General features: G+C 37.5%; 4 protein-coding genes across 9 annotated transcripts in view; 3 read left to right on the top strand and 1 right to left on the bottom strand.

Moving 5' to 3' along the window:
• The first annotated feature begins 52,586 nt into the window (after nucleotides 1–52,586).
• On the top strand, nucleotides 52,587–77,220 carry LOC121322220 (integrin alpha-6-like). 4 transcript variants are annotated; one of them, XM_041261851.1, is made up of 26 exons: nucleotides 52,587–52,856; nucleotides 63,680–63,807; nucleotides 63,942–64,021; nucleotides 64,351–64,606; nucleotides 65,208–65,339; nucleotides 67,692–67,905; nucleotides 68,176–68,369; nucleotides 68,649–68,740; nucleotides 68,862–68,989; nucleotides 69,107–69,202; nucleotides 69,434–69,495; nucleotides 69,584–69,753; nucleotides 69,998–70,144; nucleotides 70,519–70,631; nucleotides 71,159–71,312; nucleotides 71,399–71,482; nucleotides 71,576–71,655; nucleotides 71,950–72,027; nucleotides 72,191–72,293; nucleotides 72,532–72,705; nucleotides 72,929–73,027; nucleotides 73,242–73,352; nucleotides 73,465–73,560; nucleotides 74,050–74,175; nucleotides 74,448–74,582; nucleotides 76,229–76,315. In XM_041261851.1, the coding sequence occupies exons 1-25, from the start codon at nucleotides 52,675–52,677 to the stop codon at nucleotides 74,553–74,555; spliced, it is 3,207 nt and encodes a 1,068-aa protein (XP_041117785.1). In that variant the 5' UTR covers nucleotides 52,587–52,674; the 3' UTR covers nucleotides 74,556–74,582; nucleotides 76,229–76,315. The 4 variants fall into 4 exon arrangements, with proteins under 4 accessions (XP_041117785.1, XP_041117784.1, XP_041117786.1 ...); XM_041261850.1 differs by lacking the exon at nucleotides 74,448–74,582 and having other exon boundaries at nucleotides 76,229–77,220; XM_041261852.1 differs by lacking the exons at nucleotides 65,208–65,339; nucleotides 74,448–74,582 and having other exon boundaries at nucleotides 76,229–77,220.
• Nucleotides 77,221–80,710: 3,490 nt separating this feature from the next.
• pdk1 (pyruvate dehydrogenase kinase, isozyme 1) lies at nucleotides 80,711–86,832 on the top strand. 2 transcript variants are annotated; one of them, XM_041260313.1, is made up of 11 exons: nucleotides 80,717–81,619; nucleotides 81,961–82,102; nucleotides 82,621–82,692; nucleotides 83,052–83,236; nucleotides 83,966–84,055; nucleotides 84,472–84,549; nucleotides 84,782–84,858; nucleotides 84,984–85,082; nucleotides 85,168–85,278; nucleotides 85,883–85,996; nucleotides 86,139–86,832. In XM_041260313.1, exons 1-11 carry the CDS (start codon nucleotides 81,511–81,513, stop codon nucleotides 86,277–86,279), a joined length of 1,218 nt encoding a protein of 405 aa, XP_041116247.1. In that variant the 5' UTR covers nucleotides 80,717–81,510; the 3' UTR covers nucleotides 86,280–86,832. The 2 variants fall into 2 exon arrangements, with proteins under 2 accessions (XP_041116248.1, XP_041116247.1); XM_041260314.1 differs by lacking the exon at nucleotides 86,139–86,832 and having other exon boundaries at nucleotides 80,711–81,619; nucleotides 85,168–85,397; nucleotides 85,883–85,970.
• A 3,738-nt stretch (nucleotides 86,833–90,570) lies between these two features.
• On the bottom strand, nucleotides 90,571–115,993 carry ppp1r9ala (protein phosphatase 1 regulatory subunit 9A-like A). Of its 2 annotated transcripts, XM_041261846.1 has the most exons (20): nucleotides 115,851–115,993; nucleotides 113,417–115,238; nucleotides 105,220–105,352; nucleotides 104,997–105,117; nucleotides 104,425–104,529; nucleotides 103,995–104,121; nucleotides 103,347–103,478; nucleotides 103,183–103,236; nucleotides 102,403–102,632; nucleotides 102,165–102,261; nucleotides 101,877–102,051; nucleotides 101,254–101,399; nucleotides 100,273–100,618; nucleotides 99,871–99,940; nucleotides 99,516–99,584; nucleotides 99,064–99,256; nucleotides 97,558–97,602; nucleotides 96,856–96,972; nucleotides 91,875–92,060; nucleotides 90,571–91,394 (listed from the first exon to the last, which is right to left on the bottom strand). In XM_041261846.1, exons 2-20 carry the CDS (start codon nucleotides 115,046–115,048, stop codon nucleotides 91,248–91,250), a joined length of 4,125 nt encoding a protein of 1,374 aa, XP_041117780.1. In that variant the 5' UTR covers nucleotides 115,049–115,238; nucleotides 115,851–115,993; the 3' UTR covers nucleotides 90,571–91,247. The 2 variants fall into 2 exon arrangements, with proteins under 2 accessions (XP_041117780.1, XP_041117781.1); XM_041261847.1 differs by lacking the exon at nucleotides 97,558–97,602.
• Nucleotides 115,994–138,234: 22,241 nt separating this feature from the next.
• LOC121321946 (rap guanine nucleotide exchange factor 4-like) overlaps nucleotides 138,235–144,179 on the top strand; it is a 45,223-nt gene continuing 39,278 nt past the window's right edge. Inside the window, 2 exon segments of the mRNA XM_041261335.1 lie at nucleotides 138,235–138,338; nucleotides 138,558–138,708. Of these exon segments, the coding sequence (XP_041117269.1) occupies nucleotides 138,626–138,708 (83 nt within the window). The 5' untranslated portion in view covers nucleotides 138,235–138,338; nucleotides 138,558–138,625.

Raw genomic sequence — 144,179 nt, 5'->3', positions numbered from 1 at the left:
ACTGCATCATTTTTTAAAGATCCCCTCAAATTTCCCATTTCACAGTGTAATGACATTGCATCCATTTTCAATGCTAACAGATGGGCACTGGAGGAAGAGCTTATTGAACTACAGACAAGTGATTCAATGTCACTGACTTTCCAACTCTGAGAATGTGGCAGATTAGGTGCTGCAAAAGCAATGTCTGTGTTTGGTTAAACCTATGTGTGCGAGGCTACCTACTCTACTATGGGCTACATCAAATCAAAGTACTGTTCAAAATTGACAGAGGAACACTTGGAAGCTGAACTGCGATGTGTTGTAACAGATATGGAAGCAGACTTTATGGCCCTGGTTAGAGTCATGCAAGTTCAGATGAGTCATTAGTAAAGGTAAACTATATATATATATATGTAATTTTTTTTTTTTTTCATTGCATTACTAACATGCTTTTTATAGCTGTGCAGTGTTTCTCTACTCTTGAATGATGCATTGAGTATGTGAACTGGAAAAAACTTGGGGTGGGGGGACTCTCTAAACACACTAACTGGCATCAACTGCGGCCCCATGCTATGTTTCAGGGCCAGAAATGTGGCCCTTTAAAATTAATGTTTGAGAACCTCTGCTATAGGGCAATAGATGGGACCATGACCTCTGGTCATACACCAATCTTGAAAATATCTCCACAAATGCCTTCGTGAAGGAGGCCCTAGCATTCTGCAGTGTACTGACAATCATGTCTGAGACCCCTAAGGCAGACAGACGGTCCAGTTCAGGGGCCATACCCACATTTGGAGTCTATCTGGTTCTAGGTGCCAGATGGTGCCTCTTGTCTGACTGAGGAGATCCATGTGCGGCGGGATCTCCTATGGCTGGCCCTGTAGCAGCAGGCAAAGATTTGTGAACCAGATTCTCATGGGCTATCTGGGGGCCGCTAGGGGTACTGTCACCCCTTCTCTCCGAACCTTCTCTAGGAAAGCTGGAAGCAACCATATTGGTGGTTTTGCGTATAAGAGTGTTCTGGGCCACTTATGTACTTGGGCATTGACGCCCAGTGGACCTCTGCAGCGGTGGAACGAGAACGATAGGGGGCAACGAGTCATCTCTACCTTGGCAAAGAGATCGACTTGTGCCCTCACGAACTGTTCACAAATGCGCTCTACCACCTGGGGTTGAGTCGCCATTCTGACGGGTGAGGACCCTCCCTGCCCAGGTCAGTAGTTGAAAGGCTGTGCGGTGCAACCCCAGGGAACAAAGTCCTCCCTGGTGGTCCTCATTGCCTCGTCTCAGTCCGAGACGTCCTCAGCCGCCGGTAAAGTTGGGGTCTGTACCAGGTCAGGTGCCGGAGGCGGAGCAGGGACAGACGCGGGGGAAAGAGCCTGCTGCCTGATCAAGTACTCGAAGACCTGGGTCACGGCTCTTCAGGTCCGAGATGTCCTTTGCCTGCCTACTGTACCTTGTCGCTTACTGCTCCTCCAGGGAGACCACAAGCAGCTGAGGGCTCGGTGGGCTGAATACTGTGCACAGGGTATACCCTGTGATGGGCTGGAAGGCAGATGGAGGAGGGGGGAGGATGGGGCTCTAAATGTTGCTGAGGGCGTCTGTGTGCCAAAAACTCTAAGCACCGATGCGCCGAGGCTCTGGAGCATCGAAGCACCGAGGACACCGAGGATATTGATGTAGGGAGCGCCTATGCACCGAAAGCGGTGAAGCACAGAGGCATCGAGGCTCACAGTGAGAGCTATTTTACAAAGATACAATCACGCAAATGGAGAGGTTAGTTATATCTACTTGATTGTGAAAAGCAAAAGAGAATGTGATCTCCACGGAGTGACTACTTAACCGCAGGCGTCACTCCCCGAAGGGGCCTATCGGCAGCTCTGACATAAAATGCTCAGTAAATACGTGACGTGTGGCAAGCATATCCCAAAAGTTTTGGTTGTTGATCATCTTTGAATTGAAAGGGAACGTGGATAGTCCATTGTTGATCGTGGATACAGATACCACTGTGGGCTCAAAATTAATATTACTACACAATTACTTTTATCTTAAGACATTATAACAGTAACCGTGAAAATATATTTTTTTTAAATCTACGATGAATTAGGTGCCATTGAACTCCAGAGGGTGCCTTATACCATATATATAAGAGAGTTGTTACTTTAATAAGTCCAAACTCAGCTGTATTGTTCCTGAAAAACGGTACAAGTAGAATATAACAAAAAATATAGAAATTTTGGTGAAGAAAGGAGGCCCTGTTTGGTTCTTCTCAGAGCTTCAGGGGAGTTTGCAGATTAAACTTATAACCTCTTTCATAGTATCAGGATCAGACTTGTTGAGTTAATTGTGGGACAGATTGGCAAGAGGGGTCGAGTCAGCCTATGTGCAGCTACAGTAAGGGAGTCTAAACTGGACAACCAGCTCTGACGAGGAGTGAGCCCAGCAGTGTAAACTATGGCGTACCCAGGAATCCTATTGCAGCTTCAGCATGATTGTGGGATCTTAGTGACTGGAACATTTCACATCACCAACATACCTAAATATGACTGACAGTCTTTTTGATTACCTGATAAATAATTGAGTACTTCAAATTTCTTTATCTAGTGAAAATCTTTTGCATCCTTAACGTAAAGATTTTTATATTACAATGCTGTATAGCAGCTTCTTTCTGGTGCCTTCCTGTGCTGTAAGCCACATTGTCGGAGTTCAGCTAGTCAGCGGGAGCAGAGAAAGCAACACCCTGAAACAGCAGGAACTTTCTAGCTTTGTTTTTGCAATATATGCGTATCCTGAGTTAAAGCTAAAGAAAACAAGCAAATAAACAAAGCATACTGAACACCAGTTAATGTCATTTGTGCTAATAAGGTTTTGGTTATGAACAGAAGCAGATCATTAGCAAAAAAAAAAAAAAAAAAAAAAAAAAAAAAAAACTGTCTCTGGCTAGTTGACAGATGTTTCAACAGGCGTCTAAGCTGTTGATATAACTGAATGGTATAATTACATGGTGACTGTCACTGTAAAATAATGACATGGTGTAACAGTCTGTGATGGTAGGCTTGATTTATTCCATTGTTGCTGTATAAATAATAAACAGGATTGCACGCACAAACTACGGTCCTTTCCAAGCAGCTGGTCTCACGGGTGTCTGAGGAGAGACAAGCCAGGGCAATGGGAAGGACATGGCAGGGCTCCTTTAAATGACCTCAGTGTCTGCTCTGATGCTTTAGGTCGGAGTCACACTGGCCCAAAATATAAAGAGTTATGTAAAACGTTGCTAAGTTATGAGGAGTGCAAATACAACTCCTGATCAAAGTGAAAACTTATCACAATTTGTGCTTAATCCCTTAACAGGCAATAATAGGATATGACTTATTTGTTCCCTTTGTTGACATGATCTATTTTAAAGATGTGCTTCTGACTGCAAATGTCGCGTTTCCTCTTGTGACTAGTCTCTGTATATGCAGGTCCCATGTACTAGGAAACTGCATGAAGACGGTTTAGGAATCTTCTCTATCTGTAACCTCACAAAACCTGCCCTGGAGGGCTTGACCTCTCTAGGGGGAGGGAGCAGGTTAGTTTCCATTGCTGTCAACTAAAAGGTTACTATTATTTTTTTTTTTGTTGTTGTTGTTGTTGTTTTTTTTTTAAGAGAAGAGTGATGGTTTTATTAATATAAAATTACGGAAAAAACAACCTGGGTCAGAAAGAGTTGCTTAAATCTTGAAATTAATCTAGGGTAAACATTATATCATTTTGTAAAATGTAATACGCAAATGTAGCAGCAGATGGCAGTATAGCCCAGGTAGAGAGTGGGTGCGCTTGGACACACGTGCTTCACAGGATTCGTTTTCAAACTGTGTAAGGACAGTGAAGGCACATGTTCTTATTTTTAGGCTGTACATGTGCATGATATGTAACAGGTTTCAATTCATACTGTACTTTATACGCTTGTTGTAAGTTAACAAATTAATTGAAAATAACATCTTTATTGGTGTTGTGTGAATCCAGTGTGGAAAGGTCTATATATCAGGTGAGGTGATCTGCTCAAGCACAATTTGTAAAGGTTAATGGGCAAACCTTGTAATACATTTAAAACTTACTGTCATTGAAATTATTCTTTGTTTGTACAGTATAAAAACAAGATACATATTAGGAAGCTATAATCTTCTTACCAGATGGTTTAAATATAATAAAAAGGCAATTGTTTGTTCATTAAGATGCAACACAAAATATTGTAATCTGGGAAACATGAGACAATATTATTGTCTTCCTGTGTGCAAAATGTAATGGTCTTAAAGTTCTATCAGCTGTTTATTCCTCCACCAAGGATAAAAACACCCATGGGAGGACCCTGAAGATCATTGCATTGGGAAAAACAAAACAGCCTTGTCCCTGGTATTGTATCCTGTACATGTATTTTACATTCACCTGTCTAATTTTCAAGGTTTGTGTTACATATATTTACAAACCGGAATATTATACTTACAAGCAATACACACTTTGGGCAAAATAAAAAAATAACAATCATTTCAGAAAGGAAACAAGTATTGAGTCGGTTTCAACAACTTACAAAGAGTGGAAACACTATGCTATTTCTGCATTGTTTTTACATCCTATCACTGGTAGGCACAGAGATCCAGGACGGCTTTATGGGAGGGGTGCTTTTGAAGTGTGAGGGCAGTCCTCTGTTTATTTTCAGGATTAGTGCTGCTGAGGTGGCACAGTCTGATTCAGCAGACCAAATAACAGCACACAATTACTGGATGTCTGTGGAGCTTTATGAATCATTCCTGATTCAGTTTAATCACCACTGGAATTCCTTTGTGTCAGGTGAGGCAGCTGACAGAGAGGCTTAACATGGCATACTTGTTCTCCGAGGGCCCAAGCTGACCTATTGTCTCAAAGGGCCTATCATGTTATCACTGCATAAAATAATGAAAACACAAAGAGTAATTCTATCAGCTTTGGGAAGGATGGGGTCATGTGAGAGAATTCACTGTTAGTCTTCTGTACTGTAGGTTCGAATGAGCAATGTGAAAGACCCTACCAGTTAATATTTATCTTTACACAAACTGCTACTTTATGTAAAAGATTAATCATTTTTATGGGATCTGTGGAGTGCATCCGGTGTTCCTTTCAACCTTGAAAGCTGATTAATATGTAACAGAACCTGTAAACTTACTTTCATAAATGAACTTTGTCCGGTCTTAGCAAGCATCGTGAGGTGGCATAACTTAGCACTGAAGTAATGGCGCGGATCCAAGGAATAACCTTAATCTCTTTATGTTCAGTGCTGACACAGGGAATAAACATTTTTCACTTGGTATTTTCTTAGGTAATATTTTCTGTGCTGAAAAATAGGAGAGAAATAAAGTAAATAAATGAAGGGTTTCAATTAAACAAAACATTTAAATTGACAGTCGCCTTGGTTTTTCATTAATACTGTTATATATGATACTGTGTTCATCACCCTTTGAACTGTGACTGCACATATATACAGAAGCATTCTTTGATTTTTACACATTTCCATAAAGAAATTCCATAAAGCCACCACCCATTCAGAACATTTTTTTTTGTAGTCATATCAGTATACATTTTTTTCATTATGGTTTTGTGCCTTACACATCCACTCCTTAAATTAAATGCTGCATTAAAAATGACATGTCTAAAGACAAAGAGTGGAGCACATTTCTGGAAGTAACCAAACGAGTCCCTACATGGTCTCTATAACATGTCTTGAATTTCTTATTTCTTCTGACATTTTGTTCCCGTGTCGTACATTAATTACATTTTCCTGATAAAAAGGTTCAGAACTGGCATTGTTGAAATTTTAAAACAGGTGACGACACGTGCTGGTTGCAGAAGTCAGTCTTGCAATGCTTCTTTCAGGGTGTGGATCAATTATGCAAAAAAATCAGCTAACCAGACTGCCTACACCCCCATTAGTCCACTTACTTCCTGTCGTACTGTATTTAAATGAACTATCGATTACATTCATCAGTCACCAGGCAATAACATTAACTGATACATTTTTAAATCCATTTGACAAGCATCAAAAAGCATTTCTCATAAAGCCGGATCACTTCTTAATATCTTTAGGTGACTGATCATGGTTTGTGATCCGCCCCTCCACATCTTTCTGTTTCTTCCATTAATATTATAATCTAACAGCAGTAAATTAGACAGTATGTATCGAGCAGCAATTCAAGTCCCACATACTGTACAGCCATGGAAAACCGGGTCCAATTATTGTTCAGTTCAGCTAGCTATAGGTATTGTGTAAAAGCTAACTTCCTCCATAAGTTGTGGGTCACTCTTCTGCCCACAGAAATGCAAAAAACATTCTGAAGGCACTGTGTAGCACTGAAATGAAAATAATCCAATGGCAGCATTTAGAATGATCTTAAGCAGTTGGTATGCGATTATAGTTATTTCTTCTACAGGGATTATGTTTTCAATTAGAGTCAGGGTTTGGAACGACATGCAGACCAGTAGCAGCGCAAATGCTGCAGTACAACATTAGATAACCTGGCTAATGTGTGTGTGTGTGTGTGTGTGTGTATGGGGGAGGGGGTCTGGTTAACTGTTTTCTTGTGGAATTGACCTACACCATGAATGCATCAAGGACACATTACGAGACTGGGAAACAATGCAAACTCCTAGCTTTACATGCTTTTTGGTATGAACCTTTGTAGCAAACCCCAAATTAACATCTAACACATGTTAAAGCAAATGTTTTAAATGTTTTAATGGGAATAGGTAATGGTCTTGTTAATTGACAGTCTGGTTCATACACTTTCTGTATACTCAACTAACAAAAGCTACACACAAAAGGTAGTGTAATGAATTTTTATTTGGGATATAAACCAAAAGAATAATCTACATAGAAAAAAAATGAATAGAAAATCTACCCCACGTATTCTACTGCACTGAAGACCTTTCTACTGTGTGTGCAAAACAGTTTCCCAGCAACACAAGTTTGAGCTTGTGAATTTATTTCACAAATGAAGGGAATGTTTAACCATATTCTTTAGTGAAGGCTTGTGACATAGCTAGGTTTGCTTTATATCTTTTTTGCATCTCCATGTTCACTGCCAAATGCCATTCTGTCAGAACACACCAAGCAAAAGTAGAGCATGATCAGCCACGGTAACCACTAGGAAACACTAGAATTGGTAGGAAATTCAGTTTGAAAAAGACCAATTGACAGTGTTTTTAATTTAATACAAAGTTTGAACCGTTTTCTTCTTTTACACTAGTAAGCAACATTTTAGATTCATACAAGCTAGAATAGTGGTCTCTAAAACTGTATAAGTGTTTAACAAGACATGCCTTCCCCTGCCAAGTGCTGCCTGCTGGCTAAATAGTTGAAACAGTTACCAAGTGAGACTGTTTTTTTTCTTTATTAGGAATAACAGGTGGCTTTGATGTGTGTGTTTAGTACACTTGTGCGTGTGATGAAAAGCAATGGCCATTGAGAGTTAAGGTAATTCTAAGGTACACATCTTTGAAGCAGGACTTTTCAGCAGAAAAGAATACGCTACCAACGATATTTTGAGACTTTTCTGAAACATTACTGGTTCACTGGCTTCTTTCCTGTCAATGACCAATCATCTGCTTCCCCTGTTTGCTGACATGCTTTCAGCCAGTAACAAGGGAATGGTAAAACGGTATTCAAATGGACCTATATATTTATGAATGTGTAAGAATAATGAAACCTTTAAATTTCAGTGTTTTAATGATCATGCGAAGACCACTAGGCTGTATAATGAAGCCTTTTCTCTACCAGATTGGCTCCAGTTCCAGTTCTTTACTGTATATCAGACTCCAGTCAGCACTGTAAGGAGATTGTGTTTGTTTTCCCCATTTCCTTCTATCTACCCTTCCAGTAAAGTGACACAGCAGAAGCAGAACGCTTTTGCTAGTGAAACAAGAGACCATATCCATGTCAGCTCCTTAAGTGGCAGTTGCTTCCTTCAAGCTGGAAGTACATATTATTTCCCATTATTCATGCCTTCTCTCTTGGAAATCTTTTTTTGTGTTTTGACCCTTTGATGTTCAGATTACCCTGCCGCCCATTTGCCATTCATAGAGTATTCTCTTTACTTTTGTGAAATGAGAAGTTTCTTGATCTCTGTCTTGCAGAGTTCAGTCTGCACTAGAGCCATGTAAATCCAGCAATTTCGTTAGTGCTCAAATGAATCGCAGCTTACAAAAATAAAATTAACAAATGATCTGGAAAGATGAAGGTCAAAGATTCATTAGATTGTATAAAAAAGTTATTTGAAGATCCAAATTTATAAAAATAAAATTTGAAAAGCATACAGGAAATATGGATTACACAACTTTTAGAATGAGTTTGATTTCCTTCCATTGATCAGTTGATTTCTTGATGTCTTTGCCCAGAGATTTGCTTCAGTTTTGGTAATGTCCCCTCGGGAAAATACTACTTATACCTTATGATTATCATCTGATTTATAAGAAAAAAAAGTTTTCTGGTGTACTTTTATTAGGTTGAAATGCAATACTGTAAAATCACATTTCTGAATGACTAACTATTCCTATATAAAATTCTAATGAGGCTGTATCTTGGGGTTAATTTAAAAAAGGAGTGCATAAAGACGTGTCTTTGACCATTAGACCTGTCTTGCAAACTCACCAGTTATGCCAGTGTAATGTTTGGTATAAATTTGGTATAAATTGTATTCATTGTATGTACTCCTTTAAATGGCAAAGAAGGGAGAAATGAAACAAAGTGGTGGTTCAGGCAGGGAACTCACTTTTAATCAGTCAATCAAATCAAGTTTATTAAGCGTTGATAACCAGACAATTGTCTATCAAAATAGCAGTACCTTATGGCTAACAATGTAATTACTGCCCAATGATCGTCAGGGAAATGATTCAAATCTTACCTGATCCATTACCTCCCTGCTGTGCGTTAGAGATTGGGGGAGGCCAGCTATCTGCCCCCTTCCCGTAGGTTTCCTACAGTCAGCCTCTCACTTATCAGCAGAAACATTTATGGGCAGGGGTTTCCCCTGAGGCAAGGCCAAAGGCCAAAGGCCAAAGATGTATTATATGTTAAATGTGTTATCCTGTAACATATAATATGCATAAAAGTGTTGTCATGTGTAATCCATAATAAATACTTTATCTATCGCATGAGTTCTCTGACTGAAATCATTGAGGCTCTGTCTCTGTAACTTTGCATTCAGCCAAAAGGTGCCTGCATATCTAAGGATCATGATAACAAACTGGTTCTTTTGTAGTTTAATGAACAGTTGTGGTCTCTTGTTTATGCATGGGTTGTTTCTACTTAAAAAGTGGATTTTGAGCATAGATGCTAACCACAATCCAAATAAAACTGGGTCTAATCAACAAAACTTCGGACTAAAGGCGTCGTCACGGGGCGCTGGCTGGCGCACCGCCAAGAAAGGGGGGCTAACTCTGTTCATTGGTGAAAATAGGAGATTTCCACTACCCATGGGATGTAACTGGCCCTGTGTATTTATGTCTGTAACCTGTATTTCTGAGAATTCCTGAGGAGTGACCTTTTAATTTGACTTTGTGGAAAACAGTTTACAAGTAATAAAGTTGTGTTTTTCATCATACCTGTCCCTGGTGAGGCTGGTTGAATTATATTCCTTTCTTAAAACCTACATCGCCTTATTATGTGGTGTTGTCTTTCCTAAGAAATAATTTGTGTGACATGCCATAACACTACCCATAGGGTGTCACTGAGTCAGTCTGCTAGGTGTTCAAATTGATCTAGAGCAGTGGTCTCCAACCGTGGTCCTGGAGAGCCCCTATCCAGCAGGTTTTCTAGGTGTCTTTACATCATCAGTGGCTAAAGATCTAGAACACCTATTAGTCTTGAGTAATTAAGCCAATAATTGATTCAATTAAGTAACAGAGAGATTGTTTGAAACCAGCAGCCACAGTAGCTCTCCAGGACCAGGGTTGGAGACCCCTGATCTAGAGGAATACAAGACCATTCTTCAATGATTACCATCTTTAATTCCTGCAAAGGCCTTGGGCTAGAAGTGTGCAGTCTGTACAGCATCAATGTAATCTCCTGTCCAGCCAAGAGCCCTATATCAGCCCTCTATAAAAGTCACTCAGATTAATTTCTTGTTCAACCCTACTACAAATATACTATGTAAACTCTCTGAAAGACAATTACTTGATGTGATGCAAGTTTAAGTGTTCTGTTACAATATATTGATTGTAGCTGTTCAAGATACATGTTAATAGAGGGCCTGATGAATGCGAGCTCTGTCATTAGCAATGGTTTACAAGCGATCAGCTGCTTTACCCTCTCATTCAAACTCAGGCATTACCCTTGTGGTGTGTAATTACCGGTCACAAGTTTGAGAATGCAGCGCTGTAGTCTTCAGTGTAAACGTTTTATATTTTTGGGGCTCTATTATGATGCAAAGGCCCGTTTTCTGAGAGGAATAAAAACAATAACAGTATAAAACAAGCAAGAAAAAAAAAACTATTACAGGAATGTGTGCAATGAGCGGGTTGTACGTTAACATAATGGCCACAAACTGTTTACTGTTACCCTCCTGTGATGTTCCATTTGAATTTACTATAATTGCAAAATAGTTATAAAACATTAGTCAGTTGTTACTTCACTCTATTTAAATTTCTATTCATTTGCATTATTATTTTAATAACTATTGATCTTTTTTTGTTGTTGTTATCGCAACCAGCCCAGCATGCCAGCATTCTCAGCTTACCAAAAATAAAAAGTGGTTATACACCTTATACTCCCACAAACATGTACACTTGACTACACCTCTACCAATAACATCTGTCTTCCTTTCTGAAATTTGCCTTCAGAATAATACTCACTACCTGCTATCTGTCTGGCATTATTCAGAATTCACATTAGCTTACCGAATCCTGGTGATTTAAAGAACACCACATTGCTCTCATTCTATTAGTGTGGTAAACAAACACGGGTGAGTATGTGCTTGATACCTAGCAGCCATGAATCTTCAGAAGCTCATAGTCAGCAGAAATGAGCTGTTTGTTGCAGCCTTGCAGCAGGAACAGGGTGGGTGCTGTCAGTAGGGAGTGGCGGTGGTGAATGTTCATGTTCAACATGTCCTTGTTAAAACATGTTGCTTTGCAAAACCACTGAATAGAATGAGGATACACCTAGACCGTTACTACTGTATGATGTGTAGAGATGATAGTGTTTGTTTTTATGTATATACAAAATGTGGGGTGAATAGCCTCACATGATAAAACATGTTATTGTCAGACTAGGGGCCCTAACAACCCAGACAGCCCAACCAGTCTCATGGAATAGAATTCCAATGTCAGCCAAACAGAACAAACACACACATATATATCACACAGTAGAATAGATTTTAAGATTACACCTATGTTGATAGTGCTAAAGCATGAAGTTTCAGTTCTTCATAGTCAGTCAACTATGTCATTTTGCACTAGTTTCTATTTTTTTAAATGGTAAAGCGGAACCAGGAAATTTGCACTGACCTTTGTAAATTCAAATAACTACAGACAGTAGTTAACAGTACACAACCAAATAGTGTCAGGATCAGATTTCATTATGTCCTTGTTGAGTCTTGATCCTGTTTCTTTATCTCTATCTATGTATCTGCTGTAAAACAGAACAAAGAAAGACTGCATGTCTTGCAGTAACAGTACAAAAGGACTCCAAATACATGCTGTAAATATACATATGAAATATTGACCTTTCCAAAATTGCTCGGGCACCAAAACATCTACCGTCTAACAGGTTCAGGGTGCTTCTCATCCATCAGGCACATTTATTTATTTATTTATTTACATAACTACAAAGCGTATCTGTATTTCACAGATTTGGTTATTTGTGACTATTATATAAGCAGGGAGAAAAATGGATTTATGGATTTACATAACAGGAATATACATCATTGAATTAAATATTAAGGCATCATGTCACCTGCGAGGGTTGTGGCAGGGAAATAACTTACTTCAAATAACCTGTATAAAGAACATAGCCAGACTACGCCAGATTATGGTTAAAGAAAATAAGGAATTATATCTAATTATATTTTAGATAGATATTTAATGATATCCTACTATATCACACAGAGGGGAACAACAAACAGCCCTCCACCCACACCAAGGAGGACAATGGTAAGTTTAATCAATTAGGTTTTTTATTTAAGTAGAATAGGTTCAATAAAAACAGTAATCCATATGTCGAAGAAAAAATACATAGAGTGATATAAAAAGACAACAATTAAACATAAAAAACAAAATCATCACTAGATATTGCACTTGCCCTGGCTGAATCTCCAGTGAAGGATGTGGCTCCAGTCTCCTGCCACCCAAATTTAGTACAATCAATTACCCTTTCCCCAGGGCGCCCCTCCGTCACCGGGTCTGAGCCAACAGACTAAATAGCTCTGAGCCCTCAAAATCTTTTATCCCCCAGTTTGGACCTTTGATGGAAAGTCATGTTTGAATTGCTTGTTTGTATTGAATTGCTTTTGTTGTTTCTTGTTGCAATGGGGGTGGATTTTGTATTCAATGCAGTCGTTTTCAGTACAATTTTATATATATACAGTGTATAGGTACAGTACTTCACAGACAGGAAATGGGAAGGTTTGATGAGCCATTGGTGTTGATAGTATTAAAATCTTCCATGGGAGTATTACCTCAATCCTTCAGAGCTCAATTCTCCACAGCCACTTGGGGAAGGCACTTTGAGTTTCTGTTCTATTTGTAGTGGCACCCCTTCATTCAGCAGTCAGTCAAAACACAAGTCATCCTCTTCCCAACAGCTGCCAAAGTCTAACTTTCTAATTCTGATATTGACCTCTGAGGCAGCCCTTACTCAATCAGCTGTACAAACTTTCACAGTAATAGTGAACACTAGGGAATTGATTTACTGCTGGAGCACTCACTAACACACTGTGGGAAACATTGTAGATGCTTTGCTGTCCCTCCTCTGGGTCTTTATGGGTTGCTTGTGTTGAAGGACCGGAATCTGTGATCAGGACACGTTCATGTGTTTTAACTGACTGCTATGATTAGGAAGTGTTTGAGTATCAGGACAGACATTTGGAAGCAAAGTTTGGAAATCTGAAAAAAAGCCAGATACCCAAGAGGATATCAGTAAAGCACCCAAATTCACAGTGAGTGGAAATACACTTGTCCACTGTTTCCCAGCCCTGTTCCTGGCAGCACACTGTGTATGCTGGTTTCCATTCCAACGCAGCACTCTATTGCTTAATTGAACCTTTCATTGAACTAAGTGATTAACTGGACATTTTCCCGTTACTCTTCGTTTGTTGATACGGTTCAATTAACAATTGAGCGCTGCGTTGGAGTGAAAACCAGCAAACACTGTGCTGCCAGGAACAGGGCTGGGAAACACCTTATTAGAGGTTATTTAATTGTAGCATAACCAGACTGCATGTGCAGTAAACAATGTCATAAATACTAGGCAGTTAGTACTGAAAAATCGTTACTGATGTATGTTATAGTGTAGTACTTTCCAGTAACAAAGACTTTTGAGACAATCCTATTTCCTTTTATTACCCTAACCATTCCATGATTCTAACCTTTGCCTATATCACAATGTTTGATCTATATGCCTCTTTAGTGGTTTCGTCACTGACAGTCACTTCCTTAGAGATGGTTGCTACCGGGTTCCATCAACATGGTGCTTTCAATGTTTCACACTTTTTTTTTTTAAAAAGGGAAGAACAACTAATTCATAAGTTTCAATCATTCTTATGATGGTACACGAGGTATCCTGAAAGCCAAAGTTAATGCCAGTATGAAGGCTAAAACTTACGAAGTTGAGGTAAGTTTCCTGCTAATTTTATTCTCAGACCTTGTTTATAAAATGATTTAAACAATTTTTAAACAAGAATAATAGTAGTCAAACCTGTAATAAGAGAGCACTCAAGGGACAGTGACATAGCGGCCTCTTAACACAGGTAGTCTCTTAAAAGAGGGCCCATAGCTTATGAATTTTCTATTTGTCTTTGACATGCCAAAAGAAGTACTGTAGTTTAATTAAATTCATTTAGGTAATGCATTTACAAAGCAAATTATTTTGTGAAAGCAAGGAATATGCTTGTCTGTCTACAGGTCAGACAGTGTTTTAAATTAAAGTTCAAATTGTAATTCCACATAATATTATTATTATTATTATTATTATTATTATTATTATTATTATTATTATTAATAATAATAATAATACTGAGCTGACAATCAACCTAGTGTCCCCGGACCTGTTTCCAGATCCAACATACAAGCGCAGTAAAAAAAAACAAAAAAACAGCCAGTAACTATGAACAAAAAGACAAACACTACAGAAATAAATTAATAAATAACGAAAAATAATTTTCTACATCATTAAACTAGCAAACTTGAAGGAATATGACATCTATGCTAGAATTACTTTCTTGGTTTCATCGCTGTAAGCATAACACTGTTAAGAGACTTCTTATAACGGAAGGCGTTGCACGACGTTCAGCGTTGTTGTTGCTGTTCTGGTTGCCATGGTTCTTGTGTTCTTGTATTGCAGCATCCTGTGTGTGTCGCTGTGAAGCTGGTGGCCTCTGGCGGGTGCGAGAGAGCATCCAATATAAACAATTACTGAACCAAGAACCAAGCGTGTCTCTTTGTTTTCTGCCTCATGCCTAAAACGCTACAGTATGTTTATTGATTACAGATAGAAACCAGCTAACATGGTTACTTAATACAGGTTTGAGTCCGTTGTTGGGTAGAGAATTGTGGTCACTGGTCGCGTTAGACAGCTGGTCGCTTAATACAATTAAATAAAAGCACAGATATCATTAGTAAGAATTTAAAGTGGTCACTTAGACCAGGTGGTCGCTAAAGCATCCCAGATCCTACTCAAATATTTATGAAACAGCCCATGAACCACTTATCTGTTCTTGTTAATTGATTTTGTTTTTCATTACAGCTGGGCTTATGAAGGCTTTCCTGTGGAATTCTTATGAATGCAGCACCAATGAGCAGGATTCATGAAAGCAGTATATGGATGGAAAATAAATGAACAAAGCTGTTCTCCCTATTGATAGGTTTCAATGGCAACAGGTAACAACCTATAATTACAGGTTCTGCCGTCATACAGGTATAAGCAATTTGCAAGTATGACATCAGAGAGCTCTACAAAGGGAAGCCACTCTTCCAACCTGTTACTGTGTTAGATTTTAGAACAGTAAAAGCTTTTTTCTGCTTATTTTCTTCGAGTCAGAACTACAGTCTCAAATTGCTAACTCCCTGTGACTTTTTATTCAAGCCTGAGAAAATGTATCTATCCTAAAGAGGGAGACATGATTCATGTGCCTCTAAAAACAAACTTATTTCTGTACTTTGCATTGACTAACCAAGCTATACTGAGGATTGTAGATGGTCAGTTAATTTTATCTGTCATACACTGGTGTCTACCAATTTACCCATTTATGTAGTTCCACAAAGTTTACTGTATTAATACTTATACATAAACTATTAAAACATTATTATGTCATTTTAATGGTTTTATATAGTGTAATCAATCAATCTAGTGTAAAGAAACACCAGTAATAACAATAAAAGCAAATGGGGGTTATACGCCTCTGACTATCAAGAAGTAGCTGTTAGTTGTTTTAATGGGAGGAAAATTCTTCCAAAATTTCAAACCAGGATGTTTTGGTATGCTAAGGCTTAGTTATCAAGCCCATTCATATAGTCCAGAGAAAGACAATTCCTTAACAAAAAGTTTAACATTGTTGAGATGTTTCTACGGTGAGGTTTGAAACTACTGGATTAAGATGTTATCATTTTTTTTTTTTGCAGAGATGGCTAAAGTAGGTTGCTGCCAAGAACAGATTTTGAATGGCTTGTTTAATAGGCCACGTGGATTTCACAAGTTTGTGGCCCTGCATGTGCGAAGCAGCTGTTATGGTAGTGACAGACATTAAGGCAATATTTGGAACATATGGACAATATTATTGGGGAAAACTTTACATTACCTGTTCTGTAATTAGGTTTAATGACTTAAGCAGTAGATCCTGACACAGAAAGCAGTACCAGGCAATAAGGAATGTTTGGCTCAGAGTTTGAAAAGAGAGTTTTTGAGGAATTAAAACCAAGAGCGAATGCTACCAGCCAGCAAACAAAGGTACGCACAGTTGAGAATTATTATAGTGTGTGTTATTTACACTTCGATCAGAGTGCCCTTTTCGTTTTGTGTTTTTTAATATTTTGTTTTATTATTTAATAAAGATAAGTCTGCAGTCGTTTCGACCCGTATCCATTGTTTACTAATGCTTCCTGAACCTGACGTGACCTCCCACACAACTCAAGCCACCTCTGACAGCCCTACTTCTTGCATCTATTAATGGAGGCAAACATTGACTTCTAACACATATTACTGGCTCAGTAATGACTGTGATAGACCTGGCAGAGCAGAAAAGGAAATATTGACGGTTTTCAGGGAATTTAGGGTTCACTGAACTCTGGGTTTCATCACACAGTAATATAATGAGGCAATTTAATCTTTTGACACTCAATTTAATTTCCCTTCCTTCTGAATTACTTACTGCATAAGGAGTACAGTAACCCTGTTATACAAGGGCATACATTTCAGAGTGGTTCTTGCGATGTGAAATCCCAAGAGAGATTGAAGAGTCATCTTCAGAAAAGATTTAAAAGCAGTTCACAGTCTGCTTCTTAGTGGAAAACTTAACTAACCGTCTTAGTGGTCTTAATTTTATTAAACCACAAAACACAAAAATGTTCTCCAAACCACCTATCACTCGCTGCCCTTGTGCAGAATGTGGTTAGAATGGAATTTACATTATATTAATTAACATTGATGATCCGGACTGCCTAATGTTTCTTTTATTTACCATCATACGTATTTCAATGTGGGCGTTTAGGAGAAATCCATTAAATAGTTTTGAACTAGCGGCACTATCAAGAACATAAGGAGGAAAACATTTTGTTTGGAATGAGCGTAGAGGTGGGGTTTCTCTGAGGCACACGGACTGGGTCTCTGGATAGAAGGGCTCAGCAGTAATAACGAGATGAATAATAAACAGGGTCACCTCTGTGTTCATTGCGGTTGTTTCACCCTTATTTAATCCTTCAGGCATTGTCAATCCTTCGTGCTAGTGGAGGGCTCTAGGCAAAAACAATCTGTCTCAATCTCTCTCAACTCTCGTTCTCTACTACCTGAACACTCTTCCCCATGCGGCCAAACTGGAGCTCTTTTATATTGGTGACCGAGGGAGCAACTAACTATCAATTATTATATTATCCCTCTGTCACCTTTTGCATGAGTTTACTATGGATGTGTGGCTGTCAGCTAATTGTATACTTAGTATCTGATCAGTCATGCATTCCCACAAGGTATTTTAAATATAAACACACAATGGTGGCAGCATCTCGCTCGTCCGGCCAAACAATACACAAGACAAAATGTCTTTTCACCATCATATAATACAAATCAGAACAATAAACCCATATATACACAAAGGGGCGGGCACCCTGCCATACCAGCATACCTGATAAATCCTACTTTTTTGAAGATCATGAAAACATGATGTCACTGACAGTCTGCTAGTGAAACAATGCTTACAGTTTCTTCTTGCCATGACTTATCAAGTCTAATCTAATAAAAGTCATATAGTCATATAACATTAGTCCCGATAATCTGTCTAAACAACTTAAGTTTCTGTTTCTTTAGAACAACATTCAGGTACTTTCTTAAATAAAAAAAATGTGCAGCTTCAAACCTTTCTGAATTATTTTACATAGCAGTACATTGCAATAGTTATAATCAGGGCTATGCAATATAATTACTGTTGTATTGTTTATTACCAGCACAAGGTATGGAAATGTTGGGCAAGGTTTTCATCTGGAAATTTTGTTCAGTGTGATTCAGATTTCCATTTCTGCTCTGCAAGACCCACATAATTAGGGTGTATGCAGTAAGCCTATTTAAAGCTTCCTTGAATCAGTTAGCTTAGTGTGGATGTCATAGCTGACACCATGTTTAAAATAGATCTCTATAGGTTACAACCCACCAGCCTTTTTAATGTCCTTTATCCTCTGATTAATGTGTCAGGTTTTTTCTGTGACTGAGGAGGGAAAAATGCTTACATGCATATGCAGCCTGCTAATGTTTTTTATTAAAGCTTTCTCTAATGACAATAACAGTGTTCAGTTCATGACTAACCAAAGGAACTGACATCACAGCTGTTGCAGTGCAGAGGACCACATAAATTATTTACTGAGCACTGCAGGGAACAGACTGGACAACTTGCAACGACCACACTTCTGGTGCACCCAAGTGCAGTAAGTGAGCTGTCACAGCCTGCAGCCTTAACGCTTTGTCTGCTTTCCGAGGACAGTTGAAATGATTGATAAGTTAATATCTGCTTTTCTGTTTGTTTGCTTGACTCAAAGAATAGTTACTGATTAAAAGACTAAACCAGGAAGCACATTCAGTTAGTCAAGCCATTAAACTAGATATTGTGAGATAGAAAAAAAAAAAAAAAAAAAAAAAAAAAACACATTCTGTACGACACAAGCTGTGACTTCCACTAGAAAATCTTCCTGAAGGAGTTTATTTTCTCACAACTATATACACAGTCTGGCCTGTAAACAGGTATATCCAGCGAGATAAGGAACAAGCTTTCTCAGTCTCCTCTTTCCAAACACATTGCTGAATGGAAGCCAACTTTTACATGGAACTACAGTAATTCTTGACAGATTCACATGCTAAGATAAGGCACTTCCAGAGTGTTTACGTAGTCAGAGCTGAATGTGATTTGTTCAAGTCAAACACTTCCTTTTTAAAAAGGGGGATGTGAATAGCTGTAGAAAGCAGGTGTATGTTTTATACCGTCTGTGCTGAGTTTTAGCTACACTCACTGATAGCACTATGTAACACAATTTTTGTTCCTGGGTAGTAAGTGTTACTTCCTAATTGCTTATGCCTCAAAAGTATAGAAAATGGCTATTATTCCCCACAAACTTTGCTTTTGTGACCAGGACAGTGATATTTTGAAATTTACCTATTTCCAGTGAGAAAATGGGCAAATGTGTGTCTTTTCGTTCACATAGTCAGAAAAAAACTACAAAAGATTTAGAAGTGAGTAGTTTTTCGAGATTTACGATTATACTGTAAATCACTTTCACAAATCGGCCCCCAAATGTAGTCTCCCATCATGTTCTCGTTATACTGTCCTTGGTAGCGGCGTTCAAAGTCCAGTATATCCTGGTGGAAGCGCTTGCCTTGCTCCTCCGAGTACGCTCACATGTTCTCCTTGAATTTATCAAGATGAGCATCAAGGATATGGACTTTGAAGGACATCCTACAGCCCATTGTGTCGTAGTTCTTCACCAGTCTCAACCAGCTCCACATAGTTTTCTGCCTTGCGATTGCCTAGGAGCCCCGAACCACTGTGACAAAGCTGTTCCAAGGTGCTTTCTCCTTACTAGTGAGCTTCTTGGGGAATTTGTTGCACTCCAGGATCTTCTTTATCTGTGGTCCGACGAAGACACCGGCTTTGACCTTTGCCTCAGACAGCTTAGGGAAGAAGTCTTGAAGGTACTTGAAGGCTGCCGACTCCATATCTAGAGCTCTGACAAATTGTTTCATAAGACCCAATTTGATGTGCAGTGGTGGCATCAGCACCTTCTGGGGGTCCACCAGTGGCTCCCACTTGACATTGTTCCTCCCCACAGAGAACTCGGCCCGCTGTGGCCAGTCCCGCCTGTGGTAGTGCACCTTGGTGTCCCTGCTGTCCAAAAGGCAAAGATAGCAGGGAAACTTGGTAAAACAGCTTTGGAGACCCATCAGGAATGCCACCATTGCAGCCTCTTGATGCCATCTCAGAAAAATGCAGATATGTATCCACTTAGGCAGCTGGAACTAAACTGAACTGGTGGGCTTAAGGCCCCTGTATTTATACTACTATTTATATTACTGGAAAGTTCTAGAAGTTACTCCAAGTTTACTCAGCACTGAAGCTATCTGGAATGTTCTGGAAAATAGGTAAATTTCAAAATATTACTGTCCTGGTCACAAAAGCAAAGTTTGTGGGGAATAATAGCCATTTTCTATACTTTTGAGGCATAAGCAATTAGGAAATAACACTTACTACCCAGGAACCATAAAAAAAAAAAAAATTGTTACACGGTGTAATAACCATATTTATTAAAAATGTTAACATGGTTTTACTTTATCAAAAACGCACTCCCAGCAGAGGCATTTACAACTTCACGGATCTTGTTGAAACAGTATGTATTATTTTTCATAAAACACATATGATTTTAAAAACACAAACTACTCCTAATGACTGAAGACTACCGTGCTTTCTGCGTACAGATGCTTTTGACACAATACCATACAAGTCATCCTCAAATTTCCAAAAATAGAAACATTAGAATACATTGCAGGGGAAGTTACCATAACTTAATATCTGTATGACTTTAAAAAAAAAAAAACAGGATTAATTAAAACCTGTTAGACCAACAGAAACCAAACATAGAAACATAATAAAAACAACAAAATGCACAAGATTCTGGAAAAAAAATGTCAGTGTTATGATAAGGTGTAGACTTAGATTTCAGTGTTATAAATATACTATTCAATACAATAACTTCTAATCCTTTAATACTTAACATAAGTACCACCAAAAATAAAGGCCATCAAAATGTATTGTTTTATGTACCTTGTATCTATGGATAAAATGCCATTTATCTGAATATGTCCTTAAAAAGACCCCTGGAGTACCTAACTTCTAATTCAAAATATTGTGAAATGCAAGTGCATTCCATTTATAAGAATAACCGATATAAGAATCAACCGCATAGAGTGATCAAAACCACTGGGAAAAAATAATTCCTATACTAACCAATGTAAAATACACCGCTTGTAAGAATCAAGCAATCCGCTTATAAGAATCATTTTGGGGCAAACTGACTACATGTAATACGGTACTTGATCAAGTGCAATGATGTGTACAGCCAATAAAGCTTTTGTTTTTTAATTTGATTTTGATCACATCTCACGTGATTAGGCACGTACGCAGTGTGGATCGTGCAATGATGCAGGAAACATTGCATTGTTTCTAATCAAACGTCACTGTGCCACTGCATTGTGCAGGTATGTTTTTTGTTGTTCTTTGTTAGTGAAAATGTGTTTCTCAATGTGAATACACATTCATTGAATACATACTGAGTGCAGCAGTGTTATTGTGTGATATGCATGTAGAGAGAGTGGGATTGCGGTGAGGAGGGGGGGAAGGAGGAGGGGTGGGATTGCAGAGCTTTGCATCTCCGCTCATTGAAAAACTAAGATTTGCATCGCAACAGAAAATAAGTAAGCCACGTATACTTAAATGCAGTGGTAGTCCTGACAGTAAAATACTGTATTGTAATGCTATTTTATTTGAAAGGCCATTACATGTGACATTGCACGGTAGTTAAACTAGGCACCCTCACGAGACGATCGCTTCGAGTATACTGTAGTAAAATAGGATTCTGCAGCCTTGAGTAAACATAATCGTGATCATATAACAAGCTGCTTACCCACGAGGGCTTGTTTTGATGTATTGTCCTCAGTGATTGAGCACCATTGACATCTGTATACTGTATTTAAACTACTGGTGGCATGCTTTTGCTAATTGTAATGTGACAGAGCGGCTGAGGACAGTGTAAATTATCGGGCTGGAGGATTGATTTACAGTTTTAAACCAGTATTGGTTTTATTATTCTTACACTACGGTGGCAAAACAACTGCTAATAAAACAAAATAAACCGAGCTCTCCGCTGGAGCCCTAACTAAACAATACTTCATGTGTAACAAACACTAGAACTTACTTGAGTTTTGGTTTGTTTGTTACTTCTGCTTATTTACGCCTCTATATCCCCATCACAAAGCTATCGGCTAAGCCATTTCTACTGAGGTGTCATTAACTTTAACAAGCAGTTAACCAGTTGACTATTATCCATAATTCGTTAAGGAAAAGCAGCTGTGGATTTTTCAATGGTATGCATACATACAGGAACTCGCGACATCTAGTGGTCAACCTGTTACACTGCAGCCAGGGAACAAGCTCATGTCATTCTCATACCAAGTTTGATTCTGCACCACAGTAATCATATCGGTCCGCTTTTAAGAATCAACTGCGTAAGAATCAAACACCCAGGACAGATGTGATTCTTATTAATGGAGTGCACTGTATAAAAAGGCAATCTCACTATTTCATGCTTGAGGTCCCAGAAGCAGGTAATTTTCTGGCCTGTTAGTTCCACCCCCATCTTACACTTCTTAAAATACAAGGTCATACTGGTTTCTCTGGCCTTCAATTTGTAAAACGCACATGAATAAACCACATAATGTTTAGCAGCACAGCACCGCATATGCAGCTTCTCTCACTGTTACTATGCAAGGACTAGCTTTCCCGTGAAAACCAGGGTCACAATCCAGTTAACAACATCAGGTGCAGCGAAGCCTGTTTACAGAGCAAACATATCAGAACAAAAAGGAGTTATCATAAAGCATATGCCTAATCATTATTTTCAGCTAAGCTCCTGATGTCCTTGAACTTGTACATACTGTAAAAAAAGAAAACAGCTGCTGTGTGTCCAAAGCAATAGCCTTCTATTGAGAGCGACAAACCAGATTCATAAAGAGCTTAATCTCATCCCCGGCACTAACCATCCATCTCCCAGACAGGACAGGAGGCGTCTGCAGACCATCTTACAACATTTAATAATTTGTAACAGCACCTTGCAGAGCACGCTAATCGTTTGCTCCTGGTTTGATGCATGCGGCCAGTAAAGTAACCCTTCGCAACCTGGTTTGAGACTCCATGTGCATACCATGCTGTTTCTTTGCAAAAAAAAAAAAAAAGAATTAAGTCAAATGAACTGCTGTTGGTAAGGTCGGGCCATAATAAAATGAAAAGCCATGATTGCCAGGAACCTTTTTATGTCTGTGCACACGTTGATTCTGGCTCCATGCAAAGTCAAGTTATCCTGGTTTTGATATGAAATGTTCAACGGATAAACTAAGTATAGCTATCATGCTATGCTTTAACCTAAAGAGTATAACGGTTCTGGCCTTGTAATAGTCTGTTTAGCATACTTTTTGTATGTTTAGCTCCCACATACTTTAAATAATCGTAAAAGAATTATCAGAACAGGTTTCCCAGTTCATGCCTCCATGTGATCACTAAAAACAAATATTTTCCAATTAAAAAAAAAACTATCATAGCACTAATTTTTTAGAATTTAATTTGATAGCCAATGTGTTGTGCATAAAACAATGTAAAGCACATGCGTTCTCAAGAGGACTTGGATAAACACCTGCAAAAAATCTCCATTCCTTAAGATTGGGTTAATTGAGTTGTAATGCCTATGTAAAGCAAATTGAAAAGACTAGGAATGCTTTTTTTTAAACCAGATGTGGTGTTGTAGGTCTGTTTTGTTTTCAGTGCTTACTGCTATGTTAAAGCTACACCTTCTTTCTTTAACAGGCCATTCTTTTGGAATGATATCTAATTATATTGCTGCTGCAATTTTGCTAAAATGCTCCATTTGACCCATAGCCAAATGACCACATTGAAAATATAAAATTAAACAGCAGCTAGAAGTCAAATGGCATCAAACAAAATATTTTCATTCTTGATTAAGTGCTGGCACTGTACTACAGTACCCAAAGGTCCTGTCTCTGACTACCCAAACCACGCTTAATAAATTGGAAAACACATCAGTACTTCTCTGTATAAATACATCAGATAGAGTCTGCAACACACAATTTGCAAAGAAAAATCTGATTAAAAAGAAAAACTTACTTCCAATATGCTATTGGAATTTCTTTCAAACAATAATTGCTCAAATTCTTATTTTTATAAGAGAAAATGTAATAAACAGACATTTAGGTTTGGAAATAATGAATTGTATTGAAGTGCCCTAGCACTGCTTTTAATGGTTTTGAAAAACAGCATCCTCCTGTTCCTGTCTTTTGTACAAAGTACAGTATTGTAGAAAGCCTTCAATAATGTGGCAAACTGGTTTCACGTGTCTAATGACATTCTTATCTCATTGCCCTTTGCTCTATCTCATCCATTTTATTGATTCCAACAACGTACACTGTGCACTGTTTATCAGGAAATACTCCATCAAATAGATGGCATCATGCAGTTTCATTAGCTGCAGTGAGACCTCTGCAATTTCAAAGCACTTGTTTTTGGATATTACTGATATTGTGGGGAGCTATACATCCTCAGAAGAATCTCACGTGATATAAGAATTAGACCTTTCAAAGTCTCAACCATTTCTTATCTGTCAAGCAGCCATTAAGTGAAGCAGAGTAATTTATTGCAGGGTGACATTCAAGCTTACAAAGGGAGCCTCCATCGGCTAGACACCCTTTTCATGGAATTAATCACATGACTAATGAATGCAGAGGGTTCAAAGGTTAACGTTATTCACTAAAGACCCAATAAAGATGTAAAACGAGTTGGAAGGATTTATTCATTCACATCAGCATAAGACGTCAATGAAAAGCATTCTAGAAAATTGAAATCATTATTTGTTGCATCTTAATTTAGAAACACAGTTGTACATTTCTTTGTTTTGAGCACAAATATAGAACAGAATATTTAGTTATGGTATGCAGTCTATATGTATTTATATGATTTAATGCAATATTTAATTGGAATAATAGGCCCTATTATGCAAATTTATATTTTAATAACCGTTACATTTAGAATACAGCCACATTAATGGAGTATTATCTAAGATATATTAGCTTATGTATTATATTTATTTACCAGTGAATGCTAAAATATCAAACATAGCAATAAAATTAATTTAAAATTTATAATCCAGCTACTTAGAAAAACTGGATTAACATGGTTCCCAATACCACATGGCCTTTTGCAACAGATTAAAATGAATGCATTTTACCAAATATTTTGTGTAGATGGGTGATCTTTGAAAACAGGTGGTTTAGATCAAGTGGTCATCAACACAGGTCTTACCGGTATATAATTTACAGCAACATTTTAAAAGTGTGGTAAAATATTGGATAGTCTCATCCTGTGGCAGTTCTTAAAACAGGACTATAATATATGACTGATAATGCTGTAATGACATAGCTGTTGTGTTATTTGTACAATACTCGAAGACTCCTTGGATAAAGATGTAAGACAAATACAAATGCTGTTCACAGACAATGACAAATACAGTTTGCATGAAATTATCCAAACAATGTGTTTTGATGTTTTGTACAATCAGTGTTGATATTGACTATGCTTTTACAGTTTAGATGCGAAGTTAATTTGTTTAGAGACGATTCAGAGTGTCAGACGGTCAAGTTTTGAATAATTGAGGCAACTGTGCATTTTGTATTTGAAAAGCAATATGATATATGTATAATGTAATTTTCTTTAGTCACAATATAATACAATGTTATGCTGAACAAAGTAAAAGAAAGACTCAACAAATTTCATCTTTAGGTGATGTATTAATATAGTTCCCATATTTTATTAAAGCAATTCAGATTTATTTTAGCTTCTTATAAATAGCTCTATAGCTATACTACATCTCCACTTTCAAATTCACAGGTTGTATTTTTTTTCTTCATGGGAGCAAATGCATTTGATACACCAGTCCAGTGCACTAGCTTTGACCTGTCCAACATGATGAGTTTGACACCAGCTGTCCCTCTGCAGCTGTGAAGAGGCAGTTTGCACGCTGCCAGCTGTGGGTGAGCCTTTGCTTGTGTGTGTGAAACTTTTTCCTTTGATGTTGTAAGCAGGTTGCCCAGTAGAGGAGTGGGGTGATAATTGGAAATGGTTGTGGATTGTTTATCGTCAATCAACCCTGTGTTACTAGATGGCATGGCAGGAGCAGGACTATAGCAGGCAGGCAGGTAGGGAGTGGTAGCGGGGAAAAACAGCAGTCAGATCAGCTCCACCTGTCAAAGTGGGGGCTGGTGTGGAACAAGCCAAGGGTATCAGAGGTGGACGATGGAGTATGACACTCAATACAAACAGAAAAAAAGTGGAGGATATTACTTCCATTGTCATGCAAATCAGGCTTGAGCCACCCCAATGTGTTAGCTGGATTCTCCTCAGTGACCTAAACACCAGCACAATGTTAGTGCAGCAGAGCAGAATACCTCTGTAAATCTGAATACTGATTGTGTGCAATGGTAATCTCTCAAGCACTCCACTGCTGTTTAAACAGGAGTTTGGAAGAAACATGCAAACTGAGCTAGCCAATTACAAATGTCTTACCAGGGAAATCCTGCAAGTGTGAGCTGCTGTCTTTCTCTTTTTTGGATTGTATAAATTTAACTTGGTAGCCTTTCAGTTCCCAGTGTGGAGTTCCTCTAGATCAGCTGAGCCTTGCATGAGAAATCCGTCACCTAGGTAACCCCCTTCCTTGCTCTCCCTCCCCCTCTCTCTCCACACAGCTCCAGTGGTCAGATTTGTTTAGTCCCGCTAGGCAGTCATGAAGAACCACACATCAAGCATACACTCTGTCAAAGTGTGACCTCACTATTGCTATTGATATACATTCACAAGTTAACCCATATTTGCAGAAAGTAGCATCATGGAGTAATATTATGGTTGTTAATTTCTTGATCTGTCTTAAACTGTTTGAATTTAATTTCTAAATTTGATTCAGTATGACATCAACTTATTACCTGAAAGACAGATTTAGTATTTAGTAATGCTTCGTAAAAACAACATTAAAATATTAATTTATTCTGTAACATACAGCTATGGTCAAATGTTTTGCAACATAGAATTAACAATTTGTCCTTCAAAAAGTCGAACGAAACCTGCTGAACAATGTTACATTAAGACATTGCATTACATACTGCTTCTAGTAGTTTTCCATATACTTAACAAAAAACTGAAAAACATTGAAAAATGTGACATTTCAAAATATAACATGAAATACTGTACTGCTGTTATGGCTTCCAGGAGACACTTGCGATATCATTTTTTTGTTTCTTTAATTACATGATGTTGAACAAAATAATCAATTATGTTTTTGTTTTTTTTGTTTTTTAAATCATGTCTCAATCTTAAAATTCTCAGTGATGCAAAGCTTTTGGCCATAACTATCTGTAATATGCTTTTGCCAACTTTTTATACATTCAGTTTTCAAATTAGCAGCGTTGTTTGTTCAACTTAGAACACACGTTTAATAAAAAATACAATAAAACTCAGTTTACAGATTGAATTAGTATTTCATCCCTCCTGAGCCAAGTGCCAGCAGGGGCTTACAGACTCAGCTCTCCATGTGTTCTGGGAATGTACAGCAGCAGCTAATTCTACAAACAAGATTCTTCTGTTTTCTAAGGAATATTTTATGCATTTTCTCTAATGTTAATTTTTGCCAGGAACAATTTTATTGACTTGGACTGATTCCTCCCCAACCAAAACGTTGGGGGCCTGTTTTACTTAAATTTAAGTGCTGCCAGTGTGTAAATAATTAAAAGACGGCTCCCATGCTGTTTTATGTACTTTTTCATTGATAACTGAAAAAAGCTTATTTTCTTGAAGGAAGTAGTCACAGCCAGTATCAACAGAGCCCACCCAGTTCCATTGGCTGTCTAGACCCTAAATCATGCAGAGTATGTTTCCTGTCTTTCTCTTGTTATTACACATCGCTATGTATTGTAACACCCTTCATTTCTGCACAACATATATTTTAGAGCTGAATAAACAGTAAATAGTGCAATCCATCAATTCATTACAGATAAGATAGACAGCTAGCCAGTAGATAGCTAACCCTTCTAGAGGGAGAGCTTCGTATTGCATCCACCTTGCAAGGGACTCCTGTATGTTACAAGTTTACCATACTGTCCTTATGTGTTGTGAGGTGTAGTGTACATGCAATTTTTCTTCTCATTGTTAACATCCTAACAACTTTTTACACTTAAAGTCTGTTACAAAGCTTTTTTCACAAGTGTCTGTCTAGTGCACAGGGGTTTGAGATTTGGGGTCATATTACAAAAGTATCCTAAGTGACATTCTTATCTTCAGAGATAGAATGTCCTAACTACAAGTTTAGAAGAGTTGATATTATAGAAATTGTTCACAGAATACTTATATTTACCCCATTTACTAAAACTTCACATGTGAATATTCTTTATGTCTAGACAGCTATTACAGCTGGTTAAGCATTTCAACATGGCTGAAGCGCTCGTCAGGTAACTGTGACTACGAAGTCAAAACAATGATAGCAGAGGGCCTAAAAGGATTCCAAGGTGTGGTGTGATAAAGGGCCATGTTGCTAATCAATAATGTAGCAGTTTCTTTTTTTTTATTGCAGTGGCTATTGATTGTATATAAAAGCTCTCTAACAAATCGATTCACTGCATGTATCGTTGCTTCCAATGAAGCCCATCTATTGAATGTCAGAAAAGGTCTTGTGTTCAGCATCCATTAAATGTAGAATGTAAATGGAGGTTGGCAATGTCTGATTTCTATTAACTGTTCTTTGCTTCGGTGCCACTTCTAAGCCTTGGGGAGAGCTTGCTTGAACAACTCTTATCTCTGATACTAGTTATGTGATGGATAGCATGAAGGCAGCCTGAATTTCAAGTACCATACAAGTATAGCTGTACATCACTATGTACGACATGACCTGGCTAGACATGACATTGCTATGTTAAAATTAAAAGTGTCTTATCTAATTAACAAGACAAGTTTAGGCAGCAGATTTAAAATACAGGCAAGCCAAACATACATGAAAAAACTGTGCTATATATTGTAGTAAGGCAGTCAAACTGAAAGGATGTGTCTTATTAGGGACAAGATATACTCTTAAATTGAATCATGAATACATCAAGATTTATTCACAACCACCGTCACCAGGTGAAGCTTTGAGAGACTCATGACTGCACATTTTAATATTGTAGGGTTTGTTGTAGGCTATATTAGCTATTTCCATTCTCAATGTGCAAAGCAAAAATGTTATAATATTGAAAAAGAAAATAGTCATTTTAAGTACTGACATACTGTACCTTCAATATAAATGAAAGTGGAAGTTGGATGTCTAGTAACCTGATTGTTTAACCACAAAGGGGCATGTGATGGAGATAATTAGATATCTGATTAACATGTACTGTGATGAAACAGGAAGACTTGTAAGTGTTAGAAATTCTATTCTCAAAGCACATTTATTTCTGTCTGTTTAAGTCAGTGAGAAAAGAAAAACCTGGTGACAGATGACAGAACATTTGGGGATATTGAACTGGCAGCATTAGCAGTGTCATACACAGTTCATTTAGGGAAGGGTTTATTTCATGCCAGCCACACAATCCCATATAAAGTGGAGACTAGGGAAGGGGCGAGGACACATTTACCAAGCTTTTGCTGCAGTTCAATGAAAATAACGAAGGAGATATGTGTTGGAGTCCCTGAAAAAAAATTCAGAATTTGACCATTTGCATTTGTTTCTTTTTTTTTTTATTTTCACTTGAAATAAGTGGAACTGTGCACAGCAGCAAAAGCTTAGTAAATGTGGCCCCATACAGTATGTACAATACTGCTGTTTTGCAATTTATAAAAGCTTATTGTATTACTATTTTATCAACAAAATATTAATCATTCATTTGAGTTGGGGGACAAAACAAGTGCTCTACAAAGCAGGTACATATCTCCACCAAGCCAGCAATTCAATAAGTAGCACAGGAGAGATGCATTATTGAAGGCAGGCCAGAATTTGTAAAAAAAAAAAAAACCAAACAAACAAAAAAAAACATGGGTTCACATGGGTAGAGGAGGCAACCAAAGGAATTGACTGAAGGAGTAACCCACCCATGGGGAAAAATGCATTGGCAAAGCCTAGTGACCCACAAATCAATCAGTAAAAACAGCACTGCAGGTCATTGATTCACATTCTTTCCTAATAAGCAAGTGAGGCTCAATTACAGTTAACAAGGCTGAATTTCTAATCAAACCGAGAATGGCATGCAAACTTGAATCACCTGCTTTTCGGATGCTTCTGGCTATAGGCCTAGGTCTCTTAAATCATTACATATTAATCCTCCCCAGTGTTGTAAATCTTTTCTAAACACGTCTGGTAATCCTGATGCTACCCCTCAGGACATTTTTCTATCAGTTTTGGAGTATTTAAAGTACATCACACGCTACCTAAAAAGGTAAGTTAACACTAAAAGCGACTGAAGAATGTATTAACATTTTCCTGAGGCAGCGGGATATATTTTTCATTAACCTGAAGTCTGTTTCCAGTTAAAGACAAGTTTGTAGGCTCCGTGTGAAAGCTGAAACTGTTTTAGGCTTATTTATTTCAAGTGGGGATAAGGGGTTGATCAACAACAATAAAAATACCATAGAACTTTCCATGGTTGCCTATACACGAGAAGTGCATCCAAAGCAGTAGCTTCTTATTAACACATGACAATGCACTGTACGTATAGTGCGTGAAATGAGAGCCAGATTGCTAAATTGCTAAAACAATGTTTTCTTCGTATTCTGCTACCAAAAAAAAAATGTTCCAGTGCTGACAAGAGAAGAGAGGTCCACGTTATGTTGCTGATTCTACAGTAATAAACAATCTATAACTTAGCACGCAACCCGTGCAGACGTGTTGCATTTTGCTTTTTTGTTTTAGCTTAAGAAATGTCCTATCTTGTCACAAAAGAATATGCTTGTATTTCAAGAACTATAGGGTGGATTAAATCTACTTTGTTGCACCGCAATAGGGATCACAGCATGGCCGTAACTAGCTAGGAGGACACAGAGGTCGTGTCTTTGTCTTTTTTTTTTTTTTTTTTTTTTTTTTGCATCAACAGTGCTGATGCTCATGTAAAGTACAAAAGACTCCTTAATTTTTCTGTTGGTTTGCCATGTAACATAGCTTTGAAGGTTGAATAGTAAATACCAAGCAGTCATGTAAATACTGCCAGCTATAGCTTAAAACCTAAGTTTGACCTCGGTAGAATGTCAGCTCTGATTTGATCAGACGAAAAATTAATTTGATTTTGTGTTGATCCAGAAATGTCAAATTTCACACACAATATTTTCTTCAGAGACGCCTTTTAGATTGTACGTAAGCCAGTTAGGTAGGGAAGATATAGTAGATAGCCCCATTTGTATTCCATTTTATACAGAATGTTTTGTATAAGTTCAAGCATTTAACACATTTTCATCCAGTCAAATAAAAATAGTATATTGCTGTAATTTCGAACACTTTACTACTAATGCAGTGTGTACTACTGTATGTACATGTGTATGGTCAACAGGGCATTTAAAGGATTATATTTATCACCATTGTGATTTACTTTATATCTGAAGGCTTGTGAGACTGGGTGGAACCATGAAAACTTGTAGACTTTACCAACTTCTAGAAGAGGCTAGTTTATAATTAACACTGAAAATGTGCTTCCTTTACATCAGTCTTGCATAGTCTCTCAAAACAGTCCCAGTGTTTTCCAAGGTAAAAAAACAAAAGATTTATAGGGGAAAGGCTACACGAAGCAGCTGGGAGAGCTCTGTGACTGTCAGAACAAGATCAGATCTGGAAATGCAACCATATAATGCTGCTTGATTTAAAACCTGTCTCATTAACCAGACAAAACCAGCAGCTGCCCAGTCAGTGCGAACCAGTGTGAACATTTACGAGTGTGGAAAAACCAACTCCACTCACTTTTTATTATTTCATAATGGGCTGAAGAAAGTGTTTTCTGCAGACTATAATATCCTGCTACCCAATATGTATCCTATAAATAGAAATATGAGTTTGGTACACTTAGACAGCAATGACTGCTGCAATCTGTCACTGCTTTCAATTTTGATCTGTGTGATATCTCTATGCCATTTATATAAAGAAGTTTATCAAAATTGTTGTTTTTTTTGTTTTTTTATGTTTTGTTTTAAATGTCCAGTCTGCAAGTTGATAGTTAAATCGGTGCTCGAAAAGAGCTAGGTGTTTATTTTGGACTTGCTTTTAAGATACATCATATTTTTTGAATTTGCTTAATCTAAATGAAATTACATAATCTTGAGAAATATGTTTAATCCAATTAGATCAATGTGCAGCAGTAGAGTCACATTAAAAACAAATATACATACTGTTTAAATTTATCCTGTAACTAATGTTTTCAGTATAAATGGAAATGGTAGGTGACATCAATGCAAAAAAAACACAAAACAAAAAAAACACACACACACAACATTATTGTGCCCTTCAAATATGTAAACTTACCATTTTAAAAAACTTTTTGGGAATAAGATGAGCAAACAGTTTCTTGCTCCTTTCCCTTTATGATTTAAAAAAAAAAAGTATTCTAACACATCACTCACTAAAACACTTTTCAAACTTGCTTATTGTGTTCCTCAGGACATTCCTGTACTGATCTGATCCATTTTGTAGAGAAGTAAATGAAATGCTCATTAGTATACCTGTTGTGCAATTTACTCTGAATTAAAATTACCAATGGTGTAAGGTTCTCTTATTGAAAGAAGCCTGTTTTAATGTCATTCTGTTTGAAAAGGTATGATGGAGAGTTCACAGAGCTCACTGACCTCAATAGGCCTCCCACTGTCAGGAGCCTACCCACTGCCTGTGCTATTTTTAAGATATTTGTTCTTTCTTAATAGTAGTGTTTTAGGACAAGATATAGGCCCTGATATTCAAAGCGATGCACAATCCCCTCACGAAATTTTTGCTTCTCAAATGAGTGCTCTCACAAAAATGCATATTTTCCAACATGGCACAAAACAGTTGCAAAGTTGGACAATAGCATTTTTTTGGGCTCAATTTGCAAATGTGTTTGTGCCTCACAAAACCACCTGCTCATTCATTGCCAATATAGCAGAAATGCACAAGAGCTATGCAAGAATGCACAGAATTGGAATACTACACGACAAAGGACTGTTAACAATACCCTGCCAAGCAGCTATCAAAGGTGTACAGTACTTACCAATATTCCTCAGATGAGTCTACAATTAAATGCGACTTGCACATGGAATGCTGAATCAAACGTTCAACTCACATTGGTTGATTTGGCACCCCCGAAGTTTTATGCCCACCCCCACAAACATATAAATAAGTTACTAAATGAAACAATGGACCATAGGATAGTGTAGACTATTTAACATATAACTTAAATAAAAATATATTGTAGCGACTTGCTAACTGGATAAGTGTCAACATGAAGGAGACAGACAATATCTCTGTAGCATCAAACTCCATTCTTTATTTTACAGAAACACACCCGTCAACCAGTTTTCTGAGTAGCTCCGACCCATGCTCCTTACACTATACATAAACATATTTACAGAAGTGTGGACTGTAAAACAAACCCATAATGCTGAAAACACTACTCTATTCGGAAGCGTTGAAGACGGGAAACTCAGCATGTAGCTGGCGAAGAATGCTGCCTGTGGATGCAGCCTGCACGTGTGTAAATGCTGATTATTTTTTCCCGGGAGGGAAAGTAGAGTGTTCCTTCGGCTCCACTCTGAACGGTGGGTTGTGTGACAGAAAGACAATGATTCTTGGTGGTAAGTCTCCCTCCCAACCTGTGAAGGCGCTAAGTAATGGGAACAGAGTACTCTGGACTACTACCTGACACTTTGTTCCGAGGGTTAAAAGGAAGTTGGTCATATAGAAAACAGACAGAGCTTAGGAACACTAATTCATTGGCCCAGAAAGGAAATGACGTGGCAGCCGCAGATTGCAGGAGCAGCTGCAATTGTTTACCAATAGGTCAAGCGTGATGGTATAAATAGGGGTCGAAGCGATGTATCTGTTCCTTTGTTTTGGTTTGAGTACTTAAACCTGTAAGGACCCGTGAGAGACCCAGTGATAAAAAGTACCATGTGTTTTTGTTTTTTTTTGTTTGTCTGTAATTGTTTGTTTGTAATTATTAGACTGCTAACACATTCCGGAACTGTCGCCAAGGGCCAGCACAAAACCCGGAACAACACTTCACTTTTGTCACGAATAAACTTGTATCACCCGCCACAAGCAATGCAGCACGCACCCAGGACTGGTGACTGTGTTTGTACATTTTGGGAAAGATATGTGTTTTTATTATTTGGGACTGCACCCATTCGTTTGGTTCCAGTGCATTACACATTATTGTTTGGTCACCAGACCAGGATTATAAACAAATAAAATCCCTTTTCCAACTGGATTACAAATCTGTCGTTTTTTTGTGCACTGCATAACTACTGCACCTGTACACAATCAGCCACTTTGCCACAGGTACGCAAACCTTTTGAATATCTGGGCCGTGGAAATCTGGATTTATATAGAAGTAAACGCATAAATAAAACCTCTACTATGCTGTACCTGCTGTAAAATATGCTATGTCCATCACATTAGCTGTACACTTATCTACGTCAGCAACCAATCAGTCAGACTCCTAACTTTCACATTACTAATTTGTACATAGATTAATGGCGATCCAATGATCCTTTGTTTTCCTTTTTTAATGTTAGTTTCAAGCATCCTCCCTATTTACCAATCAAACTATTAATTGACTGAAGTATTTAAAACCACCTATGGAATAAGACATTTGTTTAAATGACAAATATGAATATAAATCATATAACAATGTATGGAAGAAATACTACTAATAACACTAGTCCTGCCATTTATATTTTATTTTTCTGAATCTTTCAAAACACCGTAAATCTATCAAGAATTAAACAAACTTTGTGCAAAACACTGTAGTATTTAATGTATATACTTTTAAGTGGAGCCTAGGTTTATGTCTGTAATATGATGTCAAATCTCTTATGATATTCTTTTCTTTCCTGGCTAATGTCTTCTTCCTAATCATCTTTCCACTCTTCAAGCTTCTGAACACCTGAGCATTAAGTTTACAACAGCAGAATGAATGGGATATCTTACAGTGAGAGAGATGTTATGTAAAAGCTACCTTTACTCTTAGTTCCCCAGAGGTTTCCCTGCCCTTCTTTGCCTGGAAGGAAAGCTACCACCCTACTGGGCCAGCTACAGCAGCCACAATGCAAAACAAAAATTCTGGCAGGATTCTGAAAAGCATGTACAAAAATGACTTAAACTAAGTACTGCAAATGCACTGAAGTCACCACTTGCATAAACGTGGCATGAAGGAAATATATTGTTCCCCCTCAGATTCTTTGAATTCCAATTACAAAAGCAGTAGGCATGCACAAGATTGTCAGATGCAGCTGCTGAGCTGTTAACAGTGAATATTAAACTGGTTTCTATTTTCTCTTCTCTTGCATAGTATATAGTATATATATTTTTTTGCACTGTCATTGTACAATTTCTTTCCTCTGCTTATTACAAAGCAATTACCATGTTTTATCCTGGTTATTCCATTTGTTACTGTAGTTTCCCATACTTTCCTATACTTTACCATAGTTTCTTACTTTTACAATGCTTTTACTATGCTAAAGTAAGGGTTTGTTGGAAATAGAGATTCAGCTTCTGGAAATCAATTAATGTACATGTAACTAAACTGCAGTGACAGTGTGGTAGATTTTAAAAGGCTTGTTGCAATAGTGAAAGGCCTAATGTGATCAGTTTTGTGGGACAATTTGATTTTTAATACCTTGTAATTCCTTGTCTTGCCATTGTTTTGTAATCAGATTGCAAATTAATATTGCAGAGGGAGCACACTTGATTATCATATAAAGGACCAATTTGGAAACAACTTAAAACCGACATTGATGCCTAAACAGCTTATTCACAGTTTATACAGGGTTTTGAGCTTCAGGTCATAGCAAGGACAGTTTTTTGATGCAGGTTACAGATGGGGTTGCTTTTTAAACCTTATCAACCTGCCTGTTTTAGTATTGCCTTTTAAAAAAAACAACCAGCCTTAGAAGAAGTGTTGAACTGCTCAGAATCTTTGCAGGTACAGATTATGAAAAACAGGTCCCAGATGTGCAAAAAGCCAGCAAAGAGATCTGGAGCTGAGTCAAAGAATGTTGAAGTTCAAAGTTACCAAAGCAGCTGTCAAGGTAAGTGTTTCCAGCCATAAAAGGAGAATGCTGTATTCAGAATTACATTGCCAGAGAACTATATCTACTGGAAACGTTCCTTCTCTCAATTCTGCAACTTTGTTTTTTTTTGGGGGGGGGGGTTTTGTGGCATGGTACCAGTTGTTACTTTCATTCCAAATTCTGAAACAAAGCACTTCTTTTTTTTTTCCAGCAACCATTTCAGAGTCAGGACACTAACTTGTTCATCAATTATAGTTATGCAATTTCATTGCTGCTGGCTCACACCTTGTAACACAAAGTAGTCATCACACTCTGAAGGTGAATTGACCAGATGATCCAGGCTGGCATGAAAGAAAAATGCCACCTAAACACCCCATCCCGTTAGGGAGGTGGGGGTAAAAGAAACAATTAAACATCCAATAACATAAGCATCAGGTTTGATAGAAAGTGGTTGGCATGGTTTTGTAAAAGGGTTCTCGCAAATAGTAAATGGAGAGTACATAAGACTTTGTTTTAAAGGTAGTAATCCAAATGTTTTAGTAATTATTTCCCCTTTCATAGTTACATGAATAACATGTGCAGTAATATCTTTCACAGTCTGTTTGTTGTCTACTCTCCTCATTGGTTAGGTTCTAAAAAGTACCAGTTGCTGTTTCATTATCATTACTCCCTAAGGATTGAAAACCTGTAATGATTCCAATGATTATGTAGAGACCAAAAACTGTGGGGAGAATTGTGTATCTATTATAAAATTAGGTAACATAAGGTTAAAATTATTTTACACACCACTGTGGTTAAGCTGTTAATTGGAAAACTGACCTTTATTGAGCATATCGTAACTGAAAATTATTAGAATGCTACAGGATTATTTATTATTGCTATTAAAGTAAGGCTTTAATTTATTTATATATATATATATATATATATATATATATATATATATATATATATATATATATATATATATATATATATATATACACACACACACACACACACACACACACACACACAGTGCCTTGCAAAAGTATTCAGACCCCTGACCAATTCTCTCATATTACTGAATTACAAATGGTACATTGAAATTTCGTTCTGTTTGATATTTTATTTTTAAACACTGAAACTCAGAATCAATTATTGTAAGGTGACATTGGTTTTATGTTGGGAAATATTTAAGAAAAATAAAAAACTGAAATATCTTGCTTGCATACGTTTTCAACCCTTGTACTGTGGAAGCTCCCAGTTTGCACCAATGAAAGAAATTGCCCTAACAAGGACAATTACCTTACCATTGTCCTCCACCTGTGAACCATTAAAGTTGCTGTCACATTTTCTGCATAAAAACCCCACTGTTGAGGGATCATTGGTAAGGCTGTGAATCTGAAGGAAAATGAAGACCAAAGAGCATTCTACAGAAGTTAGAGATAAAGTAATACAAATGCATAGATTAGGGAAAGGGTACAAAATAATATCCAAGTGTTTGGATATCCCAGTGAGCACAGTTGGATCAATAATCAGGAAGTGGAAGCTGCATCACACCACCCAGACACTGCCAAGAAAAGGCCGTCCCTCAAAACTCAGCGCTCAAACAAGAATGCTTGTGAGAGAAGCCACAGAGAGGCCAACAATCACTTTGAAGGAGCTACAGAGTTCAGTGGCTGGGAGTGGAGTAATGGTGCACCAGTCAACCATATCAAGAGCTCTGCATAACACTGGCCTGTATGGGAGGGTGGCAAGAAAGAAGCCGTTACTCAAAAAGTACCATCTGAAAGCACATCTGGAGTTTACCAGAAAGCATAAGAGTGACCCAGCTGCAAAGTGGGAAAAGGTTTTGTGGTCAAATGAGACCAAGATAGAGCTTTTTGGCCAAAATTCAAAGCGCTATGTGTGGCGCAAACCTAACACTGACCATGCTTCAAGAAACACCATCCCTACAGTGAAGTATGGTGGAGGCAGCATCATGCTGTGGAGATGTTTCTCATCAGCAGGGGCTGGGCATCTTGTTACAATTGAAGGAAGAATGGATGGAGCAAAATACAGGAAAATACTGCAAGAGAATCTGCTTCAGTCTGCTAAAAAACTGAAGCTTGGGAGGAAATTCACCTTTTCAGCAGGACAATGATCCCAAGCACAAGGCCAAAGCAACATTGGAGTGGCTCAAGAACAAAAAGGTGAATGTCCTACAGTGGCCCAGTTAAAATCCTGATCTAAAGTCCATTGAGAATCTGTGTCACTATTTGAAAATTGCGGTCCACAAGCGTCGTCCAACCAACCTGAACAACCTGGAGCAAATCTGCCAAGAAGAATGGACCAAAATCACTCCGACACTGTGTGCAAAGCTGGTACATACTTACCCCAAAAGACTTAAAGCTGTTATTGCAGTGAAAGGTGGCTCTACCAAATATTAATGTGTGGGGGTTGAATACTTATGCAAGCAAGATATTTCTGTTTTTTATTTTTCTTAAATATTTCCCAACATAAAACCAATGTCACCTTACAATAATTGATTTCGAACAGAACGAAATTTCAATGTACCATTTGTAATTCAGTAATATGAGAAAATTGGTCAGGGGTCTGAATACTTTTGCATACCATATATATATATATATATATATATATATATATATATATATATATATATATATATATATATATATATATATATATATATATATATATATATATATATATATATATATGGACTGGAGAGGAGAGCTATAGTGGAAAATTATTGACCCGGGTGGTTCAATGCCATAATGCCCGAAGCTGCACCCTGGAGGTAACAATATCCTTCCAGAGGAGCATTTCATTTTCCCTTATTAGCGGAGTCTACAGTACATACTTAAAATGAGTCAGCCAAACTAATGAAATGGCGTGGTTCGATAGTAAATATGACTTTATATAAGTAAATAGTCTTATTATGCGTTTATCGCATATGGAAAAAATATATGTATTTTGGCAGGAATATCATAGTGCTTTACATATAATGAAGTAATATACTACTACCAGTGCAACAGGTCGCCAGCATTTCTGGAGGAAAATAGGTTTTATGGGTGTGATTTGCCAAATATTTTGGTTGCAAATATTTATGGTTTTACAGTATTTTCTTTAAATATAGCTGGTACAGCATACATAAATAACTAAAATAAATAAGAAAACATGTTTAAGTTCATACTGCAAGTTTCTCTCTTTAGTAGTGGGTTTTGTAATTCATTTTGTTGGGTCACAGAATCGCCATTCAACAGTGTTTTCATTCAGCCATTTTATCTTGTTGTTTAGGAGTGAAGGTAGAGGGTGTTCCTTTGAAAAGGGGTGGGACTAACAGTGATGTGAACCAATCACATGACAGACTGAGGCTTCTGCCCTGTGGTGTAAGGATGTGAGGGCAATAGTTAAATCTAATTTGCTCCTATGATGAGGTTTTAACCAATCACAGTCAATATCATGGGTATCTAGTTAGCAAACATTATAAATACAATGTATTAATTCAAAAGTACTTTATGAACAAACTATCAGTAATAAATAAAATGAGCATTATAATTTCAGTTAATTGAAAAATCACAAGTATATACAGGCTGTCATTGTAATTACAATTAATAATGACTTACAAACTCCAAATACAGATATATCTCACAAATACCCAACACAGAAACATTACTATTGCAATTAATTGGAACACACAATTGCATAATAAACAAACATTATAAATACAGTTAATTGAGTCTCAAGTATCTGACAAGTAGACATTTTCATTATTCAACCAAGACTTTAATTGTAGTCATTTAAGACTTACAAATATTTAATTGACAAACTTTATGTAGCTGCATTAATATATTTACATCTTAGATAAGAGTTACAGATATGGATCCAAAGTGGAGGTATAACTCTTCTGGAATGCTTTTTTCCCCCCTGTTTGAGTTTCGCACCATTAGGAAACTGCTATGAGACTCACCTTCTAGACCTCTGTTACTCATATTACAAATGACATACCTCAGGCATATTTTGCATGTGGACAACATAAAAGCATATTCTCCTTTCTTTATGTATTTATTATTCCCCTCCCCTCCCTTTTCGAGATCCCATTCAATGAGTTGGAAAAGCAATTTTTTTATTTTGTAGACTTTAAACCAAATGACTTAAGTACATTTAGTGGTAAAATATATTCTCAAGTTGTCAATGCCTATTGGTCAAGTCCTAACCCAGGCTATCATGGTTGCTTCCTTTTTTTTCAGACAACTTCAAAGTATGTCTCATTCTGTTGATTTTTTAAAAACTAATATTGCAATGTTGATGGGACATAACATGGCAGATTCTTGGGTCGTTATTTGCTTTACACAGAAGAAACTGGGTTGTGGTGAGCAATGGTCACACCTAGGATTTCTGCTGAGGTTCAGTAGTATCAGTGACTTATTAAAAAAAATGCTAGTTTGTAAGATATATTTTCACCTCAAGAACCACTTGTACAGTATGTTGCTAATACAAAGACAGTACAGTATTGGGAGTAGCATTTTTTTCCAATTTTGAAGTAACTAATTGTATTTTAGACGAAGACGAACACACACTGTCCTCTGAAATGTCTACCGTCAGCCGACCGCTTCTTTTCACTCTGCAGGCCCGCCATGCTGCCATCTCAGAGCTACAGCGTCAGAGGAAAATGCAGCTCTGGGCAGCTTACAAGCAAGCTTGCAGGCACCCGGCCAGCCTACAGGGGTCGCTGGTGCATCAAGGACACCCTGGCCGACCTATGCCCCCCCCACTCACCCGGGCGACGCTTGGCCAATTCTGCACCGCCCCTTGGGAACTCTCGTCCACGGTTGGCAGTGAAATAGCCTGGACTTAAATCAGCGACATTCAGGCTATAGGGCACATCCAGCATTCCACGTGGAGCACCTTTACTGGATCTGCCCGGGAGCACTAGTATTTAATGAGTTTTGCTCTTTGTTCAGTCCTTTTAGGTCACAACCCAGGACTGAATGATGTCTGGTTTTGAATTCCGATTAAAGGCTCAGATGAGTGTGATATGATATTCTAAACCAGGGAACCGGGGGGGTGGGGGGGGGGCCTCTTCATCTCCAGCAGGGCAGCACTTAGGGACATCATGGGAAGATATTCTTTCCCTTCCTTTTCAAGAATGTAAAGGTCATGATCTTACATTCATCTAGACCCTTAGGGTTCCCAGTAGAGCAGTAAGAGAAAGCATGGCACATAGGCACTGCTTACATTCAAACATTGCAAGCTCTGCATTGATGAGTTATTGATTGTCACTGAAACAGCAAATTTAACCATAAACCAGTCTTCCTTCCCCCAGCCCAAGCACAACAGCTGTATTGGGAAATACATTGAGTGCTCATGGGTGTGTGAACTCATTGTTTGCTTGTATTAAGAAAATATACCTAAGTGAGCTCTAACACTGGATTCATTCTTCAGGATATGACCACTAGTCCTCAAAGCTGTTGGTAGCAGTATGAAGAATAAATCTATGTATTAGTTACATTCTTCCTTGCTTGTGTTTCCTAGTGTCTCATGAATAGACCTGAACTAAATGATCCCAAAAGATATTTTTTCACAAATAAAAATTAAGATTGACGTTAAAAAGGTTTCTTAATGATGATGAATGGTACCGCTATAGTTATTCACACCCATAGCCTACTTTTATTACAATCAAGTGGTGAGTAATGTTGTTTCCTGTGGGTTTCACAGGAGTACGAACAAAAATATATTTTACTCGGCTGATGTTCTGCTATTGGACATGTTTTAACACCGGAATGTATCCCTGTCCAAAACCTACAAGCATTTCTCTGGCATGATCAGATTTAATAGCAGACTTAATACTACTATTAGAAATAGCAAGCTTATTCATTAAAAATATGTACAGAAATTAATATTTTTGCAGCTGTAGGACATGATCAAATCTGATTTTTCAGAGGTTCGGTGTGCATCCTTGGCAGAGTATCAGAACATAACTATCACATTTTAAAAAAATGGGGAAAAGTCTGATGGCTAGCTGATTTAATGTTTAATATTAATAGTAAATGTTAATTTCTCAATTTTTTCTAGTTGTGTAATGTTTTGCTCTTATCCAGTAAAATGCATTTTCAATGAAACACACATAGCAGGTGTGTCTTTTTTTTCTGATTGAATTACAGCATAGAGCAGGGAAAGATGAACACAAGTTTTAAAGTGAATCCATCCCATAATGTTTTTTTTTTTATTTTTTTTTTTTATACACCACCAACTGAGCTGAAGGGTCAATTCCTTTTGGTCCTTTCATGTCTCAAAAAAATTATTTTAACTCCTATTATTATTGGCCTGCATAGTTTTTGATCTGACCAACACCTACATCCTTCCATGACCACACTTAACACACAGTCACACACACACACACACACACACACACACATATATTCAATTAAAACAGCAAGTTGGTGCTTAATAAGCCATTTCATTTTATAAAACAAAAAAAAATCTGACCTTTGATTTCTTAGCAACTTCAGGGCAGTAGTCAGTGATTCTCTGTTTTTAAATGCAATCAATACATTTTCTTAGTCTGCCTTTATAAACATATCCAGTGTATACCAAAGTGTAGTAAAGCAAAGCTGAATAAAAAAAAAATTGAATAGACTTCAATCCAAACTGTCAATGAAAGGGTAGACAGGCAGGCAACCGATTGGATGACTGCATCTTTATATTGCCTTCTCTGTGTGGCAGTGGTGGGGGAGAGGAACAATGCATATATATATATATATATATATATATATATATATATCTGACATGAGCTAAGCTTTCAACAAGCCAGGTAAATATGTGATGCTAAATATAATCTAACGTGGTTGCTGCATTTTAAAAATATTATATATGTTTTATAAGAAATTGAAAAAACAGAATTGAAAACAGAAGTGCTGGTAAATGACAAATGACTGCTTCCTAACACAATTTGTCAAGGCACCGACTAGAGGGGAGGCATGCCTTGATTTAGTCTTTTCAAATAACGAAGATAGAATAACTAAAACAGAGGTCAGAGAACCACTGGCAAACTCAGACCACAACATGGTCTCATTTGAAGTGTTTTTTAAATCCTCAAAAGTAAAGACTAAAGCTAAGGTTTACAATTTTAGAAAAGCAAACTATGAAGGCATGAAACAGAGACTAACAGAAGTAGATTGGAGTAAAATAGAGAAAACACCCACAGAAGAAGGATGGTTGTTCTTCAAAAACGTAGTACTAGAGGCGCAAAACAATTATATCCCTAAAGTAGACAAATCTAAATGTAAAACTAAATTGCCAAAATGGTTTAATAGATCAATTAAAAAAAATATTCAGCGAAAAAAGGCACTTTACAGAGCATTAAAAAAGGACCAAAAAGAAAGTACACAGAAAGAGTACACAGAACTGCAAATGCAAGTCAAAAAGGAAGTTAGAAAGGCCAAGAGAGAAATAGAAATGAACATTGCTAAGGAAGCTAAAACCAATTCCAAAATGTTTTTCCAATATTACAACAGCAAGAGAACATTCAAAGAGGAGATTAAATGTTTAAGAGATACAAATGGCAAAATCATAGAGGAAGAAAAAAAAATAGCAAATATGTTAAATGATTACTTTTCACAAGTTTTTACAAAGGAAGATACTGACAACATGCCCCACATGTCATCCAGTTCCTATCCAGTTTTAAATAACTTTAGCATAACTGAGGCAGAAGTGTTAAAGGGACTAGGAGCTCTTAAAATAAACAAATCCCCTGGGCCGGATGAGATCCTCCCAGTAGTACTCAAAGAAATGAAAGAAGTAATTTACAAACCGCTAACCAAGATCATGCAGCAGTCTCTTGACACAGGGGTGGTACCGACAGACTGGAAAATTGCAAACCTAATACTGATCCACAAAAAGGGAAACAAAACTGAACCAGGTAACTACAGACCAGTAAGCCTGACTTCTATTATATGCAAACTTATGGAAACTATAATAAGATCCAAAATGGAAAATTACCTATATGGTAACAGGGTACTGGGAGACAGTCAACATGGTTTTAGGAAAGGGAGATCGTGTCTAACTAACTTGCTTGATTTTTTTGAGGATGCAACATCGATAATGGATAATTGCAAAGCATATGACATGGTTTATTTAGATTTCCAGAAAGCTTTTGACAAAGTCCCGCACAAAAGATTAATTCTCAAACTGAACGCAGTTGGGATTCAAGGAAACACATGTACATGGATTAGGGAGTGGTTAACATGTAGAAAACAGAAAGTACTGATTAGAGGAAAAACCTCAGAATGGAGTGTGGTAACCAGCGGTGTACCACAGGGATCAGTATTAGGTCCTCTGCTATTCCTAATCTACATTAATGATTTAGATTCTGGTATAGTAAGCAAACTTGTTAAATTTGCAGACGACACAAAAGTAGGAGGAGTGGCAAACACTGTTGCAGCAGCAAAGGTCATTCAAAATGATCTAGACAAGATTCAGAACTGGGCAGACACATGGCAAATGACATTTAATAGAGAAAAGTGTAAGGTACTGCACGCAGGAAATAAAAATGTACATTATAAATATCATATGGGAGATATTGAAATTGGAGAAGGAATCTATGAAAAAGACCTAGGAGTTTTTGTTGACTCAGAAATGTCTTCATCTAGGCAATGTGGGGAAGCTATAAAAAAGGCTAACAAGATACTCGGATACATTGTGAAAAGTGTTGAATTTAAATCAAGGGAAGTAATGTTAAAACTGTACAATGCACTTGTAAGACCTCATCTTGAATATTGTGTGCAGTTCTGGTCACCTCGCTATAAAAAAGATATTGCTGCTCTAGAAAGAGTGCAAAGAAGAGCGACCAGAATTATTCCGGGCTTAAAAGGCATGTCATATGCAGACAGGCTAAAAGAATTGAATCTGTTCAGTCTTGAACAAAGAAGACTACGTGGCGACCTAATTCAAGCATTCAAAATTCTAAAAGGTATTGACAGTGTCGACGCAAGGGACTTTTTCAGCCTGAAAAAAGAAACAAGGACCAGGGGTCACAAATGGAGTTTAGAAAAAGGGGCATTCAGAACAGAAAATAGGAGACACTTTTTTACACAGAGAATTGTGAGGGTCTGGAATCAACTCCCCAGTAATGTTGTTGAAGCTGACACCCTGGGATCCTTCAAGAAGCTGCTTGATGAGATTTTGGGATCAATAAGCTACTAACAACCAAACGAGCAAGATGGGCCGAATGGCCTCCTCTCGTTTGTAAACTTTCTTATGTTCTTATGTTCTTACTGAAAACATGACATTTATTAGTCATTCAGAAGTGGAAATGTGCAATTTTTTAATCTCATATCTTTTTCGTTTTAGAGAGACAGTTCTAAAGAAGATTTATAGCCTTATCCATGTCTGTGTAAGTATGCTTACCAGTTGACAAATTTAAGAGGCAATTCAATACACAAAAAAGCAAACACACCATATTATCTAACACTTACTTGGAACAACCTGTAGTGTTAAACCCACACATATTAAAACGCACATTTTATGACTTTGGATATTCTGTTTGAAACCTTCAATGGAAAGGTATAGAGATGTGAATAATGTGAATTATTTACCCTAAACATCACCTCTGCCTTGAATACAAGTTCAAAGCTGCTCGGCTTCTTTGTTATTGTTGATCATGTTTGACAAATGTTTGTCATCCTCGCACAAGCATATACACTTTTCCACAACAGCTGATATGGCCCATAACATTTAACTTAAGAAATGTGCTAAAGTAAAAAGATAAAGCCATCACACCACTGTCTGAGTTTAATTTATGTTCTGGTGAAAGGCTTATGCCAACATATTCAAGACCAAGACAGCATTATTAAGCACAGAACATGAAAAGACAGAAATCAAATGCGGATGACTTATTTCAAATGTAATTTCTTATGTAACCTATTCAATTTGTTACAAGATTTGGGGATAATTCAATTTTCTGTAGTTGCTGCTTGAAGAGATAATAAAGGAAAGCGTGAGAACTGTAATGCTGCTTTTCTGAGTTATCTACAGAGGATGAAGAAATAATTAGCCTTAAAGTTGTACAGGCTTGAATGGTTTGCTGACACAAGGTAAGAGAGTTTTAAATGTTTCTCAGAAGAGTACTTTTTCAGGAGCTAGCAGTTTACACACTAACCTGCCTTGCCCTATAACTTTTGATATCCCCTAACACAAAAGATAAATCCTGGTATTCATAGAGTACAAAGTCAAATAAATTAAAAGCTGTAATTTAATGATACAGGGTGTAACCAACATCTAATTTTCTGTCCTACAAAGTCATAGCTGTACCCTATAAAGGTTATGACAAAGTCCTGCACAGAATCTCCAAACCAGGCTCTGTTTTCCTTACCCAGCTGGAACGAGGGCAGACTTTGCTGCTGTGAGACTGACACAATGTAGGCATTGTTTGAAGTACACTGTGAGAACAAGGCCAAGGTCAAAGAAAGTTGCCTGTAAGCAGCAACTAGTAGATTGAAGAAGTACAAAGATGTTCCAGCAAAGTCGTTTTATTATCAGCAAAAGATTTGGGTTTCATGGAAGAAACTGCTTAACATTTTCTTCCATTTTTCAAAAGGTATTTCCTGTTTAAGTTAGTGTCTAACTAGTACAACCATACTACTACTAACCATAGAACCATGCCACAATCTGCTTGGTTCTATAAATAAACCTTTGTTTGGTATATCTCAGCTACGGATTATTTAAGCTTTGCTGTTATAAAGCTAAAACTCCACTAGACTACATTTTTTAGGGTTGCACTGTACAGTAAATTCCCATGTACCATAGTAGATACATCTACCTTCTTATATTTTGAATACAGGTCTTGTTAAAGAAACAGTGCTCTATTATGCCAACATCTCCCATGAACAACCAAGTGAAAAAAATCAAATAATCTTCATTGCTGCTATGGGTTGGGGCTAGGACCAGGTGACTTGTGTAAACATTAACAGACAAGGACGTTGGCAGTGGCTCCCATAACATAGCCCTTCCAACCATTCCCTGATTTTATGAAGGAGGTGCGCTCCACTTGGGATCAATGCGGAGTGTGATGGTCGGGCCGTTGGATAGCCCGGCACATAAATATATTGGAGCTGCAGGCTGTTTTCCTGGCTCTCCAGCAGTTTCTTCCGGTGTTGCATGGAAAACATGTGCTGTTCCGAACGGACAACACAGTCGTGGCATATGTCAACCACCAGGATGGCCTCCGGTCCCTGGGGTTGCATCGCATTGCCTTCTGGCTCCTGACTTGGGCACAATGGAACCTTCTGTCACTACAGGTGACGCATCTTCCCAGAGTGGCAAACTGGGCAGCGGACCTCCTGTTGAGCGAGGGTGCGCATCAGTCAGAGTGGCGACTCTACCCGCAGGTGGCAAAGCGCATTTGGGAACGGTTTGGGAAGCCACAGGTTGATCTATTTGCCTCAGTGGAGATTACACTCTGCCTCCTGTGGTATTCCCTCCACCACTTAGGTCCACTCGGGGTTAACACAATAGCCCACGAGTGGCCCAGGACACTCCTTTACACATTCCTGTCAGGACCGTTACTCCCGGCTATCTTGGAGAAGGTCCAGTAAGAGAAAGTGGTTAGAGACAGTTCTCCTAGTGCCCCAGGGGAATCTGGATCCCGATCCTGGGTTTAGCTCTTGAATGGGGCCACTGGACAGCCCTAGAGCTATCAGACATGCTTGTGGGTACTCTGCAGAGCACTAGGGCAGACTCCGCTAGATCGCTGTACTCCTATAAGTGGAAGTATTTTCAGAATTGGTGTCTGACTAGAAGTCATGACCCAGTTTCTTGCCCCATGCCAGTTATCCTGCAGTATCTGTTTGATGCTGGTAGGTCACTTTCCACATTGAAGGTATATTTAGAGGTTATCGCTGCATGCCATGTCCCCTGTAGATTTGTTATCTCTGGGTGCGCATTTTTTGGCTGCCCGGTTTCTCAAAGGCGCTCGACGGTTACGCCCTCCCAGGAGGGCTGTTCTCCCTGAATGGAGTCTTGATGTTGTATTGGAGGCTCTCATAAAGGCCCCATTTGAGCCTATACACTCTATAGAGTTGAAGCACCCGTCTAGGAAGACAGCCTTCCTCTTGACGATCACCTCCGCAAAGTGGGTCAGTGAGCTGCACGCGCTGCTGGTGTACAGCTCCTGTATGCATATTTGGGACGATGGCAGTAGGGTGTCACTGCGTACAAACCCTGCTTTCCTCCCCAAGGTGATCACAGCCTTCCACATGAATCAGTCAGTCTCTGTTTGCTTTGGAGGAGGATAAGAGATTGAATTTTCTCTGCCAGGTGTGGGCATTGAGATGCTAAGTGTATAGGACAGGAGCTCTGCGAAACACTGACCAGCTCTTTGTCATTAACAGTATACGGACCCTATGACAGCCCCTCTCGAAGCTGCTACTGTCACATTGGATGGCGGACACAACCTTTGTGGTGTATGACAGTGCTGGCCTACCCCCACCTGGGAGAGTAGCTGTGCCCTCTACTAGAGGGTTGGCTACATCTTTGACCCTCTTCAGATGGGCCTCACTGTCCGATATATGTATGGTAGCTAGCTGGGCTAAGCCACATATATTCTCCAGGTTCTACCACTTAAATTTGGTAGATCCTTCTTTGCCTTCAATAGGCACAAGGGTCCTTGATGTTGCATGCTTGTAACGCTAACCTAGGGTTAAGCGGTTCTGATGCATCCCTCGTATGCTGCCGTTCCTTCTCCCATGCACCAGCTCTGGTATACTTTTCCCCCATACTTAATGTTTTGGTGGTCATCTTCGTATTGGAAGGAAACGTTAGGTTACTTACCGTAACCCTGGTTCCCTGAAAGAGAAGACGATCGCCAACTGCGAGGTCGCATCGGTCACTCTTACGGGTTTGATGCAAAAAGAGAAATGGCTTCCATGGAATGACGGTTTTAACCCGTGGTTTTAAAACCACGCGCTCTCATTTTTTTTTTTTCCCCCTGTAGCCAGTGCATATTTTAACTTATATTAAACAATTTCATAAATTATCATTTGTGAAACCAGACAGTACTCAAATTTAACTTATCTGCAATATATTTTAGTACCATCTTTGCGGCGTCAGTAATAAATTGGTTGATAAGCGGGGTATTATTCAATGTATTTTTTTTATTCCTAAACAGAAATTGGCTTCCATTCTAAAACTATAAACAGACAGTCTAATGATGCAAATGGCTCTGGGTGAACTGCTAGCATGGAGAACAGATGGACAACACCAAGAGCAGAAAAGGATTAGATCCTGAAATCAGAGCAAAAGTCCAGAAAGATGAATTGCAATAGTTTGTAGAGATCTTACAGATGACAGGACCCACCCATTGTTATGTGGCTGTTCTGTTTAACTGTCCCAGGCACTCTTACTATGGATCTAGTACAACTGAAAAGTGGTTTATTAGCTCCTTGGAACAGTTGGTAAACAACGGGAAAAGTATACCTTTTGAGGAATTAAGTGGAAATATGACACTTTCGTTATTGCAGGTACATTTTTATTGTTGCTTCTGCTTTCTCACTCAGAGGCAGAAATGTGTACAGCATGTAGTCTTCGCTAAGAAGATGCTGTTCTACTCAATATTCTGGAAGGCTGCATTTCAGTTGACATCTGTCAAACGGGGGTCCTTTATGGAATGAGACCAGCCCAGTTAGTTGCCACATTTCACATATATGGAAAAGAAGGTTGTGTGTTGTAGGCAACTGCTGATTAGGAAGTTTGAAACATGCTCAAATGCTCAGTGTCCCCAAAGCTTTTCAGGTTATTTTATTTCAAAGTATTTGGGAGAAGTTCCACACACAGCAGCTTATTAGAACAATGGGATAAAGCATCACATCAGTAAAGCCAGTGTGGCTGTCCTACCCATCCCTTTGTCTGTTTGGCTGTGGGAGGTTCATTTGACCAACCGATTAGGCTCACAGTTGACTTGTTGACCAAGCTGCCTGCTTAAAGCTTCCAATAGAGAGGAAAAGCAACTGAACAGCCCAGCATTGTATTGCAGATTTTGCATCTGTAATCTACTACTTAAAATGCAGTCTAAGAATTATTCTTCATGTGAATGTACTGCAGTATAACTGCTGTTATTACAGAACAAAATAATTCTTTCTAAAGACATCACTACTGTTGATAAAATGTAAAATGTTACTATTTAATTGTAAAACTTATTTTTTGTATTGCTAGTAGAAAAAAAAAAAGTCAACTGTAACGTGTTTGGCCACAAGTATTGTCCACTCAGTCAGTGTCCATAATTTCATTTAAAAACAGTCACAAAAAAGCTGCTAATTGAATTATGATGCAGAAAATAAAAATGACTTTTGTCATACCAGCTCCCTCATATCTGTAGACAGAGTTCAGTAAATACATGACAATGGGACAGGGGAAACTAGTTCAATTGCACATATGTGATAGCGAGATTGGAATGCCTTATTATCCAATAGCAAACAGAAGGAAGGAGTAAGCCATATACCATAACATTTCAGCAGCTGTTAGACATTGGTGACATTACTGAATATCAGTCAAGATTCTTAAATGTAATGTTTTACTGGGAACAGATCAATAAAACTAGTACAGATGTGAAATTAATTTGTCAATTGACAGGTTTTTTAAACTGAAATAGACTATATAGAATATTTTTCTTCTCTCACCTGTGTAACAGGATTGAGGCAGAACATGAACCGTTGCCTCCGAACACTGCAAATGAGCATCTTAACCACTATGCAAAACAGCTCATCTGCATTCATGGAATTTAACCTTGTCTTATCTCACTGACAGGGGACAGAATCTGTAACAGCAGTGCATCACACAACACTGCCCGTTACACTAGAGCAGTAGATAGGTGGTTTAATTCAGTGGTAAATCCAATGGGGGGCATGGAGCAGTCACCAGTACAACAGCAGTATATCCCAGAACAAAAGACCTAGAAGAATGAATAAATTGTTTTACATTTGAGCAAGTTTGGAGATTTTTTTTTTTTTTTTTTTTTTTTTATTTTTTTTTTTTAAAAAAACATATCAGATTTGATTTAAAAATCAGATTTTTGGCATATTCCTGGTATACACCAATGTGTAATTCGATGCAGTCTGTCAGTCCTAGTGTGCAATATTTGTTCCAAATTCATTGTGTTGCCGAGATTGATAATGTGCTCAGTTAATGGATCTCCTAAGGGTTCCCCAGGCGAATAAACTGGTATTGTTCAGTATCCTAATATTATTTCTAAAACTGGGGACACATTTTAGTTTTTAAACAGTTAAATTTCAAGACTTGAAATAAACACGGCAGAATGTTTAATTGGAAAGTGCATGGCTGTTATTTCTGTATAGTTTTGCAGAACTGGGCTTCTGCTCTCTGAGAAAACAAATGGTGCTCTGGAAACTGTGCTGGAGGGAGAGGTTGTGCAAGTCTGGCCTCTTATCTTTGAATGGGATACTCATCCTCTGGTTTTCGGTGGGTTGCAGTGCCCTTATTAGTCTTCATTGAAATGCCTAGAGTTGAAAGTCAGAGCTGGTTGCTGCTGGCTGTCTTGTGAATTCTGTGATGGAACAAATACACAGACCAATTATTTGGCACTGGCCTTTCCCTAATTTCAAAAGGGTCAGCATCAAAAGATTGGAGAAAATGTTGCTGTGTAGCCAGCATTGTGCTGGCTGGCTGCTGTAATCATCGGGGCAGCTTGTACAATGCGTTATGATTTTCCACATGCATTGCTGGGGTACTGCCTGAGGAACTGTCGGGTCACAAACGCCACAAGTCTGCTATCCTGGTGTCTTTAATATTTTGTAGATGAACGGTAGAATACTATATTAAGTTATTCACTGTACTAACAACATGTACATATAAATATATTTCATTAGAGATTTGTGGGGTCACATGACAAGGGGGTGGGGGCAGTTGTTTCGTTAATTTTATTAGACCAACAACCTCATTCTAACAAAGCAACAGGTACATTAGGCAAGAATCACATGATACAGAATTTGCAAGAAAATACTAAAGTGAATACAAGGCTTTCATATTAGCATACGAGTTATTTTAACATTAACACACACACATATATATACACACACGTATGTTTTTTTTTATTTGAAAAAGGAAAACTGCTGTGTAGAAGTCCTTCAGCTGGACAGATAAATATTTTAAAACAAGTCGCAGTGTAGTCACTCATTCTCACACAAACACACTAGTTCTATTGAGGCAGACTCTACTTAAGGGCTTTTAATAAAATTCTGCTCTGTTCATAGGAGTGGGTACCAAATGCTGACATTTAATTGAATTAAAATGTATTTCAATTTATTATTTGCAATTTGTACTGATTTCTCCAAATACCCTGTTGTAAGAGCATTTCTCCATACTCATTTTTAGTGACATGTGTGCATTAATTCATACGTGGTTAGCTATACTGTAGTATCATGGTTTACATACTGCCGAGTAATTTACTGCAGCCTGTAGTCTAAACAGTTCAATCGCATGTGTACAGGTAAGGGGAGAAGGTACAGCTGCTAACATACCCTGCATACGGTGTAGTTTAGTGACGTACAGGGGCGAGGTTACTTCAGTCAAGAGAAAAAGAGAGCGAGAGTGCGTAGAGTCTCGTCAGTCAACCTAGTCCCAGGAGAACAACAGCACCAGTTGCAGAATTCAGGTCTTAAGCAGAAGCGTGGACATTGATACATAATTGAATCACGCAATGGCTTTTTCTGCAAAGTGGCTTTTACTTTATTTACCACTAATCTGTTTCTTCAAGTGGACAATTATTTCAGCTTTTAACCTTGACACGGAAAATGTTTTCAGGAAAAACGGAGAGCCGGGCAGCTTGTTTGGCTTTTCTCTCGCCATGCACAGGCAACTAAATCCTTCTGATCAAAGAATGTAAGTCTAAAGAAATTTGAAATAATAATAATAATAATAATAATAATAATAATAATAATGACGATTCTGTATCGAGGCTCTTGCTAGCGTAATGCAAATGTAGGCTAGATAGCATGTTTTAGTTTTCTTTTTCTTCAGAGCACTTGCAGGTTGCTGTTATAACGCGGGAGAAGTTAACAGGTTCTTAGGGGGGAAATAAGAACAGAAAAATCATTAAGATGGATTCAGCTGGTGAGCGCGCAGTACCGCTTCGGTTTCATGAACAAATTTGTACATTAAAACAAGTTTATTGTATTTTAGTTGTATGTATTTATTTATTTATTTATTATTTAGTTGTATTTCTTTTTAAACTTAGATCAACACTGATGTTAGTCCAAATTGCTAGTCGATTGCGTGCCCGTTGGAAAAACAGTAGACGCTGCCGCTGTTCATTCTGCAGAGAGCCGTGCTACTTACTGCCCTATGTCTTTTGAATTGGTTTGTGTGCGTTTCTCTGGAAAGCAATTTTGTCACACTACCGTTAAATATTTAAAACTGGACAGGTAGCGACTTCCGTTTTTGGACGCATGTTTTAAAACGTTGTAGTTTTCACAACTAAAACTAGTTTAAGTACAGTTGATTTGCGCTAGCTATAAATAAGAATATGGTGATGCATTGTATTGGTATTCACAACGCAGCGGGCAGTGCGCAAGGGACACAGCATTGTACCTCTTTATGGCCTTTGAGGGCTCTGCAACACGTTAACAAAGCAACGGAAGACATTCTTTTAAATTGTCTTTTATTTAAGTCACTGTGTCAGTGATCCTGTGGGGTTCTGTGTTGTATGCAAATGTGAGACTACAGTAAATTGAAAACCCCATTTGCTTGTGGCATTAAGCGTTGAAACGGTTTTCTTTACCATTAGTTGAAAATGTTAACTGTGCCTCAGTCAGCAGTCGACTTCTTAATGTTCTGCAATGCTGACCTTTTTAGTTAATAGCTAAATATTATGGCTAGTTTGTTATCACGGCAAGCGTGTCGAGGTTTCTCAATTTTAAGAGTATGATCAGTTCTGTGCAATTTGCATTGTTAGCAAGCATGTTTATTGCACATCCTGAATATAAATTTAAAAAGCAACAGTAATTTGAGGTGATGATGTTCTAGGTCCCGCAAAGAAACAGTCTCAAGAGACGCCTAATTGTGATGCATCTTCTTGTGACATTACTACTGCTCCTGGCATGGTTGAAAAGTAAAATATGTTAATTATGAAAAGCATATCTTTCCTAGATATGTACTGTATTCTCTGAACAGTAGTTTTAGCATAGCAGTACTTTGGTTGCACTTAGGTGTTGAGCTTAAATTAGACAGTTAATTTTAGCCTTATTAGAATTATGGCATGCATATATATATATATTATATATATATATAAATAAAAAAAATAAAAAAAACAGTGCGAAGCATGGACCTGTAACTCACTACTGTGGGGACTTCAGCTTGTTGTGTTTGTGACCCCTGTCTGTGGTTTATTACCCTTGTTTCCTGTAATTTCTCTTTCTGCTGGAACAAGTGTACACCAACATCTCAGTTGTGGTAACTACTAGCATACACAGGGGGAATGAACTGATATTCGCTTTTTAGTACAGCAATGTTTATGGTTTTACATCAGATTAGTTTAATGTATCTGTAGTACCTGTGCTAAAAAGCCTTCTGTTACTTGTGATGTATTTTACAGTGTGTATAACTGATGCGTGTCACTGATAACGTTAACTGCAGCCTAAAGCTGATTGGAGTTAATATTTTCTGTCTGTATCCAAATGGCCTTGATTCCATATAATTATTTAATGAAGGGGAGGGGAAACTGCTACAGTATCTACCTGCCAGGTTTTCTAAGGAAGATACCCTAACTGCTTTCAGCCAGCCATGAAGCACATTTATTATTTTATTTATTTTGTCAAAAGGCTAGCTTCAGAGTTGACTTGAGTTACATGATTGGAGTCGGCATGATGGTGTCTGGCAGTCAGGTCGAATACCCAGAAGAGGGCGGGCAAGGTTTACACTGCATTATAGTCTGGCTGAAGCAGATACTGGCACACAGAGTAGGCATTCAAATAGAGGAAGCTGCTGGTCTAGTTGCGTGGAGTCTGGAAAAACATGCAGTAAACAGTTACATATTGAACGAGAAGTCCCAAGTGACGAATAACTTCTCTCCAGACAGTGTTACCATTCATCTGTGTTTTAAAGAAAATCTTGAATTTTATCTAGGTTTTAAATTATGCATCTGACTCAGAAGAGGAGCATACAGGTCCAGTGGCATTATTTACCAGCATCATTCGTTTTTACAGCCACACTCTTTACTCCCACCCTGTTCTACCTATATGCAGTTTTGAAAAACTCAATAAGCATGCATTTGACTAAGGCAGTGAATGAATCTCTTGTAAGTGTGACAAACTATCAGCTGTTGTTTAATGCATTGTACTTGAATTGTTACTTGGGCTTTACTTACAGAGAGTTGTTTGAAAGTGTTTTACGTAGTCGTTTTTAATCACACTCCTAAACACTACCAGCCGGCATTAAAAAGAAGCCTCCTCTGAGAAAGCAGTAACTTCACTTAATAAAATCTCTTTCTGCTCCAAAACCAGAGAGTTCAGATCATTGCTTTACTCGCCTGCGAAGACAAAACAAAACTCTACAAACAATACACAGATGAAACAACACCCAGGCTTTGGCTTACCTGTTGCAAGGGCACTATCTGTTAATCACGGGTTATTCTCCCACTGTTCAGACAGGGCATACACCTTCACTGAATCATCTCTTCAGCAAACATTTCTTTGTTTCCTTTTATAGGGTGTGGCCGGGGATTAATTGATAATCAATAATGCAATCACCACCTGGCCACAATTCAACACTTTTCAATGAACTCATTTAATGTTTAAACAGTTAAACATTTCCAAACCAATTTACATTGTATGACTGCAAAGGCAGACGTTTTGGCCCAGGCTGTTCTCTATGCCTGATCCAAGATTTCTCAGTGTGCAGAGTCTCTGCTCTGTCACACTTGGTATAATTTTCAGTAAACATATGCACTCCATTTAAAGTCATGCTCTTTATGTTTTACATAAAGTAGGTTTTACTAAAACAAAATGAAAGATAACTACTAATTTATTTACACGTTAATTAATTTGAATTGAATATCCTATTTTGGGGATTTGGGGATTTATTGTAGCAGTCCACTGGTTCCTGTGCATGTGGTGTTGGCAAGCATATTTTTTGGAATAGAGATAGAGAGGGAAATCTATTGAAGTCCATAAAACAATAATGATTTATTACAGCAAAGATGTGAGGACCAGACAGAACTGAAGATGTTTAATAGGGTTGGAGCATTAAAAGCTTTGGCTCTGATGTGGCCACACATTGAAGCTTTTTGTTTCAGTTCTCTGACATGAATGGGAGGGGAGGAGGAGGAGACATTTTGAGCATGCTAGTGGCAAACAAACAAAGTAAACATCCTGCATTTACATTGCAATCTAATAAATAAATGCAATTAAGTCAAGTGTTTGACGTTGGCTGATAGATTTGATAGTCACAGGCTGGTAATATACGTGGATATGGAAAGCCACTTGTCCAGCTGCGCCTGGTGCAGCTTGTAAGATGGGTCTGTTCTGCAGGAAATATGGCTTCGCTTCTATTGCTCCTGCTGTATAAACAAAATGTATTTTCCTTCAGATGTACGTTTGGCAAATACAGTTGGTGTAAGAATGATTATCAACACTGCTCAGGCAGCATTCCAAAAGAGAATTCTGTTTTGTTTATAAACTTGGGGAAATTGTGAGAAACCCAACCTATAAAGGTGCTTGGTCTCTAGAGTTCATGAGGTGAAAAAAAATGATGAAATGACTGTGTGATGGAAAGTTAAGCTGCTGAGCTGTCTTTGAGCTCCCAGGTGCTGTCCAGATGAACTCCCCTGTACCTGTACTCTGTAATAAAGTTGACGAACCGCTACAGAGGCGTGCAGACTGACTCGTCTCCATGCAGTTTCAATCCAAGGTCTTCGCCCTTCAATGAGGACTTGGTGGTCCTGGTGTGTGGTGTGTATTCAAGCTTTAACTCTGACTAGTGAGAAACGAGTTTGTTGAAGACACTGCAAATCATATTGCTCATCATTTTACTATTCAGGAGAATTAGGTCATCCTGTGTTCAGACAGATTCATTGATTGCTGATGGTTAATAGGCTTTGCTGCTGGGTTTGGTTGGTTTTGTTCAGTTTGTGTAGATCCGGCCTTGCTATACATTCAAGCAATATGACTGATCAGCTAATATCATAACTTACCAGGGGCATCAAGCACATCTTTTAAAGTTGTGTATAGCATTGCGATTTAATTTTACTGCAGGTGCTAGAGGGACAGTGTCTGTATTTTAATAAAAATGCAAACTATGTAGTTAATCTATGCATTTGGAGTGTTTGCACATGTTAAAACAGGTGCAAAGGGATTAAAGGGTTAAGTTTACATGTTCTCATAAGGGAAACTCAGAGTGAACGTTGCAGCATTGTCCAAGAGTTTCCTGTGTTAGTGAGACAGTAATGGTTTACCAACTGCATCCACATGTGTGTTGGCTTTAAAAACGCATCTGAAAAAGAAGTTCAGAGTCAACTCTTGCCTGGTCTTTATAGTATTTTAACCATGTCAAGCCACTGGTGTAAACTGAGTGCTGGTGGTGGGCTGGAAACCACAATGCAAAGTGTTGCTGTGGTGGTCATTGGCTTAAGAAATATCTTCAACACATTTCTGGATCCTACTGATGCTAATCTAAATGTGTAGCTGCTGCTGCAAGCTATCTCTGGTTTATTTCCAGTGGTTCATCTTGGGAGGAAAAACAGCCTAGACAATGTTCAGAGGAGTTACAGTATAGTAACACACTCTTATTGTTGTCCATCAAAATAAGAGCCTTTTTTATTTGCTTTTTTTCCAGAAGCAAGAGACCCTTTTCTGTAATAGCGTCTAACGATTAGGCACGCCGAGTCTAATCTGGCATAAAATGTAGAGTGGTGAGCAATATAAGGAACATGTTCATTGGAAACCACTCTCCCCAACTGAAAACAAGGGGCCACCCTCTACAGTACTGGGAGTCTGTTGAAAGTCTAGCCGTGTGGTTAGAAGGACAATCAAAAAATATTGAAATAGCTGAAACAGAGTTCAAGCAGCACATAGTTGTCAAATGAGACAGAGCATTTTGCTTTGTGATAATGGAAACCTTGTTTCTATGTGTCCTGTAGGCTGACTGTGCCTGAAGTGTAAGTGTTGCGCGTGAATGCCAATGTTGTCCTTCAGCAACTTGTTAAATTCCACAGCTGTCGTTGAAATGTTCTGCTGGGAACCAAGAGTCAGTTGTGGATTGCATTTGAAAACATCCTTCTGTATGAAGGCATGTGTTGTCATTCTTTTAGAAAAAGACTTCACGCTGTCAGTTCATGTTGGATGAAGGTGCAATTATGCTTTGAGTTTCTTTGTAAACCTCAAAGATGAGATTTGTATTTAATTCGGTGCATGTTTTTGCTTGATATGGTTTTGTGTTCAGATGCAGAAATCCTATTTAGTTGCATGTTATGGTGTTTGCAAACCCACTAGACTGCAGCGTGCAGTCCGAGCACTTGTGCTTTTGGTATTTAAAGGAAATTGTAGAGTAGGGTTTAAAATTTAAATGGTTAGATTTTATGAATGTGTCTTAAGGAGGAGATTTACACAAGTAATCTGTTGATGTTAGAAATCCATAAACCTCAAAACCCTAAAGCCTAATTTGGTATTCTTCAGGTGCAGCTGTGAAGGCAAGACTACTTATTGACTTTGTTCTGATTTGCATCTGGTTGCGGATTGGGAGGAAGTTGCTTTTGTATTTGTGTTTTACTCTCTCTCTGGGGAGCCCTTATTTGATAAATGAAAGGTCTGCATGACAAATGCCTGTGGATCAATGGCAGATGTACAGCTCTGAGTGCAGGGATTTCTACATTTAAGGGGCTTCTGATAAAATGATTGAATTTTCCTTTGACGATTCCTCATATCTAACCTATATTATCAACAGTTTTGAACAGTCCAAAGAACCAGGGTTGGTGATTTTTTATTCATTATTTCTTTTTAAAAAAAACCCAAAAGACCCCAAACAGATTTGTTTGATTTAAATCAGATTTATTTATTTATTTTGTAGTACCGTAATTGTAGCTCTACAGTACCTCCAAACTGTAAATTTAAGGATGTTGGAAGTGGTGGTTTGAGAATAGGTGCATACCAAACTAAATTAGTCAGTCTTAAAAGAAGAAATAAAGCAAATTATTTATCATTGTGGCATCCTCTAAATGTGAACTGCAATATGTGAACTACAAGAATTTAGCAATGGAGTACACCAGAGAAAAATCCCCCTCACTCATCCCAGTCATTCTTTTCTTTTACTTTTCTTTCTTTGATTTCCTCTTTCTGTGTCAGTCCAAACACACACAGTTGTTACACGGGACTACTTTGCTCTTTTTATAGTGTGTTCAATTGTTAAAGTTCCTGATTGCACCACTAAATAAACCTGTTATCATCGGATCTTAACACAGTCCTCAGCTGTCTATTTGGGATCCCACTGCATTGCCATCGCTTCGGCGAATATGCTAATGATAGGGCAGGTACTCTGTAAAGAGCCGTTCAATCCGGACGCGGTGCGGCCCTGCAGTGCAGCAAAAGCAATTGTCTTCAATGAAGGCGGTCACGCGCAGCGGCAGAGGGAAGCGGTACTCAAGTGGAGATAAAATATTTTCAAGCTGTTCGCGCTTGCACTCGCATTTGCCCGAAGAGTTTTAGTTTATAGACAGTAAGAGTTTAAGATGTTTGTGTTAATAAAAGGATTTTAAAATACACTTTTCATGTCTCTGTTTTTTTAAATCGACTTGATTTAAATCAGCCAACCCTGCAGAACCTCTTGAGTATCAATAAGGGATGAAAACATACAAAATACAATACGGTGGACTTTGGGAGCTAGATTCATCAAGCTTTTGCTCCGGTGCAAGGTTTTAAACGAAAAAGAAGGCAAATTATGAAATTACAAAACAAGGAAGTTTAGTGTTATTTCTTATGAAATGTTTACAGCCTTTTGCACACTTTATACAATATATATATATATATATATATATATATATATATATATATATATATATATATATATATATATATATATATAGCCTAACTTCACTATAACAAACCTGTCTTATAACGAACCCCCATTTTTATCGATCCAAGCAGCAAGAACCGTTCCTTTCAATGGAAATTAGCCCTATTAGAACGATCACTTTTACAAAATCGACCAGGATAAAATTATCTAGATAGTGACTGTCACTGAAATTTCTCCAGTGTGAATGTTATTCTCAGTGAAAAAAGACCTTGGTAGCAGTGTTGCCAACTTAGCGATTTTGGGTTTCACTAGCGACAAAAATATCTTCAAAGCGGCTAGCGACAAATCTAGCGACTTTCACAGCTGATAACAGGGATTTTCAGAGAAAGAAGGTGCCAATTGTATCATCACAACATAAGTCACACGCAACTCAGTACACCACCTTCTCTCATCGTGAAGTAGTACAGTGGTGGTGTTCTTCACGTAGTGCAGATTTCCACAGTTCTGGACATAATCGCAGAGGTGCAAATTTTTCCAGAGCTGCTGCTTGATATCACTCAACTCCACCTGCAAACATCTGTGCAGATCGTGCGCAGCCCAGCGCAGCTTTGAAAAGTTGCTGCAGAGCTGGCTACAGCTGTGAACCGAATTTCCTGTTGTGGTGGGGGATGAATGCCACTGTCATGCTTGTTATTATTTTTTCAGTGGTATATTGTTGACTGTAAAGTCTGTCTGACTTCTCAAACCTTGCTGTTATTACACATTGACCCACATCATGCATTTAACATTATAAAGTATTTTCTCCAAGACAACACAAGAGAAGAATGTGCAAATGTGAAGCTAAAGCAGTTGTGCCTGCTTGCTTGTGCTGCACTGTGTAGGAGCAGAGAGTGCAAAGGTAGTTCTATTCAGTATTCAGGAAACCACTGCCAAAACACAACGATCATGACACAGACACATCTCATTTCCTCCAACATTAGGGTTACACACTCTTTATTGCACAATACGTGTTATAATTCGTTTAATTTTAAAAATAATATTATATATATATATATCTAATATATAATATATGTATATATATAATATATATATATATATATATTATAAGCTTTCTGAAATTGTTCCCAAAATTGTCAGTACTTGATGTCTTTCATGCCACTTACACTTTGGAAAATATGACCCACTAAAAATTTTACTGATCGTCCTTAACAAAGAGGCGCTTGTTTGTCGTCTTTGGCAACCTTTTTGGAAATGATCCACAACCATGACTTTATTTGTTTATATGTAAATCTGTTTAACTTTAACTTCATCAAGATTCAGCAAAAGCTTTGTTATACAAACTAGTGTGCTAATGTTTTAAAGGAATTGCATTTGTACAGAAAACAGGAACATATTCATTGATGCAGATTAGGAGTGACCGTTTTAAATTCCATTTACAAAAGCTGTTATTTGTACTAGTTCTACTGTCTACAGCATGAAGTTCAACATCTACTCTCATGTAATGGAAATCATTTTGCTCATTAATAAATACCTACCAAATATGTAACATGTTTATTTCTTTAACAAACACGCCTGTTTCAAAGTAATAAACTGAGCTGGATATATCTCACTCAGAGTCAAAGTACGACTGTCACACATTTACTTCAGTGAGTTTCACACATTATCCAAAAACAAACTTTTGTACAATAAAGCAGTGGACAGTACCAAAATGTATGATTTTCTCCTGCATTCTGATGAAAAGTAATTTATCTCAGTTCATTTTGGAGTTGTGTGGTAAAATTACTTGTGTGAAATATTGCTCAGGACAAGGTTTTTTTTTTTTCCTTTATATATTTGGAATACATAAAAAAAAAAAGAAAAAGAAAAGAAATACAATCTGAAGCCTCTGCATGCCTGCAGCAGTAAGTAATCCCTCACCTCAGACAGTCATTGTCTCTGGTAAGCAGGGGTGTACAATGCATTTTCTAGCATGATGATAACAAGAAATTCAGCCTAACCCATTAAGTACCAAATGAAATTTGTATTTATGTAATTTGCTATATTCTAAATCAAAATATACTCACAGAAAAAAAAAAAAAAAAAAAAATGTAATCCTTCCTTTTGGCAACAAACCGCTGCATTCTATTGAGGCCAGTCAAGTTAGACGTGCCTGTAATCAGACCAGTGACATTTCATGCCCGCTATGAAGCTCAACACATAGAAAATTGAGCTTTGTCATCACTGTGGGAAGGACAACACCAAGAAATGTATGTAGAAATATTTTTAGGCTTCAGTTTCTTATTTTCTATTGAGGCGTCATAAAAGCAACAGAAGGGCTATATATGCAGACTTAACTTTTGCAGTTAACAAATTTAGAGCAAGTTATCATAACTGTGTAGTTGAAGGAAATTGAAATAAGCGGTAGATGCCAGTTAAAATGCTCCAACAAATTACAAAGTAGCCTGTCCTCAAATGAGGACAATGGCACTTAATGGGTTAAAACACTGGACCAGGCACCTAGGGTTTAACCCATAACCTCCTCATATACAGTATCTGCATTTCCACTCAATATTCTGAAAGGTTGTTTGTATGAACTTAATTACCTCTTTGAGCTTTTACCAATAGTGCCACAAAGTGGGGTCTGGGTATTTGTCATTGTATGGTACTTGGAGATCATTTCCAAAGAAGGTAGACAAAAACTCTTAAATTATTCAATACAGGCTGTTAGAAATGAAAGCTGCAAACAGTATTATATGTCTTCTGTTAAAATGACATGTGATTTAAAATCAGGAGAGTTGCAAGATATGCTTATTATTCATTGGTTTTTGGGTTCAATTCCTTTTTTAAAATCATTTCCACTCCCTTTTTAATCAATTCTAATTCCAAGCCCTTCAGAGGAAATCTTTTTGAAGGGTATGGGAATTGATTTAAAAAATATATGTTTTACCCCAACACTGCATGCACAATGCCTTACAGAGGGGTGGTCAGGGTAATGATGTGCAGTCTAAGTGAAAGTAGCTAACTCTCAATATAATCTTGAAGTAGGGGAAAAGTCTGCCATCAAATTATTAAAATACTGCTGTAAAGATAAGGGTCATTGCAGTTTTATTTTTACAAGCTGCAGAATTATCTACATTAGATAAACTGGCTTAATTTTCATGTTATGATTAGCCTAAAGGGGATATTTCCCAAAATGTTTCCCAGACATCAGTGTTGCATTAAGTGAACTGGTCTTTTCTTCAGTACAGTACATATTCACCTTGCATGTGTAGGCGTGTGATCGCAATGGGTTCACTTCAGCATGTTTCACACTGCATGGTTGTGGAAGTTTCATTTTTTAGTATGAAATGCTTTTGTTTCATAGCAGCTGTTTTGCTCAACTGTAGGAGTGTAAGAAATCAATCCGCCAGGTGGTGGTGTATTGTAGAGTACTCTACAGCTGTCAGGAGGGTTCAATTCTCAGCACAGTACAGTCTGTATGCTACCCATTTTGTGTTGGGTTTTAAATAGGTGAGAATATATAGTTGCGTAAATTACAGAACTGGATTAAGAGTTTAATTTTAAATGAAACCTGCAATTCACATTCTGTAATGTTGGAACAGTATCAAAGGATAGTGGGATATCAGAAGAAAGTCGTTTTGTACCAATGTTGATTTGAACGGTCATGTCTTCAGATCAAGTTATGAAAAGACTGTACATACTGAAAATCCTGTTTTATTTTACAGATTGCTTGTTGGAGCACCTAAAGCTAAATCTTTATCCAATCAAAAGGCCAACATAACTGGTGGTTTGTACAGCTGTCACCTTAACACGCAACAAGATGACTGTAAGCGCGTCATGTTTGACAATGACGGTAAGTCCAGTTTATAAACGTGCTCATGCTGTAGTTTAATTTCGATATCATAAGCTTATAGTCTATTTCTTTCTTTGTATATACCTTCTCTTGTGTCCTTTCTTGTGTTAAAAGCTGTGTGTCTACAATTCCAGTTAACCCATTAGAAGAGAACAAGGAAAACCAGTGGATGGGTGTGACAGTGCAAAGTCAGGGACCAGGTGGAAAGATTGTGGTAAGTGTTGTTCATATTTGGTACATAGCTGTACGCTGTGAGTCACTCAATAAAGTTACATTACAAGTGGTGTCTGGTTAAAATGACCTGCTTCACTGCCGTATTATTTTACCCTTTGTACATATGAACGATCCAGATCTTTTTCTCACATCCATTTTATTATTTACTAACCATTCTGATATGAAATGAAGTCCCCGGGGATGCTTTGTTTTTGTTTAGTTTCTATCCTGCTCATTTGTGAAACCTCGAAATATGAAACCTTCGATTTATCTATTTTAATTGACAAAAACACAAGTTTTCACACATTTGAAATACCTCTCTTATCACAGACCTGTGCACATCGGTACGAGAAGCGGCAGTTTGTAAATACACCACAAGAATCCAGAGACATCATTGGCCGCTGCTATGTCCTGAGTGAAGACCTGACCATTCAGGATGAGATGGACGGGGGCGGCTGGAAGTTCTGTGATGGTCGATTGCGGGGGCATGAGAGGTTTGGCTCTTGTCAGCAGGGTCTATCAGCAACTTTCACAAAGGACTATCATTATATTATTTTTGGAGCACCAGGCACCTACAACTGGAAAGGTATACCTGCTTCTAAGCTGTGCAGATTATTTTATCAAAGTTTATGAAACGGCATTGATAATGTTGTTTGGGGAAAACCTGTAAAACTTGTCTGTTGTTGACCCCTGTAGGACATAAGAAGTATTGCAATACTGAGCTCTGAAGAATATTAAATGGGCCTACACAGGCTGTACAGCACACCCATATGATCCCTCCATGACCATAAGACAGGGGTCGTCAATCCTGGGCCTGGAGGGCCGGTGTCCCTGCTGGTTTTTCTTCCAACTCCTCCCTAAATTTCTTAGTTGGACCAATTAAGCTTCTAATAAGCACTTAATTGGTCCAGTTAAGTAATTTAGGGTACAGTTGGAACAAAAACCAGGAGGGACACCAGCGCTCCAGGACCAGGATTGGAAACCCCTGCATAAGACATCCTGTTTTGTCATTTCAGAACTAATCAAGAAAAGTCATATATCCCTTTTTATTTTGTGATGTGTGTTTTCAAAAAAAAAAAAAAAATCATCATTTTATACCATGCATTTGTAAAACATTTACTTATTTTTTTTTTATGTGTGTGTGTGTTCATTTGTGCATCATATAATTTCCATCTCCATCACTCCAGGGTTTGTGCGAGTAGAGCAAAGGAACAATACTCTTGTGGATTTAGGAATCTTGGAAGATGGTCCCTATGAAGTTGGGGATGAGACCCGTTTTGATGAAAACCTGGTGCCTGTGCCAGCTAACAGTTACCTAGGTAGGGGACATTAACACAGGGGAAGGTGACTGCAGATAACCATGCTTAAACGGCAACAACTCAATTGGCAATATTTTTACATGGCAGCATACAAACATAAAATTACTGCCTTATATACTGTACTGACTCTGTAAAAGTGAGCTACAGTAAGTGCTTGCTTGTTTTGTTTCTAAGGGATCAGATTCTGCAATCATCTCCTCATGTTCTTTTTCTGTTTTGTGAGCACTAAATTCTAGATTTTCCTTGTGTACAGGTCTGCTGTTTTTGACAAGTCTCTCTAATACTGATCCTGATCAGTTTGTGTATAAATCACAACCTCCACAGGTAAACGTGGATAAATACCTTGATGTGATGACCAATAGCTACTTAGGTTTGTGACCTCTCAGATGACTTAAGTGTGCCATCCAACCCATTACCTTTTGATACATGCTTGAAACCTCAGTCCACCACTTGCATCATTTCCATTAAAATAACCCTTGTTTATGAATATAAAATTAATGAGAATACATTTTCGTGTTTACACAGTATCATATCATCTGTGTGTGTGTATATATATATATATATATATATATATATATATATATATATATATATATATATATATATATATATATATATATATATGTATGTATATGTATATGTATGTATATATATAATGTCATTATGAAAACTGAAACCGTTTTCTGGGCATATGTTCTGAAAATCTGTCAGTATTTTATATTTCATTTGAACCCCATCTTTGGGTTTGTTATGTTCATAAACAGGGGTTCTCAAACTTTTTTTTGCTGGAACCCCCTTTGGAAATGTTTCAGGCTATGATGACACTCCACCCACCCACCCCGCGGTGTGATATCTCACTTTGCTCTACCTATCTGCCTGAAGAAACATGTATTTATGGCAAGCACAATATAGAGACACAATTGCCCTCCTGCAGTTTATGGAAATATTTATGTGTGTAAAATTAAATGTAGGACCTACATCTCATACAGTGGCAATTCTAGAGTATAGCACACAGGGTGGCACCAAGGGGGCCCCAATTTAATTATGGAGGGGCACTTTAAAGGGGTTCTATAGTGTTTTCACATCTAATAAAAAGCCCCACAAAAACAACTAAACATAAGAAATTGACAATGGCATAGTCTGAAGCAAAACTTCACTAAATGAAGTGGGGGGGGGAGAACCCAGATGCACAATTGTGTACCTTCCTGCAATTTAGCAAAAAAAAAAAAAAAAAAAAAAAAAAACTTGAGATACGTTTTCTATTTATCTATTATTTTTAAAGCTAAAGGTATTAAACAATCATGTTAAGTTCCTGACAGGGTTTGTAGTAAACAAATTACTTTTATAACAAATATTATTTATATCAGAGAATTCACTTTCACTCACCATCCCACCAAACACATTCATTTTGAAACCTGCCACTCAAACTTGAGAGAGGTGATGCTGTTGAGCTGTGCGATTATGGTATAGCTCTAGTCGAGTAAAACATAACAAAACAAATTAATTATAGTTAGGTGACCAATAAAAGATGACGGGAGGGTTGGCTTCATAATACAGCTTTTACTGTAAGGGATTAAGTGTGTATGTGTTGTAATGGAAAACTACGAATTTTAAGGAATGACAGTATTTTGTGATCACTCGACCGCCTTACAATAGCCCATGCAACCCTTTTGGGTCGGGACCAACAGTTTGAGAAGCGCTGTTCATAAAGAACAATTGATTTGGAGTTTTACCCCCATTGTTCATGCATACAAAAATGTTTGCTTTTGTGCCACATATTTCACTTTGCCATTATTAAATCAGAATGCATCGTGCATGTTTAAAATGTTGGATTTTTCCATTTAATTGTCTGTGTGTTGTTTTTTTTTTGCTTGATGCGAAAAAAAAACAACAAAGTACTGTAATTGAATTATGTACAGAAGTGCATTTGTACCCTTTATTTTGTTTGTATTTTTACATTAAACCCTTCTCCAAAGTTAGTTGTGGGATAATAAGACCCCTGTTGCATAGCAGTTGGATCCATTCCTGGTTTTACTGTGAGTTTAATAAGACCTGAGCTTGTTACTTATACACTGTGGCTAATCAAGCTCATAGTAAAAACTGGAATGGGTAAAACTGCTATGCAATTGGAGTCTTATTTCCCCACCCCTAATATATTCATATTAATTTCTGTATACATAATTGGTATTTAAGAAACAAGTGTTTTCCCCGCCGTTGATATGCTTGCACCTGCATGTTTTTAGTTGTGTTGTGACTTTTTTTCAGTTGATTTATATGTGTACAGTACTTCATGTCTATTTGAGTTTCCTGCAGTTTGTCTTGAAGGCTTACATCTTCATGGTGATTTTGCAGGATTTTCATTGGACTCTGGGACAGGCATCACTCATAAAGAAAGTATAACATTTGTGTCTGGTGCACCAAGAGCCAATCACAGTGGAGCAGTGGTGTTTCTAAAGAAAGACGGGCAGTTCTCCAGAAGTCTTAGTCCAGAGTACATTCTTGAAGGAGAGGGACTTGCTTCTTCTTTTGGATATGATGTGGCTGTAGTTGACCTCAACAGTGATGGGTATGAGAATTGTTTTAAAACTTCTAAAGGGTTTAGCCACAATCTTGTAAAAAATACTGTTCCTTTTGGGCTTGAAAAGGGCACTGTGCATATCGCCTGCACTAAAACAGCTCTGGGAATCTGGTGAGGCAATGGGTATAATGTACTCATGTGCCTTTATCCATCATTTTGAATCATACATGTGTTCAGATTTGTATTGAAAATGACTGTAGAGTGTTTAGTAATCAGGTTTGTTCTCCCTTATTTATTACGGATATTTGTTGTTCCCAGATGGAAAGATATTGTTGTTGGAGCGCCTCAGTTTTTTGTCCGTGATGGAGAGATCGGTGGAGCAGTTTATGTCTACATCAATATCGCTGGGAAATGGGAGGACGTCAAACCAACCCGTCTGAATGGTACCAGAGACTCAATGTTTGGACTAGCTGTTGAAAACATTGGGGACGTTAATCAGGATGGATTTGAAGGTAAGACTGAGATTGTAAGGTTACTGGTTGGTTCCAGCACTGTTTGGCATTATTGTTTCTATGGTTTTGGAACACATTTGTGTGTTTTGGTGACTGTCGCTCCTAACCACCTCGTACGTGTGCCCCCCCTGCTTCGTAAACATTCGTTTTATATTATAACTGGGCAAAAGCTGGATATACAGTTCATATGGTCTCAACATTTCTTTAGTTTATTAGTAATTAATGGACTAATAATTGTGAGGCAATAGATTACACCTCACATGCTGTCATTTTTTACAGATATTGCAGTTGGCGCACCTTATGATGGTGTTTCAGGAAAGGTGTTCATTTACCACGGATCCAAAAGTGGAATTAACACCAAAGCAGCACAGGTAAGAATGAAGAAAAATCCAATATTAATTTAGAAATCATTGAACAGTACTTGAAAACTGGTACATGTTGTTGATGTTTGAGCTGGGGCTGGTACAAATAATGATCCATTTATAATTTTAGATTCTTGATGGCCAGGACTTTGGTATTAAGTTTTTTGGATACTCGTTGGCTGGGAATATGGATCTTGATGGGAATTCTTATCCTGATATTGCTGTTGGATCACTCTCGGATGCCCTGTTTGTTTTCAGGTAAATGGTCAATGGTTTACTTGTCTTTGTGAAAAATTGGGGAAAAAAAAGAAATCCAAATGTTGTCCTTGTGAGGGGATGGGAGGAATAAATTAAATAAAATGCTCTGTCTTTTAGGGCAAAGCCAGTCGTAAGCATAAAGAAAACAATTGAAGCAACTCCTGCCAGAATCGACCTTGAAAAAAAAAACTGCCTTGGTGGCAAAAGTATTTGGTAAGAACTTTAGTGACATCATAATTAGTTTCGAGCCCTTTTTAATTCTGATGTTTGTTTTTGAGGAGTGTACAAAACACTAATGATTTGCTTGCTTTTTTAAAGCATTTTTTTTTTATATAGAGGGGAGTAAACATTGAAAGGGGCCTGTTTTTGCTGTATAAAATAAAAAATGCAATAGTTTTGTTCTTTGCTGCCATTGAAACGGAATATATATATTTTGATTTGCAGTATGTCTGTTGAAGCATGCTTTGAGTACACTGCCAACCCCAGTGACTACAGCCCTCGACTAAGTAAGTGTAATACAATTTGAACACTGGATAAACCAGCTATTTAGTTAGCTGAATTGGAAATCAACCCTATTTTATGTTCTTTTTTTAGCTATTGCATACACATTTGAAGCTGAATCTGAGAGGAAAAAAATTAACCTGCCGTCAAGAGTAACCTTTTTAAATAACGCGCCAGGAGACCCAGACTATCAGCAGACAGGATCTCTGGATCTGAGGGGACAAAATAAGAAAAAATGTGTCAAAGCTGAACTTAAGCTGCAGGTAACGATGATACCACAAAATATAGTACAATAACTGAACACCTGTCTTTTAAATATATATGGTATTGACTTTTATTATGTGTATGAAACTTGTAACGTACAGTAATCAACTAAGAATACAATTGTGATTTTAGTCACTGTCTTCTAAATTAGCAACCCAGTGATTCCTAATGTTTGCAATGTGATATACTGCAATGCCTTATGCAACTTGAATTAACCTTTGTGTCTTTTTTGTATTGGTACAGGATAACATAAAAGACAAACTGCGTGCTGTTCCCATAACGGTTGCTGTTGAAATTAAACAGGCAAGACGCAAGAGAAGACAAGCTGGCAAACTCTTGCCTCTTGTCCCAGTCCTAAACTCTAATGATCCCAGCACTGCACGATCAGAGGTAAACACGTTATTAGAAAGACGTTCAACACCATCTAGTTTAGAAGATGATCTCTGTGGCCCTTAAATTTACATTTCAATGCTTGGTGTTCTTAATGACAGTCTGGCACTGGTGAGGCACCACAGTGTTGAGTAAGGCATTTTGTTGCCAGTAACTCCACAGAGAGCTAGTATATTATGGGCAGTTTTGCTACTACTCTGTCCCTCCCATTGTGTCAAAGCTGGGCCCACTGTTATATTTAGGGCTGTAGGAGATGCTTTGTGCAATACAGTAAAAATCACTACACTGCTAAGGTTAGTACCTCGTACAGCATGCCGTCCTTATTCATGTTGACTTCCATCTGGAGCCCTGTACAACAATGTGTTTATTTGCAGGTAAACTTTCTGAAAGAAGGTTGTGGCTCAGATAATATCTGTCAGAGCAAGTTGAAGCTAGAGTACAAGTTCTGTTCCAGAGATGACAATGACAACTTTACTCCATTAAATGTGTAAGTATTATGGAATCAACTTCAAATATGCTGTTTCCAAACTTTTTAGAATATATCTAATGATCTAGGTGTTCAAGTAAAACAAGTAGATTTTATTTGACCACAAAACAGAGTTCAGGCCCTCTTTTTTGTAGTTTTCTTTTAAACAGACTTTTCAGAAAGTTTCAAAACTTTCACGTAAATGTTTGTTTATACTGTCTTTTACATTTTACATTTTCAGTAAAATGCAGAGTTGTATTCTGTTTAACACATGGTAGTGTATACTATAATGATGGCACTTATTTTAAAAAACAATGTAAGTGAAGGAGATCCTCAAATGCATGTTTTATTAAACTTTTAGAGAAGGCCAGTTTAAGATTTGTTTCCCCATGTGCTTTTTTTTTTGTACCTTTGTCATAGGTTTGTTTTCTTTTTACCGCCACATTCTTAAATGCATGTGTTTTAGTTCAATATGTATTTGTGATACTTTGGCACATCTAATATGCCATGATTCCAAGCCTTCATGCAACTTGTGTTGCTCGTTGTAGGGAGGATGGTTTGCCAGTAATAGCTCTGAGTCAACAGAAAGACATTGCCCTTGAAATAACTGTGACCAATGTGGCTGGGGATGATGCACACGAAGCCAAACTCATAGCAATGTTTCCCGACACCCTATCCTACTCTGCTTTCCGCCATAGTTCAGTAAGTGGAGTTCATTGACTTGCAATACCCATGTCTCTGGATCCTTTCAGTTTCTTAATCTGAATCATTGATTGCTCTTTTACTAGGACAAGCAGCTCATTTGCAGTGCCAATCAGAATGGGTCTCGGGCTGACTGCGAACTGGGAAACCCCTTCAAGAGAGATTCTAAAGTAAGTGCATTTTTATATTTATTAATCCTGATAAGGTGCGTTAATTGCCATTGATTGTATTACATTTAAAGTATATTTGTCCTTTTTTTTCAGGTTACTTTCTATGTGATCTTGAGTACAACTCGTGTTAATCTTGATACTACAGATATTGCAATCGACCTAAAGCTTGACACGTAAGTGATTCTGATGCACCACAAACGTTGCAATGTTGGTTGCTTAACCATTAGTTCTGTTAGATTTTATATTTCATTCTAAAAGTCTCTTTTAAACATAAATTCTTTAGTTTTGTTGATCTAATACTTGTCTGATCAGGGTGGTAGTTGTATCATACAAAGAATAAATCGGAATATAGGAATATAACCAGTAATCTGAAGACTTTCAGGTGCTTAAATATTGTTTACTCTATACAGAGGCAAAACTTCTTAAGTTATATACAGTTGCAGTAACAGTGCTATTTTAAAATGCAGGACAAGTGACCAGAAGGATTTGGCTCCAGTCACAGCGAAAGCTCGAGTCGTTATTGAACTTCTTCTCTCTGTGTCGGGGTAAGCAGCTTTGTGGGGTGGTTTTTTATTGTTGCTTTTTACCTTTTGTGATTTTATCATTTAAAACAAACAAAAAAAAAAGCTAATTCTGCTTGGTCATGATACACATCCAGTTGTATTGAGAAAATGGTAGTGTAACTCTGTTTAATCTCACTTCCCACAGTGTAGCTAAGCCTTCCCAGGTCTACTTTGGAGGTTCTGTGAAGGGAGAGGCTGCCATGAAGATGGAAGATGAAGTTGGAAGTTTAGTTGAATATGAATTCAGAGTAAGTTTGTTTATTTGTATTATTCATGTAACTGGATAGTGTTATGCCAGAGTTAAATGGTAAATTATTAGAATAATTTTATTGTCACTATGCTGCTGGTTTGACGCCGATTTTTGTGAACTGAATTGAAATCTGAACTGAAAAATCAGGTAAAATGATCCTACTGTAGTTGAGACACAGTACCTATTGATATCGTTTCTTCCTTTGTACTAATGGTCTCTCTTCTTCCTGGGGGTAGATTATTAACTTGGGAAAACCACTGAAATCGTTGGGTGCCGCCTATCTAGACATTCAGTGGCCAAAAGAGATCAGCAATGGCAAATGGTTACTGTATTTGATGAAGATCGAGACCAAGCATCTGGATAACGTACCCTGCACCCCTACAAATGAAATAAACCCAAGAAGGCTGCTGGTAAGTCAAGCTTTAAATATATAAGTTATAGCTGTAATTGTTGTTTATTGGTTTAACAAATTTCAAAAACGTTGAGCTAGAAATGGAACTAAAGATACATACTTTTTTTTTCAGATCTGTCTTGTAAACCTGTTAATATTTTCAATGTGTTACCCTTTGTGATTTATTGTACTAGTAGATTTTTTTTTTTTTAAAGTAACTTTTAAGGTCTTCCGATCCTCAGGATTCTGTCAGTTCCTCAAGGAAAAAGCGTGACACTGGGGGAAAGCAGACAGAAGAAAAAGTGTCCCTCTTATCAGACAAAAGAAAATACCTCACTCTGGTACGCGACTATATTTTGTTTATGTTCTAGAGAATGCAGTGGTTTCTGCTGTGCTTGTAGGTTCATGGCATCTTTCAGCTGGAATATTTGATTTCCGTGTTAAATAAGAGTGACCTCAATATACCATCTAAAATGACAACATGGTAAGGGTTGAAATTGCAGAATTATTTTGTGTTGTGCTCCACTGTTAAATATGTTCTGTTTGTGATTCTAGGATTGTGGGAAGAATGTTAACTGTGTGAACATCAGGTGCCCCCTACAGGGATTAGACAGCAATGCAGAAGTGGTCTTGCGATCAAGACTGTGGAACAGCACATTCCTGGAGGTACAGCCACATTGATTCTGTAGAAAGTATTGGAATGACCTGAGGAGGGGTGTTTTGTTCTGTGGTGTATTTGATCTATTTGAAACTTTTTTTTAATTTTCTTTCTAAACAGGACTATTCAAAACTGAACTACCTTGATATTATTGTTAAAGCAAGTATCAACATTATTGCCACCAAGAATATGGTCATTAGAAATGCTGACACTCAGGTATGTGTTTAATACTGTCAGATTTCTATTGTTTAAGTTCATTTTACAATATGGATAAAACCAGTTTTGTTTGCCAGTTGGGGTACCACATTCAATAAACTCAACTAATCTCTTATTATAGTACTTTGACATGTCTTAGTAGAACACATAAGTAACCCACGCGTGAAGCTACGGTGTCCCACAATTTCAGTTTCAAAGTAAAACAAATTCTAACCTTCTATTATTGTACAGGGAGCTCTTAGAGCTGGTGTTTTCATGTATGTAGCACTACACCAGTAACCTATAATACCATAGGAGAAGGAAAACGGGGTGAATACATCTCCAGTTCTGCAGTATTCTCTGGCTAGCCTTTATATTGATTGCTGTGTTACTGTAAATATAGTTTTTTTCAGTCTGCATGTCATTGGTAAAGACACATCAGTTTGTGTCAGCACCCTGTTCGGGGGAGAAGTGTAAGTCCTCACTTTATATAATTTTGTCCTGGTTCAGGTTCGAGTGACAGTATTTCCAGAGAAAACTGTGGCGCAGTACACTGGAGTTCCCTGGTGGATCATACTTGTTGCGATTCTTGCTGGGATCCTGATGTTGGCACTGCTGGTGTTTTTATTGTGGAAGGTAAGAAATTGAATTCCATATTTAATAGGAAAGCAACTGTTGCTGCTGATAAAAAAAAAAAATTTATTGATTAAATAGCTTGCATAATTTTTTTTTAAATTTTGTAACTGGGTTAAAAGGCACCAAGCGTGCTGTCTAGACACCTTTTGACATTCTTTGTAACGTTTAGTTAGTAAGTGTATGTTTACTATAAAATGGTTCACCACTTTATAAGCACTGCAGTATCTGATTCTTTAATATGTAATCAAAATAACACCTTGCTTCCTTTTTAGTGTGGTTTCTTTAAGAGAGCTAAAAAAGACCATTATGATGCCGCTTATCACAAGGCTGAGATCCATGTCCAGCCGTCTGACAAAGAAAGACTTACTACTGATGCATAGTGCTCATCTTCAACATACATTGATTTGGTAAAAAGATCCCTGAATCTCTGACTCTTAGTTATTGGGCATGGTGTGTGTGAAGCTTAACCTGGACTAACTCGCATTTGCTTTAAGGGAAACAACTTTCTCACCAAAGATTTTCAGGCAGTCTAAAAATGTACACATGCATAAACTAGACAAGCTCTCAGACTATTGATTCAGCTGGCAGCCGAAGCAACAAGTTTACATGTTTTAATGTGGTAGTGTTTCGATCAGCCGCTGTGTTCTAAATTTTGCGCATCATAACCTAAATAAACTGCTTTGAGATGTAGACTTCGTATGTTATGGGAACCCATCTGGTAATCAAAATATAATATTGGTTTTAACCTTCTGGCATATTTAAGAAACTTACCAATAAATACTTTTTTTTTTTTTTTATATACAATGCCTACATATCCATTGTCAGTTCATATTTACAAACCGAAAATATAGATATTCTGTAAAGCTCTTTTTATGTTGCCTCATATTTTAAGTTTTCTAAAATGAATGGCATGCAACTAAAAGGGGGTTTACAGAACTGTAGCCTTTCAGAAGGTTCATTTTAAATAATATGGACATTTTGTAGCCTGTGTTGAAAATCTGAGATTTCAAGGTTTGCTGCTCAATACTTCTGTACTTTGTTTCCCGTGTTTTTCACATTAACCTCTTTCTTGCACAAGAGACTCATCAAAACTGTGGTCTTCAAGCACTTGGGATTTCTTTTCTATTAGCTTGCTTTTTTATGATTCTTTCTTTTCCAGGTTACTGCTTGCCATCCTGATTAGTGGAATTTGCATTTCTGCTTTCTGTTTTCGCTGCAGTTAATTACTGTATTCCTTCGAATTTAAGACGCCCTCGAATTTAAGATGCAGCCCAAATTTCCCACCCTCAATTTGAGGAAAAAAGAAAACATCAAATAATGCTGCATTTTCACAGATACAACCTCAGTTACACCTATAAGAAAATGATGTATGGAGGCAGATTGTGGCCTCTGTTGTCACACAGTATTAGTTATGCGCTGCTTCTCATTTCCAGTTGTGATTTTTTTCTTCCTTTTTGTGAACTATGGCATTTCTTGGCATGTCAAAAACTATGGGGGTGTGATCAGCATTTCAGATCCGTCCAAGCTGGTACTGTTTGTTAGAAATGAGCTTAATAATGAACTGACCTTGTAAAAGCTTCTCTTCAAATTCCTGAGGAAGCTAGTGACACGTCTTTGAAAATGGTTGCCTGGATGATTTGAGATCGGGCAGTGACGTTTTTGTTCGTCTGTTCCCGGCAGCCAGTCACGTTGCTGTTTGTGTACTCGAGATAATCCCTGTACTCGAATTTAACAAGAAAAAAAAGGTTTAAAAAGTGTGTCTTAAATACAAAGGAATACGATACATTTGTATTTAATACCTAAAAGTGCATGTTCTGATGCACTACTTATACAAACGACTATATCGATATCAAGGGGCTAAGTATAATTCTCTTTTACTGTAATTGTGCTTGCCTATATAAGCAGAATACATTGAACCATGAACTATCAGATATCTTTTCTTCAAAACTACTGTAAGTGGTTTGTGACTTAAAAACTTAAGATGATACCCATAGTGACATTGCTGTGTTTTGATGGTTTTTAAGTGCTGTGTTTTGTGCTTTTGTTTTTTCAGTGTGGATTTTTCAAACGGTCCAAGTATGCCGACAGTGTTCCAAGTTACAGTGCTGTGCGAATTCGAAAAGAGGAGCGTCAATTTAAAGATGGAAAATCAAAAGATAAATATGAGAAAAAGCAGTGGAAAACCACCTGGAATGAAAACGAAAGCTACTCTTGAAGCAACTTCTTGTTGTTGGTTTTAATAGTGCTGTGGGAAATGTAATATTTAATTGGGTCGCCTCTCTCCTTTCACAACAGTGAGAATTGCATTTCCTAGAATCAAGGTTCTTTCCTTTCCACAGGATGAACATGTGAATCTGTACATTGTGCGTATGTATAAAACTATTGAAGCCTTATTTCAGAACTTTTAAATTGCCCTTACTTTGCAGCTTGTTTAGATATTTTACAGACTTAAACCTTCTTTATAAAGAAATCAGTCATACTAAAGTCCCCATCTCAGTGCATGGTTATGGGGTATTTTACGTTACACCTTTTGTAACCTACTATTAACATTTATGTACATTTCAATCCAAGACATGGTCCTTTTAAACTGTGCAATAGCTGAGTATGTCATGCGGTGGTCCAGAGTAATCTTCCTTGTGTGTGTGTGTGTGTGTGTGGCTATTATCAGCTATAGTGGCCGGCGAACCTTGCTTCATTATTTTTTTGTCTGTGTATTAACTGCAAAGCTTTTTAACCTTTCTGTGGTTGATGCTTTACAGTTGTGTTTATATCTATATGCATATACAGTGATCCCTCGCTATAACGTGGGTCTCGGGGGACACACAATATGAGCATTGTAACTGACGAGTGTTATAAACAGGGGAGGGGCAGGAGGTGGAGGGTGCCGCGGGACACCAGAACAACCATCTGACTAAAATACAAAATAAAATAACTCTAATAGTGCATGCATAGTGAAACAAACATTGAAGTTTCCGTGAATTAACCATGCATAAAGCACCATGTAATCAACGCTATATTTTTTTTTCAAAAGAAAAAAAAAAGGTAACATTCCCACTTGTGGATCATTTTAATTAGCAGTTTTTAAACTATAAATAGCCTGGTGCGAGAAGGAGAGCAAGTCAGACGAGAGAAAGAGGGAATGGGCTCGCCCCAGGTTCGGCTGCTGGAGCGGGGCTGAAGCAAAGCTGAAGCGTCTCGTCTCCCGGAGAAAGCTACAGCTCCTCTCACAGCAAAAAAGGAAATACATTAGGGAACATAACCACGTAATAGGCCTAATATGTACTTAGTAATAAAACAAATGCTGAATAAGATGCCTGTGTTATGAAGTGCCAGGGCAGCATTTCTTTAGTTCAGATACTGTATCAAAAGGGAGAGACCGAAACAGGACTGAAGTTTACAGTTTGAACAACACCGGTCCTGTATTTACTGTAGAAGTATTGCATGAATCACTAATATAGGGAATTGGGGGACATGCTGTAGGAGCGTTATATCCAAAGCGAGTTATAAGCGAGGGAGCACTGTATATAGACGAAAATAATGTATGTTTTTGTATATATTTAAAAATGTTATTACATTCTGGTATTTATTTTGTCAAAACTGGCAGAAAAAACATAGACCAAAGAATCCTGCTCTTGCATTAATCTCTGAATTGAACGATTTTTGTGGGAGGGAAGCTGAACACACACACACACACACACACTAGGCTGGGACACTGTAACATAGCAAAGAAGACTTGTCTTAAATTGTACATTTATATAATATACAGTAATTTGAACTAACGTGTTTCTGGATCAGCTTTTATTTGATTGCATCAAATTCATACAGGATTTTTCCAGTGAACTGTGCTATGATTTTTTGTTTTGGTCCCTGCATGGTAAATTTTACATACAGAACTTGCAACTGTACTTCTTGGAAACCCAGACCCAGTTCACACTATCCTGCTAAACTGTCCACCCCTTAGTACTCAGTGTCATGGTGTTTTAAAATCCTAGCACCAGGATGCTCAGTGTTGATTTGCTGAGGTCCACTGCAGTGAGCCTGGTGGTGAGGTAATGGGAGCCTTGCTATATGATTTCTTAATTTTAAATGCTTTTTATGTAAATCATTTCCTTCCGCTTCCTGTGATTAAAAGTATATCCTTTAAGACAGACTTAGGGAGTTTTACTGTGATTAAAAGTACATTAATTAGTTTGCTTTACACGCTGATTTTATGTATAGGATCATTTTTCACCACAGCTTTAACATAATACTGCATGAAGCAAAATCAGAAATATTTGTATTAGGCATACACAGAAAAATGCAACTTAATGAAATCTAACAAGGAAAGTGCTTTTCAGATCATCGTGGAGAGGTAGTTGAGAATCCCCTTTGGACCATAGTGTGACTGGCAAACAGAATACTTTTGTTCCATATCAGATTGGTTATGTACTGTTCAGGCTGTTCTGTTTGAGACACACTCAAAGAGACAGTACACAGAAGTTCAGCATCGCCTCTGTTAATGCGTTAAAAAAAAAAAAAAAGACAATTCACCTTTGTTGTGTAAAAAGAGTATTTTTTAATGTTTTAATATCAAGGCTCATCACTGGCTTGTTCACAGACTCTTACTCTAATGCATAGCATGTGAATGTTTTTACCTGTGGATTTTTATAAATAATAAAAACAAAACAAACAAACAATACCTACTTTTTGTGTACTTTTTTTTTTTTTTTTTTTTTAATTTATTAATTTAGTTTGTATACATACAGGCAGAAACATACCGTGTCACCAGCCTTGAAAAATAATGCCTGTGTGGCAATCTCGGTTACCGCAGGCAGGCGTATCACACCAGGCGAGGCAATCCAACCCGGGACCGCTGGCATTTATTGCCCCTTTTGTCATACTTCGACCCTTCTAAAGGTTTGGTGATAGAAGCTCCACCCCCTAAAAATTCTGTATTCCTAAAAATAAATTATGTTTTGGGGTTCCACCACACTAACTTGATCATTCAAATACTCTGCATATTTTTAAAGAAGAGACCCTGGGGATGCCAAGATATTGAGTAAGTGAAGGGTGAGTGGAGATAAAATGTACATTTATTTTTGCTTATAAAGATCTGCAGTAACAGGGTACGAGGAAGTGTCCTAAGAAGCAATTTCTGATTGTAGATGGAAGCCTATAACATGGGTATAAATTGTTGAAAAGTAATCAAAAGTTTAAAAGAATGATCGTGATATTTTCGCATTTGCACTAGGACACAAGAGGTCTGTTGACAAATACTCGAAAAGGAATATAAGATAATTTACCCATCTTTTGACGCTAGTTTTTTTTTTTTTTTTTAAAGGAATAATTTCTTTATAAATCAGTGTTTCTGTAAAGCGGCCGCCGGTTGATTTTCAGTGGCTAGGTACAGCGGCATATACAATAGCAGAATCATTTTGTACAATACAATACCATACGATGAAAAGAACGCTTATATAAAAAGTATCATACGAAAATACATTATTATTATTATTATTATTATTATTATTACTACTATAAGTTTAATGAATATGCCTAGACATTATTAAACATTGATATAAAAAGCAAACAGATACGAACTATTGCATTATTTACCTAATGATCAGTATTATTTTAGACGACTCAAATCTAAAATTGTATGCATCAATACGTAGTTACTTTACCAAATGCAAAGGTTTGAGGAAGGGAACTGTATTATTCAGTTGCACAGGCTGAGATGTATTCAAGGGTACGTTTCTATTACTGTACTTTCAGAAGCCATGCAGAACCTCAGGTACCAGATTCCACAGTCACTTAAGGAGCGAGAGCAATGTTAACTTCCTGGTTGATGAAGGTGGATCTTCCTATATTGTACACAATGATCACAATTGTCTTCTATTTAAAGTAAAGTTATTGATAATGTGCTCCGTTCAAAAAACAAGAGCAGAACTATTATGCACAGGTTTTGTGCGCTCAGTTTTATCATAATGCAAGTGCTGTAAATCTTGCGACCAGACCTGCTCTTTTCACTCTTTTTTCAGTATTCTGCCATGGCCCACTGATCTCTCAATCTTTTTGCATTCTGCTTTGTCACCCCATTGAATGCTAGTACTGCGACAGGAGAAAAAAAAAATATTGGTGGTGTTCTTGTATCCCAGAGCTGCCTGCGCTTGCTGCTCCTGGCTGCTCTCTGTTTGACATCATACGTCAGCTGCTAGAGAAACGCCTTCCCAGAGCTTGCTGAGCGTGGCTGCTCTCTGTTTGACGTCACGTTGCTACTAGTAATGCCTTCTCGAAACCTTTGGGAAATGTACCAGTACCAGCAACATCACCTATTTATACTCGAGTTGCACAATTAACGACTTATTCTAACACACAACATATAACACAAAATACACACAGGGGCGGGCACTTTGCCACAATACACTTCTAATTATAATATTTAATTCTGTCTGCAATTCATCGTGAATTATATATGAATAATGACTTATTTTAAAGTGTTACCATTTATTTAATATAGCGTTGACAAGACTGTTCACACTTCTATGCATAAAAATAACATGTCGTTCCCCTCCACTAACAAGGGGGCAGCAGTAGTTGTGTAGCTATTTGAATTGCGATTGGAAGGTCACTCGTGATCTCTCTGCATCGTCTCTTGTTCACAGCCGCAGAGAGGCTCCCCCACCAACTTTTCAGAGCTGCGCCGGGCAGTGCAGGATCTGCGCAGATTTCAGCGGGTGGAGCTTGGTGACGTTGCGCAGCAGCCCTCGAAGAACGCGCGTCTGTGCAGAACTGTGCTGATCTGCGCAGCACTGCGGACATTTGCGCTGTAAAAACACCACCATTGAAACAAACAGGAAATATGTGTACCAGGTACAGTTCGGTGGAGAGTCTGTTAACCTTACAAACAAAGAATGCAAAACAACTGACCTTTAATATTTACGGTATTTATTGTGATGTTAATTCGTGTTGATATTTTATGCCGTGTCTTTTCAATTATAATTCTTCATAGTTTATTACGTACATTTAAAAAACAAACAAACAACAACAACATTTTGACATTTAATGGGTATGGGTGATATATTTCCAATCATATCGAAACAGAAATTATGCTTGAATTTTTAAAATCTGATTCAGGGAACCGAAAGTGAGTTGCTCCCCTGAGTAATATTTTGTGGTACTTGACCCTGGGATCTCAGTTTCCTGTGAGAGATGCTGATGTATTAAGAGGACCCATAGGTCGTTCTTTAAAAAAAAAAAAAAAAACAGGCCCGCTCTTAAGTGTAACACAAAACCGCAATGCCATAGCCGAAATAACGACTCGTTTAACAAACACAGGAATAATAACATTTCACAAAAATGAGACTTCTGAGCTTTTTGATGAAAAACAGCTTTCTGGGCAAGCAAGTGGATTTTTACTCCAGGTTCTCTCCATCTCCACTCTCTATGAAACAGTTTTTGGATTTTGGTAAGTATTCACATGTAATTATTATCATTTCAAATTCATGTAATGCTGTGTGAGATGTCTGGTAGACAGACACATTTTTTGTTTGTTTGTTTTGCATTTGCAGTTCAATAACATCTAATAGCATTACTGACAGGTCGTTACAAACATGCTTTCATTTAGGTTTTGTGACGAAATAAAAATAATATTGCTGTACTTAAGAGGTACTGTACAACAGCTTGCATAGAAGACACAGCAATTGTACTAATCTTTACAAACTAATGTATCTAAGCATGACATTGGCATCTGGTGTCATGTTTAATTATGTAATGGTGTTCTTTTATTTCTATAAAATGGTGTTGTAGGATCAGAAAATGCATGTGAGAGGACCTCCTTTGTGTTTTTGAGGCAAGAACTGCCAGTTAGATTGGCCAACATCATGAAGGAGATCAATTTACTTCCAGATAATCTGCTGAAAACACCTTCTGTTCAGCTGGTCCAGAGCTGGTAAGTCCTGAGTAACACAGCTCTTCATTAAAATAAACTTAAAGTACAAATGTTTAGCATATGCAGTAACCTGGATGGCTTCCTTTAGGTTGACTGTCTTTTCTGTAATGCACTGAACCTGTAATTAATTTTAGGAGTCACTTGTTGCAACAGTTATAGGAACACACCCAGATCATGTTACCATGTATTGCTATGTGTTTCTTAATATAAATCTTATTGATTAGAATACATATAGTGCCTCCAATACATTTTATAAGTTGCATTTATATAGGCTGAGTGGAATCCTTAACTGTGATTTAGGATTGCTATTTGCCACAGAAAGACACTAGGGCACTGAGATTGGCATTAGTGATCTTTAGGGACCATTTGGCAAATAGTTTATCAACGCTTGAGTGCATTCTTTAATAATTTAAACCATACAGTAATTGCAGGTTACTTTTTCCACCTTTAGTGTAATTGTTTGTTTTTATTTGTTGAAAACAAAAACTAAGAGAATAAATCCAGCCCTGCTTCTGTAGGTACCTGCAGAGTCTAAAGGAAATCCTCGATTTCAAGGATCAAAGTGCTGAAAACGAAAAAGTCATTTACGAGTAAGTATGCAATTTAGAAATGTAATCGACACAGGTCTGTATTACTTATTTATTTTAATGGAATGTCTAATTGCTTTTCCCCTAACCCCAGCAACTCTGCACATGGCTCAGAAGACCCGAAGTTTCAGTTTCGTGATCCCACGACCAAGCCAGCTTCCTTTTTCATGCAGGAACTCAAACTACAAACATCTGGAGGACACAGGCCAGCTCTGCATGTGGCTGCCTTTGAGCTCACTGGGCGCTTGCAGAGCATAGCCAGGACGCAAACCTGTGCTGTACGACTCGCTATGCGGCTGACCTTGACACTGATCTACTTGAAGTGTAATTCCCGCTACATTCATGTACTGTAATCATTTCAGTTTCACAGATGCTGTAATAAAAATCCGGAACCGACATAATGACGTCATACCCACCATGGCCCAGGGTGTGGTGGAGTACAAGGAGTGCTACGGCACGGATCCTGTCTCGAGTCAAAATGTGCAGTATTTTCTAGACCGGTTTTACATGAGTCGCATATCAATCAGGATGCTTCTGAACCAACACAGTGAGTACTTTGACAGTAGTGAAAGAGTTCTAGGAAGATTTAGATGCCCTGCAAAGAGCAATCAGTGGTTTTCTTTTTACAAGATTGAATAGGTTTACCAAGCAACAGAGAATTCAAAATGTACAGACCAAGTAATTGTGTAAAATAGAAGAGGAAAAGGGAATGGAAAGGGAGTGTCTAGCAACCAGAGCAATGCCAGACCCAGAATTGTATTTATATTGGTAGTGTTTTTTTCAGTTGAGCTTTTTCAAGACTAATTTAAAATAGAGCTGCAAAGGGCTATTCAATATTTGCTACCCAGGGTGCTGTGGACGACATGTTTGCTGGTTAAAAATTTAGCTGGGACCATTAGTCAGGTTGATGTGTTAATTCATTAATGCTGATCAGGATTCAGAAGCAATTTTCCATGCCACGGGACAAAGAAGTGTGTGAATATTTAAAATCCCAGATCCAGTTCATTAATAATATATTGGTAATTGGTAAGAAATGTACAGGTAAATATAGCCACAAATGATTGACTATTTCCAAGGTTAAACATTTTTTAAAAAAGCACTCATAACATGCATCTGTGCTATCGCTGGTGATTTGATACACCTGCCCTAACTTATACAACAAGCATACATACAACATACAAGCAACATACTTTTACATTAGGGAAGTGTAACAAATAACTTGATCCTAAAAGCATTTAGGAAATACAGTTGGTGTAATTCAGTGTTTCTTTTGCAGCTTTGCTGTTTGGTGGAAAAGTAAACCCAGCCCACCCCAAACAGATCGGTAGCATTGACCCAAACTGCAATGTTGTCGAGGTTATAAAGGGTAAGAAAGATTATCATTTAGTTGTTCATAAAATATTAAAATCAGACAAATCATCTCCTGAAAATATGTAAACCATCAGGAAGTGTCCTATTTTCAATGCTGTTGCCAACATTGGGCTTTGCCGCGGTTTAGATAAATTGAAGAGGCATCTGGTTTAAGTTATGTAGGCTTTCAAGGGCCCTCTTTTATTTATCTAAAAGGCATCAGATTTTAGATCAGTCACAATTTAGATCCATGGTTTTAACTAGAGAAAGGCTTGTCAAATTCAGATAAAGGTTTTACTTGTATTACAAACAACATAAACTTAAAAAAAGATGTTGGTACCTTGTATCAAAAAATATAATTGACTATTAATAACACTGACAAAGTAATCCATTTATAAAAGTTCAGTAATGTTTTATAAATCTCTCCTTCAGATGCATATGAAAATGCAAGCAGACTTTGTGATCTATATTATATGAATTCTCCAGAACTGAAGCTGGAAGAATTCAATGGTAATGTATCAACATTTATTTTTTTATAACCAGGTTTTTTTTGCATTCAAGTTATTTTTTTTTTAAATAGTGACAGCTACTCTTTAATAAGAAAGTTGCGTTTTTTTTACTGCAATGCATATAATGTGCTTGCATTAGCTTAGCGTGGCAATACTTGCCATTGTTTTAGACCTTTCTATCCACAACAGAAATATAGATGATGTCATTATTGGGATGCTTATTGTTTCTGCAGCTAAAGAAAGAGAGAAACCAACAACAGTGGTGTATGTCCCTTCACACCTCTACCACATGGTGTTTGAACTTTTTAAGGTACGTGTCATGCTTTATATTATACAGCTTTCCTTTCTTTGTTATAGTTTTACCTGTCATCCGCAAACCTCATTTTTAAGGCTATATATTGTTTATTGATTATCTTTCTTTTTGTGTTTTCCCAGAATGCAATGCGAGCCACTGTGGAATTCCATGGAGATGCATTAACACTTCCAGCCATCAAAGTGTCTGTTGCTTTGGGAAATGAAGATTTGACGGTGAAGGTAAGACTGCTAGGTTCATTGTTTAGGTGTTAAAAAAAGATATTGTTTTCAGAATGTATTTTATCTTGTGATTTTCTTTATGCAGATTTCCGATCGGGGTGGTGGGGTTCCTTTAAGAAAAATTGACAGACTGTTCACATACACGTACTCAACTGCACCTCGACCTTGCATGGAGACGTCCCGTGCAACACCACTGGTGAGGATTGTAGAATACGACAGAAATGCTGTGCTGTCCCTATGGTTTGAGACTGGGACAGAAATTGGGATTGCTCAATAACCAGCTTTTCTGCGTGGAAAGCCGATTCACATAATCCGGTATGTTGGGACGGCCACATAAAACAAAGGCTCTTTCTTGCTCCTTAGTTAATGATTATCAAAATTGTATTTGGTTTTACTGTATATAAACATCAGTGCTCTAATGTCTTCCTGGATTTTGCGCCAGACTTGATATGTATTTACAAGAGATATTGATTTGTCTGCATTTTATGAAAATACCATTAAGGTATGTTTTAATGCACTAAACAGCAGTGGATCTCAATACTGACATCCGTCCTTCAATTCTAAATAAAGCCTATTGGTGTTTACCTCCCATGGTTTATTTACTGCCCTGAATACACTAAAATATAGTGGAAAGAGAGCTGAACAAACCATTTAAAAAATAAGTTGTCAAAACTAAATTACTGTAATTCTACCTTATTAAATTTCACCCAGGATATTGGCTGGTTCACATGCACAGTAGCAACCAGCCCAGCTGATGTTCTTTTGGGAAAGTTGTGTAACTCTCATCTTTGTTTTTCTAGGCTGGGTTTGGGTATGGCTTGCCAATCTCCCGTTTATATGCAAGGTATTTCCAAGGCGATCTTCAGCTCTATTCCTTGGAGGGTTATGGCACAGATGCTGTCACCTACATAAAGGTATATGGTTAAAAGCATACTCTTTAAATACGATTTAAAAGATTGCTGTTTTGCATTTCTAGCTTTAATGAATGTGTTTAACATTTTGTATTGGAACCTGCCAAACACCTACATAAATATTCACCAGATTTCTGTTTTGCAGGCTTTATCCACTGAGTCAGTAGAAAGGCTTCCTGTCTATAACAAGTCAGCTTGGAGACATTACAAGACCAGTCATGAAGCAGACGATTGGTGTGTGCCAAGTAAAGAGCCAAAGGATATGACCACTTTCCGTAGTTTTTAGTTGTGAAAGTCAGCAGATAAACGGGTCCAGGATTTCGAAGTAGGCATTAAAGGGGGTTGTTTATGTAGCAGGGTATTTTATTTCATGGTTGAAACATTTTCATGGCATTATAGAACACAAAATATTGCTGCTTTTCATTGCTTTAAATTTTTCTGAAGACTCCAAAAATACAGTTTTAAATAAGGCTTTCACCGGGAATAGTGCAATATTTCAAAGAAAAAATAAATACAATAAAATAAATTCTAATACAAAACACTGCACCAGTAAACACAGTATTTGATAAAAAAAAAAAAAAAAAATCTAGAAAAAGTATCTTATTAAATGGTATGGGATAACTTTGGTGAATGTGCTGTGGGAGCCAATGTTTTATAGAAAATCTGGCCTCATGTCTTCTGATATACATAGGGCTTCTGTTTTTTTGTTTTTTATTCATTAAAATTTTCAGTGGTTATTTTTAGCTATTGTTCAAGTTTTATGCAAATTGCTTTTTTTTCATGGCTTTCATTTTTGATATACTGTATGAAATTATTGTTTTTGGTTACTTTCCAAAATTCTTGGGTGCTTTTTTTTCTGTCACAATATGTATAGTAACTCGACAGTACTTGCACCTTCTTTCCTTTGCTGTCTTCCACAACAAAATCCTTATGGTCACGGGTATTTTTTTTTTTGTGCGTGTGTGTGTACGCTTAGGCATTTTTTTACAATTTGCCACTATTTGCAATTCGGTTTTAAATTCCACATGAGTGTAAATACTCCCTATCGAACTGTAATATAGTTTTAAATCTCATGAGCAAGAACAATCCTCCAATAGAAATGTAGGACTTTACTGCCACTCAGTAGGTAGTGAGTTTAAAGTAGGGGTGGGCACCAATATTGATATTTTTGATGTGATATCAATATCGATAATTTCCATATCGTGGTATCAAAAAAACAATTCACATACGGTCACAGAGAAATACTGTTTATTGCTAATACTGCTAAAAATACAAACTATACATACTATACATACCAATCATAGTTAGTCTCACAGGCAAACACCACATTCTAAAGTATTATTTAACCATTTTATTCCATTGATTGGCGTTTTAGGTACTAAACGTTATTTGCATGCTGCATCAAGCACTATTGACATTATTTTGAGAGATGCTGTTCATTGAATTTTGTCCTTGTGATTAATTCCTTTATTATTAATGTATTTTTAAAGTGTTAACTTTTGGTTTTATAAATGAGTTGTACATTTAAAACAGATTACAAAATAATGCAAAATTCTGCATGACACCGTACTTCAAATTCGATTAATTCCGTATTGGCTAGAAAGTCTGTGCGCAGTGAAATACAGAAATATTTTGGTTTTGAGGTGACTGATATTTTTGATGTAATCAATATCGATATACAATTTTCATAACGCTGCCCATCCCTAGTTTAAAGTATTCAGAACAAATCAATGCGAGACACAAGTCAAGAATGAGGGACATTGTCCAACTGCACTGGGCATTTTTTTTAGGTAATTTATTTTCACAGGGAAAGGGGTCAAGTCAATGTGAATTCAGTAACCATTTCCAGTGTATTTTCCAGTGTTTAGTGGTTTAATTTTGTTTATATCGGTTAAAACCAAAAATCAGAAGCCCTAGGTATACCTCACCTGCCTAGTACATCAATTGAACGTTGTATACGAACACAGATTACTGAAGTAATAATTGTTCCTGAACCTGGAACCTGAACCTGAAAATAAGTAAACTGGACCACAGACATACTACACCAGATAATGTTATCCATGCCACACAAGGGTAAATAAAACAGTTTTAATAATCACGTACTATAAAACCTCTCCTAAAAGTATAATGTCTGACAACTTTTTTAAGATTGGGATTAAATAGGGTAAAGAGGGGTAAGGATGCAGGTCAGAATAGCCCGTTGATGAGAATTCTGAACACCCCAGTGATAAGGTGAAGCATTTCAGCATTCAATCACAAATCCTGCTGTGCAGATACAAAATATACCTTGTCCTTTAACAGTTCATTCAGATCAAACATACCCACAGTATTTAAACACAATTTCAATGGTCTCATGATTGGCCACATATATTAACACCCTTATTCAGACATGCTTGACCTGCGTGGCAAGGTGTCTTCAGGAAATTGAATGCAATTCATATGTTTTGATAACATGATCACGCTTTACTATATATCCGGTGCATTACTTTTGCTGATCCGCATATTTCACTGATTTACATTCTTGTTAGTAAGCAGTGCTTTGTTAACAGTATTTTTGTAGGTCTTTTGAAGTCTGGTAGATTTACTGGATGTATTCTCAGTGTGCTGAGAAATAAGATTTCATTATGGCAGGCAGTATGTTTCTGTGGTAGTCCTGCTAAGCAGGAACATTTTGTATTTTGAATTAATTTTTTAGTAAGTATATTCCAGAGTGATTACGTTATATAATGATCTGCCTTTGAACTGTGCTGTAACTTTTATTTATTTTTATTGTAAATTGGTGGTGGTGTAAAGGAAATGTAACATGTTTATTTGCTGTGGTATAAGAAGTTATGCTTAAAATCATAAAGCTGTAATTTCTCTTTACTGTGAATGGATAAATGTTGGTTTTACAAGTATTCCTGTGTTTATGGATACATGTTGTTTTTACAAGTATTACTGTGTTTATGGATACATGTTGAAGCTGCTTTTGCTACTACTGTATATAGAGGGTCTAATTTTCAAAGTTTTGCATCACCTACTGGAATATTGATGTAGACAATTAAAAAAAAAAAAAACATGAACATTATTTCGATATTCTATTTAACATCATGCAATCTAAGAAACTACGAAATTATCTCAAAAGTTTACCGGATAAACTACAATAGTAGTTCAGTATTTTGTTACATTCTGAAATGTCAAATTTTTCATTTTATGGAAAATTACAAAGCCACATATAATTTCAGTATGTCAGTGTAACATTATTAAGTCTATCTGGCGTGATGCAAAACTTTTGGCCATGCCACCAATATAATCTGCTAAATAAAATCACTGGTTTGTTCTTCAGCGTTGTTTTTCTGTCATCTATGAGGCTGTATGAAATGTGCGATCTGAGCTTAGCAAAGAAACATATAATATGTTGCTGTCAGCAAGTAGCCAACTAGTTATTTAATAAAAATAGTAGTGAACTAGAAATAATATAATAATAATAATAATAAAAAAGGCAGGACGGGTGTTTATCAGGGGCAATGTATAAAATACTGACTTGCCTGTCCAGTCAAGAGTTTTATTCCTGATTTTTCCTGGCAAGCACATGTCAGCACTCAGCTGTGATTGGCACACGGTGCCGATCTGTCCAACACCACATGAAAGCAATTGCAGCGATACAGGCAGCAAAATACCACACGTGCCGCGCATGTCTGTCCCAGACTTTAGTCATTATAAATGAGGGGATTTACAACTAAAGTTAAATAGATATTTGATATTTCGGAGCACACTGATCTCTGGCACAGATCTGAATGCTACAAGTACTTTGAGTCTGGCTTAAATTTAAAGAGCAGTAACAATTTTTGCCATTACAATTCCCATATCAAAACACGACAATGATTTATCAGAAAAGTTTATTTATAATGTTAATACAATATTTGCCAATTTGAAAATGGTTTAGAAGGTAAACCAACTCATTTAGTGGAAGACTCTAAAATTCAACAGAAGTCAAATTAGTTGGAAGAATTTTAAATCTTTTTAGACCTAAAAGTGGCAGTCGTTTTTCCTAGGTTTCCTCATATGATTATATAATACTTGACAACTATTTTTTATATATACTTTCAAAAAGCTGGCTGTGGGCCTTCCAACATTGTTGGAACCTCCCATACTTTTGCTGAAGGCAAATTACTTGATAGTACTCTTACGCCTTCAGTGAAGAAGAATGTGGAAGTATATACTTGTTATTAGCTTTTCAATTCTGCATGATTTCATGCTCGGAGAAGACAGCATTCTTTAATGCTTAACAGACGCTGTCTTTTCCATAGGGAATGTACTAAATGGCATAAAAAAAGTCACTAATGCAAGTTTAACAATACACTGGTAGACACCACAATGAAGTAACCACCGCTAATACTCCCTACTTTGTGTAGCAAGAACACAGCAGGGAAAAGCAGCAGCATGTGTTGTAAACTAGAAGATTGTTTTATATAAAAAAGTGGTCCCATACTACCTGCTATTCTACTCGGTAGAAAATGTACACATTTAGTGTTGAATTCTATTTCAATGGTATGAAATTATTTTAAAAAAAAAATACATAGTGTAACAGGCAAATATGTATAAAATCTTTAGAAATCTTTTATTTATACATTTAAAAACGTGTCGCCCCATTGTAGCTTAAAAGACATAGTGCTTTTATCTCCTAAACTGTACAAGCTCCTGTAAGAAAAAATCTATACACAACTATGTTATACTTGCAAAACCCACACTACAAAACACCTAATTCTAAAATATTTGAAAAAAAGGCATATGCCCTATGCTTTGAAATGTAACTTGTACCTGACAGTTCTGATTAAAATGTGTGTGTTTTTTTTGTTATTTTTTTTTTTAACTAGTGTTGATTGCTTCATAAAATGATGTAACTCAAGTTCATATTTATACAAGTACACTGTCTATTTGGGATAATTGCGGAACAGAATGTGTTTAAAAGCAGTCAGACCCCAACTCCATTTCCCACTCAGAATCTCAGACAGGGTTGCTTTGCTTGAACAGATTTCCAAACCAGCCACACCTTGTAAGAGAAACTATTAACATTTAAAGTACCTTATTATCACAACTAAGATGGATTACTATATACGCTAAGGGAAGAAGAAAAAAAAAAATCACCAAAATGTGCTTTAGCAGTTTCCCCTTTACATTTCAATTACCTGTACATATATACACACAAACACATATAAAAGTATTGTTCTTAAAAAATGAAAAAGTTATGACATGCAATAAAACAATCCTGTTTCTAGCAGTTTGATTCTGCATGGAGGGGTTTCCCACTTCGCCGTGCTTCCTTCTCTCTCTGCTTTTCCAGTTTCTCCTGGTTTTTTTTCATATCCTTGAGCTTCTTTTTAATTGTTGCTCTGTCAGTTTGACTGGATACACCCAAAGCCTACACACAGAAAGAATTATTTAGCAAGTTACAACAGTAACTTGTACATCACCTGCCAGGGTTATGGATGGATGGATGTTCTTATACGATTTGTTTTTTATTATTAAGAGTCTTCTACAGGCCAACAACTCTAAACTTGTTTGTTTAGTTTAAAAAAGCAATTACATTTTTTAAAATGCTTTTTAAATCTATAGTAATTCAGAAACAAAAATTCATTGAGTACTTGAACTTGAAATCCAGTAGGTGGCAGCCAAACACTACTCCAGAAAATACACTACTGGAATGACTGAGCAAGAAAAAAAAAAAAAAAAAAAAAAAATCTGCTGTACTGCTACTAAACTACTTTTGTGTAGTTGAATCATTTAGGTTCTTGACAGCAAAAAGCCAAAAACAGCAAGAAATGTAAGTTTATCCTAAGTGTCTAGGCAGTTTTAACAATGGAACTAAAGCTGCCTGGTAACGTTTAAAAAAACACCTTACCTTTAGCTTGTCACTGTCCAGCTGCATCAGCTGTTGTCCATCAATACATTTGGCTGTGAATTCAGGAGTGTACTGATCCATGTTCATCCCCATTAGCCAGTGACAGACTTGTTGAGTTGTCCACTCAGAAACAGGCCTGTTATGCCATTGGTTTTGTTTTCCTGTTGCAGCGGAGTCATCCAATGTCTGCCAGGTGTTACAAAGAAAAAATTAAATAAATTTTGCTTTGCAAAAACCTGCACTATACCCCCTACCGCCTACCAACACCCTTCATACAAAACCAGAAATCCATGACTGATGTATGTAGGATAAGGAAGTCTCACATAACTGTGGAACAATCTTATTTAAAAAGTACAGTAGTCTCTGGCTAAGAGAACACCCCTCGAGAAGCAAGCAAAGTGTTTTATAGCCAAAGTGTTCTCTAAGACGGAGTTAGCCACCAGACACAATATGAACAAATAAATAAACAAATATGTATTACTTGTCATGATGCACGTGCATCAAAATATGAAATTAACTGAATACGTAAAAGCAAAACAATTTGCAAATGTGTGTTAATAAACTATAATAATAAAGTAACAGACCCACTAAAGTTAATAAACAACTAAAACAAAACAGTCAAAAAGCTTAAATCGTTATGTACTATGAAATTAGCTGGCAGTGTGTTTCGGTCTATCACAACGGCAGAGGCAAAAATAATGGGTGTTACTTAGGGTTAACTTAATGTTAATAAACTGTCAAACAAAATTAACACAGCACCCCTACACACGTTACAAAATTATTTAACAGAATGGTCAAGCAACTCACCAACGGGAAACACCAAATTGCTTGGCGACTTGCGTCTGATTCAGGTTTTTTTTTTTAAGAGCTCAAACAATTTCCAACTTTGTGTAGCAAGAGAAACTGCGGCGTACTTTGCTGTTTGTTTACATGGCATTTGGTAGCGATGAAGTGCACTCGTGGAAATCACAATACAAAAAAATTCAATGGTAAGACGGCGGTTCTAGAAAGATTTAATAAACCAATCAGTGTCCCTCAAGACACTTTCACAAAGACAAGTCGCTTTTTTACAAAATAGTACTATCAATTGTGAAAGAATTGCGATCAATGCCAAGGTGCTCTTAAGTGAAGTTCCCCTTCCTTTCACTGGAGCATTTACAATGGGAAAAATCTGTTTCACCACAAGGGTGTTCCCTTCAGCGAAGTGTTCCCTTCAGCGAAGTGTTCTCTTAGGACGTGTTCCTTTACGTGGAGACTACTGTATTCAAGTCGGTGTCCCTCCTCCCAAAATAAATAAGTAAATACTCCTCAAGTACCACTCCAAGATGGTAAGAATATAAAAAGACTGAATTGCAGAATGCAACATTTTTCTGAAACCTCACACAACTGTGTTACATTACAGATCATAGAAAAGAGAGACCTAACAAATGTATGTGGCATTTTATTTTGCTAAATGTACATTTGAACTACACATGCACAAGACTAACTGCACACAAGCCTACCTTGCAAACTCATGAATACCGTCACCATATTAAATGGTGACATTAAATACTTTGTCTTCAAGCTCCAATAGGATACAAAAACCAATTGAATTTTGACACCTTCAAAACTGGTCTGTCTACTTTTACTTAGTACCAGTACTGTGAAAATTACATGCGGTATTGTGACGCTTATAAAGCTATGGATGGTTAAGCTCTTACTGTACTGGATAACCATTTCTTTGAGCAATACATTTTTTTTTTTTTTTTTTTTTTGAAGGTTGCAGCCAGCTGAAGTTAATATTGTACTTCAGCTTGTATAAAAATGCGTTTCACTATGGTTACTCAGGGCATGCACTAACAAGCATGGTTTCCAAATGAATGAGAATAGGTCACAACAAGTTTGTTCACATTAAATTAACTCTGCGTACGAGCTAACAGTTCTATGTGTCAAGTCCATAAAATCCAAAAAAAAAGATAAAAATACATTTGGTGAATACACAAAACAACCATATCACCATTTTTAAAAATGATTCACCAAGAAATGCAATACCTTTTATTTTGGAAAAATGTTATCGGTTCTGGTTAGGTTTCTGCTGTTTTTCAGCCAAACAATCCATATAAAAGCTAGAAGTACTGTGACAGATTTGTTTTCATCTTCCCTCCTCTGAATCATGGCTGAGTGATGTGCACTCTTGGTCTCCTTTAGTACATCAAAGACTTACATTAACTGGTATTGCTTTGTGTTCAAAGCTATGAAGGATGTTGTTCCATCATACTGAGCTCCATTTTAATAAAACCCAGTATCAGAAATTCTCACGCAGCCTGGTACATTGATATTTGCCCATCAACTACCTTGGAATTGAAACGGTTTCCTGCAAAACTGAAACTTTCCTTTGAATCACTCCCCCTCAAATAATCCAGAATCTTCTGGATATTTCTATCAGCACTTGCGTCATCTTGTACTTGCACTTAACTGCTCCAGACTTTGCTGTATTCTACTACTGCTGTCAGTCATAATTATATTTTCTGTATCTGTACTTTACTCAAAGGTAACCCTATTAATGTTTTTTGTAATTGCTCTTAGTGCCATGAAAAAGTATTTGCCCCCTGTCTGATGTTCTGCATTTTTGCATATTTTTTACACTGAATGTTATCAGATCTTCAACCAAAATCTAATATTAGATAAAAGGGACCCTGAGTGAACAAATAACACAAAAGTTTGATACTTATTTCATTTATTTTTTAAAGAAAATTATGCAACACCCAATGCCCCTGTGTGAAAAAGTAATCGACCCCTTAGACTCAATAACTGGTTACGCCACCTTTAGCAGCATTAAGTGCAACCAAACGCTTCCTGTAGTTATTGATCAGTCTCTCACAGTACCATGGAAGAATTTTGGCCAACTTCTTCATGCAGAACTGCTTCAACTCAGTGACATTTGTGGGTTTTCAAGCACAAACTGCTCGTTTCAGGTCCTGCTACAACATCTCAATCGGGTTTAGGTCTGGACTTTGACTAGACCATTCTAAAACTTTAATATTTCTTGTTCTTCAACCATTCTGATGTAGACTTGCTTGTGTGTTTCGGATCATTGTCTTGACCCAGCTGCGCTTCAGCTTCAGCTTCAGCTCACGGACGGATGGCCTGATATTCTCCTGTAAAATTCTCCGATACAGAGCAGAATTCATGGTTCCTTCAATGATGGAAAGTCATCCAGGTCCTGATGCAGCAAATCATGACACTACCACCACCATGCTTGACTGTTGCTATGAGGTTCTTACTGTGGAATGCATGGTTTGGTTTTTGCCAGACATAACAGGGCCCATGTTGGCCAAAAAGTTCCAATTTTGACTCATCTGTCCATAGAACATTATTCCAGAACTCTTGAGGATCATCCAGGTGCTTTTTGGCTAACTTGAGATGAGCATTCACGTTGTTCTTAGTGAGAAGTGGTTTCCGCCTTCTCACTACTTCTGCTACTCTGAATCCCATTTTTTGCCCAGTGTGTTTCTGATGGTGGAGTCATGAACACTGACCTTAGCCAAGGTAAGAGAGGCCTGCAGATCCCTGGATGTTGTTCCATGGTTCTTTGTGACTTCCTGGACGATTTTACGGCTTGCTCTTGGAGAGATTTTGGCAGGAAGGCCACTCCTGGGAAGATTCACTACTGTCCCAAACTTTCTCCATTTGGACAATATGGCTCTGACTGTGGTTTGGTAGAGCCCCAGAGCCTTAAATGGCTTTGTAACCCTTTCCAGACTGATAGGTCTTCAGGAATTTCTTTTGATCGTGGCATGATGTGCCTCTAGAACCTGTGTGCTGACAATTTCACTCTGATGGTAAGGGCCAAAGTTAGTCAGATTTATATTGGGCAGGGCTGGCCCAAATCAGGCCTGATTGTTAACCAAAGTATTCAAACAGCTGACCCTAATTATCCCTTTAATTGGGGTGGGTTAACTAGGGGGGCAATAACTTTTTCACAACTGAAGATTGCATGTTTGATTACCTTGCACACCAAACAAATGAAACGAGCACCAAATTTTGGTATCATTATTTCTCTGACTCCCTCTATATACTACTACAACCCAAAAAAAAAGATCTGACCAAATTCAATGTGAAAAATGTGCAAAAATGCAGAAAATCAAACAGGGCAAATACTTTTTCACAGCACTGTATTTCAAATCATTCTTATCCATTTACTGTACTTACTACTTGCTCTTAATGAAATTTACTCTTATAACCAAATATTTTTGTTTAACTTCTTAGTAATTATTTACTGTATTTTTAATTCTCTCATTTGAATTTGCTGTTACGACTGATTTTACTGTATTTTATAACTGCTCGTATCTGTAATTTGATATTTTGTAACAACTGTAAGTCGCATCTGTGAAGAAGATTTTCAAAATCTTACTGGTGCCATTTCTTCATATTTTTCTCTCAAGTGATTTTTTGATCACGTTTCTTAACTCTGTGCTTGACTACTGCAGTTTCTAATCTGCTCATATGATCAGGCTTCTGTTTGTGTCAGGCCCCCTATATGATGCTCAAGTCTCAAATGGATGCTTTTCTTGGTAAATAAATAATAAATTAAATATGAATGACTTTTGTCAAGCATTTTCTTTTAAAGAACAGTTTTCATGGGTAATTTAAAACAAAACAGAAATAAATTAGGCAAACACCCGAGCACCAGAGTGGATTTAGGCCAATTTTGCCAATACAGAAACACAGATGCAGTCAGATAACAAGCTCCAGAGGTAATGCTCTGAAGATAAAATACAACAGACAGCATCCACAGCCAGAAAGTATAAATATGCAATACTCCACCTATTTAATAAAATAAATGAGTAGAAATGTGGCACTGCATCTTCTAGTGAGTTGCAGTGAATTATTGTTTTGCTTTAGGTTTGTTTTTAATTTCATTCTCTTCACAGAAAGAAATTAAGCTCAGTGAGTCGGTTAGTGAGCACAAAAAACAAACAAGAGACACTTAGTGACTCACCTCATTTGAAGAGAAGGTTAAAGTGTGAGAACGCCCTGACAGATTAGGCTCTGCCACTAACCCTGTCAAATCAGAACATTGACTGCCACGGTTAGAATCATCTACGACAGACACGTTCTGTAACAAGTGGAAACAAAGAATGTATTACCTGGACAGACGCACTCACGTGGTTTAAGACATTGTAGTTGACCTATTTATTTGTTTATTTTAACATGCCATGTGTTTAAATGCCAATATGTGTACTGCTGGGGAAAACAATCATTGCTCACATTCCCCATTTTTAATTACAGATGCTAAAACACTTGAAATATTACTGTATGTGTACTGGTTAGTTATCAATAATTGTGCAGTAGAGATGTACAAGTACAAATGTAATAATAAGATGACCAACAGAGAAAGTTCAGATTTTATTTTAGGGTTAGAATTGTGTAATTAAATACTTCTAGGTATGTGAAGCTTTGTCCTGTACAAAAAAACACCCAGCAAGTAATGCATAATCAATCAAATACAGTATGATTTACCAATAATGCTAATTCTCCATGAATTAATGAGGCACAGCAGAAGATTTTGCTGCTCTATCACACAATGTTAGTTATTAGACAATTAGACTAACTACTTTAGTATATTTAGTTAGTTTTCTAAAACTAGTATCCCTTTAATGTTAAAAGGATAAGAAAAAACTAAAAAAAGTTTATACTGTACCAAATCTAATGAACGACTGAATAAGGAAGACCAGGAAAGGTTTGTCTGTTTAAAAAAAGGATTAATATAGTGTAAAAATCTATTCGTGCATTTCAAATATGCACCTCTCCAGCTTTTCTGGATACTAGACACACACTTGCACATTGTTCGTTTAAGATACTGATAAAGAATGTCAAATACCACATGCCCAGTATTACGAATTCAATACTAGGACGTTATACAGTATCAATTAAAATACCCAATGTTTCTGGCCAGATGCAAGTAATAAGGACAACAGATGTTATTTTGCACAATCCTGAGAACTCTTAATGTTCATGTACAGTGCATACGCAGTGCTTTAGAAAGAAAACATCTTTACTGTGGAACTGGCATTGGCCATTTTGATTTGCTATCTGGAGGCTTCTGTGGTACTCTTACCAGGCCACCATTAATGATGGGACTTTATTTTGACGTTCATTGATTTGCAGTGACAGCTTCATAAAGGGCCTGTATAAAATGAATCACGTAGTTGACGTTTGACATCCTTCTGGGTTATTGGACAATTAATATTATTCCTTTTAACTTATTTTATCATGTTTTCTCATCATGCTCAATAGGTGTTCTTATGTGACAGTTACCAAGAGGGTCACAAAGACACACTACTTCAGGTATCATTCTCCTATACGCACAGAGCCCAACGAGACAATGTTTGAGAAGAACGGGTCATATTACAGGAAGCGTGCTTGGCCCAGTTATCCTGATTAAAGACGTCTTCATGTCTTAGCTGTCTTTAAATTTCACATAGATGAGAAGAGTCATGTTCTCTTCATTTGCCAAATGTCATCCCTGAAAACGTACTCCGAGTAGCCTGGGAAAATCTCATGCAGACAAACACTGCTGACTGAAATTGGACTCCTGCAGTCAATATGATAAGACACTTGCCTTTTTCACATATGAAACATGCACAGAACATGAATTAACTCGGGTGTTTTGTCACCAGAAAATGCAACACAATGTTCCAGAAACAAAAACCAGCATAAAGTTGGAGCGCAGCATATTTTGTTTACTTTTTCTTTGGGAAGTGAAGATTTGAGGGTCTAACTCCAACCTGCTAAACAAACATTTAACAAGAGTCTACGACAAACACATCCTGTAAAAGATGTCCTCAGTAAATGGTTATAGTAGTAATTGTATCTTGCCAAATTTTACTACAAACATATTCTGTAGAGCATACTGTAAAGCAGATGTCTATTACAAATATTATTGTAAGACTGCTCTATCCAAAATCTAGTACAGGTTAACCCTAAAATGACTGCTTGAACACAATGAATGTACATCACACAAAACGTGTGGCGATATATTTTAATCCCCTCCCTGTGTAACGTATAAAAAGAGTTAAAAAAACCAAAACAAATTAAACAAAAAAAGCATGTGACAACTTACCACAGATAACAGTGAGAACGGTCTGACAAACATGGAACTCCAATGGAATTCGTAGTTAAGCTTTCTACACTTTGCTCCACCCACCTTATTTCTGCTTTTCTCCTGGCCGTGCTCCAGTGCAGTCTCAGTCGAAGTGTAATGGAGGCTTGTACTTGATGACGCAGGTTCCTTGTGACTGTCCCCAAACCAGGAGAAAGGCATGCAGGTAGGGATGGATGACATGGATTCAGCTGGAGACAGGTTACCGCCAGAATCTTCCAGTAGATCTCCAGAGCCCCTGTGCAATCAGAGCATTCAATTACATCAATCATTTACTGTATGCATGCTATACCAAGCTTCTTTAAACAGAGCCTTGTCAGACAGGCTTCACATACAGAAGGGTGATACTGTTGCTAATTAAAAATGTATTTACTTACCTGAAACCATGGACAGAACATTTAGTTTTAACAGTCAGTTTTGCAGGATGAACCAAACATCTTCATTATGTTTAAAAAAAATGTCTGTCTATCTGTGGATGTGTAAAATGATAAACTTACCTGCTGCCCATTGAGCTTCTCAGACTCTCTTTGTCTTTCTTCCCTTTGCCACCTGATTTCCGAAGGCCACTGTTGTTTTGAAGAAGAGATCAAGATGTTACTTATAAAGCTAAAATAAAGGTAAACATGCAATTGGTTTCTATCACCAGTTATAAAGGATTTAGACATTAATTAATAAAATATACCCTCTACAGATGCTTGATGATCAAGCTTAAAGATTAACGGTTTCTGTTATTTATGGCTTAATGCTGACAGAATGCAATGACGCGATCAAGCAACAAAATGAACCTGCAGAATCTCTTTGTAACATAGAATAAGTCACTGCATGTCAAAAGAGAGACAGTTAAGCATTTACCCAAAATCAGGAAATCTTCGTTTTGGTTTTCCTAAAGATGGGCTGTCATTTACTTCCGATACTTTCTCATCTATAAAAAAAATAAAAAGAAAAGATTGGTGGCATATTTTCAATGTGTTTAACTAATTGACTCCTGTTTTTTGAAAGGATGAACAAAAAAAAGGTTTACAAAATAAGCATAACAACCTGAAATATTACTTAGTTGTGTAAAATTAATAGGTGGTGTGCTCCTTTTATAAAAATAAAAAATTAAAATTAAAAAAGGCATAATTAAACTGGAGTAAACTCTTTACAAATAAACTCTTCAATCATAAACTTTTATAGTGACACTTTATCCACAAAGTAAAGGACACCCTACATTTTTAATTGTTTTGCATATAAAATTGACATGGTTTGTCTTACCTTTGGCTTCTTTGCCTTTGCCTTTGGACTCTCTCTTCTTGACGTTCCGGAGGAATCCTGTGGGAGAGTTGGGACTAGAAGTCTCTTTGGAAGTGGACTGGCTTGAGCTCACACTGTCTTCATTGTTAGTTCTGTGGAGTGGAGAAGCCTGGGGAGGAGCAGCACAGCTTGGCTCTGGTCTACTTGGAGTGTTTTCTGCAACTTCAGGTTTTTCAGTCTTTTGTCTGTCTCCAGAATATGATCTGGTTAAAGACAGTGTAAGTGTTTCTTCAATGGCCTTTGTGGAAGCCATTTCATTTTGTACACACAGAGCTTCAGATTGTGTAACTGCACTCTCGTTATTCTCCTGTAAAGCAAAACAAAGAAAGACATTAGTATGAGAGAGACTTCCACAAAAAAAAAAAAAAACTGGTACATAATTGCTTACTAAGCCGCAGACAGCAAGAAGTTCCAATTTAGTCGAGGACAGAAGTAATTTGAGAGCACTGATAAGTAGAATTTTTTTAAAATCTTTAGCTCTAAAGGAATCATTTTTCAGCCTAAAACACAGGGGTAAGACTGAAATGACTTAAACATTTAAGAAATGCTCTGCACATAAAACTTTCCCCTATTTAACCTTTGGCCACAGACCATCACTGACAACCTAAAATTATGGATGTAGTAGTACAAGTCTCTTAAACCTAGCTGAAGTTATATAAAACAACTACTAAGCCTATACAACTAACCTCAGAAAGAAGTTTCAGTCATGGTTAGGGGGAAATATGAGAGAAGAAGAAGATAATCAGACCCAGTGTCTTAAATGAGTTAGTACAGATGTATGTTTCTTAATAAAATATAGAAGGTTAAATATGATTGCACTACTACAATAATATGTTGTGCATTATACACTAATAAGAACCAGACTTATTAAACCATCCGGTAATAAAACTAGTACAATTATAGTCTCCAAATCAAACATTATCAGAGTTATCTCACACAAACCTTTCCGTTTTGATCCCCAGTGCCAAGAGTTTCTCTTAGTTTGTTTCGAGATGGAGGTTGCCTTTTTGCTTTTAGAGAAAGCTGTGCCTTTGCTTTGTTAGCACTGGTATCTAACCTGATTGTTTCTGGGACCAGGTCATCCAAATCTGCAATTATTGTCAAAAAGATTAACAGAAAAAATATATTAAAGCACAGCTTCATTTTTATGTATACAATTCTTCCTCATTACATCATGTTTATTTTGTAAACAGCCTTTGTTTTAAAACAAATGAAAATGCATACATGCTTGTGCTTTACAGGTTAGTTTTGTTGCATTTTGACTGTACCATCTACCAAGAACAACCATTTGTCCTTGTATTTTCATTTACCCATTGATAGATGAAATAGAAGCCATATCAGTCCAGAAATGACAGACAAAAAGAAGGAGATGTGATACCTTTTATTGGAATAACTAAAAAATTATTAAATCACAAGCTTTCAAGACCGCAACAGTTTCTTCTTCAGGTGAAAGTGGGGAAAAAAAAGAGATAAATGTTTACATTCAAAAGGTGGCTACAGAACTTTAACAAAAAGAATCAATTTTGACAGAGTATATTTTAGTAGTTCTGCAACCTCAAACTTACCAGAACGTAAAGTGTCAACAGATTGTGCTTTCTTCACTGTCCCTTTAGCCTCTTCTTCCACACCCCATACATCCTCCAGCTGTTCAGTACTCCCCAGCCTGGGGTTCTCCTCACCTTTACTGCATACAAGTGCTTTCTGTCCCCCTGAGTGTGCCTGGGCTTCCAGCTCTGCTATCTATAGGAACAGAACATGCTCAATCATGTAACTTTACTCAAGGCAATTTCTAGAATTCTTGTGAAATGTGTACCTGATGTTTTCATGCATAATAACAAACAGTACTTGTTTACCCTGTCCTGCAATTTCTTGAGCTGCTCCTGATGCATTCTGTCTTTCTCATCAAGAGCTCTTTTTTGATCCTCTTCCTTTTTAACAAAATCTATTTCCCTGGGGGGGGGGGGGGGGGGGCGACAAAAAGCATGCCATTACCAACAACAAACAAAACCAGGTCATACTGCAATTTCACACTGGAAAAAGTACATATTGACAAGGAATACACAATAAAAGGCAAAACCAGGGCTCACTCACTTCTGTTGGTAGTCCTTGAGAAGTTTCTTGGCCTTGTTGTATCTCTTGTCCAATGCATCATACTGAGACTGCGTTTCCTTAAGATGTTCATTTGCTGTTTTGCAAAGGGTTTGTGCTTCTAGCCAGTAAGTCTCTAGCTTTTTCATTTTTTCCTTATTTTCTTCAGTGTCTTTCTGTAGCCGAGTCTGCATGGTTTCCCACTCCGCTTTCTCCATTTCTTTAGCCATTAACTGAAATTAGAAAAGCTCAAATTCGTTAGCAAGGTATTTAGAGTAACAAACATCTTCCACCACAAACACATTTAAAAACATTGTAGGGTGGCAATGACCTACAACTACAGCTTATAGAATATCATTACAAACGTCTATGCACAGGTTCAACAAATTTAGACCAGTTGTTACAGAGATAAATAGAGTATGTGAAATAGTCACCCTGCCCTATAGCCAGAGCATGTAGAACATCATTTCATAATAGATGCCTAAGCATATTTCATCAAATTCAGGTGAGTAGTTCTGAAAAGATTTCCAAAAGTAGGTTACCAAGGCTTTCTAACTAGCACTGAACAATCCTAGACCAAATTTTATTCCAATTGGATGAGCAGTTCCCAAGATTTTACCCAACATGACAAACATTACCACGGGTATCTCCACTATATCCTGCAGCAGACCATAGCTAATAAAAGTACTTTTCTCCCATATTTAAGGGTTTGTAGTACTGCTCAATATAGTTATTCATTTAGAAATCCAATTTTTGTAGAATGCAGATTAAAATTCCACTTACCTTTTCTTTCAGCTGGGTGATTTCAGCTGTTGTCACAGCATGCTGTATTTGTAGCTGTAAAAATAATTCAAAACAGGTTCACTCAACAAATGGGAACTGGTGTATGGTATTTTGTGCTATATTTAACCAAGAAATAATTTCAGGGTTTTAGATTTCAAAAATACCTCTTTAAATTTGAAAGCCAGCTGTGCAGAGTCCATATTCAATGGTAAAAACATATCTTCATTTTCAGGTAGTTCAAAAACCTCAGACTTTTCACAAAAGCTTGATCCCAATACCTCATCCTCATCTTCATCCTAGAAGTCACATATAACAGAACAACATGAACCAGCAATCAGATCCGCAGGAGTATGAATACTTGATAGCTATAACGCTGGCAACTAAATTAGATAATAGAAGTCAGAGACACTTAACTGAGTTGCCAATTGTTTAAAATGAATTAGTCATTAGATGTACTGCTAGTAACGGATATCTTTCATCATATATCTCCAGATTCTGATATTACCCCCAGCAGCTTGTGATAAAGCATGTCTTAACCAAGAATTTTCCCAGCTGTATAAGGTTTTTACCCCCCCCTCAAGTGGTTAATCTGTGATTAGAGCGTCGACAAAGTTAAGGTTCTCAAGTAAAAATGTGTCTCTATTAGGTCATGGTTGCTGGAAGATGACCTGGTCAAAGCAATCTCGCACCATAGAAACACGTGGAGGTTCTATAAAAATAATCATTGGTCTGGATCTCAATAGAAACTTCTTATAACAGCAAATTATTACACAGAAGTTCAGGACTGCATTTTTTTGTAATGTAAAACTTGCCTCTTCTGTTGACTGATCATAGTGCTCTTCCAATTCCTCCTGCTGGCACTTCTCTTGTTCCAGTGTCTCACTGATGAGACGAGCCACCTCACTGTGTGTTCCAGGCTTCTCTCGACCAATGAGGAAGCTAAATATTAAAACACCAGCGCTTTCCATCTCAGTCATGTACATTACAACAGCATAATCTTCCAAAAGACATCAATGGTGTGTGAACTTCGACTCATCTGTCTAATGTTAAGCTTACCACAGACATGAAGTCATCAACAACCTACTTTTAACAGGAAGTGAGTCAAAAAAAGTAAATAGTTGAGGTTGACTCATGCTACACACGTGTCACAAGTACAGCTGTTTTGTTTTTGTTTAAACAAAACAAAAGTAAAATATTTAAATAAACAAACCAACAAATAAATAAATAAAGTGCAAAATGTACCTGACTGTCCCTTTGGTGTTCTTCAGAACTGTTGCTGCAAAGAACTGGGTAACTCCCACTAAGCTGGTGCCATCCACTTCTACAATCTGATCATTAATGCTGATCCTGCATGAAGAACAGACACAGATCATGAAAATACTGGGGCTCATAGCAAGCAATCTACAGCATGTTAAAATGGATCGCAGACTACAAAACCTAACATAGAAACTTCCTTAAACTTACTTGCCACTTGACGAAACAATGGCTGGTTTCTTAGTCACTCTGGTAAATTATGTTCAAAATGAATACAACACAGTTATGGGAGGGGAGTGTACTCTGCACTGTACTGAACTATATTATCCATTTCAGTTAGAATAATGTACTTCTCATGCTCATAGATTAATTTATAGCCTACCGGTGTTTTGGGGAATCTGGAACGGTTCTAAACCCATTGCTCCACTGTTAAGAATCCGTACACAAATTTAAATCCAGAAAAGCAGTCACACGTTACAAGTCTCACAAGCTTTCATAGAAACAACCAAACATCAAAAAGTATTAAAAGTACAGATTCTGTACAATTAAAAATGACTTACCGGCCATCTCTTTCAGCAGCTCCACCCTCAGTGATAGTCTTCACAAATATACCAAGCTTTTCTAGACCCTGGTCTGCACCCACACCCATTCCTATAATGCTGATTCCCAGACCGTTGTTTCCTACATTGGAAGAGACAGTTATTCAGAAATGCAGAGGTCATGCATTTTGCACATCTATTAGGTTATGTTATTTCTATAGGATGTTGATGAACAAGTATTTACCCTTTTCAATTTCAACTGGGAACACATCCATTTTTTCCACCCTCTTCTCCAGTTCGTACTCTGCAGATGCAGAAACAGGGTCAACGTCATCATTGCGTCTATCATAGTCCTCATTGGAGTATGTGCTGAAAACCTAGAACACAAAAAAAACAATTTCTCTAAAACTGCTTTTTTTAAGTTGTCAAGTTTCAGTATTTGGTACACAAACACCATTTCCCTTTGCAAAACATCCGATTGTTTAGACAGTTGAGACGTTACCAGTCACAAGCTTGCACAGAAACACCTATACAACTAACTGCATAAAAACAGTATGCAGCTGAAGTACTAACTTATGATATGAAGAATACTTTTGTAATATAACTGGTCCGCCACTTGCCCCAAACTTTAGAAAAAGGGAGTCGTCTCACTGAATACTACCAATGTTTCAATGATGCACAAAAAAAAATAACAGTAAGATCCACATGTGAAAAAAAAAACAAGAAAACCACAAGATGGACATTTTTAGTTCAGAATACAGCTCTCAAGCGGGTCCCAAAATAAAGCAAGCAAAGCAATTCAAGCTGTGACAAATCCAACTGAAGATACAATACATGGGTGTCAGTATGGGTGCTCATCGGCTGTTAAATACAATGAGAAACAAACTGCTTCATGCCTAGACCTGCACACAAACAGGTGTCAGGCAAAGGAAATGTTGATTTAATTACAGTACAAATAGACACTCCTCACAGCTGACAGATCAAGCTGGCTTTTGGAATGGCCACACTGCCATGTATGGTCACGACCACTTGGGAGAAGGTAAGCAGAATGACCACAGGCCACACTTTTTTTTATTTTTAATTCTAGACTTTATTATACTTTGAAGTCCAGTTGAATGTTCTGTTGCTAAGCTTGTGTTTAATGTGCATGTTCAAAGTTATCTCTGGAGATGGAGTTCCACTAGAATAACCTGAATTAAAACAAGGTCAAAGTTGTGTAAAATATTTAAGCAGGTTTGTATGAAAAATCATTGCTCAGAAGCAATACGTTTTACTCATCAGCTCCCAAATAAAAGCATGCAGCAAGTGCCAGCCCTCTTTCAATTGAAGAGCCTGGCTCTTACAGTATGGTAAAAAGTACAGTAGATGACAATCTTACCATGAATATTTACAAAGTTTACAAACAATGCACTTTCTACAAAATAAATCCCTTTGGAATGACTGGCATTTCCTGAAAATGATAGCATGGCACTGTCTGCAAGCCTCAATTTATAAAGTTAAACATTTGCATTCGTCTTTGTAATTTTACTTCTACAGGTCATAGTTCAAAAGTTCTAAGATACTGTAGACAATACTTTTCTTAAGTTCTTTCTTTCTTCAAATGTTTGTTTTGTTTGCAGGTTCTGGGGATTTCTTTTACAGCTGTGCACATGTAAAGTCTCACAATATTTTCACTAGCACTTAGCCTCTCCTGAGACTTCTTTTCTAAAGCAGAAGAGTTTTGGTTGCTAAGGAATACCTCACTACTCTGAACAATGTTCTTTTCTTCATTGAAACTCAATAGCTCTAACAGCTTGTCTTACAGAAGAGCTAACAAATTTAAAACTTACCTCCTTATTAAAACAGCCCACATCAAAATGGCCTCATGAGCTGCTCTACTTGCTTGTAGCCTTGATTATTTATGACGTTTAGTAATATTACATTTACCCTCCAGAATAATAAAAATCCATATCCAACGTATAGGGCCCATGTTCTCATTTACACTAACTAAACTGGGTTAGTCTTTCTGAGGTAACATTACTAATGCCTTCTGGAAAGCATTATATATGGGGCATTCAAGAAAAGTGTCTGCCAAGATATTCAGAGCTAGGAAACGGAATGGAGGTTGGGATAGATTTCTCCAGCAATGTGCTGACTGCTTAAGGACGGGGAAGACTTGTAGAATTGTTTTAACTTTATATTAAAAGCCTTAATTAAAGCTTGACTAATAATTGTCACACAGATGTAACCTCCACTGTAAGGGTCACATATTGTTATCTGACTTCGTGTTTTAAGGAGGACAGAGAACAAGCTAAACAGGTTTTGCTAAAAGTGACAAAAAAAAAAATAATAATTATAGAAAACTACTTGTATGGGGTTGGGCCTTCTTTCCACTGTAAACTTTGCACAAAACCAAATGAATTCCCTGAGCGTCATACATGTACTGTGATCTGGAACTGCTATATGAAACCTTTGTCAAAGTTACAGCCATAGGTTTAAGCAGATCATTAAAAACTGTTAAGCACAAACACTCAGATTCAATGAATAACACTATGAATGCTGTTACTGTACCCCAGAGGCTTTTTGTTTAGAAAATAAACTGCAAACGACATTGAAATCAGGCAGATGGGGACAGAAACAAAAAACAAAAAAAAACTGCTGTACATGCCAGGGATTCCATCAGTGTCTGCAAATAAATGTCCTTTTGAGGCTAGTAATACTTAGGTACAACTTTCTATTATAATAGCAAGAACATCTACAGCTGCTGTTAGGAACAAATGACCACAGATACATACTTCTATAAAACAATCTGTCATTCACAGTTCACAACAGAACCGAGCACACACGGTTCACAATACAACAATTCCTAGTGTAGGAAAAGTTGTTGTTTAAAAAAGAAAAAATAGTATGAAACGTTTGTAAAGGTTAGTCTCTCAAATCTTTGTACAGAAGGAAGGAGTAAGAACTCAATCTGACAACAATGAAAATATGAAAGCTAATAATAAAGACAATAACAAAGACTTACAGTAAGTGCAGTCAACACCCACAGCTGGAAACATTTCACATGTCATACAGTATGACCTAACCTAGCTGACTGTATGAGAACTTGATCCTGAATTCATAGGAATAATTATTCAGTACCGAGAAAAGCCTGTATAGGTGTCTTTGTTACTAATGCAATATTAGCATTTTTGCCGATGATAGACTGGGTTTCACATGCAAAGACATAGATCATTATGTAGGATATCATTCAGGTGTGGATATTGAACTGCGAGTATTGCAAAGGTCATTTTTACATTTTAAAATCGTGTGCCATGATCTGACATTTGATATACTTGTAAGTGTGCATGTAAGTAATAATGCACCACTGAATTCCTGCCCACCCTTCTGCTCTCATCCAAACTCTTTTCAGCGTTACTATCTGTGGAGCTCCTGAGGCAAGACAGGCACTGTCAGTGTCTCTCTCTTTAAGCGGTTCTGTTTGTTTTAAAGCATTAAAGTACTGTCCATAGAGACCAGCATACACATGCTTTCTTAAATATGTTGTATTTAATGCAGTACCGATTTGAATTTCAGCTCCAGAGGAACCGTTGGTACAGCACAGTACTTACTGTAACTGCTTTCAACGACACCGCAGCACTTTCCCATGCTTAAAATTCAAAGATAGAGCACAGCACACAGTCACGCTATAGAATCAAGAAGTGCAGTTAACATATTGACTGGTGAAATATAATTAAAAGTTGCTGCAGTATATCCACTGTTTTGTCATTTCAAATACTTTCATAAAACAAACATTACCCTTTAAAGCTACAGTATGTAGTGCGTGAAATCTTCGGTCCACTAAAATAAATGGCTTTACATTATCTCTGGAAGTAAGAAATTGAAGTGTCCCGTGTAAAAACACAACATGAAATAATAAATTAACGTAGCACCCAAAGCAGCACTATAGCATTAAAATGTTCAAAATTAAAAAAAAAATGCTTGTTACAAGCTCTTGCAGCGTCCAAAAAAATTTAAAAAAATGATCAAAAATAGGGATTGTAGCGTAACAGGAAAGTGACACCTGATTTGAAACTGCCGAACTCCACGTCTTTGTCATTTGCATCGTTATTATTGATGATGCAAGCAATTGTCTGAACCTTTAATGCACAAAGGAACTACTTCTAGGCAGTTTTTTTCTATTCACATGAGCCATGGTATTTCCACTCAGGTTATCAACATCACTGCATGGTTATTAAGAACCGGAAATGAATGGTGAAAATTTTACTTCCAGTTAAAAGTTTGGGGGGGCATTGACTCAGCACAATCCAGTACGTATATGTATATGTGTGTATATATATGTATAGCTATGCAATAAGGCCCAGCTGGGCGTCCACATACATTGAATATATGGACGCCTCAGGTGTTGTGAGGCATGAGACGAAGTTGAGAGACTTCAACCTCCGAGTAGTCTGTATATTCAACATATACGCACCCTAAAGGGTCTTAATGCATTTATAATCCAGGTAAAACAGTCGATTTGAAGACCAAAAAAGCATAAATCCTGTTTAAGGTAAAAAAAAATGTGTGTTTTTTTATTTTTTAATAAATAGTAGCCCCATGTATACATTTGAACTACAAACCAAGTTAAGATGAATAAATTAGTTGAGCACCGAGTTCTTCTTGTCAGTGCAGACACACTGAGCAGAACAGACAGTGAGGAATAAAAATAAATTCAACGACGTCTCGGATTTTAGTAATTTGTTCAAGATCTGTGTCAGAGAGGCATGGATAATGAGCTTTTCTTTACCGTTTACAAACTGCTAAAAATACATTTAAAGTGACAAAATCGGGTTGAGTGAGCATAAAGACAGCGTTTTTTTTATTTTTCTATCTTCCAGGTCATTTAATTGTTCTTCATCTGAATCGGTATGTCTACTTACTGCTCTGGGATTTTTTTTACAGGTAACTGGTCACTCAGTTTTACAGATACAGCTGTGCATCTGTAAGTGTAAGCAAGATGGCTCCTGATACTTAGTTTAAATTCTGTGAGGCAGCGCAGTGATTTAGAATATGTGACAAGGCTCCAACTGTCTGTATCCAGCCAATATACGGACAGCTGGAACTGAGCTCGACCAATCACATTGCTTGTTTCATGTTCCATTATGAGCCCTGGATTATATATATATCGAGATATAGATATTGATATAGATATCTATTCTATATATTATATATATATATATTATATATATATATATATATATATATATATATATATATATATATACACACATACACACACACATATATAATTTATTTTTTTTAGCTCAAAGAGCCAGCTGCCCAAAGTTTCAATACGTTGCACATATATTTCTCAAGGGAGCCTGTGGTTGAATCAAAACATTGGAGGTATTTATAGGTGTTTGATGGCATGACAATATATAGACACACACACATAATGCATGAAGTATATTTACATCTATGGACATTGCCCATAAATGGTCAGACACCAGTGTCTTCAATCAAAAATGATAAATTAACACTTTGCATTAATCAGCTGTTTCATTGTTAGTTATAAAGTTAGCAACAAGCAGGTTCAAGCTAAGACTCCCAAAGCACTTACAAAGAAAAGCTTTCTTAGGGAATGCCAATTATACACAAAGCTCAAGTTTCACATAAACCTAATCCTGGAGCAGTAATCCATGTGACCAATTGTAAAAAGCCTTCCTTACAAAACAGTGTTTGGAGACGTTTTTAGTGCGCTGAATTAGCCGAAACAGTAGATGCACACTGTTCCCTGTGCACGGTGCTTAGTAAGTGCTGCAAATAACTACTGTATGAAAAGTGTAATCAAATTCAGATGATCAGTCCTGAAGATAAGTAGCAAGCCTGTAGACCAATCCAGCACATGTTCAAGACATACACAATTAGAGCCATTAATATCATTAAAACTAGACTGCAATGACCTGCTGTATATCATCCATCTATGTAAATATATGTGCAGACAGATAGGGTCTTCCATTTATCCAGATTCTGAAAATGCTCTTTGAATTCTGAAATGTAACAAAGAATGTCAACCAAGTTTTAACACAATTAGAAAAGAGGTTCTTTAATTACAAGTAATAATGCCAGTGCGGTATTAAAGACGAACTGCTATTCAGCCATTGAACTTCAGACATTTATACTTATTTTGTAACAGCATTGTATTTTTTGCTGTTCCAATACTGTACAGTGCAGACCACTCACTACTTACAGTGCATACAGTGGCTCCAGACACCAACTTTACTCCACGTATAAAGGTTGAAGCTGTGTGGCTAATTTAGGTCCACACAGCATGCACAGCACAGGAATCCAGTATTCGTAGATGCTTGCCCTAAACTTTAACCACAAATGTATACTACATCAACAGTATGGCAAAATTTGTCTTTGTAAATTAAGCACACCAAACTTACTTTATGCATGTTACTATAGGCAAAAGTAGCGAAACGTTTTAGCTAATCCTTCCTCAGTGTAAAGCATACTTTATAAGAATAGTGAAGTCACTAATATCTTCCCAAAACACAACACTTTCAAAGTCCTTCAGTTCCTTGAGCTGCCTGCCACAAAATCTAAAAACGACTCCACTACAGTTACTGTAGAAACATTTGGTAGTGCAGTTTCTGTTTACAGTACCTGACCTATTCTTCTGAAAGGAAGATAAATTATCCTTCAGACACTTCTGTCTGTTCAACATTTCAGCATGCCGATACAGTAATGCACAGTACATGCCGAACATTATAACAGACAAGTTCACAAATGAGAGTTCAGAGCTGGGACTGTCCTTTGTGCATCTTTCCTCTACCTCAAAACCACACAATCTCTATACCTTTATATCTGGTTGGTTCTTTATTAAGCCAGTGTACACCATTAAACCAACTGCTGCAATAACTACTAAACTAAGCATTAAGTTATTTATTTATTTTAAATCACCTGGGGACATTATGTTTTTTTGAGTATGAAGCAGGGTGAAAGCCTTCCTGCAGCTTAATATGTGTGTGTGGGGGGAATACTGGGTTGGCATGGAGGGGGTTAAATTCGCAGAGTCAAAATGTGAGAATGCGGCCAAGGGTGACACGGTTGTTAAGGGATAGTTGATGTTGGTGTTAGAAGGTGAAGGTGTGTTGCTGTGCTGTCCTGTTTATGTGCGTCAGGTTTTCTTTTTGTGTAGACACTTTGTTTTGGCCCTTGTGCCTGTTTATTTTGTCAATGTGTAATAAACATGCGTGTGAGCGAAAAACTGCAGCTTTCTGTCTCTCTGCCTGCTGCTAACAGCTTAGCCATGAGGCTACCCTGTCACAGGATAACTGAAATCTTCCGCCTCAGGGTTTCAATTTACCAGACATTGTTACCTGACACACCCTCCTGGTGTTGTAATTCTACTAAAATCAGCGGGAAAAAATAAAAATAAAAATCACAGTACGTTTGTTTATTCAGCTGTTAAAAAAAAGCCAATGTGAACAGAATCAAATGTTTTGACCTCATTTGTAGGCCTAATGTACTGCATGGAAATAAAGGCCATCACATGAACTCTACAAAAGACAACTATTCACAGTGCCGAAGAAAAACATTTTTAAAAGTAATCACCTATGTTTTAAAAAATGGTGCGCTCATCCCCTGCTTAAGTACAGTGGTGGACTGCAGTCCTTTGTGCATGTGTGCTCTTTTCAAAAGATCATGGCCAGTTTAGAGTCTGCAGGGTCAATATCCTTGCTCTTTAGGTATGGCCAGCTGGATACATGCAGGAGTCCTCTATTAAACTTATCTGATGGACAGCACCCCGCACACACTACTTCAATGTTGACATACTGTATGTAGTTCATTTCCAGGTAATCATTTCCAGGCTTTTCATGGATTTCCCAATTCCGAGAGCCATAAACACCAACAAGTTAATGATGGACTAACACTGCCAAGATAAAATAAGAGCCCTGGGTTTCCAGTCATACATTTTGTTACATTTCACTAAAGAATGTCTAAATCTACAGCCAGCAGAAAGTTGGCTTGGTATTCTTGTATGTCATATTCCCTCTATCAGTTGGAAGTTAAATGACATAATTACACCATCACCTGTTCACAAAAATGAACACTACTGAGAGGACCCCCTATCCTTTCTAGTTAGAAAGCTACCGGACATGCTGTGCTATCCTGCTCTGTGAAAGCTGCAGCACTGACAATAGACACATAATGTAAGTTCTCTAGTAAAAGAGACATACTGTACAATGAAAAGTTTAATGAAGCAATACTATGGGGGCACAGAAAAAGGCTAATGATGTTATTTAAGGCCAGGACAAATATATCAAACTTACATTACACCTGTGAAACAAATTTAAAAAATGCTGAAATATTGGTTTCAAATAACTTCTCGAAAGCATCCATTTCTAAGTTGTTTTGTATTACAACAAGAAAACTCCAGGTTCCCCCAACCTAACCACTTAAATTTAAAATACCTGTATCGGTGATGTCGAAAACTTAATCTTCCTTCGTGGTATTGGGTCTTCTTCATCAGAAAGACCAGGAATCTCATTCAAGACTTCACCATACTGGTATTCCTCTTCATAGGCCTCTTCCTCGGCCTTTGGTTCCACTTCGTGGTGCTCCGATTCTGTATCCTTATCATCTACAAAAGCTGCATTCTCGATGCCATATATGTTTGGAGATAACTTGACACTGTTGCTCTCAACCTGTTCCTCGATTTCACTCTCTCCTTCTTCCTCCCCATTGTCTTCCTCGGGGTAATCTTCAGCAACCCTGCTGTCTGATTTCTGTACTTCCTGAGCAATACCGGGACTGCTTACTACTTTTTCTACTGTATTCTCAACTTCTTTTCCATACACTGGGAAATCCTGTTTCTCTTCCTCTAAAAAGGGGTTCACAGGATGTTCCCTCTGATCTGGTTTCGGAGATTCAGCTTTCAGCTCCTCAAAAACATCGTTTTCGTATTCGTTGTCGTTTTCATCACTTTCCGAAGACTCGTTCTGGACTACGACCAGCTCTGCCCGCACCACGCCCACTGCTGTGTGATCCAGGGGAGCATGTTGTTCAGGCAGCTTGGCAGAGCCTGTATTGATGAGCACATCCCCATTAGCCTTACCTGCTTCAGATGATTCTTCCCTTTGGAAGTTAAAGCTGTTACTCACCAATGGGGATGGCGTTTGCTTTTGATCTCTAAAGGGAGGGCTGGACACAGCAGAAGTGCTACCAATGGCAGGTTTAACAACGGCGTACCCAATAGGAGAGGTCGGCTTAGCAAGAGCTGAGGGTCTGTGTATGGTTTGCTGGCTCTCTGTTTCAGGCTGCTCTTTGCAGGAGAGTCGGTTGGGTTCTTCGTTGTCACTATCCACCATGAAGTTTTCCAGCCTTCTCGAAATGGGGCCAGCATTCAGTGATGACAACCTGGATACATGATGTTTGCCTCCCTCACTGTCACTCCTCTCACTTTGCCATCCTTTGGTCAAAGAGGTTGGGCTCAGATCTGCCTTTAAGCTGCTCACAGTATTCTCCGATGACCCTGATGAATGCCTGGGACTTTTTCCTTCATCAGACACGCTTCCTAGTGAGACCCTGGCTTTGGTTTTAGTAGGAGAGTGTTTTTCAATTGGAGTTTGATCCTTGATGCCTCTTTCAAAGAGTTTTCTGGTTTCCGAAAACTTTCCAGAAAGCGCTACTTTATCGAAATCTCCATCTTCACTCTTGGGTGCCTTGTCAGAAGTTGGTGATTCTGGGCTGGTACTACCATGAAAACTAGTTTTAGGCACACTGGAGGTTAATGGCGCCTTTGGAGGCGACACTGCAGGCATTTCACTCCTTCCCATTATTTTAACATCTGTATTTTCATTTTGCTGACCATCCATCTGAAGGAATATGTTCTTGATTTTATTTATACGAGTACCAAAAGGCCTTCCCCTTGTGTCTTCTCTATCATCACTTGATCCATTAGCGTAATGCTTTTGCAAAGCACTATCACTGGGTTTAGTCCCATCAAAGGAGCATTTAATCGCGTGGAAATCCGATTTGTATGCATTTCTGTGGGGAGAAGCACTCCTTAGAGTCCGGTCGCCTTTGCTCTCGGTTTTTATCATTTTGAAGGAATCAATTAAAAAAAAAAAAAGAGATAAAGTATAAAACACCCACGTACAGGAAGAATGGGTGGGGAAAGTTCACTGCTGCCTGTCCGTTACTGTTTCAATTGGACAGCCACGAATTTTCTGGTACGCAGAGGAGCAATCCTGTCTTGACGTCTTTTCTTCAGAAAGGCCAGATCGTGGTAATCTACGATGAAGAAACATATAAATTAACATTAAAGCGCCACTGAAACTAGTACTAAGCTCTGCCTATTGGGTTTCTGTCTTCAAATTAATAATTGTACTGTTTTACACTGCCCCGCGCTACCTGTACGAAGTTAAAACAACTACTAAGCTGAAAGTTCAGTAATAGTCACATTTTTAAAAAAGCTAGTACAAAACTAGAATCCAATCTTAGCTCAAGATCCCAGTTATTCGTTCTTCTTTGTAATCAAAAGCAGTCATAGATAATCTGTGAGAAAAGACTATTAGCACAAGCCACCACCCGCTTTCTTGCATATAAAGAAATTCCACACCTAGTATTCTTTAAAAAAAAAAACACAAAAAAAACGACTAAACCACCGATATAAAGTAGTTAAACTAATATATGATAAATATTACCAGTAAGAAATTAGTTAAACACAGAGACCGCAACACAATCTGACTTTAGAAGCAGTTTCTGTACTGAAATGATGCAGTCCCCTCGAAACTATTGAGACACTGGGATCGGCTCCTCCGCAAGTCTCCCATAATCACCAAATCCTCCAAAAAAAAAAAAAAAAAAAACGTGATAGCCATAGAAAGTTTTCAAGATCTTTACCTCGACTTTTAGTTTTTGTGTCTTGGTGAAACTCGGTTAGTCTTTGTAATTTTCATGTCCACGATTTCCAACTCTTATCATTCCTCCACCGCCATCGCTCCCTCTCTCCTGCGTTTCCCTCTCCCTTCCCAAACACAGAGACCTGTAGCCCCGCCGCGCGTGCACAGAGTTCCCCGGCGCGCCGCACTGATCGACTCGATCGTGAACGCGCACGAGCACACATTCCTGTAGCTGCAACCGCCTCCCCCCCCCCCTCGACTGAATGGATGCACAAGCGAATGAGAACGCATGGGAACGGCGTGGGAACGCAAAGACCTGGAAGAGCGCATTAGTCTTGCAAAGACTTCGCAGCACGGTCGACGAAAACAAGTTAGTAAAGGAGGATAGCCAAGATTTTGTTCTGTAATCTATTGTAACTTAATCCTTTCATGCATTTTTTTTTAATATCTGAAGAAAGTAGTTTTGGACACGTAATATATATATATATTTTTTCCCCAATTATCCTTCCATTGCTTTAAATGGGGGGAAATGGCATCCTCATATGAAGCTATCATCCATTTGCGTCTTCCATATGTCCACTAAAGACTATAATTTAGAGAGGTTTTTTATCTGTCCCCATATGAGTCGCAATGTATTAAAGGGTTACACTTATGACAAATTGTCACCGTAAACCGTTAAAGAACCATATATATTTATTTTTTCCATCTTGCTGTTTAAAAATTACTAAACATCAATCTTTTAGGCTAAATTATTTTTGACGCCACACCTAGCACCACCCAAAAACAAACAGGTGTAGTGTTATTTTGAGGTATACGGATAAAAAAATAAGCTGTGCTCGACGCTTGCTCGCTTATTCCTAAACAACTTGCGCTTTGTAAACACAGGAGTTCCCGTTCAAATCTGGCACGTTATGATGTTTTCGGTCTTTTTCATCTATTTTTTAATTGAAGTTATCATATCTTTCCACCATTTAAAAAAATACATATTTAATGGGTTGCAAAAAAAAAAAAAAAGTCTTAATTTATGATAAATGTACCTGTTTGACAATAGGAAAACACATCGCATCACAGTCGCTTGCACTTGTACCAAAATCTCACAGCATACCACATTCTAACATTCCACAGGTCAAGTTTTAGTATGCGTACCACATAGTGACAATGTGCCACTTTATACACCACACCAGTTCTTATTTTACTGTAATTGCTGTAGTTTAGAGACACCAAAATGAGTACTAGATACTGGAATAAATATGCCAATAATGTTACTTTTTCAGCTAATAGATGGTATGCAGTTATGCTGGGTTTGCTTGTTTGATTAGGGTGATTTTCATTAGGATAAACTTTAGATAATGTGTATTTTGCCCCAATAACAGTAATCTCTGTTAGGTGTTGTTCACTAAGCTATCATCTGGGCAGCACCTTGGCTTGTTATGGCTAGTTGATCCACCAGGCTCTGAATTAATACATTCAAGGTCTTTCTCCATTCTTTCTACACAGGAGCTTAGTGTGTAACAGCTACCATGTAACTCATATCTGTTGAATTGTGGAGGAAACCACAAATATGCTTCATAGAGCAGAAGGGTGTGTAACACATTATTGTGTCTTTAATGTGCAGTGTTATTAAAGGGGGGAGGGGGGGGGACTTTGATATGCTCAAAAAAAATGGAGACCGACTTAAAAGCTGCGTTTGGACATACTATGCAGAAAGTGGAAAGTACAGAACGATGCACTGCTACGTAAACTATTTTTAACTTTTAAAAGTGTAATAGGAAAGAAAAAAAAAATTGACCAAATATTTTAATTCTGGAGTGCACTTTTTTTCTTGTACAGATTTCTCTCATGAATCACAAAGCAGGAAACATAAACACCCTATCAGCAAACTTACTAAAGGTTTAAATTGCATTTCATAACTAATGTTAATAATTTATTGTATTCCATTTTAGTTATCATAATCATTGGTAATCTGAAAATTCACTGCAAACATATAACCAGGTTTTCTTCATCACTGAATGCTGCATCAGTAAAATAAGACTCCCTTTGCATAGCAGTTGGATCCATTACTGATTTTAATATGAGTTTAAAAAGACACTCCTAAGCTTGTTACCTATACACTGTGGCTAGTCAGGCTTGTAGGAAAACCTGCAATGGGTGAAACCGTTATGCAATAGGAGTCTTCTTTCCATCCCTGCTGAATGTGATTTTGCCAGGTATTGTGGCACTAATTCAGATAGTGAGTTGTTCAAAGAAGAATACCTTTAACCACTCTTACAACCAGTTTCCTAGGGTTCCCATTCTGCAAAAGACTGATTAATATGCAGTCTCCTCTCCTTCTGTCACTGTAGTGTCAGGTTACTTATGGAGCACAGCTGGAGGATCGGGAGAGACGATAATTATCGAAGAACAAGGTCACTTGTTTAAATAATGGTATTTGTTTTGAATTGTGATTAGGTCATCTGCACTACAGATGCATGTCAGAATCCAACTATGTAGATATTTGGAAATATTGCCCAGCCAATCAATATGCAAAACCAAAGATTTTGTTTTAACCCATTAATTGTACTTATTTTACAATGTGTTGTCTGCTTCAGTAAGGTCTGCTTTTTGTATAAATGAAAAGGGGGGTGGGGTGGATTCCAAGCACAGAGCAATTGAAAGCATGGGCGTCTGTCATTCCCCACCAGCGATGTTAGGATGCTGTGAAGTTGTGATAGATTGGACAATCTCTCATTGGGGGCTTTGATTGGATCTCAGCTTTCACACTGGACATGCTGTAATAAGCACTTGTGTAGAGTTATGTTTAGAAGTGTTTTTTTTTTTTGTTTTGTTTTCAGTATTGTATTTTGGATTACAGAATCTTGTAGCTTCATCATCACCTGGCCAATTTCTTGAAGTGTAAGTTTACTTTGGTATTGTAAATAGTTCTGCTTGGTAAGTATGTGTACCACTGAGGCGTGCTTGGAATTACCTCAAAGGGCGTCTTGGAATTCCACATAGTTACAGACGTTGGGACGACATGTGTGTTGACATTATCCCCTGACTGTAAATTGACGTCTAATCCTAGAAAAAAATGTTCGCCATTACTGCAGATTAGGAATACCATTTTTTTTATACACTGCTGCTACACTGAACTAATCAGTCTGGTTTACAGTTTTTTCAGTGAGAAACCTAGTGTAAAGTCTTTCACAACGAAAACTTATCTGGTTCTTGTGGCCCAGATCGTAAACATGTTCCGGTTGCTACCGATGGTCAAGACGTACTTACACGTTGGACAGTACCGACGTGTCAGGGATGCCCTTTGGGGGGGGGGGGTGACTTTCCTGGGGTGGGGGGGGGGGGGGGGGGGGGGCGGCGGCGGTGGTGGGGGGGGGGGGGGGAGGGGTGGTTAACTACAGTACCAAGGTGACAATAAAGAGCACATTGGAGGTTTCACACAGCTTCAAGCTGTTCCCTGTATCTGCATTTATCTTAAATGGAGATTCTGAAAAGTAGATTTTGTGAACTGGATAGGTTGCTTTCCATGTTTGGACATTTTGTAAGTTAAACTAAACTAAAAGATACATGACACCATTGGCCACTGACAGCACTCAGAATAGGTAGCTTTCTGCAGTACCTTGCATTCTTTTAGAAGCAAGGACAAGTCATGCATGTGGAAACACAGGTAGTTACCCAACCAATCAAAGTTTTTTACATTTTCTCTCACTTTTGGGATGTAGCTATGCTGGTTATGGCAGTCATTATTTTTTGGTATACTTAAGTATGACAGCTGTGGAGCTTTCTAAATTGATTAGGGATTCTTTATTTTTTTCCTTTTGTTTTATAAGTCTTTGTTCTACTCCATCCTTCCCACCTTTAGGGTAAACATATCCAAGTTGCCGCACCGCTCAACCGAAACTGGTCTCAATCAAAACTGTAGTCTACAGTACCTGCCAACATGGCTCGGATGTACTTTGTGTTTGGAGATCATTAAACTATTTCAAGTGACAGTCAGAATTGGATAGGAACTCTTTTGTCAGCTTAGCTAATAGCTTGTGAATGAAGGTAATAACCGTTTGGAAAAAGAAGCTATTGAAAATAATAATGTATTATTCTCAGAAAGGAAGTCTGAAACACATGTTTTGACATTTAACTGATAGCGCGAGTTCAGTCTGAGAAGCAGCGAGATGCTTTCCATGCAGTACATATCTGTTGTTTTCTGGCTATCATTACATGCCATTCATCGATATGCTTTGTCATAATTTGAATTAATTATTCTTTCTAGCAACTAGCACTGCTGATCTGTCTGATTAATGACCGGAGAAGATCAGCTTCTGTTTTTTTAATTCTCTCTCTTTCTCTCCATTTTTTTTTTTTTTTTTTTTTTTAATGACAGCCTATATTGTTTTCTGGAAACTATCAGTATATTTAGGCTTATATCAAGTAAATTTCTACCTATTTTCATTTGAGTGATCATGTTGTAAAAGTGCATTCATTTTTTAAACCGTATTAACTGACTGGGCATTTTAACTTTGCTGCGAATGCCTATTCAGAAATACAACTAAAGTGCCACTTTGTGTGTGAATGGCCACGGTGTGTCTATGTAGCTTCTGTTTTTTTAATTCTCTCTCTTTCTCTCCATTTTTTTTTTTTTTTTTTAATGACAGCCTATATTGCTTTCTGGAAACTATCAGTATATCAGTATATTTAAATAATTGAATGGTTCCACTTTTTAAGAATATATTGTGTTGCAAGTCAATGTCAGAAAAGAATGAAACTGTATAATAAATGCTGAAGGGAAGTCGGTGTTAGAGCAGGTAACTCCTGTATGATTGAACAGGTTGCTGTTTGAGACCAGCCTTTTTAAGTGTTAGGATTCAATTGCTGCATTAGGAAGTTTTTGACATTCTGTAGCCTGCATATAAAACATAAATAACAGATCCTCTCCCTCTAAAATAAGAGCAGTATTGCTCATGCTGCTAAATTTAAAATCCCCAACATCCCCAAAACTAATGTAGATTAGTCTTAATGCAAAACAGTCACATATACATTATGCAATAAAACTTACTGCAGTAATATTTGGTAATCTCTTTTTTCTAAAACTCTTTAACAATGTTACACATGCATTTGGTAGAAATGATACACATACAATTAAAAATTGATCCTAACTTAAATAACTTTTTTTTTTTCTAGCCAGTACATTAGATTATGAAATACCAGCACTTACCAGACAGAGTGTATCTTGCTCAGGGATTGTCTTTATAACTAAAATGTTTCATCTTAAGAAAGCAAGAATAGCAATAAGCAGATGGTATACTATTTTATTTCCAGTGGTACAGTAATTTATATTTCTCATTATAGACTTGTGAAACATTATCTCGGTTGTTCACTGTCCTTGAGATCTGCTACCATTTTCCTGTACTGGATTTCTGGCGTTTCCCAGGTGGCTTAAGGACCTAGATTTTAAAAATACCACCCAATCAACGAGTTTACAAGAGAATGGAGTTGAATGAGACCAGAGAAAAAATGGTTGTGATATACACTTCTTCAGGTAAAAATAGGAGATCTCCTGGCAGTCATCGGTAGTTTTTTGCTTTATGAAAATGACCAGTTTGAGCTTAGCCGTAGTTTTCCATACTTGTTTTCTAATAAAAACTTGATTGCTGGTTTCCTGTTGCTTTACATTCCCTAAAAGTAGTTTCAGATGCATGCACACAACCTTTCCTCCTTGAAACCTTGTTGACAGAGCTGTTGTGGTATTTAAACAGACACCTTCAGCAGCAGTGCATGTTTTCTACAAGCTCCGCTGCAGCTCAAGGAACCAAAATACAAATGTTAATTAATGAAAAAAGTGGCTCTCCGCTCTCCCCTCCCACATGCTGTTTTTGTTGTACTGCTAACGTTTTGCAAGGAGCATCTGCAGGTCTTACGTTTTCTCCATGTGTTCATAAAGATCTGGATTTATGAAAATATCATTATTTGAAGGTGAGATAACAAAGATCAGTTTGTAAAGCATAAAGCTAAAAACATTTCTTTTTACCTGCATAATCCAGTGCTCTGTTCTCTGTTATGTGTAGAGTGTGAAATAATAGCAGTAATCTGAAAAGTGTGTATGTGTGTACAATGCATATGTCTTGTGGGGAAAGACTGTATTCTTGAAAGCATTTCTCAAGCACAATTAAAATGATCCTTTACGACTGAGCACTTTCTGTGGACTAGAAAACACATGGCTGTTTAGTTTACTGATTGACCAAGTAGCCACGATGCTTATGTTACAGCTAAAGGTACCTTAGCTGTAACCTATCAAGTAAGGCAACAGTGTCTGGTTTCTGATGAAGCAGAGTGCACCGAGAGCTAAGCTGTAGAAAAACCGTACTGCACAGTCACTGTCCCCAGTGAATGAATCCTATTTGAGTGTAAAATAGGTCATGATTGTCTGCATGGGGCACTATTTGAGTGTAAAATAGGTCATGATTGTCTGTATGGGGCACTGTGTCCGTAACTAGAAAGCTGAACAACTTTCCATGTAGTGTATCATTTCATCACAAAACAATGCCCATTATTATTATTATTATTATTTATTATTATTATTATTATTATTATTAGTTTGTCATTCTAATTTACAATGTAGTAACCGATTTTGGGGGTGTCTTCAGAACCTTTTTGATAACCTGTTTATCATTAGCAGACTCAAGTACTTTTTTTTTGTCTACTGAAAAAACAGAACAAGATTAATTGTTATGAAATGAAAATTGAGTTGTTTCATTACCTTTTTCTATACTGTAAATTCTTGTAGAATTCAAAACTGCTAAGTGTACAAAACGTATCATATTTTCCTATGTTTGCATATCATTGTACATTCAAGACCAGTTCTATAATTGTAAAGTGCCATTGTGTACAGTTCATCTGTACAGTAATTTGATTACAGTACCTCTTGTGTGACGCGAGGTAATCAGACGTGTTGCTTCTAGGCTTATGTCAAGTACATTTCTACCTATTTTCATTTGAGTGATCATGTTGTAAAAGTGCATTCATTTTTTAAACCGTATTAACTGACTGGGCATTTTAACTTTGCTGCGAATGCCTATTCAGAAATACAACTTAAAGTGCCACTTTGTGTGTGAATGGCCACGGTGTGTCTATGTAGCTTCTGTTTTTTTAATTCTCTCTCTTTCTCGCCATTTTTTTTTTTTTTAATGACAGCCTATATTGCTTTCTGGAAACTCAAATTACACTGCAAAATACTGAGAAATACTGAAAATGCACACTTGTGGTGCAAAGCATCTTTCAAAAGTTAGTAACATTTTCCTGTTGGCTGCAGTAGCACCTTCTCTTTCCTACATTTCTAAAAGAGAAGTTCCAGATTGCTGGGTTCACTGAGTATTCAGCTATCGGAAATACAGCGTTGTGGGTTTCATTTTGAAGCTCCAAGGCAACACTACAACACACAAGAATGTAAACTTTGCTTATCTCAAATTGGCCTTTTATCCACACTAGAGGCCTTCACTACACTGTATGTATTTGATGAATCTGAGCAGACCTGCATTGAATGTTTTATTCCTTTTTATTTAGAGATATTGTGTATATGGCAGGGCTAAGGCCCTGCACAAGTACTGTAAAGAGTGGTTTTGTTTGTTTAATTTTTGTAAATAAATTTTGTTGAAATTTAAGTTTGTGTTAAATGTGGCAGGACTGGGGTTACAATCCTGTAGTGAGAAGACAGGTGTGGTGTTGCCAAGAGTTAATTGACTTATTGATTACACCGTGTAACAATTTATTTATTTTTTTGGTTCCTGGGTAGTAAGTGTTATTTCCTAATTGCTTATGCCTCAAAAGTGTAGAAAATGGCTATTATTCCCCACAAACTTTGCTTTTGTGACCAGGACAGTGATATTTCAAAATATCACTATTTCCAATGGGAAAACGGGCAAATGTGTGTCTTTTCGTTCACATAAAGTCAGTAAAAAACAACATATGAATCCAAATTAACATGTATTTATACTAAAGTAATACAAAAATGACTACAACAGATTTAGAGGTGAGTAGTTTTTCGAGATTTACGATTATACTGTATTTACCAGGGTGTGTGGAAACAGGGGCATCACTTCCTGTACAACCAAAATTAGTTTAGGGGATTTTAAATCCCACCCAGTGTATTTGAGTATATGCCAGGGAGAAGATTCCTGCTCTGGGAGCAGCACCGAGATGCTTTTTAGCTGTTTTTACCCACTGTGTTTTGTCTTTTTGTGTTTTTTGTTACACTTGCTGTATGTCTGGTTGAGCTCTACCATCGCTGGTATTGTCACATGGTTATTGTTTGTGAATAAATCTTGAGTGGCGTGTCAACATCACCTCCCTGTCTCTGTGTCACCTCTGTGTCTCTCCGTATCTGTCAAAAGATAACCCACACTGCTTTTACAGTGAAGAAAATGTGTTTTTGTTTGTTTTTTTTCCCTCTTATTATAGAAGGCCTAGAAATAGCACCTTAACCTTCGGTATACCATGGTAAAACCTTAACAAAGCATAGTAATGAAAAGGCAAGTACATTTTGGTAAGACCAGAAACTGTAGCAAGGTCAGCTTTTTTTTTTTATAGGTATGGCTGTGTTTGCAAATGACGATGCCTTATCTGTAACCTAGTTATGGACTTCTGCCAAGATCCAAATAAAAGACGAGACCTGATATGCCCAAACATCTACTTTCAAGTTTTCAAGGGAATCTGTTGTTTCAAGCATTCTTGTTCATCTTCATCACTGACAAAGTTATTCCAAATGTAATTGACCATTTCCTGCCTGCTTGTCGGTATATGTAATGGTGTTCACTTGCACACAGTTTGCGTGTGTGTGTGTGTATTAACATATTCTCCTAGAATCTCCTAGCAACAGCAGTAGGACTCTGCAGGCAGCCATATAATGTGGGCCAGTTTTTTTTTTCTTTTTTTTATAGGAAAGTTCAATACTTGCATTGTCACACTGAGTTTCCGTGGTAACAGCTTAAGCAGTTTTCTTTTGATGACCGTATCTCGTAATCACCACAAAATTAGAGGAATCATATTTGGCAGATAAGTTTGGTCAAGAATTAGATATGATATTTTTTGTAAATTTATATTAAATTTGATTAACAAACAAAGTTCATCAATTGGTAAAAAAATATTCATGCAGTTTCAAAGTAAGGTTTATTGGCATGTGGTAAAAGTGCAAACATCATGATAACTTTGGAGTCAGGGATCATAGGTGCAAGCCCATTACTTTGGAGCTCCCATAAGCCTTTGGGGTCTGATACATTTTAAAGCAGTACTACTCTTAAAGTATTATCAGCAGTGTACAATGGGGTTTGTTATGAATGGTCAGTGTGAAGACAAGATCCTTTTGAGACATACATGCCACAAGACCATGAAACAGTTACAAGAGATTGAGTATACAGATCTTGCATACATTTTCAATACCTTGAGTCCTTAAGGAACAATTGAGTGAAGTACAGAATATCCTTTGGACAACTTAAAATTAAGTAGTTGATAAATTGGCCAACAGTAACAGTTTGCTAAACAACACATTTGGAAATTAATGTTTCAAAAAACATTCAGGATTTAAAGCGTGTACATTAACACAGTGAATTATTCATTGGGGAATGTGAACACTCTTTATAGATGTTGGTCAATTTAGTAAAATCACACTGAGCTGACCTGCCATAGCTTTGTGTATAATTGGTTTCCTTTATTGAAGTGTAAGTAACAGGTTAACATCGACTTTGAAATGTTGATGTTCGCTTAGTAGTGACCATGAAGACAAATAACTTTTTTGTTGATTTTGTGATTATACATTTATATATAAAAAAGACACAGTCTATTAATGAGTCAGCACTAAAATAAATCACTTGAGCATATGTCTCTAAGCTCAGCTATCTGAAGACAAAATATGTGGTTTGTATAGACTGTTAGATGGATTGTATGACAACTTTACAGATTAGTAATATATTAATACTTTAAATATTGCATAATAAGATGATAAGCATTTACAGCCAAGACCTACTGTATAGGTGTCCTATTATAAAATACTTCAATTAAAAATCTCTCTTTATATATATATTTTTTCTGTAATACTTTAAGAAGGCTTACCCTGGAAATGCTACATTAATAGCAAATGGCATTACTTAGCGTTATCTTTAAGAACATTTACTGTTTTACTATAGTAATAAAATAATCTTAACGTTTTCAGAACATGCATGAGCGCACACAGTAAGGCAGATGCTTCACTTCGAGGGTTTGCTGTTTCAGAGATAAAACTTAAGAGTCGTCAAGCAGACAAACATTTTAGCTATTGGCTTTATCAAAAGCACACTGACATGGCACTATAAGGACTTTTTAAAGGTCTGGATGTTGTATGTTTAAGGATGCAAGTTTGCCATCTAGCAAAAACAACATCAAAAAATAGGAGGGTACTGCAGCCCTTTCCTCAAAGGGGGACATGGTTGGGCTGTGCCTGAAAGGTTACCATGACGATAAGAGGGGTACCATGAAGAAACATACCATCCAGCTTTGTCATTAGTGGACTATTCTCCTCCCATTAAACATTAAATCAATACCAATTCATATATACAAAGTAGAAAAACATTCTTGTACTGTATGTGCAACAATGCACTGGGAGATGGTTCCTGTTTTTTTATATGGAAGAAAGGGCCAAGGTGGCGTGTTGGATGCCCAAGCCTCGCTCACACAGGGTATGTCTGTCTTCCTGAGGGATATTAGCCCTGCAGGATGTGCAAGCATGGAACCCGGCCTTGACCATCATTATACTGAAGTGTCACGTGCACCGAGTGCCGCGTTGCTAAGCTCTGAGGACGTACCAAGAGCCTCAACCGTGAAGCAAGTCGAGGTGGTGGACGCCTCGCGCACCGAACACTGTGTGCACACAGTGCAGTAAGCACCGAGTACACCAAGTGTGTACCGTTTTCCCTTACAGCGAGCGTCAAGTGTACCGCGGGTGTTATGCACACCGAGGCGCTAACACCATGCACAATGTGCACCATGGGTGCAGCGAGTGCCGTGTTCGCCGAGCGTCACATGCATCAAGTGCTGCGTGCACTGAGCACCACGTGCACGACCCAGTGGAGGATTACACTGCTGGTTGGCTGTTGTTGTATATAACAACTGCTCTGCAGCTAATCCTCAGCACGACCCAGGGTTGTGCAGTCTGGTATACAGACAGGATGCATGGTGACAACAAAAAACAAACAAATCCCAGTCCAGCTGCCCAGATGGCGGCTGGTGGAATCACTTGACAGCAAGGATGTGGCAAGGCCTAGGCCTGGTGGAGGAACTGTGTTCTCACAAGATTGTAGACTAGAAAAGATGTACACATGCACTCCTTTAAATCAATACTGCACAGGCAGTCGCTCACACACGACACAGTAAGGAAAGGCAGCCTGCAATGCAAGCGAGCAGGCTGTTGAAAGAAGGAAGAAAGAAAAAGAGGCTTCAATTCTGGAGCCACTGATTCCAGAAAGCAGCAAGCCAGCTTTCAGTGCGAATGTTGGGGAACTGCAGTCCTTTCACCTTAGAAAAGCCCTTTTTCACAAGACACTCAGTTCAACACAGAGGTCTTACCGTCTTGAGAGGCGAAAAAGGAATGTCTTCCGTAGAATGACAGTTTTAACCCCTTGGTAGGCAGGACCGAGGATGTCACCCAGGAAGGGGCCTATCGACAGCTCTGGTATAGAGAGCTCAGTGAATACCTACCAATAGGCAGGCATATCCTGTATGTAATGTTTTGGTGGTCGTCTTCGAATTGAAAGGGAACTACTCTGGCAGACACCTGGCTGTTTGCTGATCAGATGTAGATGATGATTCTGCAACTCTTCTATTTGACTTGATTTTCTGGTTCGGTGTGAAAAATTAGTTTTGAAATTCCCTGTGTCGTCATATGACTATTTGGTCGTAAACTAGCTGCCACCCCTACAGTTAGAAGATAAGGAGCAAACCTGGAAACTGATATGATTGTAGTGCTTGGTTGTTTTGGTTTGGAAGGCATCTCTTGACATCTGTTTTACACACAATCTAATTACTTTTCCACTCTGAATGCCAGTGCAAAGTCCATAAAAACAAGCAAATAAATACAGCTATACCCTTGTTACAGTACTGCACGATGGGGCTTGAACACAGTTGTGATTATTATTTGGACACAGCTGGGCAAACTCAACATAAAATTAATATTAGGAAAGTACTTTCAGTATCCCTACACTTCTCAGCATTCGGTCGTGACGCCAAGTTCTAAGAAGGACATGTGCTGGATGAAAGATAAGAAAAGAGTCTCTCTCTGTTCTGGTTGTCTTTCTTTCCGTGTGCAATCTGTTGTATATGTGGTGTTTATTGGGGAAGAAAACACAAGTAATAATAATGTATTCATTATATGAATTACTGTACCCTTCAGTTTCATTGGTACAAGGTATAATTGAAATAAATCATACACAGTACAAAGTAACCAGACCTACTTGTTTGGCTATAGCTAAGGAATGCAATATTTCACAAGCATGCAGATAAGATCAGTATTCACATAGTTTAATGAAGGATAACATTTTTCCACAGTAAAAGATTAACAATTGTTTGTCTCAAAAGAAAGTGGGTGCACAGTACTGTCGTTTGTGAGACGGTTCCCAAGTTCTGTGTAAATCAAACTGATTGAAGAAGCGTTATACAACAATTGTTGGCTGAGACCAGGGCACTGCGACACGGTAACAGATTAATATATATATATATATATATATATATCATAATCTAGATATATAATATATATATATATGGACTCAACAGCCACGTAAATATAGTTATATCTATTATATTGCATTTAAATAATACTTTCATACACCAGAAAGGTGGTGAGACTCTGTGGCAAAGTGGTAATTAGTGTGCAGGTGCAGTGCAGGTGTTATAATCCAACAATGAAAGACAACGAAGTATGGGTGAAATGGTTACTGTTTTATTTTGTAAATCCAAACTGTCTGATGACCAAACAGTAAACAATAGGAGGGCTGGCAATACACAACGATGCGTATTTCTCAGTGGATAATTATGGGTTGCAGTCCCATAAATAAGTTATCCGTGATACAATGTGCAGCGTTGTCCGGTTTTAGTGCTGGCCTTAAGAGCCAGCTCTGGATCATGTTAGCCGTCTAATCTAATAACAAACAGTTCTATTAAAGACGAGACAGACACAACAAACAAAACATTCACAGTACTTATCTCTGTACAGGTCCTTTCAGTTTAGCGTAACCATCACATGGAACAGAACACCACACTACTTTCCTTTTATATACCGTCAACCATGACCCCTTGGTTAACGAGCACACCCTCACCTCCAATCCGCGGATGCCACACCGTTAACCTTCTGATTGAAGTGTACCGTAGCTCAGTCCCCTTTCTAGATGGCTGACTTCCACCTAACCCTGGGAATGAACTGTCGGGCCATCCAGTCCAGAGTTCTCTGTTCCCTTTACTTAGCACCCTCACAGGTCGGGAAGGAGATCTGACACCAAGAATCATTCGATCTAACGTTATAGAGAGAGAGAGAATATTAAAGTTATTACATTAAAGTAACCATAAATAAGTTTACATATTTGTTTTTTAAAAACAGTAGAAACAGTAATTCTCATCATTTCTTAAGAAAAACAGCTAAGTACTTATATATGAGGAGTGTGCCTATGGTTACTCATATGGTAATACCTGTATAAAAGTGTACCATCATTAAAGCGAGTGAAGTGAAGCATTCTGCCAAATGGCAACTATTTGTTATGAAAATAGTAAAAGGCAGCAATAAACAACATTAGGAAACTATTCATTTTACACGACAGGTACCATACTTTACATTCAAATATTAGCTGAGCTCACAACTGCAAATGAAAGTCAGTTGTAATTGAAAAAGGCGTATATGCCAGTTCAAATGCAGTGGGTTGTTTATTTTGGTGGCTGACGCAGACAGTAGTTACAGGAGTAAAGTAAGAATTCTGGGGCCTTTTGTCATCCCGTCTACATGCTTGATGGTATTAATCCTGCATGGTTAAAAATTAATCTCCAGCATGCCAAAGTTAGCTATTCTGGCATGCTAGTGTCTCGCTTGACAGGGAATGGACAGAGCCTGCAGCAAAAGCCTATTGAAAATGAACAGGCAGGTAGGCCCATGTTTAACCTCACATTGCTAATTAACGCATGCAGGTACAGTATAAATGCATGCTTCAGATGCTGTGTACTAACACACAACGGAAATGCTTGGGAAAATGTCTCAGTGTGCATTAAAATGGGCCTTTCTAATTCCAAAAATACATTTTCACAATAAAAAAAAAAGAGATTTGTCCTGGAAGCTGTGTGGCTTGAAAACAAATAGGTTGTATTTTAATCTGGTTAACACTGTTTTTCATCCCTGCCTTTAAACAAGTGGCTAGTAGGACCTCTGCTATATAAACAAAGTTATTTGCAGGGTCAATATTTGAGGGGTTTGTGGTACGGTGGAGACATCAAACAGATTTTCTTTCATGTATCACTTTTAACAATAGAAGAAGGATATTTGCAACGGGGGGGGGGGGTTTACATGATTTAATCAGTATACAGTATATGTAGTACCCTCCATCAAGTGTAGAGTGGGTTATACTGTGAGCTTAATTTGCAATGGTCTATAGGTACAGTAACAAACCTGTGTGTCTTATTAAACTCATGGTAAAACCTGGAATGGGACTGCTTTGCAATGTGAGTCTGTTCTGGGTTACCTGGGTGTGTTTGTTCATACCGAAATGTGAACCTCCTGTGGTGACTTACAGCTACCATTGCCACTTTGAATTGCATTGCACTGTTTACTTTTTTTTTGTTCTTGGTTTATTTCCGTGTGCTTGTGAAATGTCTTTGATCAGAGAAATGAATTCAGCTGTGTGGCGCAATCACAGATTATGGCCAAAGGCGTGTTTCCGATTTATTGCTTTTGGCATTGCTCTATTTTTTTTATTTTTATTTATTTATTTTTTAACAATCCTTTCACTTTTTTTATCATGAAATCTGTTTTCAATACAGTTGGAAGTAATCAATTTTTTTATTTTCTTGAGCATGTCCTTTCACTCTGCATCAATAATAAGCTGTCAATAAACATTAATTAAATTTTATTGATTGTAGGCTATTTATAACTATATAAAGTAGATGCCCTTTGGCGCTTTGAAGACTAAATGGCCATTTAAGATTAAACAATGTTCTAAGGCTACAGTGTGTTGTGTCTAAAGAACCAATAGTCAAATTTAAGCCCACAATAAATAAGGGGGTCTTTTGAATAAATCTAAACAGCAGTGGATCAAATACCAAAACTGAAAAAATTAATACCAGAGCAATGCAAATCAAGCATATAGCATGGGAACTAATGAGTGCTTTAAAGGACGATGTTTTTTGGAACCCCAACCTCTTAGGTCAATTGAATAAAGTGAGCAATATGTTTCAAAACCATGAGATTCCACAAGAAGACCACACCTAAGACTCAGTGTTTTGAAAATGATATGCTCCACAAGATGTATTTCCATTTGAAAACCATTATATTCTAGTTTGTTGTCTTTTCTGTGACATTTGCAGTCTGAACATGGCCTTGTAGTACTTATACATGATGGAGACAACAAAGTTGAAAGGCCACAGCCTCAGAAGACATGTTAAAAGAAGGATAGACAATGGGCAATCAAATAAGTCTGGTGTAAAGTTATCTGAAAACTAGCTGAGAACATTAATATAATTTAACACTGAAACAGTACAATGGTGAAAATAGGCAAGTTATTTATTTTTTTATTTTTTTATGTATGTATTTGTACATAAAGGTTTCAAATTACTTTGACAAAAGCTTAGTAGATGGGCGGGCCTAGTGAAATGAACTAGAAGGCTTTTAGAAAATTAACCAGTGTAACGAGAAGGGTTCACTTGTGTAGTGGTGCAAGTATCAACCAGCAATAACAAAACAACATGGAATGCAGAGTCACGTCATCCAACATGCCCTGACGGGGTTCCATCTCCCAAGCCTGATCTCCTGTATCTGTATCCCTGGCCAGATCCAGAATGAGGTGATGAGTTATTTGGGAAGTGTGGCAGTAATTAAGTCGCCAAAGTCAGTTTTTTTTTTTTTTTTTTTTTTTGTGGTTAATTATTACAGTACCTGCAATGGCAGGGTAAGGCAGTGGGTCCTTTTCATTTGCCTTCAACTAAAAATATAAATGATGTTAGTTTCTAGTTAGGTTGCTATGTATATTGTTTTTGAGGCAATGTTTAGTGCAATACAGACGATTTTTAAATGTTTTTTTTTTTTTTTAATTGGAAAATGTATTTCCAGTAAGCAAATTCCCTGAAACCGAAAGGTGCTAGTGCTGCCAGCATGGTTGTAAATGTGCTTACATACTGTTGGGGCTTCACATGGTTTAGAAAACAATGCCATGTCATCAAGGTCTGTATCTTGGAAAGGCCAGGTGTAATGTTGGTGTGTAAGAAATGAACATGCTCAGTGTGCCTTCTCAAACAGCTTCTTATGAAAGAAGGGAAGAGAGAACGATATCAAGCAGGACAAAGACCAAATGCTAAATTCCATACTTGCTAAAGTACACTTTGTTGAACCTGTAACCTGGATTTGCTAAAACTAGTGCGACACAGTGTGGTCACCGTTAGGAAAGGAATGTCCCTAATAAGGTTATGCTTAAATCCATCCTGCACAACTCTTTGCACCTTGCTTGGGTTGACGCAGCTTGCTCACCACCTGTATGCAGTGTTTAAGTTATTGTGCGTATTGACCGACGCTGTTGTTAGTCACCAGTTGCTTTTGGCTGCATGCGATTCATCAGTTCTTGGATGTTTGCCATTCCTTAAAAACACAGGACAAATGAGTCCCTGATGTCCGAGTTGCATTGTGGGATGCAGACAGTTGGTTTCCCATTGGCTTACCAGTTTCATTATTAAATCAATTAGACAGGTAACTTGCATTGCTTATCAACAATGCAGCTGTCACCTGCCAGTAAACCCCAAAACTGATATATTTATTTATTTTTTGGTTTTCTTTTTCTAAGTTGCCTTGTGTTTTCAGAAGCCACGCATGTCCATTCCATTAAGTGACCACTTAATTCAGTTTTCACTGTATATTTGTATACAGACTTCAAAGTGGCCTGATCATTTTACCTGTATAACTGGTCAATACTGCCATCTTCTGGGGTTAAAAGTAGAATGCATTAATATTAATTATTGTTAATTATAATACTAAAATAAACTAATAACATTCTATGACAAAAGTCTTTCTCACTAAAGCCAGTTTAAACTTATTATAGTGAGATACATGTGGGAGGCTTGTAGCCCTTTGATAAACATGTCTGTGTAAACTATATGGACTGTCTGCTTTCCTTCTGGCAAAGTCATTTTGTAAATGTTCAAATGACATGTATTGAAGTGAAGTGAAATATTTAAAAGTGAAATAGCTTATGTAAAAAATGAGACTCATCGTCATAGAACCTGAGCATGTACCTCTCCTAAGGGTGGTGCTGAGAGGAGCATTGGGTGGCATGATGCAGTGGTAGCGTTGATTAAATTTTAGAGCAATTGTATCACAGTCAGTCATTACCCCTGCCACATGGGAAGCGATGAAGTGAGATTATAACAACTTTCACAACAGTACTGAATTGTGTGTAATTTTGTGATAGGACAGGTTGGTAATTGAAATAACATGCAAATGTTGTCTTGTCAGCTGCTAACTTCCAAGAAGTCAAGACCTGGGTGCACTGTCCTTAGTCATTAGTCAAAGAGTAAAATAACTGGAGAAAGATTGAGAAGTCTATTTATACACATATCCAGACTGTTTCAGCTGTTTTTTGTTCAGTCAATCACTTTAGAGAAGAAATGTTTATGTTACACAAGCTGCCGGAATTAGTTTCTAAAGCATACTGTGCATTAAGAATCCACCGGACTACAAATCATTTTGCAAGCTGTTTCTACTTCATGCATCGTGTAACCCGTAGCTGACCCTGCTGCAGTAAATTCCCTGCTACTGCAATATTGTTTTGTATTCAAATTTTCTGCACGTGGTTACTTTTCTGTTCTTCCGGTACAGTAAGCAGACATTTTAATGAGGCTTACTGTGTGGCACAGCTGTTACAGCCATCTGGGACATGCTGAAAAGTAAAGAATATGTCTGCCATTGTTTTTGGGGTATATTCTGGCACATATTTACATACTTTAAGAAACCACTCTAGTAGAGAACTCCACAGACTTTTGCATCAAAGCACTGCAAATGTATGTGACCATGCACAGGTGAGAAAATACTCAGTGGAGACTCTGCTGTCTTTTTATTTTATTTTCATACTGTCTCTTTGTTTTATACACTTACCTGGCACATGCTTTTAGGTTGCAATGATTTCTGTTAGCTTGCACTAGCCTTTGAAATTCTGATAAATTAAGACCCAATGTGCACAAGGGTGCAAAGGGATGTGTGTGTTTTTTGTTTTTGTTTTGTTTTTTAAAACACAGACCACTTCCCTACATTTCACTCTTGGACTATTTCACAACAATGCTATTATAAGAAGGTAAACCTATGTTTTAGCTGTGATGTGAATGTTTTGCAACATAAACACATGAATTACCTTAGAATGTCTCCTATGTCTGTGTACTGTAATTATTGTCTTTAGTAGTTGCGCTTGTGATAAGATTACCAGATTTCAAATCATCAGAAATTAGGTATTCTATTATAGAAAGTGTGTTTGAGTGGTAAGCTCAAAGCCAGTTATAGTCAGATAAAGAGAAAGATGAGAACTCCATTTTGGAGGAACAGCACCCATAACCACTTCACACTGCTTCTGTTGAAAAGTTTACTTCTGAACATTAAAACCTAAAAGATGGAGGCTTCAGATTCTCGTTGTACCCCAAGGGACACAAGGGGAAGTCAGTCAACACCTGTGAGTAATGGCATTGACTACTTGTTTCACCTGAAGTTGGGCGTTATTACTTGGTACTGTACTGGATAGTATTTCCACAGGGCCTCTAAACCAGTGTCAAAGTGACAGAGTGAATTTACAGCAACTCTTTATTTATTCTACTCATCTGTCGTTATTTTGATGTTTATTGCCATTTGGAATGTAATAATAATAATAAAAAAATATTGTGACTCATCTGTTTATTTTTGTGAGGCCATCATTGGTGTAATGTGGGGATTCAGCTAAAATCCAGAAGCATGAGGTACTTTTCAGGTCAACTAGCACTAGTATCCACTCAAAACTGTGTATCTACATGAATGAATAAACAAGACCCTCTCCCACAATTCTCCCATTTATTTTTTTACAGAGTAACAAGTGTTAGATAAAGATATCTACATAGTTGAACACCTGCCAACACTTTTGTTTAACTGGGCAGTCTCTCACATAACTCATTTAATTGGCTAGTTGATAAAGACTTGGCTGAAGAGAAGCACTCAGCTGGCTAATAGTTGAACTATTTCAACACTGCAGAATCACCAAGTCCAATCAGTGCTGGCCTGACTGCCTGTGGTCACCATATATTTACATCCTCTTTTAATGTATTTCAGCTTGTTTAAAATGCAGCAGAAAGGTGTTTTTTTTTTTTTAACTAAACTCCACAAGCATGTTACACAAGTGAAATATTTATGTTGATTTACCAGTAGGTTTTAGAATTGGTTTTGTGATTTGCTCAAGGCTCCGTCTGTCCTTGGACCTTCCTAGCTCACAGACCGGCTCACTCCCTATAATGTCTGTGCTCATACATTTTAAGTAAAAGCAATTGGGGCAAGTGATAATGGTTTGTTTCTTCCTTTTGAGTCCCTGCTCAGACACTGAGCTCATCTTGTGTGTCCCAGGGGGACCAGCTGATTCATCTCCTTTTGCCAACAATGACTCAGCCCTCAGACTGCTGCAGAACCTCGCTGGGGTTATCAGTGTAAACAATTACAAATAAATCCCAGGTCTCACACACTTCTTCTCAAGAGATGTAGCAACATCAGAATTGCTCTGACAGATTCTGTCGTGTACAGCACCAGTGACAATCCTTTTCTCTCCTTCAACGTTTACCCTGGGGAATGCTGACTATATTACCTCATTACTTTCTCTTCCTACTACACTTGCAATAGCTGTCTGGTCTAACTGGCTACTAGCTGCTGCCCTCGTTGAACTTGGTGGGATTATTTTTGTATCATCAATGTTGTCTTCATTTTACTATTTCCACACGCCTGCTTTATTGTGTAGAGGATGAGGCTATAATATCTGCTTGTATCATTATTCACCAGATATAACACATAAAGATAAGGATACGTGCAAAGTGATTTGCGGGTGTGCAACCCCCATAATGTGGCGTATGTAAAGAATGGTGTTCACCTGTCATTCTGCACCTCCTGTCAAATTTGCACTTTGCCATAATTAATCCATTAAAATTATATTGAAATGCATTCAAATAAAGAAAAGAGCATGGAATTGGGCGGGATCTGTATACTAAGTGGGCTCAAATATTATACTGTGATGTAAGGATTTTGCTGACCCTCCAAAAAGATTACACCACTTCTTACAAGGTGCAAACCATTGTAGAAGCCAGTAATTAAGCACACACCTGCAGAGACCTGTCACTGGCTTCAGGGTGGCTGCTGTGAGACGCTTCCTGTTGTTGTTGAGGAGAGGCAGGAACACGTTCGGAGGAGAAGGGCAATGCGAAGAAGACCCCGCTTATCAATGGTCTGTTTGGGATGCCAGAGGATGCAGTGCTAAAGCATTATCGTCTCCCTCCGCAGGTCGTCCTAGACCTAATAGCTGAATTGAGGGATGAGCTAGACCCCAGCATCAATCTAGGTACTGCTAACCCTGCACATGTGAAAGTGCTGTGTTCTCTGCACTAAGCCTCTGGTTCCTTTCAGACCACAGGAGGGATAGTCCAAGCCACCTTTTTCAGAGTGCTAGGCAAATTTCTGGATGTCATGCTGATACTAGCACAACTGATGTTGGCTGAGGCTTTCCCAAGCAACTCCGTTTCATGCCGAGTGACCTCAGCTGTAAGGACTCTCAGCTCTTAAGAAAAATGTTATTTTCCATACGCCAAGAGGACTTTGTTTCCCTTAGTCTGACCATATTTGGTTTGTATTTTCGTGCTCCACAAATGTTACCTAGCGCCTACTGCTCTCTGTACTCCTAACTCCATCACCTCTGGACAGCAAGTGCACTGCACCTTACATCTACCCCATAATGTCATTTTTTCAAACATTTAAAAATGTTACCACTTGGTGGCCCCCTTTGTGTAGAAGCTTTCCACAGAGGGACAGAAATTAGGGGTGGAGGAGAGTTGCACACCCCAGTGGTTGAAAAAGAATATGTATGTCGGCCCAACACGCATTGCATTTTTTTTTTTTTTTTTTCAATAATTGGGAAAGGGGGGTAAAAAAAACACCCAAAAAACTATCTGGATACTTTAAATGGTTTGAACTGTTCTCAAGATGTATTTGACAATACAACTATGATAAGTATTTAAATACATACGGGCACCTGCACTATATCCCCATCTCTGGAATATTCTTCCAGAAAATGGTTTCTCTTGCAAACCCTACTATGAAAATATGCACTTTCAGAGTTAATTGTGTTTGACAGACTGGCTGCTTACACGTCAATATCTTTCGACATGTTCGGAGAGCTGTGTCTGTCAGTTGAAGCAGCATGAGGGTAGGAAAGCAGGAAATGTGACTCAGTATATACTGTTTTTCTTTGCCTCCAGCCAACACTGACTTTCAGCTGAAACTCGGTCAAAAATAAATAAATGTAATAAATAAAAATTCAAACGCCACTGCCTACAAACAACAAACAAATCGGTGTGTAAGCGTTTTCTCAAGCTGTCAAGATGGCTCACTTGACAATCTTGCTATGGTAGCTCTTCAGACCTACAGAAATCATAGGAACTTATTTTTATACAGTACAGAACGTTCAGTACAATAACTAACTACTGCTAGGCAGCCAATTTTAATGTTGTGAACATCAATGTAACAATAATGTATATACTACATACATAGTAGTAGGATAGTATTAGTTGTAGTATGTTGTGTTTTTTTTTTTTTTTTTATTATTATTAAAAAATGTATAGTTGTATAGGATATGGACCACAAGCGTTGATTCCAATAAAATATCATTAAAGAGAAAAAAAAAAAAAGTTTGCAAGGATCAATACATTCAATGGACCAGAACAACCAACAACGTATTCTTATAATTATCTCATTAAGGCCAATTGCCGTATCCTACATCCTCCTGGGTTTGCATTACTTTATTTTTAAGTGCTAACATTTAAACGCCAGGGACGGTGAACAGTTTCCATGGAAACGAGTCATGCAGCAACCATTGGTGAAAGGCCCTGTGAACAATTAGAACAAAAAAAAAAAAAAATATCACGCATGAGAAGCTGTGGAACAAATCATTTAGGCGCAGCCTTGTTGCTTCAGTTTACCTGAAAGCGAAGTCAGCAATAAAAGGATGACGATTTAAAGGAACCACGACACCTGTCCAAAGTAAACATGTAATATATATATATTTTTTTTTTCAAATCTGCATTTGGGTACAAATATAAAAATCATTTATAAAAATAATAAACCTCTCGGGTTTTGGAGTGGTCAAAAAGCATATTAGTTGCAGAGCGATTCTTTGTAGACGGCATTGATACAGAATGCTGGGTTCTGACGCTAGGGATGAGCATACTAATTGTGTTTAAACGATACTTTTATGTGCAGGGGGGGATCGAGTCACAGCGCATTATGAGTGAGGGTGTTGTAAATCGTGTTACAGCCACGGCGGGTCCATGATCTCGCCGAAGATGGTAGCGGCGCACACCTCTTCCCACACTTCTGCATCTGCAGAATGGATTGTTTGCCTTGATAAGAGGTGAGTTGAGTGAGATTTCGTTATAAATTAACACGCTGCCTTCCGAAATCCTTTTGATTTGTATTTTATTGACTTTTGTCGACAAGTACAATAAAAGCAAAAATTCAGAATATGGACACGCTTACAAAAGCTCTGTGCCATTGTGTTTTTTTTTTTTTTTTCAGTGCCTTTTTAATGCTTTATGCTTTTGCAGTGCAGCCTAATAATTATAGCAATAATAATAATAATAATAATAATAATAATAATAATAATAATAATAATAATAATTAATGTATGAAAATAATGTGAAATTATATACAATCTTTAAACCATATTAAAAAAATATAGAAATCAGAGCTGTTATTTTTCAAACTGAAATATAGCCCTTTTATTTTATTTAGACTGATCGTTCAAAAAATGCCAAGGATTTGTTGTGTTTGCGGCATACACAGGTAGCTGCATCCACTGGAATGCTCGCCTGCGCCCCGCCCTTTACAGGACCATTATTTAGGAAAATAACCCTTTTACTATTCATTCCTTCTAAAAGTGAAACCCTAATAGGATATATAACACCCGTTACCGGCTTTAGAAAATCGTTTATTTAAATATGGGCTATTGCACAGTAGTTCAATTTCTATCCTGTGGTCATTTGCGTTTTCAAAGGGCCTATTGATGAATTAAGAATGCAGAGGGCACAATTCTTGACAGCGATATAGTTATGTATGTGCCAACAAAAATCATTCATTAGGTAATGACTTTTACTCTCCTGCTTACTTGTAGTCCATTAAAAAAAAAAAAAAAGTTCAAAAGTGTTCGATATTCATTTACTTTAAAAACAAGTAAATAAACAAATACTATTACAATCATTCTATTTGATATAACTGATATTTATGAAATCGTGTATAAGCATCTGGTTTTATAAAACAGTTTGTAGTGGTTGCTTTTGTACAGATATTAGTACAGCCAGTCATAACATATTTACATATAAACTTTGAATTACCTTAATAAAAACGTAAAATGGAAAAAAGTAAAGACATATTTAACATTTCAAACAAATAATGCCAATAATAACAATATATATATTGTTTATTTTTAGCCACAAAATGCCTAAAGTTAAGACTACTTTATTATCCCAGCAGTGCGATGGAGGCACCAGTAAATCTGTCCATACATACCTATCTTTGTCAAATTTTACTTCTCTAGAGAACCTCTGTCAAATTGTGATGAAACTTGGTAAGGACATTCTTTAGCACACATCATTTAGAGTATCAGAATGTGAGGATATATAATGATGCCTGTCAGTATTATTCATATATAATATAGTGCACCCTGATATTGATGTTTTATAGCGAAGAACAAAACAATATTTTGTTTTTTGTCATACAGTGTGGGTTTTTAAACAAATTCAAGCGCACTGCTATTGTTATTGTAGTCACCTTGATGCAAATGAAAGCAATAGAAACAGAAAAGAGATGTATTATATCTGAAGTGTTGATTTCATGGTTTGGTTTTGTATGGCTTATGAAACTGTAGACCGTGTCCAGCAGAGAGCTCATGCTGATATGCATGGATGAATACACAGGAGATCACTGAGCAAACCCATGTCTGTGTTGAGTCCCGGTGAGGCCTTGGAGTTCAAAAAGGATGCACTACTAAAATTAAACTTCAGTTAAACTGGCAGTGTTGACTGCAAATTGTGCATTGTGTTGCTCACCAAGGGTCAGACGTTAGAACTGATTTGATGGTAATTTTGATAAAAGCACAAATATCCACATTGTTTAATCCTCAGTTAAATAAGGCATTAATTTTGATAATCAAACCTCAATTGCTCCTTCCCCATCTGTTCCATAGTATAGAACAGGGTATTTAATTTTTTAACTATTGAATATTGACTGAACAAGTTTAAGCTTTAATATTTGGGACATTTAAATGCTATTCCTACTGTACTTGGACATGTCATTGACATGGATAGAGTATTCACTTTTTAAGGTTTTTCATCAGCTCTTTTTCTTTGGATACATCAGTAAATAACAGCTGCATGCCTCAGGAAGTTTAAGTTTGTACAATTTTCCAAACACAGTGAACAACAGCACCGTCTTTTGTAAAAATTGCACAATAAATATGAAGTGAAGGCCTAGAGTCCATTTCATTTATAAGAAATCCAAATTATGCTTATATAATCCAGTCTTGTGTGTTTTTATTTTGGTACCTTTCAGGCACTTGGTGTATTATGAAACAAGGCTGAACAGTACAAATTAGGTCATAATACTCATGTATGGCTGTTCACCTGTAGGGACAAAGTGGCACTATTTATTTCATATAAAAGGGGAAAACAAAGTAACTATAACAATCTAACTAGACCCCATGTTTCTCATTTTTCTTTTTATTGTCATTTTGATATAAATGACAAACTGTGGTAATTTTAACAACCGAGTTTGAGTCCATATCATTTTTGTCCTCTACAGTTTTGAGTCATAAATAAGAACGTAAGAAAGGTTACAGACGAGAGGAGGCCATTCGGCCCAGCTTGCTCGTTTTGTTTGTTAGTAGCTTATTAATTCCAGAATCTCATCAAGCAGCTTTCTGAAGGATCTCAGGGTGTCAGCTTCAACAACATTACTGGGGAGTTGATTCCAGACTCCCACAATTCTCTGTGTAAAAGAAGTACCTGCTATTTTTTATTCTGAATGCCCCTTTATCTAATCTCCATTTGTGACCCGTGGCCCTTGTTTCTTTTTCAGGTTGAAACAATCCCCTGGGTCGACATTGTCAATACCTTTTAGAATTTGGAGTGCTTGAATCAGATTGCAGCATAGTCTTCTTTGTTCAGGACTAAATAAATGCCATTCTTTTAGCCTGTCTGCATATGACATGCCTTTTAAACTATTAATAATTCTGATTGCTCTTCTTTGCACTCTTTCTAGAGCAGAAATATCCTTTTTGTAGCAAGGTGACTAGAACTGAACACAATATTCTAGACGAGGTCTTACTAATGAATTCCTATATATATCCAAGCATTTTGTTGGCCTTTTTATAGCTTCCTCACATTGTCTAGATGAAGACATTAGTGAGTCAACACAAACTCCTAGATTTTTTTCATAAGTTCCTTCTTCAATTTTAGTGTCTTCCATATGGTATTTATAATGGACATTTTTATTTCCTGCATGCAGTACCTTCCACTTTTCTGTATTAAATGTAATTTGCCATGTGTCTGCCCAGTTCTGAATCTTGTCTAGATCATTTTGAATGACCTTTCCTGCTGCAACAGTGTTTGCCACTCCACCTATTTTTGTGTCATCTGCAAATTTAACAAGTTTGCTTACTATACCAGAATCTAAGTCATTAATGTAGATTAGGAAGAGTAGAGGACCTAATACTAATCCCTGTGGTACTCCAGTGGTTACCTCGCTCCATTTTGAGGTTTCTCCTCTAATCGGTACTTTCTGTTTTCTACATGTTAACCACTCCCTAATCCATGTGCGTGCATTTCCTTGAATCCCTACTGCATTCAGTTCGAGAATTAATCTTTTATGCAGGACTTTGTCAGAAGCTTTCTGGAAATCTAAATAAACCATGTCATATGCTTTGCAATTATCCATTATATTATCCAAATAACATAGATCTTGATTGATGCTCTTTTAGGCATTGCTGCAGGTGTATCTTTATTTTCCTTAAAGTCTCATCTTGGATTGCCGATGTCCCGCCAGAAGCACAGTCTCATATTGTTCAAGCTTTATTAATCAGCACTCCCAGCTCCATCAGTGGTTAAATGCATTAGATATTAATCTGGAGACCACCAAATTAAGTTAACTTGTGACCTGAGATGGATTTGAACTTGATTTCTCAAGAAATTAATTTGGTGGATGGCAGTTGACATCACAAAATTGACATGTAAATCACTGTCATTGGCACTGGACATCTTTTGAAGGTACAATCAAAAAGATGAGGAATTGAACTGGTGGTCCCCTGCAGGAAAATCTTGAGAAATGAGCACAGGGAGATGTGAGGAAATGTGCATTTCCACTGTCTATTCAGTCTTTGATCTGCGTAAATAAGGAGCACTTCGGCCTCCAGTGCTCACTGGCCAGCAAAAAAACACACAGTGAATTCGAATGACCATAGCCATGAATCCTGTGTAAATCAGTATGGTTTGGTTAATTTGGAGTGTAGTGTGAACAGAAAACAAACTGAACTGAGTCCATCTGAAGGCATGGTTTCATTTGTTTTTTACAAATGAACTGAGTTCGGTTCACTTGCTACACTTCAGTGTGAACAACAGGGAACAAACGATAGACATGGATCTTTGTAGCTAGATGAGGAGAACATGAACTTTTTTTTTTTTTTTTTTTTTTTACACTTTTAGAAATGTGGTCAGACACTGAAGTTGTGGCAGAACTTGACTAAGAGAATGCTCTCCCTCCAGCTGCTGTTCTTTCAGCCAGTGCTCAGCACTACTCCCATCAACGGCAATAAACCAGATTGTAAATAATTGAATTACAGGCTGAGGAAAAACAGAGCAATGCCCGAGTCACTGCCATCTTAAAAATATACCAAGGTGCAATGCAGACAGTATAAGCATCTGGTCCACTGATATTTTTAAAAAAATGTAATAAATCAAAAAGAATGAACACAAATGCTTATTAAGCAATCCTGCTGACCTAAAAAATGTATCCTTTTATTATTATATTTTTTTGGGGGGTGGGAATTTGTTGTTATTAAAGAGTGACGCTTGCATTTATGTTCTAATCACCATCGCTTTTCTAATCAAGATATCATGCATTAATAGTTAATAAGCAGTATTTTCACCATGTATTGAACCAAACTGCCTTGGAGCAAAAAAGTCATTACTCTAAAATATTTATAATGCTTTGGTCTCACGGTTTCTCTGCAACAGTTTAAGGGTAACTTCAAATGGAGGATACAAAAAAAAAAAAAAAAAAAAAAAAAAAAAACCCGATGTATTATATTGCACTGCTGCTTGATGTTATCCATTGTTATTATACACAGGACTGTCATAAAGTGGGTTAAGGTATATCCACACACAGTGTGGCTTATCTAGCTGACGTTAAGTGCTGAATTTTGCAATGGCACAGAACAAGCCAAGAGGAACACAATCCCTCAATAAACACAAACTGCAAACAGTGCGTTGAGAAAATATGAAGAAATCTATGCTGGATATTTATTTTCAAGACAAAGGACATATAATTACTATATTCAGCATGTAAGTGTACATTTTTTCCTTTTTAATTTCTTTACTGTTGTCTTTTAAACATACTGTTTAAATGTTGATCAATGTGAAGTAAGCTTCATAAAAGTACTATATGTTGATGTTCAATTCAAATTGGGTGGTTCTTTATTATAAGCCCTTAGGATTCTCCAGGCAAGCTCAAAGCCAAGTACAGACTTAGAGACAAATAGGAACAACTCAATATGGGAGCAACACAGAACCAAGCAGAACAAGTGCAACACCATAACATTGTAAGAGAAATGTT

Source organism: Polyodon spathula, chromosome 10 (assembly GCF_017654505.1).
Source record: "Polyodon spathula isolate WHYD16114869_AA chromosome 10, ASM1765450v1, whole genome shotgun sequence".
Classification (NCBI taxonomy): Eukaryota; Metazoa; Chordata; class Actinopteri; order Acipenseriformes; family Polyodontidae; genus Polyodon; species Polyodon spathula.
The sequence above is the reverse complement of the archived record's forward strand: the minus strand, read 5'-3'. Positions and strand labels throughout refer to the sequence as shown.

Bases quoted from the DNA above. Each gene is read 5' to 3' on its own strand.
- LOC121322220 (XM_041261850.1), top strand. From the start codon at position 52,675: ATGGCTTTTTCTGCAAAGTGGCTTTTACTTTATTTACCACTAATCTGT. The intron at 69,496-69,583 runs GTAAGTGTAATA...TTCTTTTTTTAG, and splicing joins TGACTACAGCCCTCGACTAA to CTATTGCATACACATTTGAA. The intron at 73,353-73,464 runs GTACAGCCACAT...CTTTCTAAACAG, and splicing joins GGAACAGCACATTCCTGGAG to GACTATTCAAAACTGAACTA.
- pdk1 (XM_041260313.1), top strand. From the start codon at position 81,511: ATGAGACTTCTGAGCTTTTTGATGAAAAACAGCTTTCTGGGCAAGCAA. The intron at 82,103-82,620 runs GTAAGTCCTGAG...CTGCTTCTGTAG, and splicing joins GTTCAGCTGGTCCAGAGCTG to GTACCTGCAGAGTCTAAAGG. The intron at 85,997-86,138 runs GTATATGGTTAA...TCTGTTTTGCAG, and splicing joins ATGCTGTCACCTACATAAAG to GCTTTATCCACTGAGTCAGT.
- ppp1r9ala (XM_041261846.1), bottom strand. From the start codon at position 115,048: ATGATAAAAACCGAGAGCAAAGGCGACCGGACTCTAAGGAGTGCTTCT. The intron at 101,400-101,876 runs GTAAGTTTGAGG...CAATAATTGCAG, and splicing joins TGTTGACACTTTACGTTCTG to ATTTGGATGACCTGGTCCCA. The intron at 99,585-99,870 runs GTAAATGCTTAA...TCAAAACAACAG, and splicing joins CGAAGATTTCCTGATTTTGG to TGGCCTTCGGAAATCAGGTG.